This window comes from Acartia tonsa, chromosome 1 (genome assembly GCF_053477335.1).
Source record: "Acartia tonsa isolate MP-2025a chromosome 1, ASM5347733v1, whole genome shotgun sequence".
NCBI classification, from domain to species: Eukaryota; Metazoa; Arthropoda; class Copepoda; order Calanoida; family Acartiidae; genus Acartia; species Acartia tonsa.
Window position 1 is genome coordinate 36,547,831 of NC_137260.1, and position 144,179 is coordinate 36,692,009.

The 144,179-nt window shown below is 30.6% G+C and overlaps 8 protein-coding genes across 9 annotated transcripts; 1 reads left to right on the forward strand and 7 right to left on the reverse strand.

The window, feature by feature from the left end:
* Positions 1–27,168: 27,168 nt before the first annotated feature.
* LOC145327299 (uncharacterized) lies at positions 27,169–38,005 on the reverse strand. Its single transcript, XM_080170926.1, has 12 exons — positions 37,796–38,005; positions 34,179–34,251; positions 33,676–33,748; positions 33,308–33,383; positions 32,889–32,920; positions 32,475–32,513; positions 32,196–32,255; positions 31,886–31,959; positions 30,430–30,530; positions 29,508–29,671; positions 28,672–28,867; positions 27,169–27,754 (listed from the first exon to the last, which is right to left on the reverse strand). The coding sequence occupies exons 1-12, from the start codon at positions 37,892–37,894 to the stop codon at positions 27,686–27,688; spliced, it is 1,056 nt and encodes a 351-aa protein (XP_080027052.1). The 5' UTR covers positions 37,895–38,005; the 3' UTR covers positions 27,169–27,685.
* Positions 38,006–38,419: 414 nt separating this feature from the next.
* LOC145333003 (transmembrane channel-like protein 3) lies at positions 38,420–43,982 on the reverse strand. Its single transcript, XM_080178132.1, has 8 exons — positions 43,934–43,982; positions 43,582–43,647; positions 43,185–43,272; positions 42,541–42,622; positions 42,110–42,155; positions 41,363–41,451; positions 38,984–39,028; positions 38,420–38,686 (listed from the first exon to the last, which is right to left on the reverse strand). Exons 4-8 carry the CDS (start codon positions 42,620–42,622, stop codon positions 38,565–38,567), a joined length of 384 nt encoding a protein of 127 aa, XP_080034258.1. The 5' UTR covers positions 43,185–43,272; positions 43,582–43,647; positions 43,934–43,982; the 3' UTR covers positions 38,420–38,564.
* An 8,426-nt stretch (positions 43,983–52,408) lies between these two features.
* LOC145327303 (uncharacterized) lies at positions 52,409–55,061 on the reverse strand. The gene is made up of 4 exons (XM_080170940.1): positions 54,852–55,061; positions 53,766–53,827; positions 53,291–53,369; positions 52,409–52,452 (listed from the first exon to the last, which is right to left on the reverse strand). The coding sequence occupies exons 1-4, from the start codon at positions 54,988–54,990 to the stop codon at positions 52,409–52,411; spliced, it is 324 nt and encodes a 107-aa protein (XP_080027066.1). The 5' UTR covers positions 54,991–55,061.
* A 182-nt stretch (positions 55,062–55,243) lies between these two features.
* Positions 55,244–60,727, reverse strand: LOC145327313 (transmembrane channel-like protein 3). The gene is made up of 11 exons (XM_080170951.1): positions 60,575–60,727; positions 60,155–60,261; positions 59,824–59,922; positions 58,212–58,275; positions 57,972–58,005; positions 57,842–57,898; positions 57,305–57,460; positions 56,820–56,961; positions 55,964–56,013; positions 55,761–55,845; positions 55,244–55,406 (listed from the first exon to the last, which is right to left on the reverse strand). Exons 1-11 carry the CDS (start codon positions 60,680–60,682, stop codon positions 55,244–55,246), a joined length of 1,065 nt encoding a protein of 354 aa, XP_080027077.1. The 5' UTR covers positions 60,683–60,727.
* A 1,424-nt stretch (positions 60,728–62,151) lies between these two features.
* On the reverse strand, positions 62,152–65,509 carry LOC145327321 (transmembrane channel-like protein 2). The gene is made up of 4 exons (XM_080170957.1): positions 65,502–65,509; positions 63,062–63,115; positions 62,697–62,863; positions 62,152–62,240 (listed from the first exon to the last, which is right to left on the reverse strand). The coding sequence occupies exons 1-4, from the start codon at positions 65,507–65,509 to the stop codon at positions 62,152–62,154; spliced, it is 318 nt and encodes a 105-aa protein (XP_080027083.1).
* Positions 65,510–68,127: 2,618 nt separating this feature from the next.
* On the reverse strand, positions 68,128–72,908 carry LOC145327337 (uncharacterized). Its single transcript, XM_080170959.1, has 10 exons — positions 72,812–72,908; positions 72,402–72,501; positions 72,104–72,207; positions 71,894–71,989; positions 71,554–71,596; positions 70,242–70,336; positions 69,867–69,921; positions 69,018–69,173; positions 68,524–68,607; positions 68,128–68,248 (listed from the first exon to the last, which is right to left on the reverse strand). The coding sequence occupies exons 1-10, from the start codon at positions 72,891–72,893 to the stop codon at positions 68,128–68,130; spliced, it is 936 nt and encodes a 311-aa protein (XP_080027085.1). The 5' UTR covers positions 72,894–72,908.
* A 23,616-nt stretch (positions 72,909–96,524) lies between these two features.
* Positions 96,525–122,635, forward strand: Rel (nuclear factor NF-kappa-B family member relish). 2 transcript variants are annotated; one of them, XM_080160000.1, is made up of 29 exons: positions 96,525–97,863; positions 103,618–103,714; positions 103,983–104,073; positions 104,520–104,609; positions 105,112–105,183; positions 105,596–105,692; positions 108,504–108,646; positions 108,924–109,012; positions 110,024–110,129; positions 110,482–110,567; positions 110,913–110,988; positions 111,761–111,810; positions 112,035–112,088; positions 112,856–112,991; positions 114,256–114,353; positions 114,558–114,695; positions 115,404–115,488; positions 115,651–115,746; positions 115,882–115,958; positions 116,196–116,277; positions 116,526–116,605; positions 117,064–117,183; positions 117,544–117,607; positions 117,704–117,762; positions 118,001–118,066; positions 118,584–118,734; positions 119,553–119,688; positions 120,088–120,161; positions 121,708–122,635. In XM_080160000.1, the coding sequence occupies exons 1-29, from the start codon at positions 97,650–97,652 to the stop codon at positions 121,777–121,779; spliced, it is 2,799 nt and encodes a 932-aa protein (XP_080016126.1). In that variant the 5' UTR covers positions 96,525–97,649; the 3' UTR covers positions 121,780–122,635. The 2 variants fall into 2 exon arrangements, with proteins under 2 accessions (XP_080016126.1, XP_080016133.1); XM_080160007.1 differs by lacking the exon at positions 114,558–114,695.
* Positions 122,636–122,997: 362 nt separating this feature from the next.
* Positions 122,998–133,263, reverse strand: LOC145318623 (uncharacterized). Its single transcript, XM_080160015.1, has 19 exons — positions 133,161–133,263; positions 131,881–131,931; positions 131,628–131,724; positions 131,378–131,467; positions 130,898–130,937; positions 130,540–130,592; positions 130,134–130,267; positions 129,735–129,806; positions 129,253–129,409; positions 128,828–128,998; positions 128,571–128,621; positions 128,064–128,155; positions 127,852–127,917; positions 126,824–126,927; positions 126,690–126,745; positions 126,585–126,626; positions 124,069–124,125; positions 123,554–123,585; positions 122,998–123,189 (listed from the first exon to the last, which is right to left on the reverse strand). Exons 1-19 carry the CDS (start codon positions 133,257–133,259, stop codon positions 123,133–123,135), a joined length of 1,521 nt encoding a protein of 506 aa, XP_080016141.1. The 5' UTR covers positions 133,260–133,263; the 3' UTR covers positions 122,998–123,132.
* Between the last annotated feature and the right edge of the window lie 10,916 nt (positions 133,264–144,179).

Here is a 144,179-nt window from a genome sequence, read left to right on the forward strand (position 1 = left end):
GTACATTAATCCGCGACCGTGGCTCAACACGTAGCGCATCCGCTCGTCGTCGGGAAGGTGTACGAATCTCGGGCCGACACCGCGTCATAAATAAAGACGTTAAACATGGTTCCTACTGCTGCGGGACATAATTAGTTAGAGTAGGGGGAGTGCCTTGGCCCAAAACAGGCGCAACTAGTAACCATGCACAGTTGGGACTTCTTAGACAAAGGTCGTGCATCACAGAGAGTTGGTTGTCTATTGGATGTTACTTAACCTAATATCCATGGGTGTTTGGACATAGAAGGGTGTGTAAAAGTCATCCTTAGTTCTCCAGGATTGCTGGACCAGGACCTGGACAGTACATCAAGTCGAAAAGGTCCATGACTGCAATTACCGGCCGTACGAGGTAATTAAAGGTAATACATAGTACATTACATAGTTGGTACGATTCCTTTTAATACACATACTATTATTTCGATTGTAAAAAATTGTTATGCATATTAATAAAAAATTTATAATTTATAATTGATGTAATTACTGAAATGTACTGCATTTCTATCCCAGGAACACATTCTACTAATTAATGAATATTATTTCCTTAGAATATGGTTAATTTAATTATGCTGTCTATAGGTAAGAAAGTAGTGTTATGAACAGATCAGGGACACAGGGTTAGGACAATTGGTTATAGTCTTCCCTGATTTTAGTTAGTTTGAAGATATAAGGAGTGTAAAGACGCTCTAGTTTTCTTTTTAATTATGCCAAAATTTACCTCAAATATATAAAGCTACTGATTTTAAAAACCTTGCAACAAATAAAATTCTAAATTTGAAAAAAGTGAGAATTTCTTGTAAAATTCGATGTAAGATTTTGTACTTTTGTTAAAGATAGAGAACACCATACTCAATTTTTTTATCAATAATATTAATATTAACATCATCCTTGACTACTAAAGTTTAATGCTTATATACCTGAACCAACTCACCCTGTACTGCTTGGAAAGCTGGATGATAATAAATAAATAAATTTGGATGAACTAACCGATCAATCATTTAAACGACCAAAAAAATATTTATAATAACCTTCGCGTTTTAAGCAGATCAGTTATGACATCAGAAAGAAAATTAAATACTTTGCACTAAAATGTTCAGTCAATAAAATATAAATATTTGTTTTTGCTGAAATAAAAACAAGTTAGTTTGCTGAGTTTAGTGGACACTATTAGAATTTATCTATTCAAGCAAAAGAATATATACTAGGTATAAACAGGGGTAAAAGAATACACAAATCTTTCATTTGAGATAAACAATAAAACGTACAATGTGCATTATACTTGTGGACGTGGTGCAAACTTTTGTTGTGAACAGCTATGCACATTTATTTTAAATGCTTTATAATGTTTCGTTGTATGGTAATGTATTGTATAGTGCCTAAAAATAAAATTTACAAAAATTTAAATTGCTTTTATGGCCTAAAGGAAAGTTTCTTTACATATTTTCGGAGTAATTATTCTTGTAATTCAAAGATTTTTAAAATTGAAAATGTACAAGAACAGAAGGAGAACCTTTATGCATATATTATAATTATTACCATTATCAAATAAAATTTTTATATACAAGTTTTATTTCTATTAATTGTTCCATATATTGAAATATTTTAAATATATAAAAAATAATCGTATTACTTATCTTTTTATTTCTGTAAGAAATGAAAAGAAAATCTAGTTGATAGAAAACAATTTATCAAGCCGTGAAAATGTAGGCAAATCGCCTGAATTTTACCACGGTGCAATTTTTACTGAGAAGTTGAAATTGAATTAATTTGCAGCCAAATCTTCACAGCACATATTCAATAATTGGCTGTAATTCATATCGAAGCTGAAAAAAATAATAAATAAACAAGGATGACAACATCCATAAGTAGCGAAGCACAAAATTTCGTGGATGGGAATGACCGTCATGGTTGTTTTCTTCAAACAGGAAATTTAATTTTGATATCTATAACAGAAAAAAGTTTGAAAATCGGATCATAAACACCAAAGATATGGGGAAAAATGTAAAAAATTTAAAAATAGCCAAAACCCTGCAAAAAGGCAGTCTGACCATTATTGTTGTTTTCTTCAAACGACGGGAAATTTAATTTTGACATCTTTAACTGAAAAAAATTTGAAAATTGGAATAAAAACACCAAAGATATGAGGGAAAATGTAAAAAAAATATAAAATAGCCAAAAACCTGCAAAAAGGCAGCCTGACCTTCACAGTTGTTTTCTTCAAACGACGGGAAATTTGATTTTGATATATATAACTGAAAAAATTTTGAAAATCGGTTCATAAACACCAAAGATATGGTGGAAAATGTAAAAAATGTAAAAATAGCTAAAAACCTGCAAAAAGGCAGTCTGACCGTTATTGTTGTTTTCTCCAAACGACGGAAAATTAAATTTTGATATCTTTAACTGAAAAATTTTTGAAAATCTGACCATAAACACCAAAGATATGGGGGAAAATGTGGAAAATTTAAAAATAGCCTAAAACCTGCTAAAAAGCCGTCCGACCGCCAGTGATGTGTTATGGTCAATTATGCTCCCTGATGATGGGAATGTTCTCAAAAAATTTCAGCATTCTATCTTTTATAGGAGCTGAGTAAATCCCATTTCCCCCATAGCGTTACGGACGGACGGACTGACTGACGGACGGACTGACTGACGGACGGACATAGTGAATTATAGAGTAGCTTCGCTACTAAAAAGTGGGTTCGTATTATATGTGTTTATCAAGATACCACCTTTCAAAAACAAAATTTTATACGCGGAATACTAAGCTTTAAATTTTTATTTTAAAAAAATCCAAACAGAAAATAGTTCTTGCTCTCGCTCAAAGTGCCTGGCAAGGCCAAGACCCCCTTACTTAAAAAAAAAATATATTGAAATGAGGTGGATTTTCTTGTGTGCGAAACTCAATCAGGGGTCACTAACTCGGCACTGCTAATACCCCAACCCTGCAGGGCTACCTTGTATCCAAATTAACCTAACCGAAATTATAAGACAATATACAACTAACAACCGCCCTTCCTCTACTTTTTTTTGAAGATGAGAAAGGGGTGGGGGAGCTTTTTCGTTCACCGTCATATCAATATCAATATATTATAATAAAAGTGGAAGAATAACTGCATTACTTTTCTTGCTACAAATGCGTCTCAGTAACAGAAGTGAGGTGAAACCAGACCATACATCAGTAAGTGAACATATTTCTTGTTACACAAGCGTCTCAGTAAAAGGAGAGAGGTGAAACAAAACCATACCTCAACTTACACATTACCATTTCTTTTAAATATAAATATACACACAGGTTTGTGTAATCTCAAAACACAGAATATCAAGCCCACAAAATCCCTACTACAGCATAGCGCAACAAACAAACGTCAACAGAAATAGAGTAGATGCGAAGAAATTTTACATTTTACTTAATAGTCCGAGGAATCAAAGCTTTTAAATCAAATTATTAAAACAATTTTATCATATCAAAACATAGCCTCAAAAAACAACAAAAAGGACTTTAAGAGAGAGAGATAGAGTGTGGTCTAAGGACATGTGGACACGAGTACTTATAACGTAGCTTTGCTACTAAGTTGAAATATTATGGAATTGACCTTGAAGGGAGTGGACATTGGACCGTAATTAGCAGCAGTACAAAAATTTTTATATTTACATTGTCTAATGCATTAGCACAGAAACGTTTGGTACCCTTATTTAATTTAGATTGAATGTTCCAAACTAGTGGTTTACAAGCTTTTCAAAATACGATTTTGATCTACATAAGAGGTAATTTGACTTATCTACATTGAGGATTTATTTCAATTTATCGTCCATTTCCTTATCCCTTAAGATCTCTGGAGTTGACAGAGATGGGAGAACCGTTGGAAAGCAGCTCTACAGAAAAACTGGCAAACTACATATGAAGTAGCTCTACTACTAAAAAAAACTCACACCAAATTTACCTCCTACTAATGGAATAGTATTTAACTAAGCACCTACTATTCTATTTAGAACTAAGTATAACTGTGACCATAGAAGCGCAGTATAACATGCTTTATAAGTATATTAGTTTTGGTAATCTAAAGAAAGAGAAAGGTACAATATAAGGTCAAAGTAATTTCTAAAAATTTTTAGATAGTGATCTTTTTACCTCGGCCGAATATACTAACATAATCTAATTTTCGAACCGTTACGCTATCACAAATTTATCTAAACTCTACTCCCTCTTCTGATTGTGTTGTAAACTTTTAAATTCTTTGCTAGCAAAAATATTTGCAATTTTCCTTCTGCCCAGAGAAGATTGCAAGAATGAAAAACAAGAGAGATTAGAATTATGCCCCAGGCTAGAGAAGGATTCATATCATTGTATCAGCAACATGCAGTTTCTAAATTTAAAACAAACTTTCAAGTATCTACGCGGTTTATACTTGGTTATAAAATAAGGACAGGTAAATTAATTCTGTACAGATAAAAAAACATTTACTGTACTAGTAATGCGTTGTTTATAGCCCAAGGCATTTCCCCTAATATTACACTTATTTATATGCACCTGTTATGGCAGTAGTAGGTACCATTTTAAAGATTTTTAGTATTAAGCTGCGAGGTTTAGACTTTCTGGCAGCCAGCCGACACGATACTTACATTAACGCCTATGTTGCTGGTTATGATAAATGCTATACTGTGTCATATTTCTAGTGATGATAGAATGGAAATATGCTAAAACTCATATCATCATGACATTTCTCGAAACATATATTTAGAAAACATGATTGGTTTGCGTAAATCATGCAGCCGCGGGCAGAAAAATGTTGCAACCTTATCTATCTTTTCAAACGGCTATTCTTTAACTGTAGTATGTCCTTGAAATATAAATATTTGCCCAGCAAAAATAAACAACAAAAAAGGTAGCCACTAGTTACTTATATCATAAACATTTTTTATTAATACCTTTTGGTCCCTAAGCTTTAGGGGAGGGGATAGAGCTAAAAAAAAAGATAAAAACCAACCCAGGATAAATATAAAGCTTCTCTAAAAACTACAACCAATTTGAAGCAGCATTTTCTGTATCTTCAGCCAAAAAAATCTATTATACTATTACAATATATGTTTAATGTTTATCTGTACTTTATTGTTTTGCTTTTCATGCATTTAGTTGTTATTGATAACATGATTCATTTCAGTCATTTCCATGTTCAACAAGATAAACTAAGATATATGTTTACCATCTTTAAATGAAGTACACTTTTGTGTTTCTTTATAAGTGGTAGAGATAATATTTATGGATCACAAACACCACTCTTACTCCTAGAGTTCGCTCATCATTAAAAAAACATTCTCGCTAAATACTGTTTCAAAATGGAACAATAAAACGTATAAATTGAAAAATTGTATTGGTTTTATTGTATAATGTACTAGCGGCTTCGCCCCTAGCCTCTGGGGGCTTTGCCCCAAGAGATGGTAAAAAAAGTGTAAGGTGAAATTCAAAAAAAAAATATTCCACAAAGGAAATCTTCCACAAAGGAAATCTTCTACAAAGGACCAAGGATATTTCTTACAAAAAAAAATAAAAAAATGGGGGGGATTTTTTTGTTTTTGGGGGGTTGGGGGTGTCCCACCCCCCAAGAAAATAGCCTAAAACCACCACAGGACCAATAGGTATATACCCTGAAGAGTAGAATCCAATCGGTTCAGTGGTTACCGAGATCTTAAGGGACAGCAAACGGACAGACATCAAGCTACTTTGTATTATAGATAAACAAACAGTTAATTCTAAAAACAATAATTCTCAAAGGTTTCGTGATTATAAAAGATTAATAGAATTTGAACTGTTCCTTTGAAAAGAACATTCAATTTCCTATTGAATATCTGATAGCATTGTAATAATGCTGTTTCCTGCATATTATGCATTTATTGCTTTGTTTTAATCTGTCTGGATTCTATGTACAGTGACCGTATCCGACAAAAGGCATCAATACAGAATATAATACTATTACTGGGTGAACTTTTAAAATCAAATTTCAGTCTATTTTCGTAAATGAAAATCAACACAATAACAAGTGTTTAATTAAAGGAGGTACAAAAATGAGTAGATCTTTATAATTCAATATGCGCGGCTTCTTTTAAGTAAATCCTTTATGATGGTGTATTATCAAGGTAAAATAGACTAGTATACATAAACTCTTGCGATAGTTTTGAAAACTTTGGGGAGGAGGTAATCCAGAGTTTATAGAGTTGTACAAAGTAACACAAAGGACAACTTTTGTAATTTATTATCCATTATCCCATCCCTTATAATTCCTTGATCATTGATGAGGCTCATTGTGAAACATATACAGTACACCCTGTATTAGAGTATGAAAAGAGTTCAAAGTCAGAAAACAACCTCATTAAAGAATTTACAAAAAAATCTATTTTTGATAATCAAGAAACATTTCTAAAAGTAATTGAAATTATTGAAATGTTAATTCTTACAAACAAGGAAAAATTTACCTAAATTATCTTAATTTGAATAGATAGTAGTAAGTGCCACCTGTTTATTTGCTAAGGCATTATCTCCCAGCAAACTATGGATATTTCAAAATCCAAGCTTATGCTATACTGTAAGTGTATCTGTCTAGAACCAACAGACAATAGTCAATTACGTGCTAGCAGTCTCAGGAATAAATGAACAGGCAAAACTTCTCAATAACTTTGCCATTATAGATAGATAGACAGTTTAAATATTCATCTAGCTAAAGAACACGCATCTTCTATATGATTCTACAAGAGACGTAATATTTCCTTCTTAGATATGTCAGAAATATACGGCTGAAATTTCTTGAGAAGATTTAACAGAAAAAATAAACATCACATCTGCTATTCGTCTATACATATATCCGTGCAAGCGTCGTCTGTCGGTTATAAGGTAGCTGCGCTAATTCGAATGCTTATAATGTTAACAGTCCGTTATTTTGTTATCCCTTCATTCTTTCTGTCCCAATTTGCATTTGTTGAAAAGTATCCGGTGGCGGGGGATTTAAATATCGTTTTTAGATACACTCCTCCACATATAATTCATTTCAATACTTAATCCTAACTAATTTGGGGACAAGTGTTCTGATATTTTATACATCTAAACATCCAGCTACTTTAGTAAGTTTTATTTCTTAGTTTCTAGCGAAGGAAACTCTTTAACTTATTCTTTGCATAACTATAAAACATATTTGTACTTCGCTACCAATATATTTGGCAATATATTTATACTTAAGCATTCTTGTAACAGGTCCATTATAGAAAGTAACAAAAAGATATGTCCTTAATAGTTATTTATCGCATCCTAATATGGACAGCTTTCCATTTTATATTGTTAACCCCGCCGTATGGCTTCCAAACCAATTATTATCCGCTTGATTAGAACCGGTTCTTAGCCATATTGAAAGTTCATGTATAGCATCGTATTATAGACAATTTAAAATAAAATTCATTAAACTAACACCGGTTTTATTAACCCTGGCCTCCGGCCCCCCAGGTCTAACAAAACTTGTCTTTGTGTTATAACCTTCCATTTCAATATCCGCGGAAAGCTGTCTATACCACGATGCAATAAATAACTATTTCTTTAATGATAAAATTCTAATTGATTTATAGCAATTTGAATCTATGAATATTTTTACCTTGTCCTCGACAGAATCGTCCAGGAAAGAGCTTTATAGTAGCGCAAAACAAGGACATTGACACAAATTTGTGGGCAGACAAACTTACAATGTGAAAGTATGCATATAATATTAATAATACAAATTTAAAAAACAAGGACAACGACACGAATTAGTGGGCAGACAAACTTACAATATAAAATAATAAAGTATAACTATAATGTAATATTAATAATACAAATTTGAAAAAACAAGGATAACAACACAAATTATTGGGCAGAAAAACTTACAATATGAAAGTATATATAAAATATTAATAATACAAATTTTAAAAAATTAAAAAGGACAACATTACAAATTCGTGTTATTAAATTAAATAACTGATTGGAATAAATTTATTACAGATCAAAATAAAGTACATTTCTTTTCTTTTATTTAACCCATACCCATCAGATGAATCATACATATATATGAACAGGAAGTACCCATTGTTGCTGCCCATCTATTATCCATCGTTTCAAATGAAAACAATTTTCATTATCATCTATAATACAAAGTAGATTGATGTTTGTCTGTCAGTCCGTCCGGATAAAGACGTGTTTGGTTACCATCGCCACCTAAAATAGCAAGCTGTATAATTTAAAGAAATCTGATAGTAGTATGATTTATTAGGTCATTTAAATAAAAGAACAAGTAATATATTTCCCATTTTCAGGGAAGCTTTTTGAACAAACAATCTTTAAAAAGTCAAGACATGCACAACCACAATTAACTTTCACACACACAAAAAAAGACATACTTACATTATCAATTTTATTAATATTAACAGGATGTCTCTACATATATACGTGTGTGCCTATCTCTCTGCACCTTAAGGCCTCTAGGGGCATAACTGAATATAAAGGATTTAAAACTAGAATGACTACAGTGTAGCAAATGAGATCAACACTTACTGCCGGACATATCCTAATTATAAAATAGCTCCGCTATTAATAAATAAATACATTTGTATTTCTGCATTGTTATTAATCTGGCAAGCTTATCATAAATGATTTACACATACTTGGCTCTTCCTGCACAACGGAGAATGCATAAAATAGAGAAATTAGAATTAAAGGGCGAAAATTTCTTTGTCTTTAATACTATTTTAATATTAACAGGATATAATACAAATTTTACTATAAAAAAAACTTTCAATGACTTGAATTACCCAACTTTTGATCAAAGCCCTGTTGTATTTTACAAATTTTGTTATTTTAAATTTTTTATGCCATATTATAAGAACCCTTTCAAAAAAGTGTTTTGAAAAACTTAAAAAAAATATATAAACTTCTTTGGAGCACAATGACGACGCAAATATCACGCAAATTTGGTTTTATAACAATTTTCGTCAAATATTTTTTTTTGTCTTATTTGTATTGAATTAATTGAATGTCTATCTATTGATTATAACCCCATTGTGTATAAACAACTATTGTCTTTATGAATAGTGTATGTATTATCTAAGACAATTCAATACCTTAAGTAATATTCCACCCTGCATATCTAATTAAATAATAAAGCAACTCAGTGATATTATGAAACACTTGCAATATTTTTAGAAACTACACATAACTATCATTTATAGATTTGTTTTAAAAAAAACCTTTTGTTTTATACACAATTTATCACAAAATGTAGTTGTTATAGTTAAATTTTTCACACATATTACATATTTTATATAAATACTAGCGGTTCGCCCCTAGCCTCTAGGGGCTTTGCCCATAGAGGTTTGATCAAACTAATTTTTCGTATTTTAGATTTAAAAGAAATATTTGAAGAAAAAATGTTTTTGGGGGGGTTAGTCGACTCCACTAATTTGATTTTGGTTTTAAAAAGAAAAATAAAAATTTTGGGGTTTATTTCTCAGTTGTTTTTTTTTTGGGGGGGGGGGTGTCCCACCACTCCAGTAAAATAGTTATAAACCTTTCCGGGACCAGACAATAATAAACAAACAGACAAACAATCAGACAGACATCGATTTACTTTGTATTATAGATATCAATAAGTTGATAATTTTTGTAAATTAAGACATAGACGTCCAAGCTTTTTTTGGGGGGGGTAAAATTTTTTAAGGGAGGGTTAATTCTTTTTTTGGGGAATAAAATGGCGCGCGAAGCTCGCCGCAAATATTTTTTACCCCCCCCAAAAAAATTTTTAATCCGGGGGTAAAATTTGCTTGGGGGGGGGGGGGGTAATTACCCCCCTGAAATCTGTTGGCAGGGTAAATTTGGGGGGGGGTAATTTAAATTTTATTAAATTTTTAGTATTCAAAATGCGCGCGAATCGCGCAAAATTTTTTTTTTATAAGAGATTTTTTATTTTGGGGGGGGGTATTTAACCCCCCCCCCAAAAAATTGTTTGGGGGGGGTAAATTTTAAATGGGGGGGGGGGGGGTAAAATGAAAAAAATTTGGGGGTGCCTACGGCACCCAAAAAAACGTTTGGGGGGGGTTTGCCCCATTACCCCCCCCCCCCCCTTGGACGTCTATGAATTAAGATCTAATCTAGTGTTTTCTTATTATCAAACAAATATTCTTGAATCATATTTAAATTTGTTTTAAAGATAAAAGAACAACCATCGGATATATTTCCAAATTCCAACCTTACTTAACGTAATTACCCTATACACTGAACCTGAAGTAGTATTTAAACTTTGTGTGCTAATTTTGTAATAATAGGATTGTAATAAGTTTTTATAAAGCATAGCAACTAGAAATTATTTCGAGTAAGTGAGTATTTTTGTTCTGGATTAAATATCAGAAGAATAATACACTTAATGAGGGATGGTAGTTAGTTAATAAATTAAGGGAAAGGTGTTTGGTTTATTTGTGTAAGTTTGACTTTATCAATGCATTTGATAATATAAAACATATAATTACATTACAATAATGACTAGACTATAAAAGTTTTAAAGATTTTTAATCAATATAATAGATTTGAAATCTGCATAAAATTTTAAGGATTTTTTATAAAATTCGTTTTTTATATAATTCTTAATTTAAAGGCGCAAATACGATTTAAGTTAATAAATTTTGACCAATAGGATAGCTGGATTGGAAACTACCTACGCTCTAATTGGTTGAATGATGTACGTCACTTAAGCTTCTCCAATCAGAGCGCAGATAGTTTTCAATCCACCAATCACAGATCTCAAAATTATTTAACTTAATTTGTATTTGCGCCTTTAAATAAAGAATTATATAAAAAACTAATTTTATAAAAAATCCTTAAAATTTTATGCAGATTTCAAATCTATTATATTGATTAAAAATCTTTCCAACTTTTATAGTCTAATAATGACAGCAGCTTCGCCTCTAGGAACTTGTGATTATGATTAAAGGAGAAGTATTATACATAACAAAGTAAACATAAATGACGAACATCACAATTAAATGACTTATTTTCAAGATCTTACTCTCTAACAAGAAATATCCTGCTACTTGTTCAAAATCGCTAATGGCCGTAATATGTTTTTACTGCGAATTATGTGGATATTATTACCCTTGTTATTATACTGTAATTAATAAATCATGATCAATTTTACTGCTTTTTTGTGATTATTTATGTCATGTATATGTATATGTATGTCTATTTTACTATGTGTCATAAAATACGATAAGATAACATTTATATATGAGTTATAGCCCCTATTGCTTTGAGGTGAAACATCTTGAATTAAAGATATTTTGTCTAAGACAATATTCTAGAATTCCATAGAATAGGTTTAATTATCTATGTTTGTGTGTGTGTGTGTGTGTGTGCATGTGCATGTGTGTGTGTGTGTGTGAGTGTGGTGTTGGATAGAGTTAAGACTGCCAAATTCACATAATTGTGGTTGCTAATCATCACTATTATACCTTCACTAAATGCATATAGATTTAAATTACTGTATACTTATATATTACATATATTTCATTAAATCTGCTATAAAGATTACTTAAAGTTATTTAACATTTAACGGTCGGGGGGGGGGGGGGGGGTTGAAGGGCGTTGAACGCCCCCCCATCCGGTTTTTTCTATGTCATTTTCTGTGTGTGAAAGATAGAGGGCTATAATTGAGTGACTTTTAAAATATATATATGACACATAACTGAGAGTTGGAACTGGCAGGGTCATCCAGGTAAACAGCAAAAATATTTTTGACATAAACAACGCATTTTATCTTACCAAAATACTAAAATATCCTCTAGTAGTAAATCATTAAATGAAATATAGGTGTTCAAGTCAATTTCCTGTTCTAGGTATGATCCTCTAGGTCCTGATAACATATTAAAAATTTTCCCGCCAACCGCCGACTGCTGCGACTGGCAGCTGCCATTACAGGTGTGGTCGCCGTAATCTATGTTTCTAGATTTCTATTTAAAATTTACATAAAATAAACATTTTCTGAAAAAAATTTGAATTTTTAAGTAAAAAAGGGACCTAAAAACAAAGGTTGTTAAATAAAAGGGTGAAAGAAGCGTAAATTGACTTTGACTCACTTTTAGTCGGAAATTCATTATCAATCGGGGACACGCACAAAAATTAGCCCTCTAGCTCTGATAGGAGCTGAGACAACGCGCCTCCTCCCCTTGACCGATAAAGGTGAAGCAAGGGGCCCGACTGTTAAGCATAAATATAATCCAAACAACCACCTGCCCAAAATGGTAGAGGCCTTTTTTGTCTGCTAGCTAATTGCTTTTTGTTACCATCTATTCTTTTACTTTAATATATTGTCTCTTTTCAGAAAGATCCTATTTAGGTTTTCTGTGCTAGGTTAAAAGAAGAATCCCATAATCTGTTTCTGAATAGTTATACCTTACATATATCTAGGTGTTATTTTATACTAACCACAAAATTTATTAAACTTAGAAGCATTACTACAACTTTTTTATTGTATTGATTACAAAAGTTTGTTCAAATGTTATGCACCGCCTTATGTAACTCAAAAACTTACAAATATTCTTAAAATTCATGAAATTCAGTGTTATCTCACAAGAAAACCAAGAATAAAAAAATATTTTTGTAAAAAAATCAACTTTCATTTTCAAATCTAACGCCAAATGAAGTATTTAACAACAAGATTTTAAGAGTGGAGGCATGTTTTGATCAATTATTGTAAAATTCAACAAACATAATACCAAAAAAATATTAATATAACCTTATGTAAAAATAACAGGATGTTTGTGTGTCTGTCTCTGTGGGTGAAGCTAGCTACTCAACCAATATGATTCTTCATTTCAGTTAGGCTTATCAATGGTCCAAGAAAGGTTTGTAACTATACAGGGGGGAGAAATCACCCCTAAAAAAATTATCCCTAACCAAAAAGTTTACTTTTTCTTTTTTGACACTTTGTGCCTCTAGAGGGCATTAGGGTCGTTGTATAGAGTATCTATGCTACTCCCAACACAACACATATTATATGTAAATTTGAAGATGTGAAGTGTTGTGCCAAACTTACTTTCTAAAGTTGCAATTTAAGAAATAAAGGTTGGTAAGTTAAAAGATAATGTTTCTAGATTATCTTGATTAGAAATTTAATCAGTTATGATTAGAAAAAAATGTAGTATTTGACTTCTATCTTATCTTTGACTTATTCGTTACTGTATCAAAAGTGCTGTTTAGGTACGATATTTGTGACCCAAAAATTTGATAACCAAATTTCAGCTTCTCTATAACTCACTTTATTTGTTTGTTTGTGACATATGAAAGTTTTAATAATTTTATGTTATTAAATCTAGTTGAACAAAAAAACTGATTAGACTTTCTTTTTGGCAAAGTGTTAAAATTCTTATATTTGATTCAATTTTAAAATCCTTCATTAACTTCATTAATCAAAATTTCAAAAACACAGATTTATTAGTCCTAGACATCCTGAGTAATAGTAACAGGATCTGTGTCTGTCTGTCTATAGTTTCCTTTACAGTGTAGCCTCTCATAGGTCCTGGGAAGGTTTACATCTATTTAGGGGAGGGTACCACACAGTAACAGTAACAAGCCCTTTTCACTCCACAGGGGGGAGCATAGGCCGCTGACAATTCGTCAGTGTTTCTGTAACAATGTGGCTTATGGATATGGGATAGAGTTGTCAGCCCTAAGCCCTATGATTGCGGTGTAAAGCGTCCATTTGCCATCAGACAACCAACCCTTTGATTGCACGACCTTTGTCTGAGAAGTCCTAACTGTGCATGGTAGTGAGTTGCGCCTGTTTTGGGCCAAGGCATTCCCACTACTCTAGCTATTTATGTCGCGCACCTGACATAGCAGAAGTAGGAATCATTTTTAACGTCTTTAGTTATGACGCGGTGTCGGACCGAGATTCGAACCTATCACCTTCCCGACGACGAGCGGATGCGCTACGTGTTGAGCCACGGTCGCGGGTACCACAACCATGCCAATATATATCGCCCTTAACTTTTAAAAAAACTGTTCTTATAATAATAAAATTGAAAGTGGGCTGGGTCGATTTCCCTTTACCTTACCCACCCCTTCCCCTTCCCCAACCTCAATGGCTCCTAGAGGCCTCTAGTAAATCATAAAATAGGAGGTAAAAATTACCTTTTTAATCAAATGTTTAAATATAATATATCAAATTTATATAAAGCAAAATATTTTTCCAAATTTTGTTTGTCTCAAAACGCCTGAGAAACATTTACAATGACCTACAGTGGATAAAATGGAGAAAAACTATCATGGTTTATTATCCTTGCTTTGTACGTTAATTAGAAATCATGAAAATATACCTATACAACTTTGTAATCATGATTCCTTATGGCAAAGTCCTATGCAAAAGCCTTACATAGTTCATTTAACTTTAAAATAGTTTTGTTCAAGCTGATTTAATATATTGATTGCATTTCCACTCCACCAAGGATTATATAAAAAATACCTAAGAAAATATATAGCTAAATACGTGTCCCTTCTTCATAAGGATAATTTCTACACATAAAAAGATAAAAACCTTACCTCTGAATAAAATTTCATTAAAAGATAAAGCAATTTTAGAATTTTAGCGTTAAAAAATTTAAAAATCATCCAGTTTTAGGAATACCTAATTATACAAATGGTGCATTATTTGCCAAATGTACCACTTTTCTGCACTACCTCTCCGATTTTGTTAATACTCTATATTTTGGTTCGTTGGGTGATTCAAGGATGCTGGATGGCCAAATTAAAAGTTTCAGAGTCCCTGGATGTCTAGATATCAAGCTATCTATGAAGGTGGGTAACAAAAATAAAAAAACACCCATTTTTCACAATTTTAAAAATTAATTTTTTCCTCAATCTTACATCCAACCTATACATTTTATACACCAAAATGATCGTTTATTCATGTAAAAGGCGCACATAATGCTATTTAGGCCAAAACTCTAATTTTACAGGGTGTCCAACAAAAAGTGTATTTTGGATATCTAGCGTAATACCCAAAATACCTGTCCAAAAAAATCATTTTTTTTTGCTTAAATCCTGTGTTTTATCTGTGGGCATATGTGGTATATAACGGTTCGGACCACCCGGGACTGAAAGGTTGTCAAATTTCACTTTGGGACACCCTGTAAATGTGATTTATGCGTCTGTAGTGCTAAAACTTGGTCCAAAATGGCTATTTTTTTTCAAATTACTCTAATATGTGTCTTAGTATGTTTGGCCATAGTGTTTTTTGACCAGATCAATATTTTCATATTTTTTTTCATATCTAGACATCCAGGGACTCTGAAACTTTTTTTTGGCAATCCAGCATCCTTGAATCACCCAACGAACCAAAATATAGAGTATTAACAAAATCGGAGAGGTAGTGCAGAAAAGTGGTACATTTGGCAAATAATGCACCAAATGCATTATAACGTACGTCTGTATATCTTGATGATTTCATGATTTCACCACCAATTAAAATATCTATATTTAAAAAAAAAAAAGGTACTTACATATACATATTTAGTAAGCGAATAAGCTAAGTTAAAGATTTTTTTTACCTAAATTTTAAACTTTTAAGAACAAAGTCCTTGCCCGCTTGCAGAACGACCTTTCATTGTGTTAACTGCCTTGTTTTGTTTTGTTTTGTTTGCCCCCATTCAACAATATTTAAAAAACAAGGATGAATGTTTTATGTCAATATTATTTTGCTGTTGGGACTCTTTTACTCTACACATAAACTTTTTAAGATGAATTGTGAATTTTCTTATCTATTTGGTGAATTCCTTTTTATTGTATTTTGGAAAAACCTGTACGACATAAGCAGTCTTACATATAATTTTAATGATTTGCAAAGAATTAAGGAGAAATTATTAAGCTTAAACAAATCCAATTGTACTATAATAAATAGACTAGCTAGAGGCCTCTAGGGGTAATTTTGGTGGTGGGGTTTCAAGTCGACTCCCACCCTCAACTTTTAATTTAAGTTTTAAACAGAAAAAAGAAAATTTTCTAAGGCCAATTTCTATTGGGATGGTGGTGGTACCCTCGCCCAAAATAGTCATAGACCTTTAAAGGATCTATGAGAATCTAGACTGCAAAAGAGAACAATATCTGTTCATCATCTGAGAACTTTAAGAGACAGTTGGACATACACATATCCTGTTACTTTTTGTAAAAGGATTTATGTATATTATTCAATGATTGAATTATCAAAATTTACTTTTGTTGTAAATAATTGCTTAAATATATTTAATAAATTCCCGTACTGCTATTACATATCGATCATTTTATTCTTTCAAAAATCAATTAGTTACAGTCAGTTCTTTAAAAAGAGAACAATATTGTTAAGTAGAATGTATATTCCTTATATTTTGCTTGTTGTCAGTCTTTATCTTGTTAATTTTCTCGGGTTTTTCATCCAGCTTTATTTGATATTTTTTCGAGATCGAGTACGTAACTTACAAAGTTTTATAACCACTTTATCTTATTTGTTGGCTCAGAACTTTGGATACTTTTCAAAATTTATAATTAATTGATTCCAAGCTATAGCAATGTTCAAACGATTTGAACAATAATTTAAATAAAAAAATGATTCTGTTTAGCATTATTGGGGATGAATAACAATATATTGTCCATTGTCTTATCCCTTTAGATACCTGTCTAGACCCTTTATACGTTTCCTTATTCAGTTCTCTAATATAAGACGTAATTTCATTGATCATCACAATTATTATTATTGTTAGATTTAAATGACAGAAATTGATGGTTTGAAACGGAAGCTTAGCTGTTTGTTACTTTCATTTGTAGTGATAATTCTGATAACAAGTATATCCATTGTTCCAAGATGGATAACTGTTATTGTCGAAGCATTGGCTGCTATTTTCAATGTTATTATAAGTGTAGGGTTATACTACTATTACAGGGATATGATTTTTAAATTTGAATTGTTTATGCTTATAAACATTATAATTTTAAATAATCTTTAAGAGATTAATTACTTTGTTCTACATATTGTTTTTTGGAAAAAAAGATACTGCCATTTATTTACAAGAAAAAAAGTTTTTTTTTGTGAACAAAAATCATGCGGAATTGAAGTGCTTTGCTTAGAAAAAATAATTAATTGTAAATAATGGTTAAAATAAAAGCTCATATAAAGGAATCTTCCTGAATCACGGCAAGATGTGAATGCCGCATTAATGAGGTGGATTGTCTTATCATCAGTGGTTATATCCCTTCATTACATGATTCTTTTTGATATCATTGTTTACTTTATACCTAGCGTTGCAAGGTAACAATTTTTGTTTCTCAGTTTTAAATCATTACTTAATTAATAACCCTTTTTTTTGGATTCTATAAAAGGTTTCTAAAGAATGAGTCATGGCTAAAAGGAAAACTAACTCTTTGATAATGTATATTAATACCCTATATATGAACTATTAATACCTTATGATATTAATATCACATATCGGCCAAGGCAGCAGTAGTTACCATATTTAATGTATGACCTAGGCTGGTATATATTCGATCGAAACAAACCTTTCCGATTGCAATCGAGTACGACACTATTTATACTATTGCCGCAGTTTTATGTCATTACCTTTAAACAAATTTTACTGAAATATATGTCTTTCTCATGTAAGTAAAAAATATATCCATCTAATTAAAGTAAAATTTATAATTGCAACAACTTTGCTTTTAAGATACATGTTCTCGAATGCTCCAACGCTATCCTGTTCTTTATTAAATGGAGGAATTATCTATAATTATTCCGAACTTTGTTTCTTTTTTATTCAAGGTATCGCATATTTTATTTATTCATTTTATCATTCGATTTTTTTGAGAATTTTCAAAAAAAATGCGATATTCTCGGCTGATTTATTGATAAAATTTTCAATTTTTAAAAATATATTCAGTCATGCAATAACACTTATTATTTTTATCAATTCAAGAATGACGACAACCATAAAAGCAAAGGTTGCAAATTAGCAAACCAAACAAGTATTTCAAGATTTAATCCAAATCTGAGGGTTAATATTTTTATTAAATTTATGGCCGGACAAATCAAAATGTACGCACGGACATTTTTGTTAAATTCATTCGAGCTGCTTGCTTCTGCAAAGTTTCATAACAATCAGACAGCTATAAAATGTTTAAGATTACAACAACATTAAATTAAAAGTTTCTTGAGCTAATAAAATATTTGATTAATAAGCTGCGCTATTGTTTTCAGGGTTTCGAGTATATTCTGCTCTAGACGGATACGGATTTGTCAATCTTGATCAAGAAAGGAATAGTTAAAAATCAAACATTTACAAATACTTTTTATTTATTTTACATAAACATAAGTATACATATATCAAATTATAAGCAGAAAGTAAGTAAAAATATGACTTTGTGTATATTAAACAAAATAACAATGATGACAAAATATAAGAATAGCGAAACTTGGAGATAAAACAAACTTGTTACTTGTATTATTAAAAACGGATTAAAAGACGTAAGTTTTATAAAATTTTATTAAATTTTACCATAGAAGGTTTTAGGTTTAGAACATGGTTGATAGAGTAGATGTCATGACTCATGGTTGTCAACACACAAAATTTCTATCTTATACACTATGCAAAACTTTTTCCTGGATATATTCCATGTTACATGTTTCGTTTGAATAAATATGGAACAATTCTACCATCTAAAATTTAACTATTATTTAACAAGATTGAAATGGTATGTGTTGATTGTAGTTTTTGTTTCAACAACACTGATACACACTATTCAAATACTTGTCTATGGGTCTCTCTGTAGCTCTTTCATAATTGACAGTGTACAATATCTAAGGTAAATTGTGCCTTTCTTAAAAAATATAGATAATAAATATATAGATAATAAAATATTAGATTTACCCCCCCCCCCTATTTTTTGATGAAAATTTATACCTCGAAGTGCCCCATTACCACAAAATATTTTTTTAGTGTAACAAAGGATCTCGCTTAACCAATGTGATTTTTATTTATTGTTTCACATAAATTAAAGGATGCTTTATCACTATTTTAAGTTAGGTTAGCTTCATTCCCCAAAGAGAAATCGCACGTAGAAAAATCCCCCCTCCTCCTATTTTAAGAAATATTTCTTTTAAAAACTAAAATTCTATGTGATTAATTGATTTATTGTAGTAATATTTTCTTAATCTTTTATACAAAGTAGCTTGATATCTGTCCGTCTGTCTGAAGCTTAAGATCTCGGTTACCGCTTAACCGATTAGATTCTACTTTTCAGGGAATATACTTACTGGTCCCTTGGTGGTTTTAAGCAATCTTTTTGGGGGCGGGGGGTGAGGGGATAGGACACAATGTAAACAATGTGTTCACAAAATATTGCAACTTAATTTTCTACCAATGGACTTATCAAAAACAGTTCATTACCACTTGGATCAAAGCCCCTAAAGGTTAGTGGCGAAGCTGCTAGTTGTTATATAATTTACAATTCTTTAATAAAATTACAGGAAAGATATAATAGAAGACAGAAAGATAATCGTCACAACTTTGCCTACTGAATTTATTCTCATGATTTTTTTGATAATGCCTGCTGAATCTGTATTATGGTAAGCTTAATTTTTATATCTTTAAAAGTTGAAATGATTTTTTTCAAGTTTTAAAATTGTTATTATTTGGGTATGGTTACTAAAGCCTTTTATGTTTTAAGATAGGGAAAAGGGGGACAATAACGAGGGAACCTTTTACCCACCCCAAATTTCTACCAGCTGAAAATGATTAAGTTTTACACATAAGATTGTCTAATGTCCTATAAGTGTATCCCAAGTGTTTTACTTATCATACATCTGTGAAGAAAATTGGAAATGTGTAAATAATGTTGGCTTTTATAAAAAGTGGTTTACAACCAAACGTAATTGCTCTTTTCATGAAGTATTATTTGTTTGTATCATTTATGTCATAATTAATTACTATTAAGGATACTAAAAGTTTACAAAAAATGTTTGGGACAAAAGAACAACAGAAGAGTTCCTACTGCAGATGAGCTTAATGTTCGCCTACAAATTGCTAACAATAAATCAGGTAAATAGATAGAATATTTAAAAATTAATAAAACTGATGTTTATGCACAGACTCGAACCTTGCGCATTAAAGCAAAAGAATATAGAAGGAATGAGCTATATGTAACTCTTGGCCCAAGGTGTAGACCCTGTGCCAATTTTATTAATGTGTCTTTGAAATCAGCTAATAGCATGGAAATACACACAGCTGAGTCCCTACAAAATAACAGAAAGTAATTTGCTAGCAGACGAAAAGCGTCCCCACAACTTGGAGACACTTAAGGGAATTGGGGGTGAGGAAAATTGACTATTAAATTTTAGTTAAAAGAGGAAAAGGAAGAAAATACCCTCCCCCAAAATAATAATAAACCTTCCCTGTGCCTATATTAAGCTATGCTGCATATAAGAACCCCTTCGGTTTAGCAGTTAGCAAGATCCTTTGCTACAGAAAAAATACTTTATCTAATAAAGATACTTAAAACATTTTCCTTATGCTTACAATATTTTACTCACACATAATATTTAGCTACAGTAAAAGCTAAAAGATTTTTATTTATCGTACAGTTTGACTTTAGCACCACGTTCGACATAAGCAAATAATGAGTAGAAAATTAAAATAATAATTTAGAAAATTAGAAAAAGGAGACGCTGTGAGTATTGGTGCAAAAATATGACGTAACAAAAAAAATTAGCCAATGAGAGGCCACTATAAATTTTACCATTGGTCAATAACGGCCTCTCATTGGCTAATTTTTTTGTTACGTCATATTTTTTGCATCAATACTTACAGCACGAAAAAGGATCGCTTTAGCATCGTTATTTAACGTTAAATCTGGTGATAATATTTAAGAAATGGTGAAATAAACCAATTAACCAGCTCTTAAGTAGTTTTAAAAACAGTATTTTTTTATACATAATTTAACTGCTTGTTAACGCCTATTGCGGGAAATCGGTAAACAAGACTGTCGTTAGAATAAAAATCTTAAAGCAACGGATTAAATCTATATTTTTTAATAACAATTGGGGATTTGTTCTTTTTAAAAAATATTTTGTACCTTAGTGCAACTAATTCACTGCCCGGAAAGCCTTCAGATGGGACTTTATACTTGCATTTATGAATAATTTTTTTTTCAGATCGACCAAACGTTGTCCAAAGCCATTCAGATTCAACAACAACTGCTAGAAATGATCTTCCATCTACTTCATTTCAACTTCAAGTTGTAAACTCACAAATCTCTTCAATTCCATGTCCATCAGTAATTATAAGTGTAAAGGAATTAGGGGATAACCTATTATACCAAAAGCTTGAAGGGACTGAAAGAACTGATTTAGTTTTAAATGCCCCTATGACTAATGAAAGTTTGGAGGATGATTCACACACCAATGAGATCAATATTGTATCAAGAAAAACAATTATTCAAATACTTAAAGAGAATAGATTTTGGAAGTTTCTAGTAAAAAAGCCAATTTCAACATGGACGGCAGTTGTTTTAATATGTTATTTATTTGGTCTATTGTTTGATACACAAGCAATGACCATGGCTATGTGGAGACTGGCTTATCTGGTTCCAGGTTGGTGGGTCATTAAATCCGATAATATCATTGTGTATCTTAATAATAGAGTAAATTCAAATTTTTAATATGATTAATATTTATTTGTTTTGTTGTTCTTAATGTTTTAATAATTGTTTCTTTGTTTCCCTACTTATAGATGTTTACAGATAGATAATTGCTAAATGAATTAATGAAATATTGTATAAATAAAAATCAATAGGTTTTAAAGAAATTAATTAAAATTTTTTTCTACAATTATGAAAATTAATTTCTAATCTAAAGGTAAATAATATAACATTTGTGTTATCATTTGTATTCCTATATAAACTTATGTAGATTGTTTTTGGTGATATAACATAAATAATGAATACATATGGTTGAGATGAATTGAATACATGTAAATGAGGTGGTATTATTATGCTAAATGGATGCAAAATAGACCTGCACAAATATAAATAATAGACTTCTTGCAATAATCGGAGCAAAGATATCAAGGTTCTGCATGAAATGGACCTAAACTGGAGAAAAATATTATTAATTTGTGTTCAAATGTATCTTTTTATGAAGAATAGAGAAGAGGGAATTTGTACTAATAATAATGATTGGTTTCTACAAAGGTACTATTAAAATTTTTTGAGTAATGCTAGTGCATAGTAGCTTGGCATCTTGTTTATTTCATAGGTAATGGGTTCTTAACTCAGGTTACAACAACAAAAGGGACAAATATCATCAACATTTCAAGCTTTTTAGAAAATTTTATTGAGAAAACAAGCATATCCTATATACCAAATCATCTTGCTGTTTGTCTTTAATATGTAAAGCGCAAAAGATTTCTTTAACATATTTACAGATTATTTTACAAATTTTAAAAGTGGTCCTTAAACGTTTAAAGGCCAGATGGTCAATATATAGAAATAGATGTTTCTTACTCTTCCAATACAAAACAAATCAAATGAGGACTAAACTTTTAGTTAAAAAAATTGAACATCCAGTTTCGATTGAAACATTAGAGCTTACCGGTCACGTACATTTTAATTTTTGTAATCAGTCGTCAATGAATACTTCTTGACTTCAGTTTAAGTCTTTAGTAAGTGTAGAACTGTAAAAAAAAATGGACCGGTTGTGTTTTATTTACTATATTTAAATTAATTACATAGGAATAAGATTAGGTTATTTAGAGCAAAAGCATGAAAACTTGTAGATAAACTGCATTTCTAATAACAGGTATATATGGAAGTAGCACATATATATCAACCTAGAACATACCTTTAAACTTTAACTCATTCTGTTACTAAATAAAGTTGTGAGTGTGAAACCTAAATCAAATAGGTAGAATCTTTTGGAAGGAGATGTTTATCACTTTAAAGGTTAGATTACGAACAAAATATCCCTTTCTATGATATTAAAATGCTTGACTGAAAATTAAAAATTAAAATTAGGGGGGGGGGGGGTGATTCATAAGCTGTTTTATATAGAGCTAGTTTGGGTACCATACATAAATAGAAAAAAAACCTCCCTCTAATCAAGAGTCATATCTAGCAGATTTTTTTTTGTTTTGTACGAATATCCTGTTACTTTTGAAACTTCAGAAAACACGTGGAAACTTCTAGGCAGCTGTTACAGCTGTGTGATTTGCTATACCGAGTTTTAGTGTCCAAAGTCAAAATTGTAAAGGCTTGGCTTCGCGCTCTCCACTGAAATAAGCAAATAGTTTGAGAAACTAAATTAAAGTTTGACATTATTGAACAGAGTAAAAAGGTTGGAAGACTGATTATTTGGCTAAAGTTTTAATGTTACTAGCTTAACAAGTTTCATAAATTTAGGCATCCATTCAATTCACCCAAACATTCATAAATTTTAGCAGGGCTCGCCGGACACATTTTTTTACAAAGACAATCTTCTTATTTTTTATGTATTGAAATTTAGGACTTAATACTTACTACAGCCGTCGATTTATCAACAAGTTGCCTTTATTGATCAGTTGCAGCCATTTGCAGCTGATCAATATTTTTATAAATGTGTGTACTATATACAAAGTTGAATTATTCTCTGCTGTAGAAAGTTCTCCACTATTCGGTGGAGGTAGTTGTCTGATTTGTACAACTATGTTTATACCTTTATTCTTGATCCTTAAATGTTTACTTAATAAAGAATAAACGGCACTATAACATAGAAATTCTACCCAAAAAAAATGAGAGCTATTTTACTTTTTGCTGACAATACATAAAGCTTCTAAGTTTCGTGTATTTCATAAGTTTAGCATGAAGGAAAAATGAACTGGTGAAAAATACAGTTAAAAGATATATGTTATATTAGTTGTACATTAAATACTCCCTTTAAGTCTAAAGTACGCTAAAAAAAATGTTTACTTATTGTTGAATGACTTTTGTGTATAAGATAGAGACCTAAAATTTTTTTTGGTGAATACTGGGATATCAATGAACATCTGAGAATAGTGGTGTTATGACCGTTTGACCGCTTCCTGACCGATTTTATGTCCTGCTTTTAATATGGACTTATATCATGTATATCATGGCTTCTATTACAGCAAGAGACCAAAAAAATATTGTGGTACATCCTTAAGCAATAATAAACTTCCATGAGTAGTAAGGTAATGACCGTTTGACCACTCCTTGGCCGATTTTTGACCGATTTTCTATTTCCTACCTGTAATTTTGCCGTTTGTAAGCTGCCAGCCACCAAAATTCAAAACAGCTATAGACCAACCGCCGTTTACCGCCGAAAATAGCGGTTTCCGTTATTTGCCGTTTTTCGGCGATGGTCAGAAAAAGTAATTTTTTGTTTTAAAAATTAAAAGTTCCACCTAAAATCTAGTCTCCTATCCATACAAGCAGGGTAAAATACAGGTGAAATTAAACACAAAGGCACAATTCTTTCACAGAGGACAATATACACATTGCACTTCCCTCATTCTCCGACACAAACAAAAGAAAGCTCTCGGAGCGAGCGTCATATAGACAATGCCACAATAAAAATCCAACAAATGGGACGGGATGCCGATAAACATAGAAAATAAACATAGAAAATAGACTATACCTATCTATCGTTATATAAATATAACTGTGATAATTATTTTTATCTTCCTTCATTCGATTCTGTTTTTTTTTTGTTTATTTTGGAGTTAATTTGCAAAAAAGCAGTAGACACTATACCACAATACAAAAGTATAAATTATAAAGTGAAAAAAAGACATTAGGTATTTTATTTCGTTTACCAAAAACTTGAATTCAGGCTCCTGAATGATAAACGGAGATGAAATACCTTTTTTTTATCTCATTTATATACTCCCTTATCCAACAGTTGTAAAAAGAATACTAAAAAGTTTTTGCATGTGTTAAGTGTAATTTATCTTACCAGTAAAAACTATTTACACAAGTGGCTGCTACTACTAGTGTTTCCAACAGCAAGAAGTCAGATAATTTTACATCTTCTATAACTTATATAAGACTAGTTGGTTCGCTACTAGTCTCTAGGATTCTTTTCACAGGCAATTTCATTTAAACTTTTTTGAGCCAAGCATTTAATGGTCATGCCACTACAGTCAAATAATTCCTATTGCAATCGTGGAAGGGGTTAACTCAAAAGCAAAATTTTTCATCTGCTATTTAAAAGGTCAGAGAATTTAACTTGGTTAGGGCACCAAAGATGTAAGCCCTGTAGGTTTGGAGCCTAAAAAAAGAATTAGGCCTAGGATAAAAATTATACCTCTCTTGCCTTATTTTCAATTTTTTTTATGAGGCGTTATTATTATTGCTTTACCGGCGCTTTGTGTGTAATTTTATTTAGTTTCTTATTCTTCTACACTTTTATCAAAATATTTTTTGCATGAATGATATTCAATTTTATTTGGTTAGTTTTGTCATAAAGACTAGACAATAGACATTAACTCATTAGACTTGGTACTTTTAATTAACTTTAAGAATATCTTAATGATAAGAGCCTTTGCTTTTTAATTGTTTCATAAATAATATCTGAATAATCTAGTAAAAATAGATATTAAGCTGTATAATGTTTACTTTGTAAAAGATTTTTTTTTTAAATTATGTAGTGGCCATTCAAAAGATTAATACAATTAAGGAATAAGAAAATACGAAGGCAGTTAGGACCCATTTAAGATGGATCTTGGACAAAATAGCTTAGGACATAATAGCCTCGGACAAAATAGCCTAAGGACAAAATAGCCTCGAACAAAATATCCTCTTAAGGAAAATAGCCTCAATTGATAATAGTGATCGGCCCCCTGGCCTGCCTAGCTGCGGGCGCTCGACCCCCTAGCCTAACCTAAAAATTGTAAAAAATATTATAAATATTATAGATATATCAACTACTTTTTGAAAAATCCACGAAATTCTTAACCACCTATGTATTAACAGTTGAGGCTATGTTTCTTAATAAAATATCCTGAGGCTATTTTGGCCTGAGGCAAGTTTGGCCTGAGGCTATTTTGTCCGAGGCTATTAATTAGATTTTTACCGAACCTAAATAACTTTATCCTATCCTTTTAAAAATAACTAAAATTGGATAGGTCTAACTCACTCACACACACAATGACATTTTTGCACGTGACATGCATAATATCATATTTTGGACGGTTCCAATAGTTTATTTAATTCCTAGCTCACAACTGAAGATGTGTCTAGATAAGGATGATGGTGTTGTGAGACAGTCTAAGAAAAATATTTTTAGGAACCAGCTGTAGCCTTATCCATTCTTAATTTTGTACCGTTTTTTTTTCAAAAGAAAGAAAAAATATGTATTTTAATTAGCTCAATCTATTTTTCAGCGAACTTTAAGTTTTCAGCTTTGAGACTGGACTTTACCCTATCTTGAAATTTCGCAATGACAGGCCTGTTACGTTCAATTCATGACAATACATAATTAGAATATAAAGGCTTAATAATTGCAATCAAAGAGTGAATCTTTTGACGGACGATACTTCAGATAATACCAAAAAGCTATGAGAAAACAGTTTGTTAATGTAGAACTTATATAAAATTTGGAATTACATGGAACTTATACAATCAAAAAGGTATAGCTATATAAGTATATATAAGTGGAAACATACAGATTCATATAAGATATAAAATTCACATAGACCCTGTATCAATCTATGGCTGTATGTTGAGAATATGCCTCTAGCTACTAAATATGCTTCATATGTCAAATTATTAATATATGTACAGTGCACTCTAAAAACTTAGAAAACATATTTTAGACATATTAAGTATTTTTTTAATTTTCTGGTTTGTCAGTCTAACTGTTCTTCCGTTTGTAACGCTGCTTTATGTATATAACTGTGTCTCCTTAAAAAACTAAAATGAAACTCTATAAGAGGTTTAACTGACTTTCTTCTATTCCTTTCTTTCTATGTATACGCTGTTAGTCAGAGCTCATTTTTATAAACATCTTCACTTTAAGCTGTTCGACATAATTGTCCTTGTTCATTTACAAAAAGATTTTTATGCAATTTGAATATATTCTCTAAGCAACACATTTTAAAGAGTAGATATAGCAGTTCACATTTATATAGAATTTTAACAGTAGAATGTATTTGAAATACTTACATTTATAGAATCTAAAATATGATATGAGAAGTTCAACATTTTAAGTTTAAAAAGATGAAAAGCAGAAACATATGATGCATAGTTAATAATAACTGTCTACTAGTCTAGGTCTATCATGCTTTTATAGTGATAATTTAATTCGATTTTTTTTATAATTTTCTCATAAATTCTACTTATGTACTACAATATTTGCTTTCAAATTTAAACAATTATCAGCGACTGTACTGCTAATGCCAAAAAAAATGTCACATAGAAAGTAAAACAGATTATATATTACAAAAATTGACACGCCTTTGTTTGCAAGCGAATACAAAATATGTACATATGTACGAATTGTTAACAATTGTAGAGTTTTATTAACATCAAGAGGTAAAATTAATTCAAATATTTAATAATAAATAATAATGTTTTTTGTTAAAGCTGTTTGCTGATCCATATTTGCGGCGGAGTTTGTTCTGAATTCAACTGTTCAGAATTATTGTCCTGAAATCAAATTCTGATAGGTTTAATTAACAAATCAAGTAAAACATGAAAAAAGGAGCACAAAACCGTGCTTTGATAAGTGTGTAAATTTCGTGAAAATCAGAACTTAATCGGTTAGCGAGGTCTTATGATCCATCAAGTAAGCTAGACCGATGCAAATACAATACATTATATAATATATATACCCATAGACATCCAAGGGGGGGGGGGTAATGGGGCGATTACCCCCCCCCCCCATTTAAAATTTACCTCTACCATGGGGGTGCCGTAGGCACCTCCAACCATTTAGAAGAGGGTATTTACCCCCCCCCCCCAAACAATTTTGGGGGGGTAAATACTCCCCCCAAAATAAAAAATCCCTAATAAAAAAAAAATTTTTGCACTTCGCGCGCATTTTTAATAGTAAATATTTAATAAAATTTAAATTACCCCCCAAAAAATTTTACCCCGGGGGTAAATTTTGGGGACACCATGGAAACTGTCCCAATTTTGTATAACTTTTGCGGAACATGTTCCAGTTACGTCATATTTTTCTTTCCCGAAAAAGGGAAGGGGGGAAGAAAATCTCTTCAAAAGAGATGGAGAAAACCCCCTTTTCTCCCATCTCTTTTTTCTTCCCCCCTTCCCTTTTTTTTCTTTCCCCCTTCTCTTTTTCGGGAAAGAACATATGACGTAACTGGAACATGTTCCGCAAAAGTTATACAAAATTGGGACAGTTTCCATGGTGTCAATTTTGGGGGGTAAACTAAATTTACCCCCCCACACAGACTTCAGGGGGGGTAATTACCCCCACCCCCCAAGCAAATTTTACCCCTGGGGTAAAAATTTTTGGGGGGGTAAAAAAAAATTTCTGCGCGCTTCGCGCGCCATTTTACCCCCCCCCCCTCCAAAAAAAGCTTGGACGTCTATGTATATACCTTTTCTGTTTCATAATCTTGTTTCGGCTTTTCTTTGGCATTCATTTTGTTATTGTCTTTCTTGCTACCCTCTGCTGTATAAGCATCATCATCCAATTCCAACTGGTTATCATCCTCTGGGCCACTAAATTCTTGATCCGTATCTGCAGCTGTGTCTTGCAGGTTTTCTATCAGGCCGATAGTATCAATATTCTGACTAGAATCAATTCCTAGATCTATTTTTTGCCAAAAATCTATTTCAGTAGTTTAAAGGATTTTTTTAAAATCAACTTACTTATCAGGAACAATTTTTAAGGGTCCTTGGAAGGTAATAACATGCCTTCATTACAACAATTCAAATAGGTTATCTATAATACAAAGTAGAATGATGTCTGTCCGTCTTTTCGTCTCTGAAGATCTCGGTAACCACTGAACCGATTGGATTCTATTCTGTACAGGGAATATACCTACTGGTCCTCTGGTGGTTTTAGGCTATTTTCTTGGGAGGTGGGACACCCCCAACCCCCCAAAAAACAAAAAAATCCCCCCACCATTTTTTTAAATTATTCAAAATAGTAGTGGATTGGGGGCTCTCCAGGTAATAAAAGATGTAATTATACCTCTTGGGGCAAAGCCCCTAGAGGCTAGGGGCGAAGCTGCTAGTTTTATACATAGTAACAAAATAGAGGCGTTGTCAAAAAAATATGGTAAGCATTATTAGGTTTGAGATTACTAGTTCAAAAATATCGTAAATTACATTTAAATATAATCTCACAAACAAGGGTTCTTCTTAAAATTTACCAGAAAAACACTTGTGTAAATGAAATATTTTATGATTTTGTTAAACTTTGTAACACTTTGTCATGACAGCCATAGTTGTCATCCAGAATCTAGTTATAAGTATTTGTTTTAAGAATTGATTCCTTGTAGTAGGACTAGCACCAGAGTTAACCAGACTGCGTAGGCTCATGGTATCATTGTCCAGCATTGAAAACAGGGACGGCTTTTCCAGTTTCAATATCTAAAACAACAAGGATAACAACATCAATAATTAGCGTTATATGTGTTATATGGTTAAAGACCAGATATTCAAATGTTATATGTTTATTACCGACAGCTCAAGTAAATTATATAATGCTCAATGTTACAGGGAATCTTTACTAAAAACTTTGGCCGTCTATATTGAATAGCAGCCAAGAAGCTTTCATCATACCGACATAATTATATATAACTCAATTTATAGAGTAGCTTCACTAATAAAAGCCTATCATTCAAATATATTTTTTAAAAAGGAAGTTTAACTTGTACCTATGTACCTATCCCTAAAGCTAAGGTATTTACAAGTTTGAAGGTGAAATTCAAGAATATGTCCTTGAAGCTCTAGATTGGGAAACTATTAATTAATTGGCTTACAATTTTACATGTTTGTTTTATTTATCAATTTTAATAATAAGCATTTGTTTATATCTTTTCAATTTTCAAAAACTTTTAAACAAATTATATGTCTATAATTATTTTCGCTAGTACTAACTTAGAATTCGGTATACCTACACATATATACATAACTGATAGAGAAACCAATTCTTAATACAGGTATACAAAAATCAAAGTATTCCAGAAAGACTGACGGTCAAACATCCAAGTATTTACTTTTAAAAGAGATCCTGGTATTTTTCATAATTTTATGTTCAGTATTTATCAAAATCTAAAGCTGCAGACAAAAAAAATGACTACTTTATACATATAATAGAATATAAAATTAAGGTTTAATGATAATACTTTTGCCCTGACAGCTTTATTGACTAACTCTTGTTGTTCCTCACTTCTCTCATCAGTTCCTTCTTCAGCGGATTTTAGGCGAGAATAAACACTTCGCAAACCTTAACAAGGATCACAGAATAAATGTATTAAGTCTAGATGATCAATACATAAATTAAATCAACAGGAAACCCAATTTAGAAACAATCTCACACAAAAGTGTGCACAATTTTGTACGAAAGAACATTTTTGTTCCCATCAAATTATCCATATAACAAGTCAACTTTAAATTGTTGAATCATATCGTTCTTAGTTTTCGTGAGTTAATAATATGGGACTAGATTATATTTTATTAAATATAAACAAAAACCATCGTCATAAAATATTTTTTTAGTTGGAAATTAAAAGGATTCAATGCAAATGAATATAAGTAAATGTTAAATGCAATACGATACTCTTTTACATAAGCCAACATGAGCATGCATCTTGTTTTTTACTTAACAATGTAACTTTCTACATACATTATCAAGTTTAAATTAAAGTCATTAATATTATAATATTTGAAGATTAGATGCACTAAAATAAACGTTGCTGCCAAGTACTTGACCTATTTACTGCATAGATAAGGGATGATCATTGCAAAGTTTGAATGAAAAACATGTTTTGATTCCACTTTTATGTCAAGCTATTGGCATATTTTTATGTTAGCTTTTCAGCATATTACAGTATAATATAATGCTGTAGTAAACATTATGAATCAGAAAGTAATACAATTTTAAAGGGAAGAGTTTTCCATTTAGAGCAATATCGCTCTCTTTAATTTAATTTAAATTGAAAAAAAATTATATAAAACGCATGTATTTTTCATTTTACTACTCCTAATCCTAACTATTTTGAATAAGATCCAGTAAAATCTGTAAATAGAAATTTTTCACGAATTTTTAAAACGACCAAGCTAATATTGCTTGATTCACTTCTACAAGAGATGCGATTGATAATGAAGATTTTTTTCTTTGAAATATATTTCGTTATGAAGCAGCAGTAGTTACTAATTTATAAATGTTATGGTTGAGATAGATTTATAACTGTTAAAAGTTTTTAAAACTAGTTTTTACATTTAGTAACTGAAGATTTTTGTCGGACAGAGAAAATAGATTATTGTCCATTAACATATCCCTGTTTCTTAAATAAGCTATTTTTTTTTAAATTAAGTCCTTTCCCTAGACCTTGCAAGGTTTATTGCTTATTACATAGTTGCAGTAATTTATATATACAAATATGTTATTGTTCATGGTTATAAAAAGAACATGTTCAAAAGAAAAAAGTTATCTTAATGTATATGAATGTTTAACTTAAGCAGGCGAAATACTGTCCCAGTTAATGTCCTTAAGCCGCAGCTTAGTTACTCTTTTAAAACATTCACAGCAAAATAAACAAAAAAGTGGTTTACTGGTTTGTGCTTTAATAATAGTTATACCTTTCATCTTTGACTGCATTGTCTTGGTGTGGTTCTTTTTCTTAACTTCAGCATACACTGGTTCATTGTTTGTCCTTTATATATATATTACATTGATTACTTATTAAAATAAAAAAAATAACCTTTCATCAATTTTATAAAGATATGTATAAAGAAAATAAAGTTACTATTTTTAAAAAACCATCTGCAGCCTATACCAATATAAACCGTAGCCACCCTAAGCCGCCGCACGAATATTGGCCACTTTGATACCCCCCCCCCCCTCCCCCCCGACGAAACAATGTGCACGCCACTAAATTAAATGTAATACTCTTTGTTGCTGCTTGATAATGCAGTATCATCTTCTCTTACTGATGCTCTTGACAAAGATCTAAACAAATGATAACAAAATATCTTGTAAATTAGCTCCAACTTCTAAAATTTTTCATATCAAGAAAAAGTTAGATAAAAAAAATTGTATGTCGTACTCAAACAAAAAATTCATATATCTGAGTATAAAGATAAGCTTTAGATATATATTATAAAGTACTAATATAAATCGTTTTTATTGTCTCACCTTTAAACTTTTATTATATAAAAATTGTATTACCTTCTTTGTAGTAAAGCTGATTGTGCTATTTCCTTCCATCTACATAGAAACAAAAGTATTAAAAAAATCACAAAAATATATACACAATTTTAATTCCATTATTTTTTAATAAGAAATGTGTAGGCTCTAGCAATTGTCACATTAGGTAAACGGACTCCACCAAAATAGGTAAAAACCTGCCTAAGATAATTTCAAGATTGTTTAGTAATTAAACAAAGAGGGGGTGGGGATTAGAGCACTAGAGTGTAATAAACAGAAACTTATATAACTCATTTGAATTACATAAAGTAATGCAATATTTAATAATTAATCTTTATTCAAGGATAAATTACTTTCTTTGAAGTTATAAATACATAATTAACAAATTTGAAGTTACATAAATTCAAAATTAATGTAGATTCATGTTAATCATACCTGTCTGATAGCGAATCTTTGCCATCCTTTTTCTAAAAATAGTATGTTTAAACAGATAAGTATCAAATGTAATTTACCATCATCTGTTCGTTAATCCTCTACAACTATGAATTGTTGATTTTTAACTGTGATATATTGGATCTAAAGTTTTGGAGGTAGAAATCGCCAAAAACATTTCGAGAAAAAAAAATTTAGCACTTATATGCGTTTGTACAACCCAAAACATCTAGGTAATTATACCTCCCCCGTCCTTCCCACACACCATTTCAATGTTTCACTATTTTAGAGAGTTAAAAAATCCCAAAGAACTTCAACCCACCCCTCCTCTCCACCCCCCCCCCCCCAAAAAAAAAAAAAACATTAATTAATTGTCCTCTTTTTTCTTCTTCACATAATAACTAAAGTTAAAACTAGCTTACATTGTCTGAATTCATTTTTCTCTTTTCTTCCGTTCGTTCTTTATGTAGTTGGTTCTTTAAATCCTGTATACTTTCTCTAAAATTATACAAAAATATTTAAAGAATATTATTTAGATATACCTTAAGGTTAGAAGGGTTTGACCAAAAGCGGGTTATACAATTTATTTTAAAAAAGATGGTCAGTGGTGTAGTAGTGGGCTTTTCTTGAGGGCTATTTCGTTATGGAAGAGTTTATCTTCTCCAACAATAAAAAAGCACAAATACCACCTTAGAATAATAAAACCTTTCTACTAGACACCCAGAAACACAAATACTTCATTTATAAGACATTTATGACACTCAAATTTAAGAATAGAAGAAAATTGTACCTTAGCATGCTTGTATGGGTTAGAAGGTACCATATTGTTAGAATACACAGAACCAATGTTGGTATTATTATACCTATCCAAAAGAAATGGATGATATGATTATTTTCTAAAATATGATTATTGTATTTCAAAGATTGTAATTCTACAAAAGTTGATTAGTTTGTAATTTTTATTTGTTCTTCTTCTGAAATTAAAGTCTGAGTATATTAAGGAAAATTTCAGGGTTTAAATATCCTCTAAATTATCCAAATCAAACTTGAAGTTATTCTAGTCTTATATAGTAGCATGACATGAAAAGTATTATAAGGAAGACATAAGTTAATAATTTTATTGTTTTTTGTTGGTTATAGAGCTGTTAGAAATACTAAAGCATTAAATATACTACTCATTTATCAAATTCAAATAGTTAACTTTCTTTGAAATTATCCTTCAGAATTGACAAGGTTAAAAAAATTCTTTTTTTAAAGCATCATTGACATTGTAATGATTTTTATTCTAAATACCTGGAGAAGTAATATAATCCAGGAATGGATGTAAGCTAACCGGAAGTATTTCTAGCAATCTTACTGTGAAAACCTAAATAAAATATATGCTAATGTTATTTAGAAAATTAATGTTACAGTTCAGCTAAAAATTGTACCTAAGGTTTCTATGTTAGCTGCCTGACATCTATAGTAAGAGTAGACATAGGTTATTTAATTAAAGCTAAACCTACAAAATTCCGAAAAAAGAATCATCTTTTCTTTTCCGTCCAAATAATTGAAGTAAGAAGTTTTTCGTCCCCTCCCCCGTCCGTCCGTTTTTTTTATATTAAATGTAATACATGGTTACGGATTCACATTTACGTCTGTGTTAGAATTTAAACATATCCATGAAAATATTATTTTTCTTTACAAAGAATTTCAATTTTAATTAAAAGTGTTCTTCATTAGGCTATACATGTTTAAAACTGTATTCATTTATCAGATAAGATGAAATTTATGCCTGCTTACTAATACTACTTAGTGCTTATCTTTACAATAAAAAGGTACTACAGCAAAGAGGGTCATAATAAAAATGTATAATGGGAGAAAATTTCTTCTTGCTAAAATAAGAGCACACACAACACTTTACTTCGCCTTTCCTTTTATCACCTGTCTTTTAATTCAAATGACATAGTAATAAATTCTATTTCTTTAAAGCATATTTTAAACTTTATACTTCTTTTCAACAGGAAAACAATTAAATAAAACATTTGATGGATTTTATTTTTATAATGAATTAGGCTTGATTTTCAATGGAATTTAACATTTAGATTCTATTTCTTTTACCTTTATTCATTGCAGATATTTAACAAAATGAAGACATTCAGGGAATAATAAAAATGAAAATTTTAAGCATATCAAACAAAGGAATAAACCCATAAAATGTTTACATTACACATCAAAAGAATTAAAATTCTATTCTGTTGTGAGACTTTATTGTCTAAATATATTTATGGTTTAGATGGCTTTGTTTAGTGTGCATGAACAGTATATTTACTATTGAACATGGGACTATATAAAATTTGTTGTAATTTCATTTCTTTAAAAAGATAATTGCAACTTTGCTTTTTACTTACTTTATTTTTAGAATGTATGAAACAATTAAACAATAATAGTACAACAATGGCTTATCTTATATCATAAACTAAAATAAAAATGCAGCCACATTGGATTGCACCTTCTGATAATATTAGCCATTTAAAAGATGGATTTAACAATCAAATTTAGTCAGTCCTATAGACAAAAGCTAGACTTCCCAGTAAAAAGAGTTTGGTGATAGATAATGGAGGTAACCGTATTCTTCAATTGCAGATATCCAATTCATTAAATTATGTTTATAATTGTAAAATCAAATTTGACGAAAGAAAAGAACCATTTACTATAATCTGTACTTTGAAAGCAAAGGCCTAAATATTTAAAAATACAATTTGTTCAGAATTAAGATGGTAAGTTTCTGACATTTAGTTCATTTATCTAAGGAAATGTTAGAGATGAAACAGAATGACTACGTAACATAAACAGAACATTTATTTCACTAAATGCATTATTCTAAATAGATATATTAGAATTCAGTTAAAACTCAAGGAATAAAATGGTATTGTAATTGTAGCAGCCTTTATGACCTTGTTGTCATGCGCTTGTGTGAAAATTCCCCTTTTTCTTATTTGAAATAACCAAAGACGACCTTTCCTGCCTGTTGCCGCGTATTTTTTCATGACGTCATTTCCCAAGCCACACTGTGAGATTGTTGTCTGCTACTAAAAGCTTTGTCTTAACTGAATTGTCGCGTTTTATAGATATATGTGTAATTCCTCTGTAAAAGAACCATAAAATGTTATTGAAACAATACTACCGGCTTTAGCGGAAGAAATAACCAGGTAAGGTTTAATCAAAGAATGATGTGTATAGGATTTGAATACCAAACATTTAATACCTAAATTAATCTTCAAAAGTACCCAGTTCTTTTAATTTTATAAAGACTAATGTTATAATACAATATATTATAGCAAATGTAGTAAACTGTTATACAGAGATTTCCATGCCTAAATAATTATTTAATGCAAAAGTTTTATTAATTCTTGGAGTAAACCTAGTAATAGTGTCTAACTTTTTATCTTTGTGACGTAACAAAAATCCATCTCTTTTTTAGAGGTTTCCTTTCCCACCTCCCCTCTCATCCTTCAATTTTTGTTACGTCACAAAGATAAAAAGTTTGACACTATTACTAGGTTCCTTGGAGTTTTTTGTTTTTCAGTCCCCAAAGTTTGTACTAAAGAAATATTGTGAAATCCTTTATACTTCGAAATTTATGGCATTTAAATTAAACTTAATTTAATCATATTCTTATAATATATGTATTAATCATGCAAATTTTGCCTATTTTGTTTAAGGCGCAGTGCTTTCATACTTAAACTACAAATAAAGTATTTGACACCCCTGTCTGAGATGTCTGAGCTGATTAAGTCAGCCGTTAAGATCCATTTACGGTTGGGCCAAACCATGCCGAAACATTAATTATACTGAAATTATTATAAATTGAAACTGCTTTAAAGGTGAAATTTTTCAGATAGAATTATAAAAATTATATTTAAGTTTGGAAAATTTATGAGTTTTATTTAGCTTTAGAATAGTTTTAGACTAAATAGCCAAGGATATCTTCTGAAAGCCATGTCACCCCAAAAGAGAGGTTGTTGGCTTAAGAAACACACAACTGACAACTAATTCCTTTATTTGCCAGATTATTTCCTTTCTTTTCCCACTTCTTTTCTCATTTCTCCTATTTAGACGTTTTTTATGACGTCACGCCTAACACGTTACGCTGTCCCATAGGTTATTATTGTGCCATATATGTGCAAAGAACCCTACAATTCTTGCTATTGTTGTCAAGCTATCTTTACTTCTTTACTAAAGTTTGTATAATGCAGTGTGATCAAGACTAAAACTCAACAGCAACCCAAATGATATATTTCAGTATTATTCAATATCTCTCTAACTATTGTACCTTGATTAAAGGTGTAACAAAGAGACAGAAAGTAGAGTGGGAGGATAAAGAAATAATTATAATATGCACAGTAGTTTAAAATTACACTTAACATATGCTACATTTTCCTTATAAATTTTTAAAAAAGAAAAAAGAATCTTACATAAGGCGAATAAAAAAAATGTTTGATCTGAAAAATCTTATCACATGTTGCTATTTTCCTTTTAAACACATATGTATTGCAGATATCATGAAAATCACAATTATTTTTTAAACCAGAGTATAAGGTAAAGAACTCATATTTCCTTATTCAAAGCCAATTATTTATTTCTCAATATAGATTTTTTTAACTATCTAAATGTTCCATAACAGGAATAAGGTTTAGCCAACAATCGAAATAAAGCTAAAATATTTAGGGGGCAGATAAGTGGACGTCTGGATAGGATTACGATGTATTTCACCACAAAATCAACTATGATAACCAAATATTTTTGAATTAATTCAACTGTTTGTTAAAGCTGGTTCCATATTACCAAATTTTAAATTGTTATGAACATTGTATGCTATAGCCATGCCTCAGATAATAAGCAGTTAAAGGACGGAAAATTTAACTTACATGATAAATCTTAGGATAGTTACTGAATGGTCCACAATGCCAGCTGGGTTTTAACCATACCAGAGTGAAAGCCACTGGTAAGGTACACAGGAATAACATTACCAGTAACAGGATCAGGTAGAAATTATTGGATCTGGCCAAAATAACAATATTTCTATCAAACCTCACATTCTTCCCTAAACCAAAAATTACTAGAAGCAGAATTTTAGGGTGACAATTTAGCTTTAATTTTTTTTTATCTATAATACATAGTAGAATGATGTCTGTCCGTTCGTCCATCTGTCCGTCCGTCCGTCTGAAGCTTAAGATCTCGGTAACCACTAAACCGGTTTGATTCTACACTTCAGGGTATATACCTACTGGTCCTGTGGTGGTTTTAGGCTATTTTTGGGGGGCTGGGACCCCCCCAAAAAACAAAAAAATCCTCCCCTCATTTTTAAATTTTTTTTTTTCATTGCAGAAGATTTCCTTGGTCCTTTTTTTATTGCAGAAGATTTCCTTGGTCCTTTTTTTTATTGCAGAAGATTTCCTTGGTCCTTTTTTATTGCAGAAGATTTCCTTGGTCCTTTTTTTTATTGCAGAAGATTTCCTTGGTCCTTTTTTTTATTGCAGAAGATTTCCTTGGTCCTTTTTTTTGAAGGAGATTTCCTTGGTCCTTTTACAAATATCACCTTAATTTTTTTTTATCACCTCTTGGGGCAAAGCCCCTAGAGGCTAGGGGCAAAGCCGCTAGTTAATAAAAAAGTTGTTAGGTTTTTAAAGAAAAATATCAAATAATTGTTTTCCTAGAAGCTTTGAATACAGTGTCATGAGGGCTGTTACAGGTTAGAACAGACAAGCTCTTCACTTGCATCAGTATGAACAGTTTTATCAGGTTCAACAATGGGAGACCTGAATTTAAAAAATTTGTAAATCAAGGCATTTTGATTTACAAAAAGAGCTGAACAAGGTTAGGGCTTATAAGAATATACCAAACAAGCTTTTTACTTGCATTAGTATGATAAATAAAAGACATTTTTAGAGGTAAGATAAATTTTGTTCTAGATAGCAAATATATATAATCTATCCATTATGATAAATAATGGTCCAATCCTTAATATTCGTTTTATAGAAACTCACGTTTAGAATTTTTATTTTTGTAGAAGAATATTTTGGTTTGATTTGAATGAAAAAAAAAATATATTATACCTGGAGCCATAAACATACCCATCCAAATCATCCCCTGGTTGTTTACTAAAAGTTAATTGTTAAAATCATAATTTTGATCATCGATTTGACACTAAAATGTATATAAACCAAAACTGTTGCAATATTAGAGATATATGCAACTGCAAAGGAATCTACAAACCACAGCAGCAACAGAGCAGAACTTTTAAAATATAGTTTAATATATAGTTTACAGTTTTTCTATCTATAGCTAAACAAGTTTAAACTTTAAATGTTGCATTGTCTAGGAACATGATTCTCCTTGTTTCAGTACAAAGTGTCTAATCTCAGACATTATATTGTCATTTCTAGGGTTGGGCCGGATATCCGGTGTGGCCGGATATCCGGCCGGATATCCGGCCATTTTCAATATCCGGCCGGTTACCGGATATTGAAACTATCCGGCCGGATATCCGGCTCTATAATTTTTTATACTTTACACCAAAAATCTCTGCTTTTTAAAATCTTAAATGGCTCTAATTTTCTTATTATTGAAGCTAGAAGAACACTTTTTCTGAATAAGTTTAACTTTATGTAAATTTATATAAGATTTCTGAAGAAATTTTTTTTTACTACTTTAATATCTAGTAATTTGGCCGGTTATCCGGCCGGATATCCGGTAATTTGGCCGGATAATCGGATATTTGCCGGATATCCGGCCGGTTACCGGATATCCGGCATTTGAAATCAGCAGGATATCCGGTATCCGGTATCCGGCCAAAAAAGTATCCGGCCCAACCCTAGTCATTTCCTTTCATCCCTTATCTGTATCATTGTATCTTTTGTTTTATACCGTAAGTGGCATACTAATGGTTGTATTGTAGTTTTTATAAGGAAAAATTATATCCAAAGTACAAGAACTTCCAAAGGGGGGTGGTTGTTCTTGCCTTTTTTCTATTATTTTTTGTTACTTAAAAATTTCATAAATCTGGCATTTTAGAGATTTGTCCTTCCACTCTCCAACTAAAATATAAGGCTTAGAATTTAAACCTCTTAAATTTCTTCATCCCCAGGGTCAAGAATTTTAAGACGGGCTGAAAAACATTGTGCGCAACCAGCGTCAAATATTTTTAAAAATTCCCTTAAATAATTTCCCAAACCTTCACCTTCAAAAGAAAAAAAACAAAGACGCCTTCTTATCTAAGTGATATATTCAACCAATAATAAACATATTATTATGTTTGCCAGAGTATTAATTGGTGCTTCCTGTAACAGCTAAACCTGTGCCAAAATACCTTTTAATAAAATACAATTTTATTATTTGTAATATGCTGAGATACATGTTTCTGAAAAGTTCAGATAAACTTCATTCCCAATATTCTCTGTTTGTCTTGCCGTTTATAATTTTTAAAAGCGAAGCTTTTCTATAATTAGGGTCGGTTAGTCCGTCTGTAATGGATAGCTTTTTTTCGTTAATTTAGGATTTTTCGATTAATGTTAGAATTGTCCTATCGATTTCAAATTTTGCACGGTGATTCCTTTAATAGTTAGGTACGATTTAGAAAGCGTAGCAACTCTATAATCATTACCAAAATTTTCGTACGTCCATTTTAAACATGTTGATTTTTTTAATTTTTTAACAACAAATTTTTATGTGACCTAATCATCTGATTGATCTGATTTTTGGTATATTGATTCCTTGGACAACAAAGTATAATGTTATAAGCGAAGCAACTCTATAATCAAGTCCTAAATATGTAAGTATGTCCATAAACAAAGTATAAAGCAGTTTTTCAACAAATTTATTTACAATTTTGCTTCGTCTCTCATACATTTATATTCTGATTATTCAGTTCTGAAACTATATAAGTGTTCATGTCCGTTTGTCCTACCGTTTCAGTGCTTCGCTGTTGTCATCCATGTTTAAACTCATATGGACCTTCCTTCTCTATCCCTCAAACTATAAACTAGACAGGACCCTTACTATGGTTCCTGAAAATTGTGGAGGGAATGGTCCAGCCGTTTACAAGATCTTACTGGATACACACTCACATATACACACAACCGTCTACTTTAAACTAACCTATATTATTGTGTGAGTACTGAAACCACTAAAGATAAATATGTAAATATACCTTGATTGGTTTAACATTTAAGGTCAAAGTTATCTAACCAAAATATAATGAAGAATGTAGTTATATCAATTTACAGTAATATTATAAAATTTAAATCAATTCTTACAAATTGTGACCCTCCTACTCTTTTTTAAAAAATGTTTTCGATCTAACCACTACAGGTGTCCTAATTTTTCGGGTCGGCCCTGAATCAAATTTAACCAAACTTAGGGTCAAATTGTAGAAATAGACCCTGCTCTTGCATCTGACATAGCAGCAGTAGATACTATTTTACAAAGAAATTTACCTAAATGCAGAATATTCTCAGCAACATCAAATTGGGGGTAGCCAGGAAAAGTTTTCTCAAGATCCCAAGGCCAGCAACAGTTTAACATTCTACACAAATATAAAGATTAAATCATGCTGTAAGCATATATTCCTATACCACAGATTTCAAATTAATCTACATATATTAGTTTTTGTCTGATCTCGAAATTTATCTAAATATTCGTTTTGTTTAAATTTATTTATGAAGTTTGCAAAGTTATATTTTTATCACTTTGTAAAATTTTGGAAAAAGAATTATATCAAAATGTGGTGTACTTTATAATATGCTAGCAGCTTCGCCCCTAGCCTCTAGGGCTTTGCCCAAAGAGGCTTGATTAACCTATTTTTGTGTTATTTAGATTTTAAAAGAAAAGTAAAAAAATTTGGGGGGGAGGAATTTTTTTTGGGTGGGGGGGAGGTGTTTGGTTAATAAAAAGAAAAAAATATTTTTTGGGTTTTATATCATTTTTTGGGGGGTTGTAGGTGTCCCACCCCCCAAGAAAATAGCCTAAACCATCACAGGACCAGTAGGTATATTCCCTGAAGAGTAGAGCCCAATCGGTTCAGTGGTTACTGAGATCTTAAGCTTCAGACAGCGAGATAGACATCATACTACTTTGTATTATAGATTTTTTTATTCTAGTTATGTAGACATTTCACCTAGAAAAGCAATAGTCTATACTTGTCCTTATTATTTCAGATTTTACTAAACATATATTTTGATTACCTTAATAAAGAGGATCTAAAAAATTCTCCAATAATCACAGAGGCAACTAAAACAAAATTTTAAAATGTTTGAAATATAGAGAAATATGTATTTGCAAATTTATTTACTTATATTTTAATGTTGTTCAATAATTCCATATTTTTAAAAACAAATTTTAATATAGAAAATAATATATCCTGTAAAATTGTGTACATTGCATTGTTTATTAATGCTGCGCTACTCACCTGAGAAAATTGGATCCATGATTTTAAATCTAACCCTAAAATATTAAGGTGAGATGCACATCTTACCTTAGAAAATGTTGTCCATGATTGTAAAAATAACCCTTAAAAAATAAGGGGGGGAGGAGAGAACGCCAAACTTACCTGAGGAAATTGGATCCATGATTTTAAATCTAACCCTTAAAATATAAGGGGAGATGCACATCTTACCTGAGAAAATTGTGTCCATAATTGTGAGTTTCACTAATTCTTGACCAAACATTGTTTCCCAACAAAGTTTTCGCAAATTCATCTAAAACAGATGAGAGGAGGGAATTATTTTACATCAAGTTCTAAAAAGTGGTAAGAAATTACCCACATTTAAAAGAAATCGTTTTCTTTTTAACACTAAAATTGAGTATAACTGTATAGGGATCGGCTCCCTTCCCCCTCACATGTGCTCCAAAGGATTAGGAGTAACCGCTGGTATAAATTTATTTTCTTTGGCACCTGCATTGACCACCTTTTTTGGTGGGAAAGTAGCCCTAAGACTTTTGTTTTCATATTAAAGAGAAGATGAACATTTTTACTCTCGAAAGTGTAAAGAAAGCATTAATTATTTAGATTCATTCTTTTGATTGTCTTTTCACATATTGCAACATTGTTACACAAAAATGTGGATTTACTTTCAAAAATTCTTAGCTTTTTCTTTGATTTGGGTGAAAATATTTAATTGACCTAAAATGTATCTTATCAGTTAAAATTAAAGGCATTGAATCATACCAAAATTTGATAAGTTCAACTATATATGGTTTTTAAACTTTTGAGGGAAATTATTCTTTTACTAACCCTTTGGACGTTATAGAGTGCCTTACCTTGTCTTTAATTTTGTTTCTGAATTCAAATATAGAATCTGAACAATCTTTATTTGAAATTGAGACTGGCTCTATCGTAACACTTTTCCTAAAATATTTACATGACATAAATTAAATAAGAAATTTAGGTCTTTCAGATTTCTCAACAGTGCCCAGTCGAGAACAGAAACACCCACCCTCCTTTACCCTCTACCCTTAATTTGAAATTATTGGTTATACGGTAGTAATTTAACGTAATTTAAATTAAATTTCAATATACAGCGAAGGTGCGTGCAGAGGAATTGGTTGAAAATTTAGCTTGTTGCATGAAAAATTTAATGTTATAAAAGATTGTTAGCATCTCCTATGAAACAATGGTTTTCAGGGTGCGTATTCCTCCCAAACAAAAAAAAATTACCTGACGTATCTTTTTCTACAAATCTCTTTCTTACATGTTTCCTCTTCAAGTGGTTTAAAATCAACTCTACAATATAAATATTTCTTCGAATCGTCATATGTCAAATTATCTACCTGTTTCACAATAGACTCTGTTAGGGGTAAACTGCCATACCTCCCCCCTTTTTCTAAATATTCAGTTGTTGTAATTTGTTTTCGCGGCCCTCTTTCATAGGGAGTACCCCCCACCCCTCTGTGTCAACTGGCCTAATACCCAAGATTTAAAACAATTCTCGATCTAACGGTCAACCCGTTAACGAAATCTTAAAGAAGCTAACTTAGTATACAGAATGACTATGAAAAATAATAGGAACCTGACATTTTCAATTTTACTTCTTTCTGTTTCTGTGACGTTTGTGTAATAATCTAAAACAAAATTAAATAAAAAAATTGTTAAACAATTAATTGTTATGGTTTACTGAATGATATAAATAGAGATTATATTATTTGAAGTCTTAGAAAAGTTTGCTAAAACGTTTATTATAAAGAGTAATGAGAGTGCCTTTGACTAGAACAAAGTGTTTAATTCATTTTAAAACTTTATGAATTTTTTTTCTTCAAGCTTTTATATATCCTAAAATGTATTTGTAAGTACAATTGAACTAAAACAAAGAATGATTATGTTTACATTTTAAATTCTATTTAGAAAATAATTGGAAGCTAAAACGAATAAGTACGTACAAGGCAAAAGATCGAAGATTAAATTTTTTACCATAGATATATCTTAGAAACTCCTTATTTACCTTAAGATATAGATTTACCTAACCAATTCCCCTACCTTTTCACCAACCTTTGTCTGTAGGTCCACTTTTACAGTAAAATTTAATCTGCTATAAAAAATCTATGAAAACTAAGTGAATTATAGAGCAACTTCTCAACAAAACATTGAATGATACTTTCCTAGGAGGGTGGCATTCTCTGTAACATTATTTGTCAGCAGATTATAGGAAAAACAATCCATACAAGTAAAAAACTTTTCCTCTTCGCTGTTTAAACTTTGGAACAAAGAAATAAGATGAATTATGCTCTGAAGGAAGGGATACAGACAATGGTTATCAAGGCTAGAATAAAAGTATTATGTTTTTTTATTAGAGAAACTAAATTAGCTAATTTTGACAATTAGAAATAGGGGGTTGAAAAATTAGTACTTTTTAAGGTTAGAATAACGACAAATAAATAACACTAAAAGGGAAAGATAACATTTATGAAATAAAGGAAGGACTCAAATTTTAACATATTTTATAAAAGTCTAATGAAAAATTATTTGTAAATACCCACAAAAAAATACTGCTTCAATTATGTGTAGCCCTTTCCTTGATAGTTTAATAGTGTATAAACTTACAGATTCACTATTGGTCAACTCTTTACTTTTCACTATTTGTACTCTTACAAAATTCATTTTAAATGTACTAGCCATTTAGACATTCATCAAACGAAAAGATATAGGAATGAATTTACTATAAAGATCTGGCCCTCTATAAATATCTAGCTGCTAAGCCCATAGCATCTAGGCGATCTGTACTCAAAGTGGCAGAAAAATAGTTTTAAACCATCCGAAGACTTTAATCTGGAAATAAAATAGCCTAAAACCATCTCATGAGCTATATGAAGCTTACCTGTATTAGAGAACCCAACTGGTTTTGTAGTTTATAAGCTCTTAAGCTTCAGACAAAAACCCTTATTACTTTATATTATAGGATTAGTAGGTATATTCATTTGGTTCAGTGGTTACTAAAATCTTATGCTTCAGACAGACAGAGAGACAGACATCGTTCTACTTTATATTATTGACTAGCGGCTTCGCCCCTAGCCTCTAGGGGCTTTGCTCCAAGAGGTGATAAAAAAAATTATTGCGAAAATCGTAAAGGAACATGGAAATCTCCTTCAAAAAAAAAAAAAAAAAAAAAAAAATGGGAGGGATTTTTTGGTTTTTTGGGGGGTTGGGGGTGTCCCACCCCCCGAGAAAATAGCTTAAAACCACCACAGGACCAATAGGTAGATACCCTGAAGAGTAGAATCCGATCGGTTCAGTGGTTACCGAGATCTTAAGGGACAGACGGACAGACGGACAGACAGACAGACAGACATCGTTCTACTTTGTATTATAGATAGATATATTATTTCTTAATTATCCAAACTGTAGTTTATTGGTCATTTTCATTAGTAAACTTAAAGTGTTATTTTTTTTAATGAATGACTGTACAAGAGATCTCCAGACAGACAGACGGACAGACGGTCAGACGGACAGACGGACAGACAGACATCTTTCTACTTTGTATTATAGACTAGCGGCTACGCCCCTAGAAGCCTCTAGGGGCACTCAACACTCAACCTCATCTCATTTTAAATTTGGGTTTTAAAAGAGTAAAATTTTTTTGGAGGGTGAAGACACACTCAACAAAAATAGTTTAAAACCTTCCCAGGTCCTATAAGAAGCTTCATTGTAAAGGAGAACAATATCGGTTCAGCGGTTAGCGAGATCCTTCCGGACAGACAAAAAACGCTTACTACTTTATGTATTACTAGCGGCTTCGCCCCTAGCCTCTAGGGGCTTTGCCCCAAGAGGTGATAAAAAAATTAAGGCGAAATTCGTTAAAGGACCAAGGAAATCTACAGCAAAAAAACAAAAAAATGGGGGGGGGGATTTTTTTTGTTTCTGGGGGGTTGGGGGTGTCCCACCCCCCAAGAAAATAGCTTAAAACCACCACAGGACCAATAGGTATATACCCTGAAGAGTAGAATCCGATCGGTTCAGTGGTTACGGAGATCTTAAGGGACAGACGGACAGACGGACAGACAGACAGACAGACAGACATCGTTCTACTTTGTATTATAGATAGATATATTATTTCTTAATTATCCAAACTGTAGTTTATTGGTCATTTTCATTAGTAAACTTAAAGTGTTATTTTTTTAAATGAATGACTGTACAAGAGATCTCCCAAATGTTCGTACTTAAATGAAATCTGGCCCAAAGTTTGTTTCTAACAATTAAATATTCCTGTAAAAGTCCAGATGACAACATAGGGACAAACTTTTTATAATCTAATTAATAAAAGAGTAGGAACAGGAAATTAAAAAGTTTATGATGATGTATAATTTTATTTGCTAAATATCTCACTTTGCCAATGAATCACGGGAAACTCTCCCCCTGCTTATAACTTTAGTAATTTTGAGTCTTTTTTGTGGTCCTATGACAAACGCAGGAGTCCCAAACGTCGGAGTGGACACTTAACCTAACCTAACCTATTTTAGACCATCTTATAGGATTTTTAATGCCTAACCCCTGCGAGGGGCTTATTTGTTCATTCATATCTTGACCTAACCTAATCTGTATAGAAATACTTAATAAAATTAATATTTTAACACTCCTGCGTTTGTCCACTCCGACGTTTGGGACTCCTGCGTTTGTCCTGGAACCTTTTTTGTTAAACATGATTTAGAATACTGTATTAATACTGCATGTGCCTTAAACAACAGAATTATACCATACATAATAAGTTAGATATAGAACATTTTTAAAATCATACGGATTTTTTTAGAAAAGTTGCTGCGCTTTCTGCATTTTACCTAACTGTTGCCTTAGATAAGATAAGATTTATTTTCCTCAAAGGTACAACATGATTTTATTAGATATATGGCATTTATTAAAGTTACTATGCTTTGATTGGTTTGTTTCTTCTGGTTTGTTAGTTTGGTACAAATTTGAAAAAAAAGAACAATTTACATAATAACTATTATTAGGTACCTAGCATGGAATTGGCCGAACTTCGTCTCCACCTTGTTGCCAAGCCAAATTCATATAGGATAAGAAATATTATTTTACAAGAAAAATTCCATGCAACATTGTACCAGATAGTTGGCATAACCCTTTAAGGGTTGTGGAGCCACTGGTGTACTTTGACGCTTGCCAAGCCGATACAATGTTATATGTGCAAATAAAAATCTTAACAATAATAATAGTTTAGTTTTGTATCTTGTCCTGTACACATGTTTTCAAGTGATTAGATTTGGACAAGGGTGATTCAAAAAAATATATAAATCTCTAACAAATTAAAGTTATAGCTGTAAAATGGGACCAAAAAAGATCCCTAACAAACCACCTCAAGTGACTCAAGTAAAATTGGACCCAGTCACTAGTGCATTTTTAAGTGAGTTAAAAGTTGATGTAAATAAATTGACATTAAATGAAAATTCTGTTAAAAGTGTTTTAAACACCCTAATTAAAACTATTGGTCAACTTAAAAATGAAATTACCCAGCTTAAAGAGTCAGGAAGTGAGATTTCAAGCGACGAGGAAGAGTGGGAAGTAAAGGGTGGAAAGGGGAAGAAAGGTACAAACTTGCCCAGAGGAGGGGGAGGAGATAACAACAGATGGAAAGGAAATGGTGTTCCCACCAACATACAGGCACAGGTCAGATATAACAGCGATCACATTGACCAGAACCAACAAAGAGCAATGAAAGGTACTATATTATTTGCCTCACCAGAAAATGCAGCCAAGAACCTTAAGTCTATTCTAAAAGAGCCAGAAGAAATTGGAGAAGAATCATACACCCAGCAAATATGCGACACTATAGAGAAGTATTATGGTGTTCATATTGACCCAGCTCTGGATATTGAAGCATGCCACCCTACATCCAAAGGTTGTGGTATTATAAGGTTTAATAATCGCAGGATGGGCTCAGCATATGCTAAACTATGTTCGGCGATTTTGAAAGGGCCCAAGCCATCACAGCCCAGGAAAGAGGAGGAGATTGCAGGTCAACCTAGGGAAAGAAAGAGAGGGGCGATGGAGGGGAACGAGATGGAGGGAGGAGCGATGGAGGGGGAGGCATCAGTGGAAGGAGCCCAGAAAGAGGAGGTGAGAAAGGTAAAACGACCTAACTTTTGGTTAACTTTCCAACTCACAAAAAGGCGTTCAGATTTAATCAGAAAATTAAAGGAGCTTAAAAGGGATGGAAAGATAAACCATTTTACTTCTAATGAAAATGGTGTTATCAGTGTCACTTTGAGCAAAGGAGCGGCTCCAAAACGGCTAACTTTGGATTACAAAAATGACAACTCTAAAACTTACTATGTGGGTGAGTTACTCCAACTTGTCTCCTGTAAAATATGATAAACAATCCGAAAGTGAATCAAACTAGAATATAATGGTGTAAAAATGGGATGAATATTTTATTTTGAAAAACCCGAATTTCAAACTAATCTCTATCTGTTATCACTTAATATTTATTTTACTATGTATATGTTCTGTGTAAATAATCATAGCATTAAAAATGGGTTGTTTAATGCTTTTTTTTCTTTGGTACATTTAAACAAAAATAATATAAGCATTCAAATTAAAAATGGATGATGAGTTAGTTAATAATCTTGGACATAATTCTTTGCAATTAGATTCAAATTTAAATCATTCGTGTTCTTACTTTGAAAACCATGAACTTGTAAACTTTATTGGAAAGAGGGAGGAAAAGTTTTCAGTCTATAGTCAGAATATTAGAAGTATAAATAATAAAATCGACGACATACAAGAATTATTATCGGAGATAGAAACTGAAAAATTTTCTTTTAGTATTCTATTATTTCAAGAAATTTGGGCAGCAAATAACGCACAGACCACTAGATTAGAAAATTACCAAGATATTATCTTACAAACAAGGGAAGGAAAAAGGGGTGGGGGTTTAGGAATATATCTTAAGCAAAACTTAAGTTATGAAATTATTGATGAATTATCATATATTTTAGAGGGCGAATTTGAGACTCAATTCATAAAAGTATTTTTTGGTAAGAACAAATTTAAGATTATAGGCAACATTTACAGAATTCCTGGTGGTAACTTAAATAACTTTATAGAATGGTTTGGAGAAAAATTAACATTTCTTAAAACTGACCCAGTTTTAAAAAAATCTGATGAAATTATATTTGGGGGTGATTTCAATGCGAATTTTCTAAACTTTGATTCCCACAACCAAACAAATGATCTTTTGAACCTATTAATATCCTCTTCTTTTCTACCAATGATTACTCTACCTACTAGAATTTGTCAAAATTCAGCAACTCTCATTGATAACATTTTTAGCAATAAAAAGCAAGAATTTTATGAAAGCGGCCTAATTATATCTTCTATTTCTGATCATCTCCCAATTTTTTACTTAAATGTAACTTGTGAAAAAAATACTTCAAACCAAAAACAATATTATTATGATATGAGTCCAAATAACGTAGAAAACTTTAAAGAGAAACTCTCTTCACAAAATTGGGAAGGTGTTAATAATAATAATATTCCGAAAACTGCCTTTGAAAGTTTTGGTAACATATTAGAAAAGTACTTTAAAGAGAGTTTCCCTTTAAAAGAAAAATGTGTAAACAAAAGAAAAGTTCCTATTAACCCATGGATGTCACAGGAGTTATTAAAAATCAGAAAAGCCAAAAATAGGGCCTTTAAAAACAAACTTAAACATAGGACTGAATCTGCTGAAAATAAATTTAAATGCCTAAATAATAAATTCAAAAAACTTGCTAGAAAAGAGAAGAAAAAATATTACCATGAAAGATTTGAAGATTGTGTTACTGATATCAGAAAGACTTGGGGTCGCTAATTAACTTAATAGTCAAGAAAAAAAAGTGTAAAAATGACGTGCCTTGTGTTTTTACAGATGCACAAAAATCCTATAATACTTTCTCTGAGATAGCCAATGGTTTTAATGACTTTTTTGTTGATGTTGGGCCAAGACTTTCTGAATCAATACCTCAATCTTCTAAATCTTTCAGGGATTTCTTGGGGGATCAATATGATGAAGAATTTAACTTTCAGGAAGTAAACTCTTTTATTATCAATATAACTTTGTCCAAATTAAAATCAAAATCAAGTGTAGGTAATGATAATATCTCAATGAAACTATTAAAAGAAATAATGCCAATAATTATAACGCCTATCATTCACCTGTTTAACCTCTCTTTAAACACTGGCTACATTCCTGATAACTATAAATGTGCAAAAATTATACCTATTTACAAAGCTGGTGAAAGAGATAGATTTGACAATTATCGTCCTATTTCCATACTTCCAGCCCTCTCTAAATTACTTGAGAAAATTGTTGCTTTTCAAATGATTAGATATCTTGAGGGAAACAAAATGTTATATCAACATCAATATGGCTTCAGAAGGTCAAGAGATACACAACAACCACTGATACATTTAATCAACAAAGTTTATGACGGACTGAATAAGCCCAATCAGAATACAGTGCCTGTGTGTTTCTTGACCTTAAGAAGGCATTTGACACGTGTGATATACCAATTTTACTATCCAAACTAAAACACTATGGTTTTAAAGGTGTATCTGCAAAATGGTTTGAAAATTATCTAACTAATAGAAAACAGTATGTTGAAATAAATGGTGTAAAGTCCGAAGAAAAAGTATTAACTCATTGAGTACCACAGGGCTCTGTCATTGGACCAATTTTGTTCTTGTTGTATATAAATGACCTTCCAAATTCAACAACCTTATTTTGTAGCCTTTTTGCAGATGACACAATCTTTTGTAAAACCTCAAGTAATTTTGAAACCATAAAAACATCATTAAATGAAGAATTAGATAAGGCATCAGTATGGTTTAGGGCAAATAAACTTTCTTTAAATGTATCTAAAACAAAATACATGGTCTTCAGACTTAGCAGTATGCAACCTGTCAATAATAACTTTAGAATCTTCATTAATGGGGAGGAAGTTGAGAGAATCAGCAATGAAAATGAAACAAAGTCTTTTAAATTTGTTGGGGTACATCTTGATGAATTTCTCAATTGGAATGAGCATACAAAAATGGTAAAAAACAAAGTTACTAGTTCTCTATATGCATTAAATCAAATAAAAAATGTTCTCCCATCAAAAACTTTGAAAACGATTTATTCCTCAATGATTTTGCCTCACTTAAATTATTCTAATATCACATGGGGTCTCTCTAAAAGTAAAGATATTGACCAAATAAGAAAACAACAAAAAAGGGCAATAAGGATTATTGTAGGTGCTAATTATAATGCACACACTGAAATTTTGTTTGGACAATCTAAAATCTTAAAATTTGATGATTTGGTAAATTTAAACATTTTAAATTTTATAAGTAAATTTTTTCATAAGAAACTCCCAGAAAGCTTTGATAACATGTTTAAAGTTCTTTCTTCTCAGAGATCAAAAAAGTTACTGATAAGTATACCTAAAACAAAACATCTTGAATATTTTCCAGCAGTGTCATTTCCAAAACTTTGGAATAACTTGAGAAATGAAATAAGGCTTTCAGACTCTGTAAAGAAATCATTGTCCATGATTAAAAAAGATTATTTTTTAAATTATAAATCATTTCATTGCAACAAAAGAAAATGCTTTTCCTGTAAGAAATAAAATCTGTACCAACTTCTGTAACTGTAAATAGTTATTTAGTCAACCCACTTAATTATTGATCTATTAAATTTGTGTAAATATCTTTATATAATAAATATTTTTGTAATTCTCGCTATAAATAAAATAGTAAATGAAATCAATTAAAGGGGTAAATTTACGGCCTACTCCAAGGCTTAATTACTCCTTGCTATGCAATTTTTTTAAAATATGATTTTATATGTATATTTAATAATCTAAATGTATTGCATTAGTTAATAAATTCTATTCTATTCTATTCTAATAATAAGTACAGTATCTTGCTGTGTAATTCAGACATCCTCCTACTATCAGTTGCAACTCCTCCAAGCATAAATTCGGAACAATTAAGGAACCGAAACCTTCGTGGGAAGTCGCTATTCCCGTTGTGATCCTTTGGCAACCCTGTCCTGACTGGTTCCTTTGTAACAAATTGTTTCATTATAGAGTGAAATTATGTCCGTGTCTAAGGACATTTCCACACTAGTAATTACAGGGTAACGATAAATATCTCGATAGCGCAGGTCCAAACCCATAATCAATAAAACAGAAGAAAAGATAAGGTAGTGAACGGTGAAAATGAAAAAAATATACCTAGATAAACGTCTCTAGATAAAAACGTACCTATGTAAACGTACCTAGGTGAACGTACCTAGGTGAACAAGGAGTAAAGTAATGGTTTCGATTCCTACGGAATCTGAGTTTTGAGAATCATCATGCATTAAGAATCATCATGCAAAGTTTGAAGTTGATCGTATGATTCTAACTTGACTGAATTAATGACCAGAACTATTTCTGAAGAAAGGACGGACGAACGAACGGACCAACCCTAATAATAGAAGAACTTCACTAAAAAAATCTTGAAAACAGGAGAGGTATAATTATGGTTCAATCTCTTAAAAAATGGATTCTAGCATTTGTTTATCTTAATTTTTCCTGCTGTCTTCTGTGGTATTTTGAAGTGATGATATGATTTCTATTAATTATTACTTTTGTCAAATAGGTGAGACTAACTATTTAAAGATTTCGTTTAGAAAAACAGTGTTTAAGAATATAAGTTGAAATACACACAGAACTCAAGTGTCAATTTCTTTAACTTTGCTAAAAAGTTGTTAATGATGAAAAGATTAATATTAAAAAATAAATTGTATAATTTTTACGACAAATCTAATTATTAAGGTTCTAAATATAAGGTAAGAATTTAATTCTAAATTATCTAAATGTAAAAGAAGAGGATAAATGCATTAAAGTAAAAATGCCTAATGTTTTAGCCAGATCTCTGATTGTCTGAATTTCAGAATCTTCCAAAGAATCTGTTACGCCACAAGAAAAGAAAATCTACAAAAAAAAATATTCAACCATTTGATTTTATACTACTTGGTAGATTTAAGCAAGGTTCTTTTTGTTTGAAGGATAGGAATAGTAAACGGCTGGCTTTTCAGTGAAATCCTTTTTATATCCGAGGAAGGTTTTAGGCTATATTCTTGCCTCTTATTAAAGTCCGTATAAGATAAGTGCCCAACGTTATAAAGTCACGAATAAGTAACCAGAGTCAAAGACTTTGGGAATTTATAGTTCAATGTCCCCTACCCTTTGAATATAAAAGAGTAATGAAACTTAAAAACTCCAGTTTAATTAAGATTTACCTTCATGACTATATAAAATTTATATCCAGTTACCTACAGAAGGAAAAATCTTAGCTTTGCCAGTTAATAAGTTAATAGTAAAGCCTACCTGACATAAAGAAGCGCAATATTGTGGACATTGGATATAACATTCATCCAAAGTACAATTACCTACAATTACAATGTATTTACATCTAGGTATAATCAGTTTTTTTCTTTTACAAAAATAGCCTTGAATTAATTTTTAGTGTTTTTAAAATAATCAGAATATAGATGAATAAAATCGATACAAGTTGTAAGTGAATATGTGGAAAACTGCTTAAATACAGGATATTGTTTAAGGACACATAGGCGTTCAAGGGGGGGGGGGGGGGGGTAATGGGGCGATTACCCCCCCCCAAACGATTTTGGGGGTGCCGTAGGCACCCCTTTAAAATTTTTTTCATTTTACCCCCCCATTCAAAATTTACCCCTACCCTGGGGGTGCCGTAGGCACCCCCAACCATTTAAGAGGGGGTATTTACCCCCCCCAAACAATTTTGCCGGGGGTAAATTTTGGGGGGGGGTAAACTAAATTTACCCCTGCCAACAGATTTCAGGGGGGTTAATTACCCCCCCCCAAGCAAATTTTACCCCCGGGGTAAAAATTTTGGGGGGGGTAAAAAAAATTTGCGGCGCGCTTCGCGCGCCATTTTACCCCCCCCCCCAAAACACGAATTACCCCCCCCTAAAAAATTTTTACCCCTTCCCCCCAAAATAAAAAGCTTGGACGCCCCTGTAAGGACATACTGAACTTTTTAGGACTTAATGATAGAGATGCTTCGCTTATAACATTGTACGTTGTTGTTCTAGAAATCAGTATTCCAAAAATCAGATCAATCGGATAATTTTATCACATAAAAAAAAGTTGTAAAAAAGTAAAAAATCGACATGTTTAAAATGGAAGTACGGATATTCTTGAAACGATTATAGAGTTGCTACGCTATCTAAATCATACCTAACTATTACAGGAATCACCATGCAAAGGTTATGACAATTTTAACCTGTTTAAATTTAAAAAAAAACTGTTTACCTGTGACGCACGGACAGACGGACCGACCCCAATTATAGAAAAGCTTCGCTTTTAAAAAGCAAACAAAAACATAAATAATCTTCTGTACATCGATCTATCCTTTACTTTAGAACTAAACCTTACCATCTATGTAGTCATCCATCTCAAAATTTGTAAAATTAAGTGCCCCACTTTGGTTTGCTTTTTGTCCATTATCCATAAGTGAGATATCTGTCAGGTTTTGGTCCATTATTGACATATTAAATGGTATGTAGTTAGTCATATTTGTATTGGTACTCTGGGCTGACACTTCTTCGTTGGTCAGTAAAGGTTTCCTACGATGGCGTAGTATGAATTTTTATCTAGGCTGTTAAACAGTTATATCACTAATTCACAAAAACAATTAATAATTAAGAAAAGGATTTTTGTGGGGAGATTAGTTTTCATGAAAACTTATATTTTTTAAGTAAAAAGGCTAACTAGCATTTATCTTTCATGTACCAACATACAAACCACATATATAGAATGACAGAACATTATCTTCTAATTAAAAATCTCATGAAAAATGGCCAAGATAATACTACGCCATATTGCTGCCTAATGATTGTATCAGTTATGCTACCGCCAGCTGACACGTGCTTCCAGATCATAAATAATCTCGCGGATTTCTCCTGATTTATCAGAGTCATTGAGACATTCCTATAAACATAAAAAAAGTAAATAAAAACTTGCCCACAATTAAAACTTAATCTTAATATTCTCCCATAAATTAGTTTGATGCACTACTAGGTTTTAATTTGATTGGTATTAAAATAGATTGATGTATGTGTTCATTGAGAACTTGTAAACCGGTGAACCGATGCTTTGTTTTGCTTTAGGGAATGTTTTAGGCTATTTTATGGGGAGAAAATAGCATCCTTAACAAGAAATCCCTTTAATTACTACACATTAATTTTCTAAACCAGCTTAAGAAAAAGTGTTTATTCATCAAGAATTCCTAGGAAAAATGTTATTTGTACCGACCTAATAATTCAAATTCACAAAGCAATTTACCTTACTAATTCAGATAATACTTGTGAAACATTTCTATTCTTTTCAGCCAAAACCAAAAAGTTCTCTACTTCAATCATATAGGAATCTAAATATAATATTTTATTGAATTAAACATATGAATCATAAAAACCAGCCTAATAGTACGTTTAGTCACTCATATCTATATTTATTGTTACAAAGAGTAAGAAAAATAGACTACAAACCATGTCTTGTAGATTGAAGCTCTTCGGTATTATTATTCTTGCTTTCTTTCCTGAAATATCAAACAATATTTTAACACATATCATCAATAATTGCGGCATAGTCCAAGAAAGCTAGGGACAAAGCTAGTTAATTTAAAGCAGTGCTTTTAATTATATGTAACTAGCGGGTCTTAAAAACTGTTCAATGTATTTCTTTTCTAGGGGTAATTTCTCTTGGTAGTGTGGTACCCTTCCAAATAATAGCTAAATACCTTCAAAGGACCTAAGAGAAGCTACACAGTACGGGATATAAGTTTTCCGGAATTGTAACGTAGGGAGTAGATTTGAAATCTGCATAAATTTTAAGGATTTTTTATAAAATTCGTTTTTTGTAAAATTCTTTATCTAAAAGCGAAAATACATTTTAAGTTAATTAATTTTGACCAATAGGATAGGTGGATTTTAAACTACCTGCGCTCTAATTGGTTGAATGATGTACGACATCCAATCAGAGCGCAGATTTTTTAAATCCACCAATCACAGATGCCAAAATTAATTAACTTAATTTGTATTTCCGCTTTTAGATACAGAATTATACTAAAAACGAATTTTATAAAAAATCCTTAAAATTTGATGCAGATTTCAAATCTACTCCCTACATTACAATTCCGGAAAACTTATATCTCTTACTACACAGTACAGGTGAATCGTATCGGGTCAGGCGGTTAGCAAGATCCTTCGGTACACACAGACATAGATCCTGTTACTTTATCATAAGGATTTCATATATATCCTGTATAATTTAAGGTCATAGTAGGACTAAAATCATAAAATACCTTTGTATAAAGAAGCTATGCTATTATGAATATATTCTTACTTGCTTATCCTGTATTTCAGATCTATTGCAGGCCTCCCATCCACATCTAATCCATGAATAAGACTACATGGTATGGGAATAAAGAAACATTCGTTGTCATTATTCTCTACAGGCGTCAGGATGGTAGTTCTTAAGCCAGAATCTAAATATGTTAAACCAAAATAGAATTTCTTATACCTATCAAAACATAATTTTTTAAATTTCATTTAGATAAATTTCAAAGATTTTAAAGTTATGTCTCATAATGGCATTTTTAAAAAAAACCTTGCAATGTTAATTATACCCACATGTTAAAAAAAGTATTATATAAAAAAGCACATTTTTTTAACGTATGCGAGTGATACGTGTTGTCAATCGATTTGCGACCACCAAATAATTTGATAATTTATTGAAATAAGAGTATAAGTTTGGCTGTAAAGCTTTAAAGTTGTCTAAAAGATTACATTTTTACCGATAAAGTTGCTTTATGTTTAGAAATGTAATACCTCTGGCAGTTATGTTAATTTTCTCGCTATTAAGCTGTTGAATCATTGTATTGGTCTTGCCAAAGAGAGCAAAGATGAGGGCATACAGGGAGAGAAGGTTCAACACCATAATTCTGGCCAACATCCATCTCATAGCCTTGCGAGGATGGTAGTTTTCTGAGGGAAAAAAGGATAACAATATCCATTAAATCAGAGAACAATCGTAAATTCAATGGGAGCAATAAGGTTCAATATTTGGTAAAAAATCATTCTATGCGATTTAAACATACAGTATCTGAACTCCAAATATTGCAACTAAAATGAGAATCAACAAACCCTAAAAAACTACGTATATATGTATTTTATTCAAATGCGTCAATATGGCTGTAGAGAAGCTTTGCTGCATGAAAAATGAAATCCTTGTGGGATATACACATTGTAGAATTTTTTTTATTAAATTTCAAAAGACATAAGTGACGACATACAACAGCAAAAATTGTTTAACAGGTCTACAAAGATTTTGGATCATGTTATATTTTAATAAATAAAATCTTTTACCTAGCAAACTGACAAAATCAAAGAACTTTGGAACAAATGTTGTTATCAATGACATTACTGAAAAGAAAAAAAGTTAAAGTAATAAAAATAAATACTGTTTTAGATTAAAGAAAGATTTGAAGTGAAATACCTATGGTAGTTTCGTTTTGTCTCCACCACGAAGCCTAACATAGAAAATTGTATCATTAAATTTTTATTATTGATTTTAACATTAATTTTATGATTCGGCTACCCTATACCTGTTTCTGTAATTCTTTTTTATCGACCTCAGATGGCAGACATAAATCCTCAACCAGCATTTAATCTTAGTCTTACCTAGTCTAACCTGGCTTGAGTATGGCTGGTGTCCTTCATGCTAATGATATCCTACCTGTGCTGCATCTTCAGCAGACCTGGCAACCACCAGCATCACCAGGTACGAGCTACCTCCCAAGCTTTAAATATAAATTTAATTAATAAAATAACAAGAACGAAGGCGTTCAATAATAGCGTAGCAGTTTAGGTCAATTTATTGTTTAGTGGTTAATTAAGTGTGTGTAATGTGAATCTCATATATGTAACTAGTATTTTGACTGATCAACTAAGTTATAGAGTAGTCTAGCTCTTTTTTGAAAATAAAATTTTTAGCTAATTATGTATTTATCAAAGCAATTTTAATCATACTTTGATTTATTGTTACATTTTAATTTCTAGCAGAGATTTTATATAAGTAAAATCAATATAAACATTTAATTGATTTTTTAATATAAGTTTAATTATAAATTATGATAATGATTTTATTTTTCTATTAAAATTGCCTATTTAGAAAACAATAAAATTCATAAGTTAGAGGATTTTTTAAAGAAAAGAAATCAATAATTTTATTATAATTTATGGATAAAAATCATGCATACTACGAAATTTTTTTTGTATTTTTTTATATTTTGCAATTTATTTAAGCGGCTATAAGTTTCTGTGGGTAATTGAGGGAAGAGGGCGGGGAAAATCGTTCTCTAGAAGTGTAAACAGCGTTATTTTAAAGCAGAACCATATCCGTTCAGTGGTTAGCGAGAACATTTGTAGTAAATACTCATCTCTTTACTTTTATAGAAAAAATTCCAGAAGATAAATAATCTGTTCTTCAAGCTTTCCTATCAGGTGGGAAGAAAATATTTAAAACTTACACAGATTTTTTTCATAACAGCATGCAAAGATATTTAGTAATCGAATTTAAAGAGAAAAACATATTTCATTAAACACCGAATTAAGTAAAAAAATCTTAAATTAATTGGTATTTACTATTTAGACCTCGAGTCGTCTATTTCAGATCTTTGAACCGTCCAAATAACCAAGTAAGCACTTCCACTCATACTGTTTAATATATTTGTAATGAACGTGTCATAAAAAATGTAAAATAATGATTCATAATGCTTTAGGACCAATATCTCAAATTTAAGAACAAAACTGACGACATGTAGAGTTGCTTTGCTGAAAAAATTATAACCAGTTAAGGAATAAAAGATAAATTGATTTAAAATTAATAATTTGATAACTAAATTATTAAACAAATTGTTATTCTAGGGATATTTAAACAGACAGTTAAAAAAAGTAAGCCTGTCTCAATTTAAACAAGTAGATGAAAAGCTTTGTATAATATGTTCATTCTATCTGTACTATTTCTAATACAAAGAATTAAAACCATTGTTCCCTTCGAATTGAAAACTAATAATTGAACAGTTGACATCACTAAACCAAGTTTATCTAAGTAAAGCTTTATACATTTATATTTGGATCAAGTATAATTGAATCTACTCTTTATAAATTACTAAAAGTTTGCTACTTTAAACATGTCCTTTTGATACAGTCAACTTTTGCCATATAATCCTATTTAATATATCTTTCATATTGTTAGTAAATTTGGTTTAGCGCTCCAAACTTTGGAAAGAATAGAATGTAGTTATTTATGTGTGATTGTGTGTGAGTATGTGTGTGTTTGTGCCTACCTGAGAATGACCAGAATATTTGCTAGAACTCTCTTGAGAAGGTCTTTCCAATCTTCCTGCTCAATTTTCTCCTTTTCTGTCAGCTCAATGAGGCCTTCCCTAGAGTATACAACACAACTGCAATTCTGCAGTCATAGAACATCAAACATAGAACATAAAGAGACAAGATAAAGGATAGAATTAAAGGCAGGTAAAAAACGTCAACTCACTAGAAAAATAAACTAACGTAATTTTGGAAACAACTTTTTGATTTTTAAAAAAACATTTGCTGATAATATAAATAAATCAGCAATGATTTTCTTGTTTATAGCAAGTTTATTTATTAGTCTACCTGAATCCAGTGACAATACTAGCAGCTTTGTTGTGTGCAGCATCCAGGTTGGCAATACCAAAATCCCAGCTGGCAAACAGCCTCCAGGTAAAAGAACACTCATCTCCCTTATACAAAAACATTATATGAACGATCTTATTATACAAGGCTGAAGTTTTGGCATCCTTTAGTATAATGATTAATTATAGTAAAAAAGTTTCATATATGATTTAAAAGTTATCTTTTTCAGATTTTTTAACAAATGACCTTTGCACTAAAATCTAGGGGCGTCTATGATAAGGTGGGGTAAAAGGAAGATGGACACACAAATATTTATCTAACCTTTTTTAAGGTACGATTTGTTTTCTAACTGTTGGATAATATTTTCACATTTTGTTTGTGCTTGACTTCAGCAAAACAATCGACATAACAAATTAATACCTTATCTGTGTATTTGCTCCTGTGGGTGTTTCTTGCCATTTCTTTCAAAATTGTTATAAAGCTGTAGGTGTACAAAACCATCATTACCACAAAATATGCTACACACATTGAATTAAAGATTTTCAGAAAAATGTGACATATTTTAATATGTTTATTTTATTTTTGAAGCAAAAGAACATTAAATTAGAATTAATTTTCATTTTTAATTTGAATTACTTACTATTTTTTTTATTTCAAAGTTTAAGAAGAATGATGATTTCGACTCAATTTAAGTAAATTGGTAAATATTTTATTAAATTTGATCTTTAATGTGTTCCTAATGGTATTTCATATCCCTTAAAAATCATTAGAAAATTATTTAATTTAATAGTTTATGTTTTAAAATAGCTACACTACAACCCATATCGTCCTGATCTTTTCTCTCTCTTCCATTCTGATAAAAATCTCTATGGACTATATTGAAATGTTGTGGGTTTTATACTTATTTTACAAACAAAATCTACCTTTTTTTTCTTTCCTTCGTTGTTGTAATAACCATAGAATATTGGAGAATATCTCAGAATACCTAAATTATTTATTCAATAAACTTGTCGAGTTTCGTAATCAGAAAGTTTAAAGCATTTACCTACCCCTAGCCTCTAGTCCATATAAAACCTATTAACGGTTCGCACCTGACATCTAACGGCTAGTTATTCGAAGGGGGGGGGGGGGTAGAAAAAAATGACATAAAATGACATCTTGGGACAAAATACAAAGCCTTCCTCATATGGAGTATTTAATTGGTTTAGTAGTTATTGAAATCTTATTGACAAAAAAACCTTACTACTTTATTGATAGTATTGCAAAACATCAATTCAATTTAGAAACCGGTCCCATTTTCTTCACTCTGAGTCTGACTATCTTTGTATATGGCGTAAAAGGTGTGGGTTACGTGAAGCAATAGCGTTTAATAATCAAGAAACTTTACAATACATGCAAACGCTCTCACAGACTGATTATACAATACTGTACATAAATCTTTTTTATAAAACTTTTCAAATAAGAACAAGTAAAGTTAACTCTTATGTAATAACTTTAAATTGTATTAATATTTTATATATACAGTATAACAGAATCCATAATTAGGGAAGATTTTTTTTAATAAAAGAAACGGGATACGGTTAATGCCAGACTTTTAAGATAGATCCGATTTTCCCTACTCTTACGAATGGTAATAATATAGCACATTACAGACAGACATTTTTAGTTATAGACTTGCTATACTACTAAAAAGAATAAAATGTGTGATTCATTCATGCTGGACAAAATTTTAGAATTACCTTCAAAATCCCAAAGCGTTTTAAAGTTGGTTGCTGTTCTACTTTCAACTAGTAAGATTAAAATAGTTATAATTGTTACTAACATATTATTGCTTAGAGGCAAAGCAACAAATAATTTGCAAAAATACCCAACATGTACTCTTAACTAAATTAAAATACAATAGCACTTGGGTAATGCAAAATACTAGTAACTAGTTTAAACATAAATTCCAGCTACTATCTCTACCATTTTATTTAACACAAAAGGTATTTATTACATTATATTATTATTATATTATTCATTTTCAACTTTCCTTGAGACATTGATTTTCTAATTCCAGAATCTTCATTTTCTCCTGATATCAACTCTGAAACAAATTAAGATATTTACTTTTAATTTCTTAAATAATATCCAAATATCCATGCTTCTGCTTTTCAGGTAATTTACATACACATAATTTATTGCTTTACTGTTGCTGGAAAAGTTCGTTATTATATTCTAATGTGGTCAATGGTCATCCTTGTTAGGATTTTAAAGACAATGTATAATTATGCAACCTTTCAATCTAATTTGTATTCAATGGCTTCAGTTTCTAGACAACCCAAGTGCCAAGTGTGTTCAATCTTATAGACCACCACTTCCCCTCCCCTTATTGAATTTTATAACAACATTGAAGATCATTCTAAAAATCACGTTGTCCGTCTATCAAAAATTGGTGGAGATTATTTTAAATGATGAGCTCCGATGGTTATTTAAAATAAAATGTTTTTTTTCTACAATAAAAATTAAAAATAAATTCAAAAAGTATTGAAATCTACCCTACCTGGTATCATAATGAAGACAGCAATAACAGCGGACATAAATAAGTTGACCAGCATCACCCAGCGGACAAAGATAAAGTAGGAGGAGACTACGGACCCAAAGTGGGACTCGATTTGGCGAATTTTTCCTTCCCATGGCACAAAATAGGATGACCGCTCTATTATCCACCTAATTTAAAAAATACAAATTTTAACCAAATATATAGTAGAATCGTTCACTAATAGGGTTCTTTTAAAAAAAACAGCCCCTGATAGCAAGAAAAAGTTAAAGAATGTAAGCTGAGCTGATAATTTAACCAAGAACATCAAGTTTTCAAATATAAATTTAAAGTTGTAGGGTAGCTTCGCTACTAAAAACTTAGCAAACCTGTATACGAAGGCAATTGTATTGATGACCCAAAAGTAGCTCTTCGTTACAAAACTGGTAATATAATTGGAAATTTAATTTAGGATTAGCTTTCGTTTTAAAGTATCGTTTGATTTTATACCTTGTCAAAACCAAAATATTTAAATAATTAAACTTCTCTTTAAATTAATTTTGATCATTTCATTATTTATGTAATTAGGAGTTAATTGATCCTGAATATGTCACATAATATTCTAGGACACATAAAATAGACTTGTTAATTAATTTGATCATATTTCTCGTGAATATACTAAGCTATAAACCTTCCCATTTCTCTCTACCCACGTCCTTCATATCTTTCTTGTTTGATAATTTCTCTATTCTTACTACATATTATCTTGGAGTAAAATATATTTAATATGTTTATCTGTGATTTTGATGATACAATTGTTCTTTTGAAAAGTAAGGGTATATTTGAACATAAGTTGCATTGTAATAAACTTATAGACTTGGCTTGTTTACATTCAATCAAGTGTTATAATTAGCAGTCTACCTACTCAATAATTTACGCTATTTTCTTTGTATTATTTTGTACTGTACACGTTATTCGGTTAAAACGTAGTCCAATTCGTTGGTTCAAATACTTTTCGACCAATAGTTTTAATCTACAGAAGATATATTTTAGTTTATAATCATTGCGTATGTGCATAATTTTTTCGTCCATTGATGGTGGGTGTTAACCGTTGGGTTGTTTGCAAGATTAGGGCTCTTTAAGGGAAGCTGTTTTTCCTCTGTAATGGATCCTTTTTCTTACTTAAAATTTATAAACCTATGAATATTATGATCCTAGTAGTACATGTGTAAGTAAGCCAGACTGACAGAGACGAGACTTAATTAATTAATTGATGTAATTTACTTAAACCACAGATGATCACTACACTCTAAAAAACGGATTTCAAACATTTTTTACAATTAAAATTTTAGGCAATGAATATATGAAACCAATAGCGAAAATGAGCGAAGCTACTACAAAGCCCAATATTTTAGATGAAGATATTTTTGTTACACAGTAACACGGTTGTTTTAGCCTTCAAACCAAGTGACACACTTTAAAAATACATTATAAAGGAGGCAAAACATACTTACAAATCAAAGGTACCAAATTTATTTGTTATATCAGGTTTTTTTGCAAGTTCACCATTTACAAAATAACTATTAGCAGAATGTTATATAAACCAGGTATGATTTCATGGAGGTTGTCATCCTTGTTTATTTTAATTTCAATTCTTAAATTATTGAAATAAATTAAAATCGGTATTATCCTCTTAGAAATTTTTTTTCAATATTATTCAATATTACAATCTATATAATTACTTCATAATTTACTTTCTTCCTAATCAGAAAGTCCAAAAGTTCTACAAATTGACATACTTGTTCTTTTTTTTATTTTTGAGCAAACTTTAAAGATGCAAGTTTTCTTTTAGTTGGGAGAATTTACAGTATCAATCATCTTTCCCAGTAAGGGAGAGGACAATGGAAGAAATTAATACAAAATAATAAACACGTTTACTTAAGGTATTTTTCACTATCAATAGTATTTTCCAAATGATTTCAGGATATATTTCGTAAAATAATGATCTTAAGGGTGTAAATTTTCTTATTACCAAAAAGACTTCAAAATACCAATATTAGGACGTGCAAAAATACTTTTATTTTGTATAATTTTTTCTTCTTTTTTGTATTCCAACCAAATCTTTTACTACATCTATTCCTTTTACTCCTTCCCTTCTTTTTATATTTCTTCCTGTTAGCATTCTCAAGATTGTTACACTTACTCTTCTCTTGCGCATTTTAACACCAAAATTTGAAACGATTGAACAAGGACGAGATAATAAGTAGCGTCGCAAGTTCATAAAGTGTCATATTTTCGGTTAGTCCAACCACTAATTTTATGCCACAGAAGGGGTAATTTTGTGAATCATCATTGGGAAGTACGCCAATTAATTGACCATTGTCTTATCCCTTTAGATTCCTCAGAGCTTACGCATTGACATGGGAAATATTTGTGGTGCAAATAAATTTGCATGCATCTGAATAAAAATCTTGATGCACCAAGCTTAAAATTAGGAGGTGTTCATTTTTACTCTTATTTCCCGTCAACACTAGATCTGTTATGAAAATTAACACTTGTAGTTGAATTTCTATCTGGATTGTTCATTTATTATTTTTTGTGGGAGGGGGGGGGGGGGTGAGAAAGAATATGTTTATTGTTTAAATATATAAAGTTTCTCTGAAAATAATATAGAACACGATCACACATCAGCTACTAAAATACATTGCAGTCATAATAAAATCCAATTCTACTGAATTTATATCACTCCATCTAACAGAGAATAACAACTTATGTAAGGCCATCGAATATCAGAATAAGATTAAAGTCATAATGTTATCTTTACGATACCTAACCATGTTGCGTTCAAGTTTACGAATATTTATTTATTTTATTTTTTTTGTGATTTCTCTTGGAAGGGTGGTGGTACCCTCCCTCAAAATAGTTAGAAACCTTCCCGGGACCTATGAGAGCTACCCTGTTAAGGAGAGCCCGATCGGTTCAGCGGTAAGCAAGATCATTCGGTACAGACAGACACACAGACGGACAAACACACATCCTGTTACTTTATTATAAGGATATAGTGCTTTTAATTCACATCCCTTGTCCCTGGACAAGAGTCAAATAAAAACTATTTACTTATGGATTTTGATACCTATAAATATATTTTTGTTAAAATTGCTGCATCCTATAATTTATTGAGGCGGAAATTTGACACAGATATCATTTCTGGACAAAATATAAAGAAGAAGAAAATAAAAATATTTCTTTGTGGGAGAATGTATTTGTAAAACTAAAATGCATTTTGTTAGAAGCGGCTTATTTGAAAATATTTTAGAAAGGGTAAATTTTTTTAAAAGAAGCTTAGGTCTTAGTCTAATTATGTTTTTAAAAAATGAAATATTTTAAGTATGTAAGTAAAACCATTTTCAAACATTAATTTCATTTGTACACAATTTGATATCAAAACGTTAATAATTATTTCTCGCATCGTAATATAAACAGCTTTTCGCGGATATAAAAATGTACAATCATAAGATTTAAACCATTTTTTTAGCCCCGAGGTGCCGAAGGTTTCAATCTAATGATTGTACATTTTTATATTCGTAGAAATCTGGATATAATACGATGCTAGACATAGTTTTTTCCTATGGGTGAGAATCGGTTCTTATCCACCGGATTCGAATGAAGAATACGAGAAAATGGTTTCTACTACTACTGTGTGCGACATTAATAATTTAGAAGGGGGAATGCGTGTTCCAAAAAATCGCAAATACTTTTTACATTTAGCATCATAGATACCAAACTATACAATGCACGTTAAAAATGTTTGTCATTTTGAAAACTAGAGGAGATAAGCTTTCCATTGGTATGTCTAACATTTTTTTAGGATAACTATGGGCTGAGCAATAACAGTTTTAAAAAGCCTACCCTAACATTTTTTACCTTATTTTTAGAGGATTTTAGGCGAAAATGAAAAAAAAATATTTTGCGGATTTTCTCAAAAAGACCCCAAAATAAAATTTGATTTTACCTTTTCCAGTATACCAAGACTTGTGACTTTAAGGCTGTGCAATCCGCTTAAATCGGTATTTTTAAAAACCTGGAATTTTTTAGCCTACCCGTGACCATGCAAGCAAAGTCAGGACTTTTAGACAAAGGTCTTAAGTTAAAAAAGTTGTTTATCTGTTTGATATTATTTAACCTAATACCCTGAGTTTTTGGACAGAAAAGAAGACATTGGTCGGACCTGACGTTAAAGTGTAAACGTACAAGGTAAGATTTTGCCCCAGGCAAAATTCACTGAAAAGGACATCTTTAAGTGTTAAAGTGTTAAAGATATTATAGAGATATAAAACAACTCACAGAAAAAAAATTATAAAAATCTTTGAAATTTGATATTATAGTGTAGTTTTGTCATTCAACTTATTTTATATTTTCTAAATTTAAAAATTCAAAAGCTTTTTACCTATCAATATTTTACTTACTGATGCATCTAAGTGTCTCTCCACAGTGCCTTCGAAGGTGCTTTGACTTAAGTGTCAGAACCTAAATTGGGACATAGTGCATTTCATTACCCTAGGTTAGGTAACTTCATTTCACTTTTCAAAAAAATCTAAAATGCAGCGGTTTTTGAGAAAATTAGATTTAAAAATTTCTAGTTAAATTTTCACCCACTAGGAGTTACCGCATAATCATGACAAGAAAATCAAAGATTATTTATTTAATATTTTGAACAACTTTGCTTTTATAAAGTCAGTCATAAAACCTCCCTATATATGATTTATTTAAGGCTGAATTTCTGTGACCTTAGCAAAGCAATTGATAAAAATAGCCATTAATTACATCACTTCAGGAGTGGTTTTATGAAGAAATTTATTAGAGCAAACTTGTTCAAAATTAAAAATAAATAATCTTTGCTTTTCTTGTTATGATTATACGGTAACTCCTAGTGGGTGAAAATTGAACTTGAAATTTTCAAATTTAATTTTCTCAAAAACCGCTGCATTTTAGATTTTATTGAAAAGTGCAATAAAGTTACCTAACCAGGGTAATGAAATGCACTATGTCCCAATTTAGGTTCTGACACTAAAGTCAAAGCACCTTAGAAGGCACTGTGTCTCAGACATATCAAATAGAATGTGTCTTTGAACCATTTTAGTCTTATTTTATTTACAAAACATTACAATTCATACCAACCATAAAACCAAAGATTAATTATTTAAACAATAATCTAATACCAAATTGTATTAAGTTGTTAGAGTTTTTTTTTGTCTAATGCTTAATAAGATCTCAATAGCTACTAAACCGATTGGGTTTCTTTATTTTTAATAAACTGCATGCACATAGCTTATTTTATTTTTATATTTAAGTCTGTGAATGGTATAAACCTTTCAAATACCTAACCCCTAGGCCGGGGTTAGGAGCGTAGCCGCTAGCACGAAAAAGAACCAAGAATCAAAGAGAATTTTCATAGTTAACAAGAGAAAGAGGGAGTATAAGAAAGAAATAGAAAGTTTATAAAAGAAATTAATTTCCAATTCCTTTTGATTGTTTGCTCCTGAACTGAACTAGAACCAAACTCAGTCTGGTGACGTCTAGATTTATATAAATACATAGATAGATAAATAAATAGAATACATACTACATCGTTATTTTAAAAAATGAATAGAAAAATAGACACAAAAAATATAAGTAACAAATTATTAAGCTCGTTACATGATCTTATAAGATTGGTATATAGTTGGATATAAAATAGGTAGTGAAAAGAATTATACAAGAAATTGACGGAAGATAGATATGATTATGTTTATAGAAAATTTTTTTAAAATAAATAATTTGAAAGATTGATAGATAGATGAAAAATATTTACCTAAGATATTGTTTAGCCTGTGAAATCATTCTTAATTTCTTTTCCAGTGGCCATGTTTGATACTTTGCATTTTCTATAACCTCTCTAAAATATTAATTTTCATATTAGTATGATTGTAAATATTTTATACTGAATATTTTAGTAAGTGAACAACAAGAGGTCTATTGGTGTGATTAGGCAAAATAAATTGTTTAGGTAATAGCCAAGACTCAATTATACAAAAGTAAAGCACAGTGAACATATACGCGCGAAAAAGATAGATTTTTTGCAAGTATTCTCCGATCTGATTTTACTTTTTTGTACCATTGTTCAGCCGAACGTAGGTTGTGTCTGTGATGACAGCTGCTCAAGTTAAAACTGTGGACAAATTTTAGAAAGCCTTAGAGTTGGCATAAACTTAAATTAACTACAAGATTTAGGTAAAGTAAGAGGAAGTGAGTAAAAAAATCCTGAACCCCATTAAAATAGCTGAAATCCAGCCATGGTCACTTTACCTGTGAAGTTTTAATGTTTCAGCCGTAGATTCCGTGGTAGCAGCAGATACTGGCCGTGATTTCAATGACTGTATGAGTTTCTCTCCACTCGCTATGCTGCTGTGGTAGCTACCAGCTGAGGATAAACGTCGTCTTCCCTTTCTGTTCTTTCGCTGTCTGTACAAATATATTTTTTTTCATTGTGCAATTATAATAAGCTTCGCAGTTTTTGAATAGAAATGCATTTCACGAACACAGTGATAGTGTCTGACTGATTATGACGTAACAAAAAAAAATTAGCCAATTAGAGGCCGTTATTGACCGATGGTAAAATTTATAGTGGCCTCTCATTGGCTAATTTTTTTTGTTACGTCATAATCAGTCAGACACTATTACTGTGTTCGCATTTCACCTTCAACTATTTTCTAAACGATTGATAAAAAACTTATCAACTTCCAAAAAGAAGTCATATGTGTAATTAATATCTATTAATAATGGCGTAATATAAGTAATTAATCTTTTTATATGATTACTTATAAATAAGATCACATTTTGCTGAAAACTTTACTCATTAAGATAAACTTAGTTTTCATTAATTGGAATAAATAGTTGATGTACTTTTTCATATTTATCCATTGCGCCCAAAACATTTAGGTGGTCTTCTATTCGAAGTGAGAATGAAGCAAAAAATTGATGAAAACCATCCCAATACTCTTGTATTTAAGATGGTTTTAAGCTATTTCTTAACCATATCCCACGTTTAATACAAAGTTCCTAAATGCTAATAGTATACCCCCCAATAGTAAAGATATAAGTAAGAAGACAATTCGATTTAAGGAGGGAGAAGATGTTTGAATTTATTTGACTCACTTTGTTTCCATGATTTCAGTCAAGCTTGAACTGTACTCTTCTAATTTTTCCTCGCCTAAAAATTTACAAAAATATAAATTGTTCTAAGCATTTGAGCTAATTGTGATAGTAAAAAAATACACAGACCACAAATGCATCTTTACTTTATGAAAGGTTTTAAAAGTTATATTCTTTTAAATATTAATTGTCAAATTTTTTATATCAGAAGACTATAATAGAAATAGATAAATAATGTGCAATATCATGCCGAAACTGTTATTTATTAATAAAATATTTGCTGAAACCCAATTAAACTAGGCTCTATTTTTGGCTGGCAAAGAGATAATAATATTTAAATTTTTATCTTTGTTGTCATATCCCTTTCTTTATTTATACCTGGAAGACTGTCCTGATCAGGAACTGGAATAAATACAAGATCTGGGCTTTCAGCCAGGCGGGAAGCTGTTGGAAGTACACTTGGACTTGGAGACCTATTTATGTAAATAAATGTAACTTCCAAAGACGACCAATGAGGAGGGTTTCCCAAATTTTCTTTTGGAGGTTACTGATCAAAAAGTGTCTCTATGAGGGAAATACCTTAGAGGATTAAAATTAAAGAGAGGAAAGGGGTGAAGGAGACTACACAATTTACCTCCAAAAAAATATACAGCATAGTATTAGTCATCACTAACCGTAATAAATATATTATTTTCATGGTCGGTATAAATGACAACATGAATAGTTTACACATGCTAAAAAAAAAACATTTATTATTATCTTTACTAATAATAATTTAAAGACAAAAAAGTTTGGGTCGTGTAAAGAAGAAAAAGTTTTTAAAAGGGTACACATTACTTTCCTAGGTTTAGGCTAGAATCGATTTTTAAGGTGTCTACAGAATCTTCTTGGCATTTTTTACAAATAACTCGACACAACCTAGGGTCTATATCTGATAATTCAAGTATTTTATAAGTGTATTTTGCATTTTCAAGTAAAACATCTGAAAATTTGTTGTTATGGAGGTTGTTACGGAGGAATAGCGGAGGGAGAGGGGAAGGCGAGCTTGCAGCATATTTAAGCGGTGGCACCACATGCAGATAACTTATTTTGATCCGCCATTTTTTGGCGGTTACCGGCAGGCGAAAGTGGCACCAACATCAACCACAGTCCAGCAAGAAGCGGCTCTGCCTCACCTGGGCCGCCAAAGAGAAATCATCTAGTTCGCTAAATTCAGCAAAGATGTTCACCCGTAATAATGAAAATATTATTGTTATTAATAAATATATATTAATTATATAACTTTTTATCATGTAATATGATTTAATAATTAAAAATGTCTATGTGATTATCTCATAACAGGATTGAAAGAGTTATTAAATAAAAGTTCTTATTATTATTATTATTATTATTAAATTTAGCTTTAAACGAACGAAAATACTTGAAATATTAGAGATAGACCCAAGGTTGTGTCAGGTTATTAGGAAAGCATGAATAGACGCTTCTATAAACACCTAAACACCGATTTTAGCTCAAACCTAGCCCATTTGAGGTCAAATCTTTGAAAGGTAATTTCTGCCCTTTTTCGGAAAAACTTCGTCTCTTTATATTACATAGCCCTATCGTTTTTTTAGATAAAAAATATTTGACTTAAAAAATTTTGGTATGAAATCTTAACTTTTGATATTGCATATAATAAAAAAAAACTTACCCATAGGAAACATAAGTATCGGCTCCTCCATCTTCTACATCACCTAATTTTTCAAGTGCGTCAAACGCTTTAGTAAGTTCAAAACAACATAAATTGATATAATAAGTAATAAAAAATTTGAAATGGTTATTAATTGTTAGTAAATCAATATTAAAATATTAGTTTTCATATTTCAGAGGAATTTTGAAAATAAGAAATAAAATTTTTGGTCTGAAGTAAGGCAACGATAGTTAGGACAATTGTCATTTTTCTGCAAATGATTTCTTTGAACCTACTATAAAGCATAAATAGGTACTACGTGGATGGTTTAAGGTACAATTTTTTAAAAATTTTGTCTAACCTGAATCTACGGAGGTAGACTCCTTGATAACATTAATCTCGGATGTTTCAGCAACAGCAGGATTTGGATTACCAGATGGATCCATTACTACATCTCCTAGTAATGTATTATTAGGCCCAAAGATGAAGAAAATAGCAAAATTTATTTTAATGATAAAGTTATAAAATGAATATGGTAAAAGAAAAAGATATGTATAAGTGAAACTGTTACCCAGAACAAACGTAACAGAAAGTCTGTCAGTTGACGGGGCAGGGGATGCTGGTTCGATACCAATTGATGGTCGCCTGAGAATGCTTCCTGTTCCCATCTTTTTCCTATGGTTAATTTACATATTGATTTATCTTATTTTGCATGGTGAAAATGTGTCTTTCTATAAAAGAATAAACAAATCTTAGTAGAATCTTAAACATGAATATGATAACATATGATTATTGAAAAGAGGCCACCTCAGGGTTTGTAAACACTGATAACATCACAGTAAGTATATGTATAAGATAATGTTTTTTACCTAATATCCTGAACTCCTAGAGAAGCATTTGATTCCCTTCTTTTAGTTGCTTCATCTTGATTAGTGGAAGATGATTTGGGCTTTTCAGAATCCTTTTTATCTGTAATGAATGAATAATAAGCCCTTGTTTCTATTAGTCTTTCTATTTACTTGCAGCTACGCCCCTAGAGGGTAAAGTCTACCCTCCCTTTTAACTTAAAAAAATTATGAAAGGGGGATATTTTTTAAGGGTTAGTCCTCTTGGTAGGGTGAATGTACCATCCCCAAAAATAGTTGAAAACCTTTCAAGGACAAATGAAAAGCTTCCTTGCAAAGGAAAACCAAATCGCTGAAGCGATTTGTAAAGTCTTAAGCTACAGATTTGCAGCCAGACAGACAATCGATACTTTAATATAAGGACAACTATTTACCTCCATCTGCAAGATTCTTTTCCATATCCTCGACTTGAACTTCTATTTCCTCCATTTTATTGTCTATGTCAGACCAACTCATTTAGAATCTGATGTAAAGTTATGAATTTAAAACAATTTACCAAAAAAAAACAAGAAAAGCAAAAAAGATGGTTAGACATTGTAAAGTAAATTGTAAAGTATCAGAGACCAAAAATTACGTAATATGTAACTTAAAACTGTTAATGAAAAATTTTGTTCATACCAATCATAAATCAATTAAGACCCCCAAGATAACTAATAACAGAACGTTTTTATATATATGGGGCTCTCTATATTTTTTGGTCGAATGTCCTTGCCCTCCTTGTAAAAAAGGTACTTTTGGTCAGGGAAATTTTCAGGTTATGTCTCATACATGTGAAACCGAACGTATTGAAATGAAAACATATTTGTATGTCAAATGTCAAATCCCATCCTACACCATTCCCAGAAAACAAATCAAAACTTAGAGTGTAATGATAGTATGATTTGTAAAACACGCTATGCTTGTTGGAAATTAACTAACATTAACAACAAAACACAAATTTTGTCCTCACATACATAAATTCAACAACCTACTAAGACATAAAAAAGGTTTATCTAGTGCTTATATAAAAAGATTATAGCATAACTTTTTTGTATGAATAAAAACTTTTGTATAATTGTTTTTAATCGATTAATATAGTATTTATTTATTATTAAATGAATTAATTTTGAAAAGAAATATATATCCCTGTAAGGGAAAATTATATGTTGAACAAATTTAAGCCCCGCCCAACATTAGGTTAGATTATATGTCTACACTGTAGGAAATAAATACTGTATTAAAAGTTTTATGACACAATATAGTACTAGAGTATATTCCCTACAACATTCTATCGTGTAAAGTAGTAAGTTTTTTTTGCCTGTAGCAAAGAAGTTCCCTAACCGCAGTACCAATATGGTTCTCATTTATAGTTATGCCTTTTATGCCCAGGGAAGGGTTACAACAATTTAGCAGGAGTGCATCTCTACCCTCCCAAGAAAAATCACCCATAGAAAATATAATATTTAAGCTTTCTAGGACAATTACCCCAGATGTTAGGGACGCAACCGCTAGTGGATAATAAATAGTATGATTTATCGTCCAAGTCTTACTATTACTGTTTAAAGAATTGTACTATTCATATATCTATTTTAATTCCTTTAAACATTGTAGTAAAAATAAGGTCTATTAACTTTTTAGCCTATATATGGAAAAATAAAATTCATTAAACGTAAGTAATAATAAATGTTTTTAACCCAAAAGTATTTACAGTGTGTTTAGGTTATATTGTATTATATCTCTGTTGGTTCCTGTAAAACATAATACTATAATTAGGTATTCTAACTTTCAAGGCAATTTGCTTTTAATCCTTTGTAGGTATACTAGTGGCTTCGCCCCTAGCCTCTAGAGGCTTTGCCCCAAGAGGTATAATTACATCTTCTATTACTTACCCAGCAGGAAAACATTTTGCGATTAAATTCGCAAAATTCATAAAATTCGTAAATTTCGTAAAATTCGTTAAATTCATAAAATTCATAAAATTCGTAAACTTTGTAAAAAAAAAAAATGGGGGGGGATTTTTTTGTTTTTGGGGGGGTTGGGGGTGTCCCACCCCCCAAGAAAATAGCTTAAAACCACCGCAGGACCAATAGGTATACACCCTGAAGAGTAGAATCCGATCGGTTCAGTGGTTACTGAGATGGACGGACGGACGGACGGACAGACAGACAGACAGACATCGTTCTACTTTGTATTATAGATAAACTGTAACTCTAGTAATAGCGAAGATATATTTTTGTGTGTTTATGCTGGTCTGGAAAGGTGAGTCTGATGAAGGACCATGCGTAAGTGTGCAGGAATTTATAGAGACTTGTTTAAAAGCAGTTATAAACATTTAAATTAGAGATGTGGCGGATAGACTGATAAACGGACATACGGCAATTATTATAAGGTTATTACTAAGTGTTCAGTGATAATTGTAATTACTCTATTTTCAATGAAAATCAATTTTCTTATTCTATAATTATATTTCAGATCAAATCAAAGATTAGAAAGAGTTGAGTTTTATTAAATAAGCTAAGTTGTATAAGTATATTTTTAATCAAGGATGACTATATCCATTAAATGTAACAGTAGAACCGATGTAATATTATAGAGTGGCAGTGATAAGAAAAAAAATGGTAATAGTCCCTTTCGTAACATCGCCCCATAAGGGGCAATTCGTCGTATTTTTAAAATGGCTTTTTATAGGTTATTTTAGTTTAGGTTAAGTTATATTGGGTTAGGTGATTGCCCCACAGGGTTAGGTAATTGGCCCCGCAGCAGGGGCTAGAAATATGAAAAAAGCTACTGTGAAAAATACGAAGAATCGCCCCATAAGGTGCGATGTTACGAAAGGGACTATACCCGAAAAATTATTTATCTAGAAATTGATATTAATTAGTAATAAATTGAGTCTGCCTAATCATCATAGGAATCGCCACTCGAAAAACAACATAATATGATGATTGATATCATTATTGTTGGTTTTAAGAATATTATCTTAAAAATAAACATATTTTAATATCGTTAGGACGTCCTAATAGTGGTTATAATCACTTTCCGAATTGTACCCAACTCATAATTGATACAAGAATCACTAGTTTAAAATCGATATAACGATTCAATATAGTCTAAAATAAAGATCAGACCTGAAACGGCTGATATTATCTCAAACCTTAAAGTTAATTGTTGGCTCAGTTTTGACCATAACTTGCCTTTCTGAAAATAGGTAGTTGAGCCTATTTTATTTTATTTGTATTATACGTGATTTTTCACTTTAAAAGTGTTCGTTTAAGCAGAGCTTTTCTATAATTATGGTTGGTCTGTGCGTCTGATTGCCCGTTTGTCCCAATTGTTGGGCATGTTAGAATTTTCCGATAGATTTAAAACTTTAAACGATGATCCATAAAACAGTAAAGTGCGATACCAACCAGGGAGTAAGGGAGGGGACAATGGATCGAATATTCAATTTTTAGGAGTCTCAGACTTTGGGGACTGGCTTAAAGGGAACATGCAAGAATTTAGCAGTTTCTAACCAATCTTGGGGACCAATTATGAATGACGTCACGCAAAATCATGCATAATCTCGCGGCAAACTAGCGCGTCAACAAAAAGATAAACAATAACAAGCAGACAGAATATTTTGATTTTGAAAATTATTTTGTAAATTGAATCATTACATTTTTTAAAAGCGAAGCTTTTCTATAATTATTAAAAGCGAAGCTTTTTTATATTTAGGATTGGTCCGTCCGTACGTCCGTCCGTCCGTCCGTCCGTAACGGATAGCTTTTTTCGTTAATTTAGACATGTTAGAATTGTCCTATCGATTTCAAATTTTGCATGGCGATTCTGTTAGTAGTTAGGTACGATTTAGAAAGCGTAGCAACTCTATAATCATTACCAAAATGTCCGTACGTTCATTTTAAACATATTGATTTTTTTTACTTTTTTAAATAGCTTTTTTCGTTAATTTAGGCATATTAGAATTGTCCTTTCGATTTAAAATTTTGCATGGTGATTCCTGTAATAGTTAGGTACGAGTTAGAAAGCGTAGCAACTCTATAATCATTACCAGAATATCCGTACGTCCATTTTAAACATGTTGATTTTTTTACATTTTTAACAACAAATTTGTATGTGACCTAATTATCCGATTGGTCTAATTTTTGGTATACTGATTCCTAGGACAACAAAGTACAATATCATAAGCAAAGCAACTCTATAATCAAGTCCTAAAAATGTAAATATGTCCATAATCATTATCATGTATAAAGCAGTTTTTCAACAAATTTACTTACAAGTTTGCTTTGACTCTTATACATTCGCATTCTGATTATTCAGTTCTGACATTATACAAGTGTTTATGTCCGTTTGTCCTTCCATTTCAGAGCTTCGCTTTTATGGATGTTGTCATCCTTGTTATATCTAATTCTTGTTTAATGTTAATTCATTCCGATTAGTGCGTTGTAGAAAGAAATTATATTAAGATTATTAGTTATTATGAGCAAAGCCTTCCTATAATTAGGTCCCGCACATTTGTACGTCCGTAACGGTTAGCTCTTTTCGTTACTTTAGACATGTAAGATGTTTCTTATTGATTTAATGTAAAGGCAAACGTTTTTTTGTCTTTAGCTTAATATTTCTGTAATTAATGATCCGATTAATTTCAAAAGAAGGTGTATCAACTTTTTTTTTATAGCTAGCCGGTTCTTTTAGTAAGTAGTAGATGTAAAATTTTTCATAGAATTCAGATATGCAATCGGTTTTTTTGTAGACCTCTTATTTTTTAAGTAATTTAAGTTTTTTAAAAAAATAATTAAGTCGGTTTTAAGGTACTAAAACGCAACAAAATAAAAGAAGAAAATGGCCAGTAAGAACAAAAATAGTAAGATCTTTAATTTGACACCTTACTTTTAAAATTCTGTTGAGTAATTATTGAAAAAATCTATTTTTCTAACCTTGGTTTAATAAAAACTTTAGACCTAAATATTTTCTCAAACAGACATAAAAAACATGGGTTCATATATACCTTTAGAATCAGAAAAATATTACGAATCCATTGTAAGCAAAATTGAAAAAAAGTAAAAAAATTAAAAATTAAACAAATGGCCAATTGTATTTTTTGTTCAGGCAACACTATCGTCTTCCCTTTTTTACCCCCTCTTTACCCCCTTCCCATTTTTATACTCAATTCAAGAATTAAGACGTTGCCTGTACAATATAATATGATATTTTCATATAATTCCTTTTATTGTAGTTTATATACTATATTGTAAACTTTTTTTTTCAATTTTGCTTACAATGAATTCGTAATATTTTTCTGATTCTAAAGGTATATATGAACCCATATTTTTTTACCTGTGAAATAATAAAATTAATGTCAAAGTTTTTATTCTCGTGGGTTTAAAAAAATCGATTTTTTCAATAATTACCTGACAGAATTGAAAAAGTAAGGTGTCAAATTAAAGATCTTACTATTTTTGTTCATAATGGCCATTTTCTTTCTTTTTTTTGTTGCATTTTAGTACCTTAAAATCGACTTAATTTTTTTTTAAAACTTAAATTACTTAAAAAATAAGAGGTCTACAAAAAAACCGATTGCATATCTGAATTCTATGAAAAATTTTACATCTACTACTTACTAAAAGAACCGGCTAGCTATAAAAAAAAAGTTGATACACCTTCTTTTAGGGAAAATTCACGAAGTCCTGAGTTGTTCAAGGTTTGTTTATCATTAAAATCTCAAGATGGTGTTATTTTATTTTTCTGTCCTGGATGCTAGGAGCGCAGCTACCAGTTATCCTAAGATATGTTACTTAAACCTTAAGATCTTTAAAATTAAGATGTACTTATGTTCTCAACTATTTTATTATGTAGTATGAAATTTTGACGCAAGGTATCTCATTTTTATTTCGTTAAATGAAATAACTTAAGTTAAAAGTTCTGTAGGAAGGTAATTGTTTTAGTAAGTTTTGTAATGTAATTATTTAAAGGCTTTTTCATGTCTAAGCTTTTTAATCAATACAATAAAAAAATTTGGGTAAAAGAAGTTGTAAAAGTAAAATGGTATGTTTCCTTAATTTTCCGAAGTTTAAATAACAATTATGGAAATGAATTGTAAACAAGGGATTTGATCTCTAGAATCTAAGGCTTGTAGTAAAGCATCAGTTTAAGGATGGTGCATTTCGAATTCAAAAAGTCAAAAATTTCCACTAAAGGTTGCTATATTGCAAATACTTGTTTAATCTGGAAATATCTGGGTTTTCAACCTTAAAGGGTCACAACTATAAAATTGAATTAACTGCCCATTGTCCCCTCCCTTACTCCCTGGATACCAACTCTGTTTAAACTCTGTTTAACTTAAACATTTACTTTTCCCTTTTTATAAACAATATTTTTATATTCTACAAGCGGCAGGGGTGTAAATCCTTGTCAATATGGCTGTAGAAGGTTGGACACCTAGAAGGGTGTATCCAACCTCCTTCTGCACGCATCTGGTTCAGTAGTTTTAAAAATCTTACGCTATAAACAAAAAAGCTTACTACTTTATACAATAGGATAATAGCAACATATAATTCACATGATTTTTTAATTTGCATTAATATCAAACAGTTTGCAAAAGATTATTCCAAAATTTTTATTCATATTTCTATATAATGCTAATACTTTATTTTTTTCGTTTTTTGACATCTTAATACATAATATGTTATGGTTCGCTTTTATGGATGTTGTCATCTTTGTTTAATTATGTTTAATTTACTATAAGTTTAGTACAATTTTTACTTTTATTAAAGTTCATACATCAATAATGAATAAACAACATGTTAAGATGATATTCGTAATAAAGATCTAAAAAATATAATAAATATAGCTTGATGACAAGAGATGCGATAAAAAATTAAGATTTTTATCTTTTAAATATAATTCGTTATGAAGCAGCAGTAGTTACTAATTTCAAATGTTATGGTTAATAATGATTTCTACAAGTAACCAATATGAGGCTTCCAAAAAAATATCAGTCCAATAGTTCCCGAGGTCTTAATAAGCAAATAAATAGCACTTCCATGATTTTATACAAATACAAATAGCCTGTCCTTGTCCAACCTTTCAAGAATCTAAATCCCTGTTCATTACATATTTGATGTTCAAAAATTGTATTAGATTTCCGGAATCTGCATTTACCACACAATGAAGAGTAAAAGGAATTACCAAAAAGGATTGTCAATACTGATAATAGTTATTTATCGCATCGTATTATAAACAGATTTCCGCGGATATAAAATGTACCATTATAAGATTAAAATCTGTTTATTTTTCCCTGAGATGCCGAAGGCGCGGGCTAAAAAAATGGTTTTAATCCTAAGATTGTACATTGTATATACGTAGAAAATTGCTATGCTAGACATATTTTTTTTCGTATGGATAAGAACCGGTTCTATTCCACCGGATATTACTCGGTTTCGAATAAATAAGAGAAAAGATATTCTGCATTGTTTGATTTTTTTATATTTCTTTTCAAGAAAGATTTGAGGGTTATTTTTAGCGCTTTTTTCTTTTTCTAACTTATAATATAAACAGATTTTCATTTTAACTTAGTAAAAGGTGATACTCATAACACAAATAATTTTTGCATTAAATTAAATTATGGTACTGGCTGAGGATTTTATTTTACGAATGTTTTTAAAAAATGAAGACAAATATGATGTTTTTTTATGCCAATTTTTTTCTTAAATACCTTTTTCCTAATTATATTCAGACTAATTTATATTTTTTTCAATATTTCATTTAATCTGATAAAGTGATTTTTTAGGTTTGAGTAATTTTACTATACATCAATATATTCTTTTTGGAATAATAATAATAGAGATACGCTTTTAGAGATACATCAAAATCGTATTTCATTCTGCGTTTACATTTAAAAAAAATCTGATGTCCAACAAAAGCAATTTTGAAAGGAAAGAAGTCAATCTGTTGACTAAAAAATTACATATAATATTGATAGGCCAATAAGTTTAATCTGGGTTTTAAGTCTTATATAATCCTTATCATAAGAAATTGGACCCAATATCATAAGTATTTTGAATCAAGATAAGAGGTAATGGGAATCTTCACTGCTAATTTTAATACAAGCATGAAATATCAAAATACAATAATTTCTCTATGGCCAAAGGTAGATTTACAAGAAACTTAAGCAGAATAGATTTAATTTGAAAAATTATATTTTCTTTGTAGCAGAAGCTGGTATCTCTTAATAAAGGGGACAAATTTTATAACGTTTGAACAAACCATTTGGATTTATGTCATATTTCCTTCTATTGTGACATCAATCATGATAATTGGTCGAAAATTTTTGATTTTTCTCTTATTTTACCAGCGTCTTCACTTTATAGCATAACTAGCGGCTACGCCCCTAGAGGCCTCTAGGGGGACTTGAGGAGAGAGTCGAATTTCTTATTTTAGATTTTAAAAGAAAAAGTAAAAAAAAAATTTTGGGGGGGGTTGGGGGTGTCCCACCCCCCAAGAAAATAGTTATAAACCTTCCCGAGACCTATGAGAAGCTACCCTGTTAAGGAGAACCCGATCGGTTCAGCGGTTAGCGAGATCCTTCATTACAAACAAACAGACAAACACACAAACACACAAACAAACAGACAGACATCGTTCTACTTTGTATTATAGATAGACAGAGAGAAACTTAGTGAATTGCCCAAAAGTATGAGGAATAAGATAAATCAAAATAAGGTTATCAGAACTGATCTAGAATAGTTATCTATGACAACATATAATAAACAAATTTCCGTGGATATAAAAATGTATAATTATAAGACTAAAACCAGTGTTTTTAGCCCCAAGATGCTGAAGACACAGTATAAATAACTGGTTTTAATCTCATGAAGAAGAATGGCTCAGAACCAGTTATAATTCATTGGTTTATTCATCGGTTCCAAAGCAATGCTGGAAATTAAATTTTAAAATTACTTCATTTACTGAAAATTCTTCTACACAATACCCCATTCTGGTATTCTTATTCATACAATTTCTAGAGTTCGCTATCATTTATTATCTATGCAAATTTAATTTTGCTTGCAGACCAGAATATTCTAAATATTTACACACACCAGGTAAAAAAAAAGAATATCCTATGCAAGTTTTTACAGAACCTTTATGTAGAGTAAAATTTTTATTTATAATTATGTTTTGTTCATTAATTATTTGATACTAAGAAGGCAAATAAGATAATTTAACATGAAAAAAATGATAGTCTCCCTATTTCTTTTTATAATTAAACTTGCGGCTACGCCCCCAGAGGCCTCAAGGGGCTCTTGAGAAGGGGGGAGTTAAATTCATTAACACTTTTTAATTTAGATTTTAGAACTAATTTTTTTTTTTAGGGGTAATTTTTTCCTAGGGACGATTCCTCTTTGGAGGTTGGTGGTATCCTCCTCCTAAATAGTTATAAACCTTCCCAGACCCTATGAGAAGCTACTCTGTTAAGGAAAACCAAATCAAGTCAGCGGTTAGCGAGATCCTTTATTACAAACAGATACACAGACAAACATCACATTACTTTGATATAAGGATTTTCAATCATTTTAGATAAACTTTTTAAAAAATCAGTGATCTAATCTTGTCTTAGAAGATATAACTTTACAGGATCTTAGCAATTGGTCAGTCTCCCTTATTAAATATAAATGAAAAGTTTATCAGAATTGCTAATTAAAAAAAATGATTACTTAGGTCTTTTACATCATTCAATAAAATATATTATGTTTTTTGGTTTACTATGACAGTCTGTTAATTTTGGGTTTGTATGTGAAATTGAGTGTGCAAGGCTGTGTGTGTGTGTGTGTGTGTGTGTGTCCATGCATGGGCAGTGCATACCCAAATGTGTGATGTATTCCTTGATGAAGAGATTAAATGAAGATAAGGTGCATATAATGTACCTGTTTGTTTAAAGGAACAAGGTTGCCAAGTTTACATTGCAGTAGTGCTGTCAGTACTTTATGTATATATATTTCATTGCATTATACAAAATTTTTATTCATTGCAAAAATAAAAGTATCACTAAAGTTCATTCTTAGTTTGAAATGATAGCATAAAAGATTATGGTGCAAAATAAATAAATAAAACAAATATCCTCATTTCTCGCCTGTTAGCCTTTGTCTTAAAAGTGTGATATGATTTTTAAAATAAAATAGAAAAACACAAACTCCCAACGGATAGCATTGGTTTCAGACAAACAAACAGATATCTTTCTTACTATTGAAATTATTGATTTGTATTATCTCTATTGTATTTTACAAGTTTGTAAATGTACTTCTATATTTGTTAAATCTATTGGTATGTGCAACGCATACCTGGCACCTTATACAGTGAGGATATATAAATTATTTTGATTTAAAAGATTGTATAAACCTATTATGGATTCGTATTAATAAACAGGGCTCAGCAACTAGAGCTACAATTAGCTCTGTGACTTACAAAAGCCTTATCTTCAACCGCGAGGTATTCATACGCTATCACGCAGCTACTGCCACCTCAGCCACAGCTATCCTAAGCTTACAAGTTTAATAAACTTCAACCAGCCACACACTTAACCGAATAATTCTTAGACGAGCATATTTTAAGCAGATTTTATACTGAAACAGCCGCAACTAGTTTTCGGGAAAGCTGATGGGCTGGGTGGAATAATCAGCCACACTAAACGAAAGCCACAGAGCCTATTATAAACAATGTAAATCCAGATATATAGTTATATTGCATAAAAAATAAAGTTTGCTAACATACAAAGTCAACATTACATTGATAAATCACTACCTCTGACAACTAAAACCGTTATAGGCTATTTGTTTCCCTAAAGACTAGTGATGTAGCCACTAGCATGAATAAGTTAAGATTAGTCGATTAATTTGACTGTCATCAGATGAAATGCCTCACTGTTCTAACACTTGCAATACCTTGATTTCACTTTACTTTATGCAAACACAAGATACCATTATTTTAACTCCCCCACTCCCATCCTCTTTAAACCGGCTCTCCCTTTTGGTATTTCCCATTTTACACACCCCGCATGACCTTGCCCCTTTTAAGCCATCTTGAAATCTTAAGCATACATATTGTGTGTATATTTTCACATTTTCCTGCTAAATTCTAAAATTCAGAAAAGACAATTGTACTTAAATATGTGAAAACAAAATAAATTTCACATACATATTTTGTTTTAAAAGAGAGGAGAAGTTTCTTTTTTATATAACATATTATATTTTAAGATTTTTCAAGTAAGGACTAAGTTCTAATAATGTGCAATGTCATAAGCAGTTAAGTAGTTAGCAGCTTTTGTAGTCTTGACTTTTTCCCAAATTGTAATTCATCATATTTGTAGAATGGTTTTCTAAGTTTATTTATAAAACAGAAACTATATAAACAGCTATTATCGATGATCGGAGAAAGTCGCCTGAATAAAAATCTGACGTCATAAAAATGAGGGATGAAGAGAGGAGGAGTTGGAAAGAAAACCCCTAAAAAAGAGATGGATAATCACTCATTTTTATGACGTCACATGCTGGTTCGACTTTCTCCCCTCCCAAATTATCGTCTTTCAGTCACAAAGCTTTTTGTCATTCTTTATTAACACTATGCGATCAAATGAAAGTTAAGCACTATATCTACAACAAACCTGTGGGGACAGATGTATGTTTTTCAATATCCAAAAATATCATAGCTTAAATCCTTATAAACGTTCAGGTATAGATTAAAATCTAAACTAAACTAATTTGTATAAAACATCCCGACGGATAGTACATAGTTAAGATAAAATACATATTTTACATCAAATATTTTTGAACTTGAGGAAAGCCATTCATAAAATTGTTGGCTTGTTTATTTTTATACGAATTTAAACTCAATTTAATTTCCACACAGACAAACCTTGTGAACTTTCCATCACAAATGTAAAACGGAGATATGGAGCTGAAATAGAGCGTAAACACTGTGAAAGTGAATATTTATTTTAAGTTTTTGCCATCTCGACTCTGGTGGGGTGTTTGGTGTGTGTGAGTCTGAACTCAGAATTTTACCAAGGTTATAATATGTACAGGATTGGACTACCTCTACTTTTAACCAACAAAGCGTGATCTGCAGAGCTTAGCATCTCTCACAATGCAACTATGTATCATGTATCTTAAACAGAGGTGTGCAGAAGGGGATGTATATCTTTCTCAATTGATTTTGTCAGGGATATATTCATTCCCTAAATGTCAACCTCATTACACCCCCCTTGACATGGGCCTACACCCCTCTAAAACAGCCAAGGGGTGTTAAAGTAAAAAAGTCACACCCTAAAGTTTTTTGGAAATAGGTATTTTTACACACTTTACAAAATAAAGCATGGACGTCCTGTTTTATATTTATATTGTAATGGCCTTTTGTTTATGTTAAAACAGTAAATAAGGTTGTCATACCCCTACCAAAAAATAAATATTAGAAAGATTTTGAAAAAGATAGTACAACCTTTCTTAGCAACCTTGACAAAGTGTAGCACACACTCCACTATACGACGAAGCTCAGAATGGAGTTGATTTTTCATCTTTTGTTGCCTAAAGCACTGTTAATATAAATCACATCTAGCAAATTTCTATATAACTACAAACATACACCAGAGAATAAGGACATAGCATTGTACATACAAGCACAAACACTGCGAAAGAAAATAAAACAATACAGTAATTGAAGGTTTTTGGCTATTCGAATTTATTATGATTATTATAACACCCTTACTAATTGGTACAGTCGAATTTCTAAGCTAATATTGTCAATACTATATGTTACATGAAGAGAGGTAACATTATAATTATACTTTGCAGGTTCAACACTCATAAAGCTAGAATATATTACAGTTTGTCTTTTTATAAAATAAAAATGTTAGAGTTTAAACGGTTGCTATTTATCTCTTGATTTATTTTTTACAGTGTTTATCCAATCACCTTTGATATCTATCTATAATTCTACTCAATTTTGTAGAATCAACAAAGTTGTGTATGTATGGTGGTCTAAGTCAACTTGTCTGCTACCAGAATCCTCTGGTAAACAGGGGTGCGAAGCTGGTGATGAGAAAAACAAAATATTTAACTATTTTAATTTACGGAAAAGGAGAATGATAAATTTTTTCGATTAACATATCTGATTTCAATTTTTATTGTAAATAATTTGCTTTTTCACCCACCCATCTAACGTTTTTTTTTATACTGAATACCCATTATTTGAATGTATCCATTAACTGTTTCATGGTTGTACCTAATTTTGTAGGTAATAAACAATAAAAGATAATTAAAACGTTTAATTTTGATATACATCTTATTCCTTGCTAAAGTTTACAATGTAGTTTTGGCTACGCATCTATGGAACTGATTACTTATTGATGGAGTTTTACAGTTCGTTTTAAATATCTTGATCAATCTTTCATTCCTATGTATTCCTATGAATTCCTATTTGGTCTTATGCAAGCAATCTCTTTTTTTATGACTGATTTTAAACAAACAAATGGAATTTAAACTATATTATTTCATGTTAAACAGAGAAAATTGGGCCGATGAATAATGAAAAGTTTTATTTTTATCTAGAATATGTGAAAGTATTTGATATGTTACTACAATTCAAATATTTTCATAAAATATGTTTTGAACCAAAGTCTAGGTAGCTGATTTTGAGAGTAAGCTTTATAGTTATTTTAAACAAGTCTAATCTTTAAAACTGAGGTTATTCTATAAATTTTAGCTATCGTATTGAAAACCACGAAACCTTTTACAATATAAATCATTACGTCTATTTTTTATATAAAATAAACTTTGAGTGGTTTTACAACAACGGAAAAAAATACGTAACCTTTTTACAAAACAATTCTTTAAGCCTTTTTTTCATATTCTGAATAAATATAATACAAGAAACGCCCCCCCCCCCCCCCCTATGAATTTTACTGTGGGTGGTGGGGCAACTATATATAGCACAAACAATAAGGCTTTTACGAAGACCACAACCAGGTCAATTCAACAATTTTTAATTCCTTTTCTAAAAGACAAATAAATCATATGATAAAATCTGTGTACATGAAAATATATAAATATACAATAGATAAAATCTGTAACTGTTGAGATTTAATTAATTAAAAGTTTAAGATAATATACTGACTGACTGACTGTATGGTGTTCTATGAAATCAACACATATAGAATTTATATCATTGACAAATTATTAACAACTATAAATCAATTATGATTAAGGATATTAAACAATAGACAATAAATCAAAGAACACCACCAATACATTATGTTGTATTTAAAAACTATCATTGGAAAAGTTTGGACAGTGCTAGTTTTTACTACTCTATTAAGATTTGAATGAACAACAATCGAATTTTTAAGCAAATTATTGAGATAAAATTTTAATAAACTTTGGGGATTACTGCAATTTTTGGACTAAAGTCCATTCGATCCATTATTTATATTTATGTAGATAGATAGATAGATAGATATTTATTAATTCCACTAATTATAACAATTATTATATAAGTTCATTACATTGAATTAACAATATCAATAATAAGATATTAAATATAAGATATAAGATATTAAATATAATATGTATAAATACAATTTTTTTAACATTTTATTAATAGAAGACAATTGTTTCATCAGTTCCAATTAAAATGTATATAATAAGAATTAAAAAATATATGTCTTTGCATTTTGAATCCTTTATTTATATTTAGTATATTTGGGCCATATCATATCCATTTATATGAAAATATAACAAATTATATGCTTACTAAGACAAAAAAAAAGCTGCCACAGACTAACAGATTAAGTTAAATAGTGGGCGATAATTTGTAAATTATAAAAAAAAAACAGATCATTTTGCGGATTTGTTGGACAATCTAAATTTAGCTGGAGAGAATATTTTAATTTGTAAAAGTTTTAAGAATTAGATTAGACAGATTGACATAGATTTGAAAACTTGACTACCTCTATAAAATTAAGTTAATAGAACAAAGGAAAGAAATATAAAAATTTCTTATTAAAAGATGTACCCGCTTGTCTGTCTGTATATAACACATGAGATATCTTGAACGACTGTACAAATTGGGTCCTTATTCCTAGGGAAACTTTATACTGTTCTTGGTTCTTGGGTGTGAAACCTGCAGACAGCAAAAAAAAGTTTCCATATTCTCATCTGTTGGGTCAATAGAACACTATTTGATCATAAACAATCAATAAAACAAGGAAACGGACAAATAATTATAATAATTATAGAGTGTCATTATAAATAGAGTTGGGCCGGATACTTTTTTGGCCAGATACCGGATATCCGGCTGATTTCTAATGCCGGATATCCTATTCCGGCTGGATATCTTGCCAACGTTCGATATCCGGCAATTTACCGGATATTGAAAATGACCGGATATCCGGCCAGATAACCGGCCAGATAACCGGCCAGACCGGATATCCGGCTCAACCCTAATTATAAACAAAAGTTTTTGCCACGATGGCTTATAGAAGTTTCACAAATCAGAAGCCAGGAATATTTAACGACCAAATAAGCCAACCAGTAAGCCTTACCTTCAGCCGCAGCCACCTTGATTATTGACCCAGAATAAAAAACAGAAAAAAGTTTTGCAAACAAAGAGTTGGCTTCCTGCAATAATAAGTGCATAATGATGATCTCTCATTTTGACTTTCTTCTTTTTTTTACCATCTTTATCTTCTAAATGTTTGCCTGTATTTTACTGTCTATGCACATATCATTTTGGGAAAGTAAATACTTTCTTGAAGCCAATCTTAACGAGGAAGGTATTTTTGGAAAGGGGAAAATGTGCAGAAAACACCTATGTAAATTAGAAAATCCGCAGAAATCATTTTCAAAAGTTATTTGCAAACATTTGCAATGTTAATTTGCAAAATTAATTTCATGCCTTAAATGACATATTTTGAAATAAATGTTCTTATGAAAGTTTTTATCTATGAGTTTAGGACATGTTCAAGACATACATTTTATTTTCAGTGTTAGTTTTTTCGCCCTATGTGTGAAAAAAGGCATTTCTCACATTTTATTATAGAAAATTGTATATAAACACAAAAATAATTTTTTTCTGCAGTAAACATAATAATTGGTATAAAATCTATCATTTTAAATGCAAAAGTCAGATACTGAATCCTTTTTAGAGCGAATATATTGCAAAAAGTAACCAGGGCATTTTAGCAAAGTATGAATATTTAAAGAATTAAATACTTTTTATTTTTAATATACATATTATATAAATGAATAAAAAGAGAGAGAAAAAAAACTATAAAACAAGGTATATGTTTTTTTCACTCTATCGTTGAATAAAATGCACTTTTAGGTTTGATTATAAGCAACGCATCACATAAAAACTCATTTTTTACAGTTATTAAACAAAATCAATGCAATTCTACAATCAAGGTAGTTTTATAAAGCAGTAATCCTTTTTGTAGCTATATTTTTTGCCAAATTTATTCTTTATTTTTATAAATAAACTTAATTAAAATCTAATGATTTGAGATTTCGTAATAAAGAACTTCATATTTTTACTGTTTAGACATATAAATTTCAAAGAAAAAGACTAATTCCTTTAAGTTTGAATAAAACTTTATTCATTTACATAATAAAAACGTTAAAATCATTAAAGAATCTAAAAAAAGAAAAAAATAAGTAATTTTTATAAATGTTTTTGTGTCGTCTTTATAAACTCTTTCCGCTTTTATTATTAGACTGATAGAATTTAAAATTATAAATAACACTTGTTGGGCCTATCCTATCATATAAACTTAGTAAGATATTTTGTCAGTATCTTAAGGTTTGATACTGCTAAACTGATTGAGTTCTCGATTTTAGGGAAACTTTACATTGGTCCCGGTATGGGTTTAAGCTATTTTACGTTCCCTTCTTAACCCTTCAGAAAACAGAGCCCCTAGAGATAAATAAATTGAAATTATTTTAACCTAAACAGTCGGACCCCTTCCAAAGCTTAACCCTTAACAGTTGGGCCTCTTGCCGCACCTTTATCGGCCAGGGGGAGGGGGGGGGGCATTCAATGCCTCCCCCCCCTTATTATCTCACTTCCTATTAGAGCTAAAAGGCTTAAAATTTTTGTGCATGCCCTCTGTTTGATAATGAATTTCCGACTATAAGTGAGTGAAAGTCAATTTTCGCTTCCTTCGCCCTTTTATTTAATAACCTTTGTTTGTAGGTCCTTTTTTGCTAAAAAATTTTAAACAGCTGTCATTTTCTTATTTTATCTTGTTCATACAATGTTTATTTTTATGTAAATTTTATAATAGAAATCTCAAAACATAAATTTCGGCAGCTGCAAGCCGCCGAAATCGGCGGTTGGAGATAAAAACCTGGATAACCCTTCCAGGTTTGCTGGCATCCTGTGCCCGCCAGGGTGGAGATATACAAAAAAATCTAACTCTCAGTTAGGACTGTTAAGGGTTAAGTGGATGGGTTGGGACTTGGGGGGGGGGGGGTAAAATAACATTATAAAACCTACTAGAGGCTGCACCTCTTGCATCTAGGGGATCTATAATCGAAGGAATATGAAAGTGCAGAAAAAACAATACCCAGACTTATTTATAAAACTGAAATAGCCTAAAACTATTTCAGGGCATATATGAAGGTTTACTACAAAAAGCTTACTACTTTATATATTAGGATATAAATGGTTAAATACATACATACATTATTACATGGAAACATAGATATGTTAAACTATTACATTGTTTTTATCAGGTGGAACTACATTGTATTCAGAGCCATGATCATGGACATCAAAGCTTTTTTATTTGGGTGGGGGAGATAAAAAGACGAAATTCTTTAAAATCCTATTTTATTTGGGGAAGGGAGGGTAAATACTTCCACCAAAATGGTTGTTGGTAAATTTTTTGGTTGGGGGGGGGGGGGAATGAGTAAAATAACATTATTTTCTTAAATATACATGGTGCCTATGACATCCCCAAATGCGTTTTGGGTGTGTGTATGTGGGGAGGGGGGTAAACAATAAACACACCCTTGGACATACCTGACAAAACAAAGTATTTTCATTTTTAACCTTTTTAGGGTGTCCCAAAGTGAAAAAAATTATGCATAAATAAGACACAGTTTTAATCAGTAATTAAAGGCCTGTTTTATGTCACTTGGAAACAAAGTAATCAAAAATTAAAAATTCTCAGTACAGAAAAAAAGTTTATCTAACAAGATTTAATACCAAAAAGAAGAAATGGAGAGAGCTAATAAACATACAGACATAGTATACAGTATTGGAGCCATTACAAATAAGCTGCTGAAAAAATTAAAGGCATTTAATTTTCATAACAATGCTTCGCTACTAAATGAATGACTGTCCCACAAAAAAAACATATTTAATTATTTGGGAATCGTCCCTTTCGTAACATGGCCCCATAAGGGGTGATTCGTTGTATTTTTAAAATGGCTTTTTATAGGTTATTTTAGGTTAGGTTAGGTTATATTTGGTTAGGTGATTGCCCCACAGGGTTAGGTAATTGGCTCCGCAGGGTTAGAGCCCCCTCGCAAGGGCTAGAAATAGGAGATAAGCTACTGTTTTAAATACAAAGAATCGCCCCATAAGGTGCGATGTTACAAAAGGACTACACCCGATTATTTTTATATTACTATGTCACCTCACTTTTTAATTCACTAAATTTTTCAAAAACCTTTTTTTCACCCTTATAATTAAAAATTTCTTTTGCCCACAGGGAGAAAATATTCTTTTTTTTCTTTCTAGGTATATCAAATGGCTGGATTTTATTAATCATTACGACATGCATGTTTAAATATAAAATAGAGACAATGCGGGTTTTTTTAATGTACAAAAGTAATTTTATTACAAGAAAAAAAGAGTATCTTTCATTAGAACTAAAAGTAGCGTTTTGTTCATGTTAAAAATCCTTTTTATGTTTCTCAGAAAAGAATATTATAAAATACACGAATGCCTGAAAATTAGTTTAAAAAATTCGTATTAAAAAGGAAAAAGAAACTAAGTCGTCGTTATATTTATTGTTTGTTCTTTTTGGTGTAAGGTTTTTTTTAATGAAACTTTTTTGGATCTCGTTAATTCGATTTCTGCGGATTTTCTGGTTGCCAGAAATGAAATCTATAAGATTGGATAAAAAATTCTTTGGTTGGTTAAATTTAATATATGTGTATGGGAGTGTTTTCCTTTCAAACAATCAAAACTTAGTCTAATTAGATCAACATATTTCTCTTTTGGAATCTTTGAAATTATACATTATAGGTTAGATTAATAATATAGTTTCACTTTTGTTTACTTCATAAATACTACTATGTGTAATTAATTGTGTGTGTATTTTTAAAGGCGAAGCTTTTCTTAAATTAGAGTCGGTCAGTCCGTCCGTCAGTCCGTCCGGAACGGATAGCTTTTTTCGTTAATTTAGGCATGTTAGAATTGTCCTATTGATTTCAAACTATGCATTGTGATTCCTGCAGTAGTTAGGTACGATTTAGAAAGCGTAGCAACTCTATAATCATTACCAGAATGTCCGTACGTCCATTTCAAACATGTTGATACATTTATTGACTTTTTTAACAATAAATTTTTAAATGAAATTATCCTATTGATCTGATTTTTGGTATACTGATTCCTGGAGCAACAAAGTTAAATATTTTAAGCGAAGCAACTCTATAATCAAGTCCTAAAAATGTAAGTGTTAATGTCCGTTTGTCCTACCATTTCAGAGCTTTGCTTTTATATATGTTGTCATCCTTGTTAGAAACAAATTTGCTACTCTTTCTCTGTCTATCCGTAACGTAGACAATTTTTAGCAGAAGTACAAATATTTTTTGAAGGTGCATTGAGAAAGATAAAAGAAAATTTAAATATGCACCACGCTTCCTTGCTGTGATAGGGATGTGTTCTGTGTAGTTAATAAACAGAATTATTAAATCATAATGTCATTAAAATACAGTTAACTTGGTTATTTTTTTTATTGCATAGATATATAATTTCTAAGAAACATGGATGGCAACATCCATAAATTCGAAGCTATAAAATCTAAAATTATATCAAACGAATATTAACACTTATATTTAGAGTTTCATAACATGGGAAGCATAATATTGATTTTACCCAAAAAATAATATAGAGATGCTAAGTTATAACATTGTACCTTCTTGTTCTAGGAATCATTATCACAAAAAATAGATTTAAATGATAATTTGATATTACAAATAATAAGGACAAAAGATTAATCGTTGATGATATTTCTGATCTAAAAAAACTTATTACAACCTCCTTACTGTAAAAGGAAACAGATCAAATAAAAAGTCGTCATTTCAGTGAAATTTCAAAAATTTCAATGAGTATAAAAAATTCATGGAAATTTTATTTATATATCTATCATCTAATTTAATACTAATTAAAGAGGATTAAACTTAAAGGATTATATTCATAAAACGACATTTAAAACGATGTAAAATTGTCAACATACAAAAAAAATGCAAGTTCATTTTAGGATACTCTCAAATAGAACAAGTGAAAGGGGTAAATGACCTTTCTGCTAGTTTAGTGTTTTTTTTTTTCAACATGCGTTCAGAGACTTGGATACTGACAAAAAAGGAGACAAAGGGATAATTTTTATAAAATTTGTATAATTTTTATAACCTAAAACTATTGTTCCCTGTTCAATTTTAGGCATATTTTACATTTGTAGCATCGCGATCGAAGCCCTTTGAAAATGTTGACCTCCAATACCAAAAAATCTTTAAAAGAACAAGTGAAATATAAACCTTACAGTTTTGGCCCAAAAATAATACAATTCATGCCTAGGCAATGGCAATAAGAAAACAATATTGAATTTTGAATCTACTCACCCTTCCAGAGACCTGGCCCTTGCAGAGAAATTTGCCTTACGCCGAAAGTGCATATTTCATTACAAATTAAGACAAATGTGTATTTAAAAAAAAAGAACAAACCGTCTTAAGTAATTGAAATCTTGTAGATAGATCCCATAATGTTTGGAGTGTTTGATGTGGCATGTAAAGACCTTTCTATAGACACCTTAAAAAGGTCTCTAACACAATCTTAGCCAATTTGGCATCAAAAAGAAAGACCTGGCAAACATCAAGAACTAGAAATAGACAGAGCCGTCATGGGTCAATGTTGGATGGGTCTGTCTTTTTTATGCCAAATTGGCAAGGATTTTGTTAAGTTGTCTATAGAAAGTTTTTTACATGCTCCATCAAAAACTCTAAGCATTATGGGGTCTATCTCCAAAATTTGAAGTACTTGTCATGGTTCAAATTGTAAGCGATTGTTTTTTTTAACACACTTTAAATGACCTTTCTGCTAGTTAAATGTTTTTTTTTCAACATGCGTTAATAGACTTGGATATTGACAAAAAAGGAGACAAAGGGATAATTTTTTAAGGCTTTTCCTAAACTTTTAAGTGCTTAAATCTGTAACCAACTTTAATTAATACCTCATATAAAACTTCTTTCGTCATTGACAGTTTTAACCTGTTTTCACAAGTATTGATTTAATGAAATGATCTTTGTTCATATTTCACAAACCCTTACCTGACTTTTTTTTTACATTTTTTTGATGTTATGAAAACCAAATTATTAAAGATATTTATATTTCACATACCTATCCCTATATCTCTTGCTATTTTTACCTGTTTACACCTGTATGATCTAATAGATAATAAACTTACTTTCATATTTAACAAACCCATCCCTGACTATTTCTGTGGGTTTTTTTTCACCTGTATGACCTTTTGAAAGCTAAATTAATATAAATATATATTTTACGTACCTATCCCTATATCGCTTACTATTTTTACCTGTTTACACCTATATGATTTAATTAATACTAAACTCATATTTAAATTTCACTGTACTTCTCAATCAAATCAAAATATTCTATATATATCTCCAAATAATCGTGTTTTTTCTATGTTTCAAACCATGCACAAGAGAGGTGCAAAAAAGACGGTGATTCCGACCTTGGGTAAATATGATTTGATGATACAACCCCCCCCCCCCCCCATGGGTATCTAAGTAGGGTCTACAACCTACAATCCTGTAATGGGGTGTGTCAAGTAAGAAAAGTGTATCTACCCTCCTGACAATGAAATAACACCTTAATTGTTGTCTGTAATACACACCCTAAAGTTCACATCCCCTAGATTTTAATTAAATTGGTTTCAAATTTTCAAATAGGCTTTACGGACCCTTATTTATCTCTTCGACAATTCATTAACAATCATGATGAAATAGAAATTCTAATTGAAAATTTGACATAAAAATGAGAATACAAAAAAAACAAAGCAACAAAAAGAAGAAATCTATTGATGCAATGAACCTGTTCTAATGATGTAATTCCTTTCATTTGTAAATCCAATAAATTGAAAGAATTATTATATGTATTTTGATAAAAGTTCAGTGTCGTGCATAGGGTTTTGACAGGGGGATGGGGGCACAAAGCGCACTAAAATATTTTTACACTCCCCTTAAGCCTGAATACATACAAACAACAAGAAAGGTGTGATAATAGTGTAAGGGGGTTGGATTGGATACACCCCCCTAGGTGCACCAGTCCCCTAAATAATCAACATGCTCAAAGTCCCAATGGAGTCCTTTTTACACCCCTGATCTCTCATGGATATTTTTAATGGGTATATCCCCTTGTATAGGTTGGTTGTGGGGGGCTGGAAGCCTAGGGGGATGTATTCGCGCCTCTTAATTTTGCCAGAGGCCCACTTCCCCACATCTATAATAGTTATTCATCGCATACTATTACTGACAGTTTTTCAAGGAAAATAAAATACATAAAAAAATTCATTTTTATTATTTCATTTTTCTTGGCTTGTAGGGGCCAAACGGTTCAACCAAAAAGGGATTTCTTGATTTAATAGCGCAAATTTATTTAATGCGATGCGATACATAATTTTCCTGTATGACTCAGAACCAGTTTTAGTCCAACGTAAATCAATCCTAGACCAAGACAAACTAAATTCAGATGATCTTTAAAAATATTTATATAATATGCCTATATTTATCTATTTTTTTGTCATGATATATAGAATACCAAACAATGTATTTCGAAAATTTATGTTTTTATAGTCTTAATAATCATCAGATTGTTAAAACTTTTTTGTAAAGTTAAAACTACCATCATTTTAATTGTATATTTTACTATGGCCATTAATGTGAAATTTTTATGGTTAAAAATGATAATTTATTCCTAGATTTGCATGGGGGAGTGCCGTAAAACAGGAGAGTTCTAGAGACATCTAATAACCTGGTGATAAATTGATTTTAAGTGCAGTGCATGCATCAGATTTGGTATTATACATATCACAGCTTTCTTAGAACAGACCAATTTACAGTATATAATAGTTGTTGTACTTAAGATGTGGTCTTTTTTAGTACCAGATTAATATTTCACTGTGGAAGATTAAGGGATAATTAATCAGAAAACCAGTTCGTAGAAAATAGAAAATAGGCTCAGATGTTGAATGTCTAAATCTCTATTTATAGCCTGTTATCCTATGACATTTTATTAATCCACCTTTTTCCAGGAATAAGGTATAACCAACAGGCAAAATAAATCTAAAACAATATTTGGGGGGCAAATGGAGAGGTCGTCAATTTTACGATGTGTTGCCCCCCAACGACAGCTGAAAAACACGTATAGGTTTCGTGATTTTCTTCCGAATTAATTTCGTTATTGGTATGAGCTGACCTTTTTCAAATTTTGTCACTATATCAGGACAAAGGCAGATAGGACAAAGTAAGAACCTCCTAAAAAACTTATTTTCTTCTTATTAGATTAAAAAATTATACCTATAAATGAATGTAAGTTACAAAAAGTTGCTGTATCTTATCTTTACACTGAGATGAATAACAATTTTTTTCTCAAAATTTTTTGGTTCAAAGGCCTGTAGAAATAGGGATGTCGGGGGGTATCTCAACCCCCTGGTAAAACCATGTGCACGCCATTGATCATGTTTCATGTGTCTGTTATGTTTTAACAATTGTTTAACAAAATAATTGTCTCTACTTCTAACAAGTTTAAACAACACAGCTTCAACACACACACACACTGCGCTGTGTTAAAGTAAAATTTCTTCTGTTATATTAAAACTAGTTTATCAAATTGCCACTTTTAACTAGATTTAACCATAAGTACGTACCATTGTTGTTATCAGAAGGTTAGGATACGTTTACTATTTGTTATCATTTAAATTATGCTTTAATTTAAGTGAATTTTAAAATAAGAAAAGGTTTGTTTAAGAATGTTTTGTAAATAACACAGTTCAATATTCAAACCTACAACTCTCTCTTTTTCCCTTTTTTCTTTTTTTCTCTCCCTTTATTTATCTCCCCCCTGCACACACGCACACAAAGTAAAGGCACCAACACTGAACTATCGTCCCACAGGCAAGTGGAAAGGTGTGCATATCCAACTGTAGAACCAAATTAAACAGCTAACAGTACATTTTTATGATCAGTGTCTGTCCGTAAGTCCGTCCTTGTTACTGTGTATTCTACTCTTACTTAGTAGTACTTCTTTCTACCTCTTACAATACAAAGCAGTCGAACATGAACAAATATACTCAAAACTCAAGGCAGTTTGACGATTTTTTTTTGTCATCTAAAATATTGTTAACTTTTAATACTGAGGTATAATACTTATTAAATTCATTGTCATTGTTTTTTCAATCTACTGGTTGATTATTATTTCATTTTTTACTTAGCTGAAATATATTTACTGTTTTGTGTTATAGCTCGCTGAGCGCCAAGCCTATACACATACAGCAGAGATACCTTCTTCTTCATTGAGAAGTTTAGTAGAGTTAGTTGTCGTTCGTGTGACCGTGTCTGTCAGTTACCTTCAGTTTTGTAAAATACAAATTGCAGATAGAGTGTCTATTTAGCTGATGAGAGCGTGCGTTTTTACAGCATGCTATACAAGATTTCACTTTATAATTAGACTTTGTGATTGCAAGTTATAACATATTGTTCAAGTTATTGTGAAATTACATTATATAGACTGCTAAATACATTAAAAAAACACAGTTTAAGTGGCTCTTGTAAAGTAAAACTTTGTAAAGTACATTTGTATGTGACATACAGCAGAAAGAATAAAACACAGATAGACATCCGTGTTATATATATTATGTATATATATAAAAGCATATAAATGCAGATAGAGGAATTCACAGTTCAGTTGAAACCAGATTGTCGAAGGGCTAACACAATGATCGGGGAGAGGAAAAGTACAGCCGCTGCCGCCGCTGCTCTTAACATCCCAGTGTTCCCGCCCCCCACTGCCCACGTCCCAGTGCCCGTTTCACACGCGGCGAACCTTAACGGGAGGCATGCTCATGTCTATTTGGCTCAGAGGTCGTCTGGAGGTAAGAGGGAATTTACATTTTTTGATAATTAAGCAGTAATTTGTTAGACTCTTTGTTGAAAACAACCATAAGTAAGATCCTGATCTTATGATTATTTTTTTTTTAAATTTGCATCTGAATTAACTGTTCCTACTATTTAAAGAAAATAATAATACTCGTGTACCTTTCTATATTTAATTTCTTATCTTTTTAATTGTTATTGACAAATATACAGATTAAAAACTTGACATCATAAACAATAAATACAACCTATTCTAATTAGTCTTTCAATTTTGACCCTTCACCTGTAAGATATTGTCGATTTTTTATTTTTTAAATACATATTTACAAAATAAATGAAAATATTTTTTTATGATTTTTATGCATCATAGCTCTTTAATGTGTCTATAAAAAATGACATCATACAATACAAATGACCAATGAAAAAACGCAGAATAAATTACCAATGGCAGGTCAGTATACATTTTAATTGACCAACGGTAGTCCAGTATGACGTCATTTTTCATAGGCTCTTTAAACAGTTTCATGACCGTCAAACCTGTACTTTATACATATATTTTTTACAGCTCTAACTAGTAACTAACATTCAACATAACTTAATAACTAAATATTTTTTTACTGGTTGCAAGTTGGATATAAGAACATTTTTGATGATTGAATCTTTATAAAATAAAATCACGTATTGAAGAAGGGTTAGAAAATGTTTTTTTTTTAAAGTTAATTATAGAGATATATAGGCATACATATAGTGGAGATTTATGTAGATACATCTATGTTTAGAGAGATGTATCTTTATAAACCCGAGACAGTGGCTCAATACGTAGCGCATCCGCTCGTCGTCAGGAAGGTGATAGAGAATGCCTTAGCCCAAAACATTACCATTCACCGTGGGAACTTCTTAGACAAAGGTCGTGCAATCAAAGGGTTGGTTGTCTGGTGGGTGTTGGTTACCCTTAATCTCCTATCAAGACTAGGAGTTAAAAATGACCTTGAACACTTAAAAAAACTAGGAATCGATCTAGTACCCCAACCAATAAGCAAATTTCAATGAAACTTTATAGAAGTATGATTGTGCAGTATTCAAATTTATTTAATCTCTGAAAATTTCAGGCGTCTATCTTGAAAAGGAGCCGAGAAAATCACGTTTCCCCCGAAGCGTTTCAGACGGACAGACGGACATTTCAAATTAAAGAGTAGCCTCGCTACTTAAAACTGTTCTCTCATAGTAGCTTACTAAAATGTTTTAACCTTTTCTTAAAATGTTTAAACAATCTTATTTCCAGTAAATCACAGATTGTGAGTTTCTATATTTAGTTTTTACTAGATGTGATAAAGCATCTTGGATGATATTCCAATATTAGATAAAACTGGGCTAGCATTTGTTTTTATAGCACAATAAATATCAATAAATATATAACAGTTCATCAATTTAAAAAATCATTCAAAACTCCATTGAGATTTTAAAAGGAGGTATTTTTGCATGTTCTTGATTATACAAGAAATTATTATTGGGGTAAACATTTGGAGGAAATAAAATAATTGTTCATTCAACTTGTAATATTCCGAGGCAAACTTATAATTCTCTATTGCTAAATTCTAATTACGCCTTTAAAAGTTGTAATTTACAAAAAGTTGGCCTCTAAAAGGGTTTCTTTGTTTGGAAATAATTGTAAATTACATTTTGGAATTCCAAACTGTTCTGTAAATTCCCCTTTTAAAATTTTGTAGATTACAAGGTTATTCTAGGCTCACTTTCTAATAATTTCAACATGCTTTATTCAATTTAATTATATATTTTTGATAACAGTTAGGTACGAGTTAGAAAGCGTAGCAACTCTATAATCATTACCAGAATGTCCGTACGTCCATTTTAAACATGTTGATTTTTTTACATTTTTAACAACAAATTTGTATGTGACCTAATTATCCGATTGGTCTGATTTTTGGTATACTGATTCCTGGGACAACAAAGTACAATATTATAAGCGAAGCAACTCTATAATCAAGTCTTAAAAAATGTAAGTATGTCCATAATCATTATCCTGTATCAAGCAGTTTTTCAACAAATTTACTTACAATTTTGCTTTGACTCTTATACATTCCCATTCTGATTATTCAGTTCTGCCATTATACAAGTGTTAATGTCCGTTTGTCCTACCGTTTCAGTGCTTCGCTTTTATGGATATTGTCATCCTTGTTATTTAACACATGCCAAACTCAACGAGGCCAGCGTGACGTAATAATTGAGTATCGTCCACTAAAGTTGCAGGTTAGCATTTAGCATGTATTATATTCAGCAGTTTGCGAAGCTTACCAATCTAGCTCTTGGCCTAAGGATTATCTCTGTTCATCTGAACCCGATTTCTAAAGAATCAGGGCAACTCATAAAGATCTGGCTAATTTCATATAATGGTATTTAAATTCTGCTAGATGCCCCTAAGCTTTTTAAATACTGATTTTAAATGTATCCATACGGTTTTTGTGAAGTAATGCAATTTAAATTCCTGTTAGTGATAAATGTAAAAGTGTACAGTGCAAGAATGGTATTATTAATTACCTATTCTAGAAAGTTCAGTTTCCCCTCCCATTTCTCTTTTACTATCTACGTTCCATCTCAGCTTTTTGTTTGGAGATAAATCCTACTGCACTGGGAAGAGAGAGAACATTTTTGAGCAACAAGTTTTTCTAACTTGGTGCTCATATAAAATAGTTGATGCTTTACTATTTATAACAGTTAAATATGCCTTTTTGGTTCCTACAGAAAACAGAGACAGTCAACAGTACATGGCAAATTAAATCTTAAAATTTATATTTCTTTTCATCTTAAAAGGTTAAAAACTATCCTTATTTTAAGGTGTTATACATTTTAACAAAATAAGTATTTTAATGTTTAATGAATTTTGCTTGCGTCGGGGCATTTTAAAGTTATTTTCACTTAACCTTTAGAAAAAATCAATGAATAAAGCACAAAAAAGCTGTCTAGACCAAATTCATTTACATTAAGGTATTAAATTTTTAAAAGACAGGTCCACACAGATAATCTAGTATGATTAGATTACTTCTTTAAAAAGAAATAAAAATTTTGTTTCTAAATATTTATGGTTTGGTATTTTACATAAATTTTATAACCAAACGCTTTATAGTACTTTTCTTTTACAACCATTGACGTCATCAAGTCCCCCCTCCCTCTCACCCTACCCAGCACTCACACTCCTTAGGTTTTTAGCCATGGCAGGGTACTACACCTTCAGCATTTTATGGTATTTCTATGTTACTATAAAACCAATCAAATTTTTCTAGCAAATTAATTTTTTTCTGAGCAATGAATTATTGGATTTATTGTTAGGAATAGCAACATTTTTTAACTTTTTAAGAATTTATTTTGATTTAAATATCTCCATTTCTAAACTAGATATAATGAGAAAAAATATGAAAAATTTATTCCTTTGAAGTTATATCACAAAAAAAATGTTAAACTAAAATAATACCATGGGCTATTTTAAGATTTGGTTGTATTACAAAGTATTTTATGGTTAAACCATGTTTTAAAATGCGCTTCAGGCAGACTACCAATCACACACAAGCAGTCCTGCCTGCACTCACACACACACACACGCGCGCGCGCACTCTGCCCCTGGAAAAACCAGTTTATCATAAAAATTGTGATTCACTAGCTTGTTATGCTACAATGATTTGACTGGTATAACTTTTTTATAACATATTTTAATTACCCAACTTATTAACCTAAAAAACATTGACACAAAACAAATAAATTAATTTAATGTAAATTATAATCTAAACACAACATTAATTAGCTTTTATCAGTATACGTAGTTATGTACTATAATTTACAGACTATAGAGGGAGAGGAAAATGTTATTATGAAATAATCTACACACCTATTTTTCCACAAAACATTTAATAGATGAAAAGGCCACAATTAACACAAGTACAATGGGGGGGGGGGAGGGGGGTCAGATTAAGTTTTCGTCTTTTTTTAACCCCCTATCCCTGACTATCATGTTATACACTTATATAACAGTACAAAATAACGAATAATATGGACCTACCTATTTACTACGTAGTAACAATAGAGATAACCTGTCAATTGTAGTAACTTAACATAAGTTGTCTTTTCTAATTTATTTCATGGAAAACGTGCAGGTAATTATTTACAAATTATATCATAAATATGTAATATACCAATACTACTTCAAATATTCCGTCAAAGTTTGATCACATGGCAAAATTTGAAATTTCTCTTTCCCCTTCTGGGAAGAAGTATCTAGAAATTACAATTTTTGCCATGTGATCATAATATTGACAGAATTATTGGAAACCTAGTACATCTTGCGCAATAGTACGAAAACCCGCAAAAAAAATGTATGATTTTTTTACTGATACTTTAGGGTCTAAATACCAAAAATGTAATTATTGGATAGAAAACCTCATTTAATACATTTTGCAAACAAATGGAATTACTAATTGATAAACTTATAAAAATTATAAACTGCATTTTAACAGGAAATTCCACAAATCTAATTATTATTTCATTTATTAGCCTATTTATTACAGGTAATAATTTAAAGTTTGTTGGTAAAAAATCTATTAAAAATATAATTTTTAGAGAGAAAGTTTTTTGTTTGGAATGAAATAGATTTATAATTTATACTTTCAACTTCTTTTGTATTGATAATTATTAATTCTAAACACTTGTTAGCTATTTAAAAAAAAAGACAAAGACAATTTTATGAACATGTAGCGCAGAAATAATAAGCTATAGGAATAATAGATGAAGAACAATATGACATACCAAATTTAGAATTCGTAGTTATAGCAGCACTGGCATATTGGTGTGTAAGAAAACATGATCTTGAATGAATTTAACGACCATTTGTCATAATGTCATTATGAAAATAATTTTATATGTTCCATATTATAGTTGATTAGGCATGCAATAAGTTGTTTTATGAACTAACTTAGTCTACATAAAAATGCATAAATGAGTAGGGGGGACAAAGTGTCTCAAAAATCAGCCATGTGACTCATAAAAATGAAGGAGATAAGAGGAGAAGTGGGAAAGAAAACCCCTAAAAAGTGATGGATAATCCCACATTTTATGACGTCACATGGCTGATTTTGAGACACTTTGTCCCCCTATACATAAATGACAGTGTGAGTTAAATAGGAGCTGCACAACTTTAATTAAATCAATTTGCTTTAAATTTATTTACGTATATATTATGAAAAAACTATTGTAGTACAATTACAAAAATACAGCTGAAAAATGTACACAATTTAATTAAAAAAAGGCTTTTTATAAAAATCTTAAATTATTATTTAATTCATTTTAGTTTGATTAAGATATTAAGTAGGTGCGCTACTTGTAAACTAAAAAAGCAACATTGTATGATAATTTAAAGGATTTTTTAGGTCATTTACCTTGCTTTTATAAAATACGAATGGGATTCAAGGATATAATAAATTAAATTGAAATAAGTAATCATTACCAAAAAAATGTAATATTATTGACTCTCTTCATTTTTGTCAGGTTTTAATCATTTTGATGTTTATAAACAGCCAAACAAAGAGTGTCTTGTTGTACATATAACAACAAATTATAACTTTTTAGATATCTTTTGATAAATCATGAATTAATTTTTTATCCCACATAAATACTAAATCTTTTAGCACAAAAATTATGTTCTATACATCTTACTATCCCCAACACTGACCTCTATTTTTTTTTTTTAGGTTATAACAGCGAGATGGGTTCAATCCGACAACATTTACAGTCCACAAGATATAATGCCAAATTGGTTGTTGTTGAGGCACCCGAGGAAAAATTCAGGTAAATCCAACTTATTATAGTTTCAGATTTGAATTTGTTTTGAATTTTAAAAATTTAAAACAAATTCAAATTTTAAAACTTACAAATCTAATTTAATAATTTTGAATATGGCGTCGATGAATTGATATCCGATGGATAAGAACCGGTTCTCAGCCACAATTAAAAATCATGTATCGTATCGTATTATATCCAGTTTTCTACGAATGTAAAAATGTACAATTATAATATTAAAACAAGTTTTGTTACACAAATAACTAAAATTGTTTAGATTTCGGTATGCCTCTGAGATGTCAGGTACCCATGGCTGCATCCATGGTAATACTTATGACAAAAAGAACAAAACTTTTCCAACAATTAAGGTAAGATTTGACACAGCGTGTTTTCATTTAAAGGAGCAAAAAGTATTGTTTTATTTAACCCACTTACCGTTGATAGAGATTAATGATCAATATCTTATTTTCTGTTAATGCTAAGTGGGTTAAATTAAGCAATACTTTGTGCCTGAAAAACTTTTGATAGTGTGTTTTTAATAACAGTATATTGAACAAAAAAAATTGCTCAAAATAGCGAATGGGAAGTTTTGGATGTCATTGTACAATAATATGAAAGGCAATGTGCAAGTACCTTGTCTCGCACAAATGACCCACCCCTCTTTCAACATTGTTGAAAAAAATTAAAATTAAAGAGTGTAAGTTTTTTGATTGTTTTTTATAACTTAGATCAGGTTAGGTTAGATTCTTTGGGTAATTACTTGGTATTCTGTACTTTTAGATTTATATTTTTGTACATTATATTTTTTTTCTAGGTAGAGAACGTGCCAGAACAGATTGGTAAGCTAACTGTGAGAGTTGGACTCTACACCAGGAAGGACAAGCACGCCCATCATGTTCACAAGGTACTTTATATGGATACTAGTGACGGTGCCCCTGACATCTTGGGGCTCTATATTCGAAGATTTATGCATTGATAGAAAAATAGCCTGGAACCACCCAAAGACTGAAATTTTAAAAAAATAGCCTAAAACCATCTCTACATCGAAGTGACGTTTCCCTAAAAAGAAGAATTAAATAGGTTCAGTTGTTCTCAAAATCTTAAGCTTCAGACAAAAAAACCTTACTAACCTATATATGATTAGTCAAGATTTAGTCAAGTTATAAATAACCTCATTTCAAGCTTCTTAAAAATATGCTTTAAATCATTATCCTTATTTTTTGCCAATTCTTATTCTTATCAAAATGTGATCACTAAAGGAAGGGGCCGGTGGTGGCCTTCGTCCCTCACTTTTAATAAAATGTTTTAATAAAGAGCATACACTCATTAGTTCAGAGATCTTGGGTAGCCTACGCACACAAACATCCAATTACTTTTGGCCCATATTAATAACATTATTTATCTAGCTAATGATGAAAGGAGTGAGTGAAAGAGATGATAAAGAGGATTTTATTGAAGTTGAGACAACAAGAGAAAAGGTAGACAATCAAATAGTTTTATGTAAAGTACATTTTACAAAACCTAAAAATTATTTTTCATTTTCTATAATTATAATTATTTTTAATGGCCTGTAATTTTAAAAGAACTTCTTTTTAAATTACATTTTATGTTTAACATTAAAATTTATGGTTATTGAGTCATAATCATTAAAACTTGTTACCTTATCGTATAGTGTACCGCACCTGCTGATTATCTGGCACTTGTTAGATGTTACATCGTCCTTAACATCTTGACTTTTAAATGATTTATTCTGGTACTATTTCCGATGTATAACGACAATAGTAAAGTAACCATGGCGCATAAGGAGTCATATTCTTTTTATGCATTTTAGTCTTCCAATAAGATACAATTCCAATTTATTTTACACATTGTAACTTTTTTAATATTTAGGGATTCACAGTAGTATGGAAAGGCCTTGGTATTATTCACACAAGCAGAAGTCACTATGAATCAACTCTTTGCGCAAGAAAAATGAAAGTTGCTTTAGGTGAGTAAAATTTACAACAGCAAAATTAAGTAGAATTCAGTATTTCCGTATTTCAGTATCATCTTATTCCAGAATAACAAAAAACAATAATACAACAATTTATACCTTAGACTTTAAGTTGAAATAATACTGAACCAGAAATACTGATACTGATAATACTAAATTAATAGTGATTTGGTCTAGGAGCAAATAAAAAGCAATCGAATTTATATATTATTAACTTGTCAATAGTGAAAAAAATATTTAAAAAAATATAAAAGGCCTCTTTTAGGAGCCAGATTATGCAATAAGATTTAGATTTTGTAATTATAATTTTCCTTATTTGCATTTTATGATCAAAATGAATAAAAATGTTGGATTACAAAGATATGGCAATGACTTAATATGAATTTATAAATCTAAACAAAATTTAGGTAAATTTGTAGAAAAACTAATGAAATACAGGATACAGTTTAGAGACTAACTAACATTTTTATGACTTCGCTTATAATATTGAAATTTGTTTTCCTAGAAATGAGTATTAAAAAATCAGATGAAACAGCCCAATGTTATCTTCCTACCTGATAATTATATCACATAAAAATGTTATTAAAAAGAAAATAAAAATCAATGTGGTTTAAATGGACGTACGGACATTCTGTCAACGATTATAGAGTTTTTACGCTATCTAAACCGTACCTATGTATTACTGGAATCACAATTCAAGGTTTGAAATAGGACAATTATAATATACCTAAATTAAAAATAAGAGCTATCTGTTTTGGCAGGACTTACAGACCAACCGAAAAATTTATAGAAAAGCTTTGCTTTAAACCACTAATTTTTCTATTAAGAATCTATGAGCCCTACCTAAATTCCGTAGCTTAAAAACACCTTATATCAATATAATTTCAAGGATTTTAAAATAAGTGTTTATTTACATCAGGGGCGTCCAAGCTTTTTATTTTGGGGGGGGTAAAATTTTTTTAAGGGGGGGGTAATTTGGTTTTGGGGGGGTAAAATGGCGCGCGAAGCGCGCCGCAAATTTTTTTTACCCCCCCCAAAATTTTTACCCCGGGGGTAAAATTTGCTTGGGGGGGGTAATTACCCCCCCTGAAATCTGTTGGCAGGGGTAAAATTTGTTTACCCCCCCCAAAATTTACCCCCGGGGTAAAATTTTTGGGGGGGGTAATTTAAATTTTATAAAAAATTTAGTATTAAAAATGCGCGCGAAGCGCGCAAAAATTTTTTTTGTTAAAGATTTTCTATTTTGGGGGGAGTATTTACCCCCCCAAAATGGTTTGGGGGGGGTAAATACCCCCCCCAAAATCGTTGGGGGTGCCTACGGCACCCCCAAGGTAGGGGTAATTTTTTTTTGGGGGGGGTATTGTTCACAAAATTTTGGGGGTGCCTACGGCACCCCCAAAATCGTTTGGGGGTGCCAAATGGCCCATTACCCCCCCCCTTGGACGCCTATGATTTACATTTGAAACTAGACTTTTTATTACGTCGTGGCATTCTTATCGGCCCCCATAAAATTTTAGTAAATTACAAAAACTAAAATCAAGTTTTAATGAGCTAAGCTGCTCTATGCAGGGATTTTAATGGATAAGAAAATGGCCAATAAATTGATATACATCCCCAATGATGATACACATAATTAACCCTTCTGTAGACTAACATCAGTGGTTGAGACGTTTGAACACTTAACTTAATAAAACAATCAATCAAAATTAACCAACAGTCCCCAAAGTTGTTCAGAAAACGAATAAGAAAACGTTATTATAAAACTTTTAGGACTAGTGTAATAAACAGCCCTTTGTCCTCTCTCTCTCTCTGTGCCTAATGCCTTAACATTAGGTCTGTCCATCAGACAAACAAATGTAATTGAGATTTGCACAGCTACATTTTATAACAGATAGATCATTTTTTGGGGTTTAGATTCCTCTGACAATTAAGCATCCTCTCACTTTGTCCGTTATACCTTTTTGTCCTTAAGTAGATATTTTTAAAATATTATACGCAAAAAAAATTTCGTTAATTTTTTTTGGACTTAAAACTTAGTGTTTTAAAATTAGGGCAACAAAAATAAAAATACAAGTTTTTACATTTACATTATGCCCTAAGAGCCCCAAAATATTAGAATGAAGAATAAAAGAAATGTACTTTATAATAAAACAACAAAACTAACTTTTATAATTGTATTGTTAAGTATCAATTATGCTGTAATAGTTTGCTAAAATGATTACATAATTATTGTAATTTTAAACATTGCTAATTCTGTGATTCCCATGTTCTCAATTTCTGACAAGTTTTGCACATTTTTTATTTTTCATTACTTTGATTATAAATGATTTAGATTTTTTTATTCTTAATTTAAATGTTCGGATTTATTTGGAAGTCAAAAATAACATTACGTTTTTGTATTTTCATCGATTTGAATCAATTTGACGTTTATGGAATATAATTATTATTTATGATTATAATTAGTATTAAACTTGAAAACATTATTAAAATATGAGTGGGAAGTTTGGTATGTCTTAATTAATGGGAGCTGTGTTTAGTGCCCTAAGAAAATGGGAATAGATGTCACAGCTTTTGGCCTATCCATCCACCTATTCTATTGACATCATAGTAGAAGGAAAGAGAAGGGGAAGGGGGAAAGAAACCCCCTAGAAAATAAATGGGGTATAGGGTATTTTCTAACGTAGAATAGCTAGGCCAAAAGCAGTGACATCTATCCCCATATTGTTAGGGCACTATAGACAGCTACTAATTAATGTCCTTAATCTGGAAAATGTGCTAAAACCCAAAATTATTTTCTTGGTACAGAAAAGAAACGAGTGGAGTCTAAGGACAAGAATGTGCGCCTGAACGAGGTGGAGGAAGTTCAGATCAAGCATGAGTCCAGCATGATGAAGAAGGACGGGGAGAGGAATAACAACCTTGTCTACCTTGGATGGGAGGCTTTCAGGGTAGGTTGAGTTAATATTTTCTAGTATGACTTTGAAACCAATTAATATTCTCTTGATGAGAACCGGTTTTTAGCCATTGTTTTACAGACAATTTTCCAAGAATTTAAAGATAAACATAACTATTTATCTTAATAACTCAATATAAATTCTGCCATTACAGAAAATAAGTTTAAGATGTTTATTTGTGTCTAAAATTGATAATGCATGCATAATTCAAATTAAAACATATACTTCAGCCTCCTTCTACAAAGGAATTTAATAAAATATAATTTCTAAGGTGATAGATGGTGTATTTTACCCAATTTGTGAGATGATTTTCTCTGATCCCATCAGAAATCTCAAGAATCCCAGAACTGGTGATTTAAAGTAAGTTTTAAATGTATTATTTTTTAAGTGAGGCCTAGACATTAAGTTTCCATTATCTGCCTACCTGTGCAATCTCTGGTACCTCCTCTCTTTCTCTCTCTCTCTCCTTTTTTCTCTCTCTCTCTCTCTCTCTCTCTCTCTCTCTCTCTCTCTCTCTCTCTCTCTCTCTCTCTCTCTCTCTCTCTCTCTCTCCCTCCTTCTCTCTCTCTCTCTCTTTTTTTATGTACGAAAAAAAAGTGAAAAGGCACAGTTTGCAAAAAAAAACCTTGCTGAAACTATTTACCTGGCGTTCTTTAGAGTTTCCTTTCTTGAAGACAAAATACGAATAAATTGACTATAAATTTCGCAATTTTAAGCATATTTTTTTTAAAACACCCTTTTCATATCAATTAAATCCGCTTTATTATTTTTGATATCCAAAATTCTGAGAAAAATAAAGGTTATTTATTTTGTATGATAAGAAATTAAATAACAATATTTGTTTTGTCTTTTTTGACAGTGTTATTCCCCTGAATATCCGCTTTAGGTGTCAGACAAGTTTGAGTGCAAATTTTGGTTTATGGAAAGAAAGGAAGTAGCGGGTTTTATCGTATTTTCACAGTGGCTTTTCTCCTATGGGGGAGGGGAGGCTCTAACCCTGCGGTGCGGGGCAATCCTTAACATTTACCTAACCTTATCTAAAATAATCTATCAAAAGCTACTGTGAAAATACGACGAAACCCGCTACTTCGTTTTCATTCCATGATCCGAATTCTTTTAAAATTAAGAGTTATGTTCTGTAGGAAAAAAATGTATCAAACCTGTCGAATACATATTGTTTTATGAGAGGACTTTCAACGGCTCTTTAGTAAATTTTAGGCTATTAATCATTATATTGTTAGGGATGGAAATACCTACTTTATTTTGTAAAGTGAAAATAACCCGCAAAACAGTCTAAGCTCAAATCACGACTATTTGTTAATCGACGTCAGTCAAGAATAAGCCACTTAACACCATTATCTTTTTTTTTAGAATAACCCGAACAAGTAAAGGTAGTGGAACGGTAGAGGGACATGACGAAATTTTCATTTTTACTGAAAGAGTCATCAAAGAAGATATAAGAATTAGGTTTTACCAGGTATAATATTTTTTTAGTAGCGTAGCTAATCATTAACTAAGTTCGTCCGTCTGTTGTTTCAAATTCCAGTCATTTCATGATATATTAATGACAAATAAAAAAAGGCAAGTTTTAAACATTAATAATTTAATATAAAATTGCATCAAATAAAAAAATATCTAAAATAATTATACTTTTTAAAATGGGGTGGAATGAAACATATAACATTTAATAAAAAATAATTGTTAGTGTCATGTTATTTTGATATTTAAACCAAAGTAATACAGATAAAGTACACCTAGAAAAAAGGAAAAAAAATCAGTTAAATTTTAAAACTATGTGAAAACTAAGTTAATCAATCTTTTTTTTGTAGGAAGCAGATAATGGGGACAGAGTTTGGGAGGCAGAAGCGTTTTTTCAAGAATCTGATGTCCACCATCAATATGCCATTGCTTTCAAGTAAGGTTTTCCTCAAATTATAAAAAAGGACTTTTAAAATGTAGCTTTAAGATAGAAGAGTACCAGCATTAGGAAAAATTGAAGTTACATTTATCTTTTAAAATGGATGTAAAATATACTTGGATATTATGACAGGGGAAATATTGTTAAATTAGGTTGTTATTTTCCCTGTCATTTATTGGTCAGTTCTTTCTTCCAGTACAAAGGGAGAGGGTGGGGTAAAGAAGAGGATAGGGTAGTCTGCTACAAGTTTCACTTTATTAGGGTACATGATAATCTGGTGTAAGATCCAAGTAACAATAAATCCGTTTTTTTTAAATTTAGATTATTGATGAATAATTTTAGGACTCCTCCTTATGTTGATCTAAAAGTGGAGGAGTGTGTGGAAGTGTATTTTGAGTTGTATAGACCAAGTGATCAGGTAGAAAATTCTTCTTTTCTTAAAATAATAATTATAATTATTTCATCAAACAAAACCATTTAACCTATTATAAACAGTAGTAAGTTTTTTTTGTCTGTAGCTTATAATTTCGATTACTGCTGAACCGATTGAGTTCTTGATTTCATGGGGCCTGGGTTGGTTCTAGGCTTATTCTTTATATATGGATATAGGTCTTAGGATGGTTATTTTTATGTCGTTTCCCACATCTTGAAGGGCCCGTAGATGTAAGCCCCAGCCGCTAGTGTATAAAATAAAATAAATTTAATAGAATAGTTAAAATTGAAATTACTTAATAAAATATTTGTTGGTGTGTCATTAACTTATTAACACAAGTGTTTTTTTTTTAATTTTAATTGTAATTTATATTATTTATCCTAAACTAAAGTTAGAATAGGTAAATCAAGTAAAAAGAAATAAAAATACATAAAGTTAGAAGAAAACATTAAGAAGTAATTTATTTTTTTTTCTACACAAGACGTTTTTTCTTTAGAGGGAGGGAGAGGACAATAACGATTACTTTAATATAAAACCTTAAAATTTTTATCAGTCTATTTAGTTTGTAAATAATAGCCTAATTATAAAAATAATAATTTACATATTACTATAGCTTTTTTTAAATTTTATTGTTATGCTTTGCTTTGTGTGTTCAAAATGATGAACATTTTTAGGTCAACAATAGATTTGATATAATTTTTTATTTAAAGTATATTTAATGAGAGTCTAGAATACAGTAACAGTTTTGTTTATTTAGGCCACCTCATCACCGATACCGTTCCGTTACACGCCTGTACCAAGCCACTCGTAAGTTATTTGTTAGCTATCCAGATGCTTTTAAAAAAATTGTTTAAGTCAATTTATTTAATTCAAATATATTTAAAAATCTTCAAATTCTTATATATATATATAAAAATCAAAATTTGAGCATATATTATTGTATTTCTTCAGAACGATTTTAACCTATTTTATTATTCTTAACTTTTACCTGAAAAGTTGTTCAAAGTATTAATAATATTATTTTTGTATAGGAACAGAAAGCGACGACATTTCTCTCACAGATTCACAGAATCCAGCCAATACAGGTATGTTACATTGGAAAATAAAAGTGTGGTGTATTTTTCATCTCCGTTCATAGCTTACTTAAAGTTTCGGATCATGGAAAGAAAACGAAGTAGCGGTTTTCGTCGTATTTTCACATTATCTTTTGATAGATTATTTTCTTACTAAAGGAGAAAAGCTACAATGAAAATACGACAAAAACCGCAACTTCGTTTTCTTTCCATGATCCAAAGTTTCTAGCAGATTGAATTTTCTGCTTGACTATTATATAAATATTTAAAAGGGTAAAAGTACTATTAAACATAAATATATGTATATACATATATAAAAGGTTTCTTAAAGGTTAAAAACCTTAACAGTCAATATAATTATGTATTTTAATTTTTAAGTTTAGCTTAAATTGTAAAAATATAGTTTTAAATGTTTTACAAATAAAATAAAGAAAACACTTCCCTATCAAAAGTGGACAAACTTTTTAAAAATGTGAAACAAAATAGAATTATTCAGCACTTACTAGTTTTTACTTGCAAATAAAACAGGTGTAAATAGAATAAATTAATTTTTTTCCTAAAATTTTGACGTCATTCGTTAGAATTAAAAATCATACATATTTTTGAAATAATTATGCAACTATACTAGGTAAACATTTGCAAAATCAACTGTTCCACCTAATTTCAATATATATTCAAGTCCAAATTTAAAAAGAAAAGAAAAACATTCCTTTCTGCACATAAATGAACAATATGACGCAAAACAACACTCTTATTCCCGTTAATTATATTATTTTAAGGCCTGAAACTGAGGCTCTGAGTCCAATGTCAACGGCTGGCAGCCATGGAACTGCTCCCCTGAGCCCCGTGTCTTCCATCATGGCCGAACCTTCAGCCTCACCTCCACAGCTGGTTATTGACCCAATGAGTCAACAGGTAATAATGCTTACTCAATTTCTCTTTTAATCCTTTCGAGGGCGTGGGTTCGTATCCCACCGCTGCCACCACATTAAATTATGACAAAACTCACTCATCTTGTCATTATTAGAAGCTTGAATTCTAAAAGCATAACTTGAATTAGACCTCTGTGATGCACCCCATGATTGACACATAACATAGACAAATGAAATAACACTCGCACGTCCTTGTAGATAATGTAGATATTCTGTGACTTTATGACTTATGAAGGAAGCAGCTGTTTGTATCTTTACTATATACTCTTATGACTAATATGCTTTGTATATTGAACAGCTGTTTGTGCTTTGTACTTTGATTTGATCATTTGATGACTGGTCAGGTTCAATCTAAACATAAAAATTATTAATGATTAGCGAAGCATATCTTTATTTCTGCACGTTAGACCTAAAAATAGTGTTTGATAAATTACCAATAGAACACATTTTATGGAAGTGAAATTTTTTTAAATTAAAATGACATGAAAATATGTAGATATACCTATCTAATTTATATATCTTTATATCTAAAGAAGGTATACATCCTAATTAATTATCTTTACAATTTCCTCAATTTGTATTCTATATAAAATTTCAATTTAATTATATTTTTGCTGAAAAAGACTAAATAATGATTATCTCTAAAGTTATATGTAATTTTTCCTTGCAATTCTAAATTGGTTTATTGCCCTTGTAAAAATTTAAAAACATAGGAAAAACACAACTTAAGCCTTTATTGGCACTACACCTGTAAAAATTAGTTTTATTTCATTAATAAAACATACATTGGAGGAAGAAAAAATAATAGACAAACTGCTTTTCTTAAAAATGATTTATATTATACAAGTAAAAAATACTTATTTAGTAGGGGTGAACTTCAATATTTTGTAAAAATGATACTAATTTATATAGGTCATTTGAAGCAAATTTACAAAATAGTGAAGAAATCAGTTGTGCCTTATAATAATCATTTAATTAATAATTATTCTGGATAATCTTTAATTTTATATGGCAAGCCACATGTTTAATATCTATATTTTTAATTATGTAAAAAGTAGTATTTTAAACAAATGACATTTCTTTAATTTAGAATTGTTTTAATGACTTACTTAAAATCAATTTTTTGGTTAAATTATACATTTATCAACAAAGAAAATTAAATTTAATAAGTGAATCATCTTATGTGTATGTTCTTTTCCTTTTAAGGTTATTATCTCAAAGAAATTAGACATATGCACTTTTTTTAGGTGAACATTCAGTATGATGACACAAATCAATTGTATCACATGGACTTCTCTACAATTGATGCTCTCCAACTGTCCTGTCCAGATCAAAACTCATCAGTGTAAGTATTTCTTTGAATTGCCACGTTGTAAAAATGTATGATAAAACATTTTTAACTTTTCTCTATTTTCAAAAAGATATAGTCTGATCTTATGTAACAATATACAGTTTTCACTGTGTAGATAGAAATCAGATAATCTTGCTTTAAAATTTATAGATAGAACTTTTTCTTTTACTTTACATCATTTTCTGTTATTATTTGAAGAGGGCAAAGGTCTGGACCCCGACATGGACTGAATGGTCTTAACGGTCATAATGTTCAAAATGGCCATGGCGTTGGCGGTCATGGCTACAAATTGCCCAGTATTGGATCACGAACCTGGGCAAATATGGATCATGGCAGGCAAGAGCATCCGCTTACTGTAATATTGTACTTTTCATATGGGGGTTTTGCTTGTTTTTGTGTTGTTACTGTATTTTCAATTTTGCGATTTATTAATCTCATTATTCTTGTGAATTTTATTTTGAATAATTCATTTAATTAAAATTTGAAATTACTGAATTTACTAACATGTAGTTTTACTTTATTTTTTTTAGTACATATAACTCTTCTTTAGAATATTTAAATTGATTTTTTGTGATTTTTTATTCTAACTAATTTATTTTTTTTTTTTGCTATGAAATTTCACCTGCTTTTTTGGTTTGGTGTACTGTTTTCCTTTTTGGTGCACATTTTTGTAACAAATGTAACCAAAAAAGTATCTTCTATTTTGGGGAAAATGCACCTAACCTTGGGACAAACAACCTAACCATGCAAATATTATATATTTATTAACCTATCTTTTTCTTAAACGAAAAAGTTTCATATATTCAAAAAAAATAGGGTGGGGTCCTAAACGGAGGGGTAGGGAGGGTAGTAAAGGGGTAAAAGCCTCCCAAAAAAATGTGTTAGATTTAACCTTTAAAAATGATTATTGAGATTTTAACCTCCTTAAAAGCTTGGGCATCCCTGGTGGGTTATATTGGATTTAGTGTGCTTTTTAAATTTAGTATTTGAATGTAGATTCAAGGATAAGCTATTTCAGTATAGTGAGACATAATTTGATTTTAGGATGACAGATTTGAGCCATAATTTTGTTATCCCTGTTGGTGGAGGAATCATTCAGCGTGATGGGACGACTTCAATCAAAACAAAGGTACAGACATTTGGATAAAATAGTGGATCTTTTATGAACTAAACAAAAATACTTTTTTTTTGTATTTAAAAAGAAAATTCAACTTGAATAGAATTACTCTAACCTGGAGTATTTAATTTTGTTAAAGGATATTTGATTTATTTTATAAATTTGTTGTTCTAGGTTATAATGCCCCCACCGCCATCTCCTGCCCCCTCTTCAAATCCTCAAACGCTGGATGAAATTGTTGATACAATCAAAGAATATGAAAAAATGTTTAGGAAAGTTTTCACAAAATTATTGGTATCTCAACTACTAAAATGTTTCCTAATCTTAGTTGTTTTTTCTTCAAAAAAAAGAAAAAACACTGAAATATACTTTTTAAAACAATTTTGAAAAACTTTTCAAACCCACAGAGACAAGAAGAGAGGGAAAGGAGTTGAGGAGAAAATCAAACATTTCCTTGGGTTCACAACTTCAGATGGAGACAAGTAAGTTTGCGTTTTAGTTTTACGGAGGCTGTCCGTTTGTCCGTCCATCCAGCTGGAGTTACTTGTATAAATTATATCTCTATTAGGGTAGGCTTTACCTATGTAATGTTGAGAACTGAGAATTTCAAAGCTAAGGGCAAACAAGCTAATGACCGGGTTATTTTGGGGGAAAATTTGTTAAATTCATATTAATATTTGTAATATTGCCCAATAACTTATTCTTGTATTTTGATTTAGTTTGTTGCATACTGGTGTTATTAATGGTGATGTTGATGTCTTCAGATATCTACTTCAAGCAACCTTAACGTTTAACTGTTTGGTAAGATTAATTTTTAATGCTGTTTTTTTTTCAATTTGCCAATTAATTTTAGCTGAGTAATTGGAAATGTTATTTTTTTATTCATAAAAGATTGAATTTAAAGTATCTGTGTTTTGTTGCAAATTATTAATCTAAATAATATCTTGACGTTAAGGTTCACATATATGCAAACTAAAAGTAAAAAAAGTTTTTTTGTTATGAGCCACCTAACCAACTATTTCATATTTTGTATCATCAATTGTTTATAGGAGTTTTTGAATGAGAAAAACAAGGAAGGAAACACGCCATTGCATCTAGCCATCAGTTTCAAGTCAAATATGATGACTAGGTAACCTTTTTCATTACATCAATCAGAAGGACGGACATACAGACAGACCATTGCAGAAGATTAGTTGTGTTACTTAGTCGCTAAAACCCTTTTCCAATGTCAAAATTTTGAATTTGTTCCATAATAATTTTTTTTATCTAATGATCCAGTTAGAAAGTACTTATCTTTTTAAAGTTATATAATTAGTTAATTGCAAATTAAACCAACGTTCTTTAACAGTAACATGTGTTATTGCTTGAAGCTGTTTTTAAAAAAAAAATATGTATATTTAAAAGTTTTTAAAACTTTTACAATATCTTTTCAATCAAAAGGGAAAATTACAATCTAAATAAAAATATTTTAAAGTGTATCCTAAGTTATGTTAAGTAAGATTTAAGCTAGTAGGTTATAAAAAAAACTTTTTGAAAAATTTGAATTTGTGTTTAGTCATACTGACTAACAAGATACCCTTTATTTAGGCTATTACTTGAGGCCGGAGCCAATCCTAATATGAAGAATCTGGAGGGTAACTCTGCTGTTCACCTGGCTCTTATTGTTGGAAACTCACAGATTCTTACACTTCTACTTACTGTTTCCAGGTCAGCCTCAACTCAGATTCGAACCTAGTGTAGATACAGGGATAGATTACTGATAGATAGAAAAATCTTCACTTTTTTATTAGCCTATTTCGACACACAGTTTCTGACTTGATTTGGGAACCGAAGTGATACAAGTAAAAGTTGAATCAATATCAGCTTCTGAAAAATTACTAGTTTACATATCTATTTTTGAAGGAGAATAGGATAAAATGGGGAAATGACAAAATGAACAGTTTTTATTTTTTAATGTAATAAAAAATTATGCCAAACGACGAGTAATGTAATTATAGGTTTACAAGTGTAAAGGTTTTAAATAATATTCTTATAATAAATGTATCTTTTGAATTAATATGCATTTAGGACAAATCCACATTTGAACGTTGCTAACAACGAAGGCCTTTTCCCATTCCACCTGGCTGTTTTGGTAAGCTTTTAAATTATTAAAAGTTAAATCTACTTTTTTAATATACATATTATCACTTATTTTTTTACATAAAGCTAATTAAAATAAATTGTTTAGACAGGAAAGCTGGAGATTGTTATCATAATGAAAGAACAAGGTTGTGATTATAACATCAGGTATGTATCATGATTATTTATAACGAAGCTAAATATGCCATTAAAAATAAACTTCAATCTATATATACTTATATAAAAAGAAATGTCTTCAAAAACAATAACATACATTAAGAGTATTGCCATAGTAGTTAGGTATGCCTTGCCTAAATGTTAAATAAGCTTACATTTAATATATCTTTTATTACATAATTGAATTATCATTTAAATACTTTTTTAAAAACTAAATTTTCTCTTTTAGGGATCGTGTAAGTGGAAGTACCCCCCTGCATCTTGCATTAAAACATGGATTCTCCCATATTACAAGGTAATATAATTATACACTGTAGATAAAAAAAATCTTTAGTTCAGTTAAAGAATATAAATTTATATAAATTACCTAGTTAACCTTCGGAGCAGGTATTATATCATATCAAACCATTAAGTCTAATTACGTTCAATTATCATATTAATTCAGTTAATCTTTAGTCCAGGTATTATATTAACATTACAGAGTTGACCTTGTGTGGTGGTAGGCATTTATATAAGTAGATATACTTAATGTCGACGTTAATTTGACGCCAACTAGAAATTTAGGCTAATGTCGATATTATGTCAGTCATGACTACGCTAATTAAAAGCTATACATTCATATGAAATTAAATATCAACTCGATGCTTCCAGATTCAATAGGGGAAAAGAAGATTTCCAGGAGATAGAAAGGTACATGACAAGTATTTTGTAAGTATAGAAATTAGTGGCTGTTTTAAAACTCTGCTTGGCGTAGACGGTATAAGGATTAAGTCAGGCTTTTCACAGGTTTCTTAAATATTTTTTTTGTTCAGGTATCTGGTACTGAAAGCCATGGTGAACCCAGAAGTTGCCAACTTTGCTGGTGTCACCAGCGTCCAGCTGGCTGCAGAACTTGGAATGCCACACCTTCTCAAGGAGGCTAACGAGATACATGGCCCAGTTTGCACTCTGGAGAGTGATTCGGTGAGTCATAAATCTTAAAATCTTTGCTTACCGCCGTTCATAAGCTGGCAGCCGCGCATAAGTCGCTAATTTAGGCCGTTGTATTGGAAATAACAACTATTTACAAGCTATGTAAATGCATTTAAGAAGCATTTACCAAACATTAAACACATTTTCAGGAATTAATTTATTTGATTAATGAATGAAAAGACATTGTACAGTACATCAGGAACAAAATAGATGAAAATTTAAATAACATGAATTTCAATTTTCTAAAAACTTACTTTTTCATATAAATTGATTTATAATTTTTGGATTACTTTATTATCAGTAACCTTTACATAAAGGTGTTTTACTAAATCCTGTATACCTGGATTTACATAACTTTACTTATTTATGGAAAATAATTTGATAAGTAATATACACAACTGAAAAAAATGCATTAAGTCACAAAATAAATTAAATCGACTTACACTCTTCTTCACTCCTAGAGATTTCTAGTGGCGTAATCCCTTTAGAATATATTTCTAAAAATAAATTAGTGGTTTGGTTACATTAAAATTCGATAAAATAAGAAAATTTTAGAACGATTTACTGAGTCGATACAAGGTCTTTTATGATAAATGTATATATATTTTATACACACAACTTGCTACTTTATAATGTACATACTAGTTGCTTCGGTCTAGCCTATAAAGTGGCTGAAGAAAATATCCTAATTCCACACCAAGACATTAGCTCCCTGTAAAGTACAACCAATTCAGACAAGTATTTTCGAAGTCTGTATGTTCAGGCAAAAAAATCTTACTATCTTATAATGAAGATGAATCTTTCTTTAGATATTGACAGATTGGGTAACAGAACAGCTTTGCAATGAGGACATCAGCCTCAATGACTTTATGGAGAAAGATCTTAAGAAGCTGGAATCACATCTCAGACCTTTTGGCAGATGGAAGCTCTTGGCCGAGGAATTAAGTAAGTTATTCTATTTTTAAATAACAAGTTATTTTGAGGTCTCATTAAGCTGCTCATTATAGCACACTAGGACTTGTTCTCTTTCTCAATTTGACCATGGCAAGTGTCCCAATTTTTGTAAGGAATGTTTTTTAAATATTGTAAATAATGTCCAGTAAATTCATAGTGTTTTGATATTCATAAAACTTGTTATTTTTATTACGCACTTATTTTTTACTTTTTATATATAATGGAAAACAGTTGTCAAAAAAAACTGTGGATGTCCCCTTTGTCCAATAAAATTTCAATTTCAATCCTACCCTGTTAAATATATGTAATCTTAAAGATTAAAACGAAGTATGCATGATTAAACTATTTTATAGTATCTTTCAGTGTTTTTTAACTATTATTATATTTTAGAATTAAGAGATGAAATAATTCGAGATCTTGCAAGAAAACATGATCCTCCCGTGGCCCTTCTTTCTTATCTAAAGGTGAGATTATTTCTCTTCAAAAATAGCCTAGAACCTGTTATTTAGTTCAATAAATGTTGGAACTCTTAAGCCTTGTTTTGCAGAAAAGCTTCCAATAGGTTCCAAGATAGTTTGATAGGAAAATATTCCAACATAATGTCAATTTGTATTTCAAACTTCTTATTAACAGGACCTTAATAGGACCTTAAATGCTAGGGCCGAATTCATTTATATAATATAAACAATTGAACGGGCCCTTGTTTGCCACGTGGCAACATTTATTTTAAAGCAGTTTAAAACAAGTCTGTAAATTACACAAATTTTTAAAACGGGGAATTACAGAGAAAAAAAAATTTTAACTGCGCACTAACATTCATGCTTTATCTGTCTTCTTAATGACGTTAAGGCTTGGCTTGAAAAACAAGTTACAAAAAAATCAGGGATATAGCAGAAGGGTAATGGAATATTTTTTTTTCATCTTTCGCAAACAAATGTTATCGCACACGTATTAATTATAACCAACACTCATAAGTATTTAAGTATTTGATAAAAAATATATTTGTTTGCAAATCATAATTTATTCTTTTTGTAATGGGGCAAGATTTATTTATCTTTATTTATTTCTCTGCATTCTGATAACTACTACAAATCCATAAAAAATAGATATGCAATCAAAAAAAAATTGTTAGAAAATGTAAAACTGGTATGACGACCTTTACAACGTTTTATTTTACCCCACAAACTTATTATTTTATACTTGGCAACAACTTAAGAATGTGTCTAGTAAAAAATATTCTCTTCAAATTTTTGTAAAATCAAACTTTCTTTGGTTATTAAATTTAATTCATTCAAAATTTCTTTAGCGGCGCGGTGTAGTTAATAGTTTAAATTTATGAATTTGGAATAATGATCAAATCAGAGTACACTGTTGGGAGGCCAGATGAAAAAAGATTATTTTAGTGTTACGCAAAAATGACTTTGCAATTGTATCAGTAAGTAAGTCTAATAACACCCTTTGCTAATTTTAAAATCCAACAAAATCTAATTTTTGAAAAATTTAAGTTTGAAAATTTCTAGCCGAGAGCTTAGATAAGAAAAACAAATATTCATACTTTTCAATTCTTTACAATTTTGCCTTTATGAAGTCTTTCATAAAACCACTCTATGTATGATTTATTTAAGGCCGAATTTCCGTGACCTTAGCAAAGCAACTGATAAAATGGTCATTGATTAACTCCCTTCAGGAGTAGTTTTATGAAGGACTTTATAAAAGCAAACTTTTTTAAAATTTTTAATTTTTTAATAATCTTTGCTTTTCTTGTCATGATTGTTCGGTATTTTCTGGGGGATGAAAATTGAAAATAAAATTTTCAAATCTAATTTTCTCAAAAATTAGATTTAGTTGGATTTTAAAATTAGCAAAGGGTGTTATTAGACCTACTTACTGATACAATTGCAAAGTCATTTTTGCCTAACACTAAAATAAACTTTTTCACCTGGCCTCCCAACAGTGAGTATTTTAGGGTTTTTAGTAAAATCATGTAAAAACTAATTTCATTTATTTTAGGACATTGACTGGAAGGTGAAAACTTTGGCTGAAGCTTTGGCAAAAATTCTTGTAAAAGATGAAGAACCATAATTCATTTTAAATTATATTATAAATAAGCTTTATAATCAATATTTTATTTAAATAAAATTGTTTTATATTTGCTCAGTCTCTTCAAGTTGTTTTTGAAAAGTATTAGTACTTTTAGAAATTTTACTATGCCTTGAAATTAAAATTGCCACTGTATATAAAAAAATATATTTAAATAGCATTATTGATATTACGTAACATCACTCCTTTTCTACTTATACCTCCTTTCTATATTTGAACATAAAACTTTTTCTTCAACATTTTTCGTGCTTTTTGAATTTATTTATAAACTTATTAAAATTTACATATTTGCCTTTCTATTTTTAACTTTTATTTTACTTTAGTATTTTTATTTAATAGTTTTTTTTTGTATGTTTTATTATTGTTTTCTATCGCATTTAAAGAGAAGAAAAAGATGCCTTAAAACATTCCAATATCATTGTATTTTGTGTTTAATGCTTTTATATTATTTCTACTTATATTTTGTAGTTTAAAGTACATATTGTAAATGAATTTTAGTTTAGTAAAGGATTTAAGCAAATTTACTCTTCCACATACGTTATTAAATACAGTAAAGTTGTGTTTTTTTCTTTGTAATATTGTATTAATGTATTTTAAAGTATTGTTGGTAAAATACACTTATTTGAAAATATGATACACTGTAAAAAAATATATATTTTGTTTAAAACTTGTATTACATTAGCATTACTTATCTTTGAACATGCATTTTTCAATATTTTTATGGTGTATTGTATTGATATTAACTGTAATGAAAGAAAGCTCAATGAAAATGATAATTATTAACTGAAACATTCTAGCCCAGTGGTGTAACTTTAAGTATAATATATTTTATATAAAATTCGTGTTTTTTCCTTTGTGTTTATGAAAAGAAGCTATTCTATAATTGAGGTAATGTTTCCACTACTATAAAAAAACATTGATAATATTAAAAATCAGAGAGTAAAAGAATCGCTACGCACGTGGTTGTGACTCTTACGCGCTCTAGAAGTTTTAGTGATTCCATTAAAGATTAGGTAATCAATGTTTTTAGTTCAAAAAATTAATTTTAGCTTTTCAATTTTTGCTTCAATGTTTTTGAAAAAAAAATTCTACAGAAGTTATACCTACTTTAAATAATTATAGAATTGGGTATGTACTGTACATCAATTTATCATGCATTGTCTTATCCCTTACTATGCTTACTATTTTTTTTTAAAAATCTTAAAGCTCTTTAATTTTATTTTTGTTGAAAGTCTATGCATCTAAAAACAACCAAAAAATTTTGTGAACTTTTATACATTTTAATGTTACTTCTAGGTTAGGATAATTACAAAAGAACATGTTAAATAATGTGAATCACCAAGTGAAAAATAAGTTCATCATGTCTTGTCTTGCTTGTCTAATATGATCATCCTGAAAAAAGAGAAAATAGGAAATTTTGCATATTTTAGGAAATATTTCTTCCAACTTCTCTGCCAGTAAAAATTGCCATTGTTGACGTATTTGTGATACAATAAATATGGTATCAGGACCACCTATTTATCCTGGAGGCCTGAACAAACACATGCGATGTATTTACAGTATAGTGAAACAGTATTCCTAATTACAGATAGCTGAATAATATATTGCATCTTTCCATTAAAGACTAAATATTATTTTAAAAGATATAACAAAAATAATGATTATGTGAGAAAGCATAAAAGACAGAGCTTGCTGCAAAAGGCGCATTATATTCTTGAGCAAATTTATAGAGAATCATTGTCAATTATTATCATACCTTGATGTTAAGTTTTAAAGACAATCCTCCACCTGAAATAAAGGAATTAAATTGTTATTCAAACTTAATTTCTTACAACAAGCCTAATTTTCCTAGTCCTAGCCTTTAGGAAATATAACTTACAACAACTCGTTAAACAACCTGAGGATCAACACTATTATATCAAAGTTAATTCAAGTTATTATCATGGCTTGACAGCAGTGTGGCTACTAGCTAGACGTGTCTGGTTCGATTGTCTTAGGGTAACAATTGCTAAGAGTACCACAGGCGTAGGGTGGCTACGTCTAGTGTTTATCTGTTGGTTTATGTTAGCCACGCAGCTGACGGCGAGTCTTATGCAATCCACAAGCTAAATGTAGCTGCCGAGCCTAAGTAATCAAAGTTTTAATTGACTTCAAATAATGCCATAATGTTGACCATAAACTATTGAAGTACCATATTGACAGAGTGTCACTAGTTTTATATAATTTTATATAAGCTCATTACTATTATAAAATGAATCTTATGGTTTGTACCTTCATGTTTACCATATTCAATACCGCCTCCAGCACTAACATCTTCAACTTGAATACCTGTATAAAACATCAATGTTAACAACTATATAGCAGACGTAGAAGTCATAGAAGATAAAAATTAAAGATACAATATAACCCTTACATTATAAACATGCCAATATCGCAATTCCTTTAATCAAAGGGTAGCAACAAATCAAAAAAGAGACTGAACAGTAGAATATTGTATTACAATGTAGCTGTATACAATTGTGTGTTCAAGTACATTCATCTATTATTGAAGATTTTTTAGAAAATGTTCAGAAACTTTTCCCCTTCAAATTTATTTTGCATAAAATAAGTATTTGAGCAAAAATTACATTCTCGATCTTTAGTTGTTACCAGGGATACATGGATCGGTCAATCAGCTTAAAACCTTTTCTTAACCTAGAATTCAACCCTCCTCCCTCCCATAAGTACTTGTACTATACCTACGAAGCTCTGCTAGACTTTACTTAACCTAACCTAAAATAAGCACCTATTCTAAATACATATTGTGATTGTAGTTCAGATATAATATTATCCGGAACCGTCATTTTGAAGTGAAATAAATATATCCTGTCAAATGATAGAATAAACGCCAATGTGATGGCCCAAACACCTAATTATCATTTCAGCATTGATATTAAAGTGCAAACAATTGTTTTTGTATATTATTGACCAAGAAAAAAGGTTCATAACAGTCATATTTAAGAATATTTTTTTGTTTGTCATGTGAAATGCTTTATAAGTCTAATAAATAATAGAGAATGACAATCTAAATATCATAATTTACAGGTAGGTCAGGATTAATCTATCCTTCTTTTTCTTTGTATGTCACAGAGCAAGAAAAAAAAACATATTCATAAATTCTTTTCAAAGCTGTAGAAGAAAAGAAGAAAGAAAACATTAAATTCTTTGAATTGCAAGATTTTTAGAAGGAATTAAACATTTCACATTTCATTGTCTTGTCAACCAGCAAAATCTTATGATACAAGATTCACTTGTAAAATGTTTGAATGCTATTGTAGCTTTGAGAAATCAATTCATTATGATCAACCTTTTTAATAGGTTTGCTTGGTAAAAAAAATAGCAATTACATTTTTTTTGTGAAAAGGATTTTAAACCTTCAGCTGTTAACTGTTTAACGGGGCCGAATAATTGATTACTAGTGATATTTCTTTTCGGATGGTAAGAAGTCAAGCGCAGCTTATTTTTCCTTTATTTGTGGAGTAATCATTCTTACCAGACACATAAACAAATGCAAACAAATGTTATATCTGTCAGTCCGTTCGTCCGTCCGTCCTTTCATTTGCCAGTTTGTCATTTGGTTCGTCCCATAAGATCTCGCTAACTGTTCATCCAATTAGGCTGTGCTTTTCTAGCTTTTTTAATTTTTTTGTGTGGCATGGACAATTCAATCCCCCCCCCCCCCCCCCCCGAAAAAATACATTCCAACAAGAAAACTTTTCGGAAAATGAAAGAGAAATAGCAAGCCACTAGTTCAAAAAATCATCTTAGGCATAAACGTTTTCATTTACTGAAATATATAAACGTTTTCAATTTTTCCATTCTTTTTCTTTTTATTTCATTTAAGAAAAGATATAAAGATAATGACTAGAGAAATTCTAGTTTTAATGACAATTACACAGTCAAATATCACAATTTAGACTGGATAAAATATAATTGAAAATTCTCTTCCATAAAGAAGAGGAAAATATTTTTCATTTATATTTTCAGTTAGTTTTTTTATGTTAGAAAATAAACTTATTTAATATCTAAATTACGTATATGCCTGAAAGCTGTGGCCATACAAAAAACAGCAAATTGTGTTAGCTTACTTTCTTTTTGTGTTTTGTTTTTAAAAGCGAAGCTTTTCTATAATTAGGGTCGGTCCGTCCGTCCGTACGTCCGTCCGTCCGTATGTCCGTCCGAGATAGATAGCTTTTATTCGTTAATTTAGGCATGTTAGAATTGTCCTATCGATTTCAAACTTTGCATGATGATTCCTGTAGTAGTTAGGTACGATTTAGAAAGCGTAGCAACTCTATAATCATTACCAGAATGTCCGTATGTCCATTTTAAACATGTTGATTTTTCTACTTTTCTTAACAACAAATTTTTATGTGATCTAATTATCCGTTTGATCTGATTTTTGGTATATTGATTCCTGGGACAACAAAGAACAATAGTATAAGCAAAGCAACTCCATAATCAAGTCCTAAAAATGTAAGTATGTCCAAAACATTATCCTGTATCAAGCAGTTTTTCAACAAATTTACTTACAATTTTGATTCGACTCTTTCGATACTTTTATATTCTGATTATTCAGTTCAGACACTAGACAAGTGTTAATGTCCGTTTGTCCTACCGTTTCAGTGCTTCGCTTTTATGGATGTTGTCATCCTTGTTAAAATTATGTATAGTAGTATATATATTATACTTTAAAATCTTTTAACACTTTGATTATTAATTTTAAAACATATAATTATTTGTATTACCTTTTGTTAACTTGTTGTCATTAAGCTCTTTGTAATATTCGCCTGAAAAAATATTATATAAATAATCAAACCAAGAAAAATTGATAAAAATATTTAAATACTTACCGATTTTCTTTCCCTCATCTTTAGAAATAATTTGTCCCTTAGTTCCATCAGTATTTCTGAAATAATACAGTTTTAGTTATGATTATTTTACGTTTCTGTGGACAAATATTTTGTTTATCATTATTGAAATATACCTTTCTATATTTGAAGGATCTATCATTGGTTCATTAAATGTTTGTTGGGACTTTAGTAGAGCATCTAGTCCGGTTTGCTTAAGCTCTATATCAATTCTTCTTGGCTAAATATTGGGCAAACGTGAGAATAAAGTTGGTTAAATTACAGAACAGACCTTTTCCGACCAAATACACTCACGTATGTTCTTTACAAGCCCAAGTTAACAGATTTGAGATATCTTACTATTTTAAGCAAAATTTATGAAATACTACAAAATATGCTAATTTTGGTGTTATGATGAATTAGATCAAAAAAGGTCTGTTTTGTATGCACATTTGTTTTTGACAGAGTTATAGCCAAATACAGTTAGGGAGTTGAATCCATTTTTATAGAAGCAGAAATATAATCTATGATTATGGTTTGGACCCTCTAAAACTGTAATCTACCTTTCCACTTTCCCCTCTCTTGGTGAAGATATCTTCAACGCCGATACGATTTTTGAAATATAAGATTTTACTTTCCCTTCTCTTGGTGAAGATATCTTCAACGCCGATACGATTTTTGAAATGTAAGATTCCACTTTCCCCTCTCTTGGTGAAGATATCTTCAACGCCGATACGATTTTTGAATTTTAAGATTCCACTTTTGCCTCTCTTGGTGAAGATATCTTCAACAAGAGAGGCAAAAGTGGAATCTTATATTACAAAAATCGTATCGGCGTTGAAGATATCTTCACCAAGAGAGGGGAAAGTGGAAGGGTAGATTACAGTTTTAGAGGGTCCAAACCATAATCATAGATTATATTTCTGCTTCTATAAAAATGGATTCAACTCCCTAACTGAAATAATGATCAAATGTCAAACATGCAATAAGTAAACAGACTTTATATGTATACAAAATCTTAAATTGAAATAACGCGACACAAATTATGGAAATAATGTATTCCATCCAGTTTTACCTACCAATAATTATTTCCATATAATAAAAATAAAACTTCTATCTTGCATAGTTGCTTTACATTTAATGACTGAAAATATAATTAAATTACCTGAATTTTATCCGATGGACTAGAAGATATGTTCTTAATGTTTTCCATATCCAAAAATACTTTCTTCTGAATAAGAATGTTTAATTTTAAAACAAAACAAAAATTATTAAGTCATAATTTGGGTAAACCTTATTTATTCTTTAAAGTGATGGTTTCTATTAGCGTTAACGTTTTTGTATTTAATTGTTAAATTTGAATAGAAATATTGTAACCTCAAAAAGAATAACATGTTGACAAAGAATCAAATAAGATTTTATTCCTATTTCTGTCTCATTTAACATCTCAGCTCTCAACAACATTTTATCTAAAAAATACTATTTAAAGTGCAACATAGTAAACTAGTGGCTATGCCCCTAGCGATTTTGTATTCAAAATGATAGGGAAGGACCGAAAACTAGCCTAGAACCGTCCTAGGACCAATGTGAAGATTCCCTATAAAGAAGACCTCTATCGGATCAGCAGTTATGGTAATCTTAACTTACAGACAAAAAAACTTACTTCTTTATATAAAAAGATAATAAATATCACTAATGTAAAACAATTTTAAAAATTACAAGAATAAGAAATAAGACTAAAAAGAGAATATGGAAATTGGTCATTAAAAATTTTACAAAAAATCCAAACATATATTTATATTGGCAGATAGAAAAAATACATATATAAAGGCGTTATTGAAGGATAAAGTTATAGTTTAGGCGTTTATTAGAAATAAATCTGACCTTGTTCAGAACAGTTTTTCAGTACAACATTCTTATTTTCTAAGCCACGTCCTAAACAGAAAAAAATGTACAAATAATGTAATATCTCAGTTTGTATCTCTTTATCCTAAGAACGATAAATCACGCAACCTTGATGTATACCCTTTAAAAATATTAAATTATTTAAAACCTCTTTTAATTATGCAAAAATCAATCAACAGTTGCCATTCATAATATTGTTTTGCATATTCCATTTAATCTAATTAAAAGTCACTTACCTATTTTATAATCAGGTTTCTTCAACTTTTTCTCATTATTGGAATCAAAGCCATGCTTTTGCCGGAAGCCAAAGTTCAAATCACCAAGAGTAAACATAAATCTCATAGGAAGAAGATGTAAAAATCCTCCAGAGTTTATTACAATAAACATTTCTTCATTTAACAGATTTTCTAAATGATAAAATATTAGTATGTCAATTTTTTAGGTCAAAGTCAACTTTATAAATTGAACTATTTTTAATTGTAAACCTTTGTATACTTGTTAGGTAACCTCGAAGTTTTCAAACGATCCTTTAAATGTTTAATTTTTTTATCACGCCATGGTTTATAATTAAGAAATTTTAAATAGAAGATTGTGTACCTTCTATCATTAAACTGAACTTAATATCATAATTCCCTGCTTACAAAATTATTTTTTTTGGTACCTGGTAAATAAGGCGTATAGAAAACGGCAGAATTTTCAAAATTTTGCTCCAATTTTTCTGGCATAACTGGGGCTGGATGCTTGATAAAATAAGGGGCGCCAGGTAGAGTTCCTAGGACCATTGGATGCAATGCTGGTCTTAGGTTCATTCCATATGCCTTTTTAATTAGAGAACAACTATTAGATTACTCAATTCAAGGTTAAGTTTGTCCATATATATTCATAATAAATATTAACGAAAACTATACCTAGTATTTAACACTTTAGCAATGTGTTTTAATGAAGAAAAATCGTTTCTAGAAAACATTATTTCTCCCCCACCCACATTTATATTTTCATTTCAGCATTTCTCCCCCTTCCACCCTCCCCTTCTTTCAAGTACCTCTTGTTGCCTCTAGATGCGCTGCTGCTAATATTAGAAAAATTACCCCTACAATGTTGTAAATTATGTTTTAGATAAGGGACCAAGAATTAAATTCTTACAGGTATATGACCAATAGATATGCTGCCATGTTGCCCTGGCCAAGATCTGGTTGTCCTGTTAATTTCTGCACCCTATAAAAAATAAAAAGGGCTTATTATAAACAAAACAAAAATTTACACCTGAAATTTTAATGGGGGGGGGGGGAAGCAGTAACTTCCATTTTCAATCTTTAAAAAAAAGGTTTTTTTAAATGCCAGGGAGTTACTTTTTTTTGGGGGGGGGGGTAATTACCTCTTCAAAATAGATATAAACTTTCTTAGGACCTAGAAAAGCTACACTATAACGGAGAATCTTATTTTTTGGAGCGGTTAGGTGGATTCTACGGTACACAGAGACAAACATACCTCATTTTACTTATATGACAATTACAGTAAGCTAACGTAAAAAATAAAATAAACCTGTCCCAAATTTTGATGAACAGTAGTATCATGTTCAACGGAAACTTTTACTTTACTATCGGCATTGTTTGATGTTTCTTCTGTTGCTTTGTCAGGCTTTAGCTTCTCTAGTTCTGCGTCTTCTTTAGCTTTGGCCTTTTAATAATTCTTTTAATTCAGATTCTAACTCATTACAGCAACTATACTTACAAGTAAAATTTAACTATTAAGTAGCGAAGCAACAATTCTTAAAGAAAGCTAAACAGTAAAGAGAAATACAGTAAGAATATAAACTTTTCGTCATCTTATGTAATATGAAATTGAGTAGTTAAATTATAGCTTTTATACACAAATCAACAATTTTAAACATTGATCTCTACTTAATTTAACATATTTTATCTTTATTATTAAAAGAAAGAATTTATTTCCTTATCTGCTTCAGCTTGTTGTTTTTGCAGGTCTAAAAACGTTTTCATCATACTGAAAATTATAGCTGTAATCAAATAAAACCAATATTCTTATATAGATCAACCTATGTAGTAAAAAAGCATGTAATTTGGATTACATGACCATAAAATTTAAAGGTAATTATAATTTGTCTTAATTTTAAGTTTACTATCTATTGTACAAGTAACTAAAGAGAATTTTTTATATAGGGTTAGTTAGGATTAATTCTATCCGAATTTGTAACACTAACCTTTTATTAAAAACATTATTGTTGCTGTTTAAAGATCTTAAAGAACAGGTATTTAACAAGTACTACAAACAAGGATTGAGATATTTACCTGCCTATATCCATAAAATTTGGCATTCCTCCTGCCATCCCTAATAATAAATGTTCTTTTAACTTTGTCAAAATAAAGGTACACTATAAAAATGTTGTATTAAACCTAACACCAGCTAAATATTTAGAAGATATAAGTTCTCCGCGAATTTAACAGTCTAACCAATAAGGATTTCCGCGAATGTTGAGTAACACGTAGCACATCCGCTCTTTGCGGGAATATGGTAGGTTAAATTTTGGCTCAAAACCGCATCATAACTAAAGACATTCAAAATGGTCCCTATTAGGACTTCCAGAAAACAAGACTGTGCAAGCAAAGGGTTGGAACTTGGTTGTCATAAGTTTAACCATATAATCATGCACATCAATAAGCAAACTTTGGTCAAAGATTTATCAAAATAGGATCTCATGGTGTATACCGCCATCTAAAGGCTGTTCGAGTCTAACCAGCAGATTTGACTTATAGGGTCTAAAGTAATACCTGGAATGGAAGAATTAGAAGAGTTGTCACCGCCCGCGCCTCCAGCATATGAATCAAACTTCATCATGGATTTATAATCTGGCATAAAATCTAAAAAAAAATACAAGAATAAATTAAGAGAAATATAAAATGGAGTAATACAAAAAAATTTGTAAAACAATCAAGTACTGATCATACAAAAAAATAGTACCTGTAAGCAAAGCATTTAAATTGTCTATTTTAAAGATTAACCAGACAGACGTACAGATACCTTTAAAGTTAGTATCAGTATACTGTGTATAATTAGGTGTTTTATAGGAGCTGGAATATTTATCTTGTTGTGATCCTCCTGTTCCTATGGACATGGCCTAAACAACAAACAAGTTTAAAATAGCAAAAAAAGGGCTATGGCAAAAACGAGATTTAAAAATAACCAATTACATAAAATGTCCATGAAATAGTTATTTAATGGTTGACGTATCTATTTTATTAAAATTTTAAGGAATACATGTGCAATTAATTACCTTGGATGAATCGTCGCCCATTGTTTCTTTGTTTGCACCCGGACTAACCTCCTTAAAATTAAAATAGGAATATTAAATTCACAAAGTGATTTCTATTTAATCTTAGCCCCCGTAATAAGAATAAACAATGCCTGCCTATATAGCCTCCCTGAAAAGAAGAAGCCGGTTAAGTCTTTTGACGGATATTAATTAACAGACAATAATTATTTACAGAACGAAAGAATACTTTATGTATTTTTATTTTTTACTTATTTTGAAAATAAAGTTCCATGTACATTTTTTTCCTTTTTATCTGATGCTGCGCAGAGTACTTCATTTTCAAAAGTTCTATCGTATATAGTAGCTTTGCTTCTTTACAGATAATCTTTTCATATTTTCCATATTCTGTATATCTCGCAGAAAAAAAGTTGGAGTATTTTCTTTCAAAAGTTAAAAAGTGATATCATTATAAAAGTTTGAAAATAGCTCTTCTTACACAACTTATAATATAAAACTTGTAAACCACGTATTTTTTAAAAGCAAAGATTTTTTACATTTAAGAATGTTCGTGTATGCTTAACGGATAGCTTGAACTTTAAGCTATGTCAATTAGAACCGACCTTTGAAATCTGTATGACAATTCGCCTGTTATAAAAGGATGTAATCTGGGAAGGTATAAAACTCTATAATTTGACTTTAAAGTTTTGTATGCTATGATTAATCATCTTTTTAGATGGTGATTCAGAGGACAATTATGCATAACAATGAATCCTCACTCAGCAATTAAATGTGTTTAGGCTTCTAAACATTAAGAATGCTAAGAATGTTTCTAATTATTATTAGCACACTCACTTTATAATAATCTTTTGTTGATTTGTTAGACATTGTTGTCATCCTTGTCATCAATGTATTTCTTAAACCAGTTTTAAAATCGAATAGCCTACGCATCCCAGTAGCCAGGCTATAGTTGAATAAAGGACAAATAAATTTTCCATCCAATCTTTCTCACAATACTTTAATATCTTTGATTTAGAATATTACTATCACATCGTAAAATTGACGACCTCTCCATTTTCCCCAAAAAAAATATTTTAGATTTATTTTGCTTGTTGGTTATACCTTATTCCTGATTATTATCTATAACTTACGTATATCTGTATCACTATAACGCCAGAATATTTTATTTAAGGGGGTTGTTGACACCTTTCTCCCACACGCCTTCGATTGATCTGGTTGTAGTCGCTAGTAACTTCTAGACACTTCCTATTCTTTAATCTTCCAAAAGCTTAAAATAGTTTTACCTTTGTATCCCTTCCCATTTTGTATGCGCTGTAATCCCAAAATCCATCACCAAAGCTTTCAGCAATACAAAATCCAAAAATTATGAATACAAATTTCATCTTTGAATCTGAAAATTGTTACATGATTAAGCGTGAAGGTCTCAGGTAAAATTAGAGGCTTGTAAGTTTTGATGATTTTTCTATCCAGCTTTTGCGTAATTAGTTTAAATAATAAAATAATATACAAATAATCTTATTTAGCTTTTTAAATGTTAATTATGAACTCTTAATTAACTGTAAAAAGATCAATATTAAGGTTTAAGTGTAAGTTTGACTTCAGCAAGGCATTTCGGTTTAAATTCGTATATTCTTATCAAATTTTTTATTTTGCATAGTTTGATCTCTAATAGCCGACTTTAGAATATACAGCAGCAAATCTCTGCATTTTTTAGTAATTTTGGTTGAATAATTAATTCCATAATCCTTTATAGTTCAATCCTTTACTCTTGTTAATTTCATTAATTAAAAAGTTAAGTAACACTTTCTTTAATACAAAATTAATTAGATTTGGAAGAATTATAATTTGTTAACAAACAGGATTTTTTGAAATTAATTTGTCAAAATAAAGGTTTAAAACTTTATTTAAAATTAAATTTCTTTGTATATTGATAGCGCAACTATTATATTATTTGTGTTTGTCTGGCCTTTTTTTCAATTAGGATCATTATTTTACAACAATAAAGATTCTACAGTCAATTAGCAGTTTGTATTGTCTGTACAGAAAAATGATACTTCATGCAGTTTACTGTTCTTTTGTTTGTGCGTTACTCATTAATAAAATAGAATTATCTTTATTTTATTTTGAATATAGAATCTATGATATTTGGCTACAATCTAACTCTTACTGCAAAATAAATCTTTGAAAATATGTGATTCTGTGTGTTGGAGATATGTGGACAAGAAAGTAATGTAAAAAATTTGCTAAAACTTTTACTCTCTTCAGTCATTTGTACATTTTTTCTTTTTTTATCTTTATCCAAGCTAAACTTCTTTCTCTACATTCTCAACCTTTTGATTTTTGGGTATATGTGTAGTTGTCTATGAAACGTAAAACAACCTTGTTTTAGTAGTTGTTGAGATATTCGATTAACATTCTATGTCTGAATACAGGTATGGATTTAAAAAAAAGGCTTATTATGATCTAAAAAGGCCAGTTTACAAAACTTTTTTATCATAAAATATCCTTTAAGTATACAGATATGTAATTTAAAATTTATTTATCCCTCTATCAATTGTATGTTAGGGTGTGTGTATGTAGGAATGAGTATAAAATCCATATAGAACAAGTGTTACAAGGAAAACAAATACTTATTCCAGAAACTTAATCTTGGGATTAAAACCAAAAGCACAGACTTTTGACGAATTTTAAAAAGATGTAAAATACGAGAATTACAACAAAATTAACTACTATTCTGGCTCAGCATTTTGATGTTAAATGCTTTAGAGATCCATATTTCTAACGCAGCTTCTTTAACTAGCTGCTATACGTCCGACCGATTATTTCTAATAATTTGATTGTTATTATATCACATTGCAAAGAATATATTTTAGAAAATCAAGTTTTCTCTTTGATGTTTCCTTCTGTCCAAAAAAAATTATATAATCTATACTTATTACTTGATTGCAGGGACGTCCAAGTGGTGGGGGGGGAGGGAATAAAGGGGTGGCTAAAAAAAGCTTTGACGTTCTTGCCTCTATGATATAAAAATCCCCTCCCAAAATTTTAGTTTTCAAATTTTCACCCCCCCCCCCTCCCCTAAATCAAAAAGCTTGGACGCCCTTGCTTGATTGCTTTATAAAAAGTACTTGTCTTTGAATACTGTTTCGGCCTGATATTGTTGCGCTACATACTGACAATCTTGGTCTTGTTATTTGGAAATAAGGGGGAAAAGTTTGATACTAAATTTGATTTAAAAGCCTGAACTAATGTACAGAAATTTACAAGCTGTGGTAAAGTTTTACAACATTTTGTCATACTTTTACTGTTTCACCAAATAATATATGTACATACCATTTGGTCTAGCACAACAATTAATTTTAACTATTTAAAAAATATTTCGATATAATCCTTATATACAAGTTATAGGATGTCTGTCTGTGTTTATCGAAGGATCTTGCTAACTGCTTAAACCAATTGTACTCCTGTACAATGTAGCTTCTCATAGGTACAAGGTAGGTTTATAACTATTTTGGTGAATGGTTAAGATAAATCATCATCCTCAAGTGTATTAAGTTTAAAAGTAGAAAATTATATATAATGTAAAAAGATATCTATAATACAAAGTAGAACGATGTCTGTCTGTTTCTCCGTCTATACGTCTGTACGTTTGTCCGTCCGTACGTCTGAAGCTTAAGATCTCGGTAACCACTGAACTGATCGGATTCTACTCTTCAGGGAATATACCTACTGGTCCTGTGGTGGTTTTAGGCCTTTTTCTTGGGGGCTGAGACACCCCCAACCCCCCTCAAAAACAAAAAAATTCTTCCCTCATTTTTTTTTTTTTTTGTAGGAGTTATCCTTGGTCCTTCTTTTTTTTCTTACGAATTTCACCTTAATTTTTTTTATCATCTCTTGGGGCAAAGCCCCTAAAGGCTAGGGGCGGAGCCGTTAGTATTATATGAATTGTTGATATATAAAATTTAAATGAATATTTTAGAGATTCTTAGACACCAAACAAGGAAGAGCACGACCAATTGTAACGAAAAGGGTATGGTAAAAGAAATTTTTAACAAGAAATAGAAAGGGAAAGAGAGAAAGAGATAATAGAAAAATACATGAAGAAAAGAAAAAAGAAACAGAAAGAAAAGAACGAAATATAGCATTTTATATGTAGATTTATCTTTGAGCAATAAATTATATTAGCTGATAAGAAAAAAAATTACTCTCTTTATAGGCTTTTACCAAATAAGTAATAAGGTTTCAATTTTTTTAGATTGTTTTTCGTCTTCATATATCTCTGTTAAACTATAGTTTCTGAAGAATGTTGACTATTTTTCACCTTCCTATTCAACTATCAAAACAAACATATTTTATTACAAACTAATTTTAATTAATCTCTCAATAACAAAAAGAAAATATTTAATTTATATTTTAAGATACATATTCTATAAAGATTAATGAAATAAGTATGAAATCATCGAAGGTAAAATGTTTCAAAATGTACAAAAGTTACTTTAGATTAAACAGAATACTTTTGTTGTGAAGAATAGTCTAAATATTTTGATAGATCTATGTTTTGGATATAAATATGAATAAAAATGGCATACTTTCTATGTAACAATATTTTAATGGCATAGTAACAACTTACTTATACTATAAAAAAAATATCCATCCAGTTATTTGTAATTTTCATCTTAATTACATATCAAACTATAATGTATGATGTGTATTTACTCTCAAATATGAAATCAAACAAATGAAACAAACTATTAATAATTAATTAGCAATGCCTTTTAATTTAACATGACCAATATAACATCCGAAAAGTATGTACACTGGTACTACTGCTACGTTTAAAGGTAGCTAAAGTTCAGAGATCTATAGGGTTAATAACAAGGTAAATCAATATCTCCAATGATAATAAAAAAAAGTACTCCTTTTTGTAGAACAAACCTATTAAATTTCAATAGAAGTATCCAAGTCTTCTTGATTAAGTATGCCTAATTATGTACAAAATAAATTCTTAGTCTTGGTCTCCTTGATTAATTATGCCTAATTATGTACAAAGGAGATGTCCCAGTGGTCTTCAAACAACAACTTATGGTGTTGGTCATCGATTAATTCTTTATAGAAGAACCATTTACATCATAGACTTTGCAAGTGATGAGGTGGATGACAGGAAAATAGCCTAAAACCACACCAAAAACTTTTTTGAAAATGCTACCATCAGATAGGACATTTCTTAGATCATTTACTTTTTGTTATTTTATGTCATGCCTGAAGGGTTAGTAGCTTGCAAGGGTTAGATTTTAGGTCTTAAGGTTAGGGCTTTTGTGATTTTGATTTACTGCAAAGTTCAATAAGAATAAGGGTTTTTGCCAATGTAATGGAACATCTTAAGGACTAATTAAACTGAGCTGGATCTTTAAATAATTTAGTGGTGCGCCATATCGGCGCACCAAGATATCAATCTTTAAATCAAAATAGCATATGTGAACCAGCACACCCAGTGGCGTGCCTCTGGCGTGGCAGTTACACTCGCTTAGTGTAACCACCGCGCCAGATTGGGGTGAACCATATTAAATAAATAAATATTTTTTTCAAATAGTTTGATATTTTATTGCAAAACTATCATGAAAACATTTCTATAATTATTTTTAAAATAAATTATTTATTGTTTATTATAAAGTTGCACTGGCGAGGATCAGACCGCGCAAAAAATCTTTTTAAAGATCAATTTTTTATCAGTGGCTGTGGCTCACTTTCGGCCCACCTCTAGCGCACCCCAATCCGGTTCACCACTAAAATGATTTAAAGATCCAGTGCTGTATAATTTCTTCTAAATATTAGTTTTCTATGTAATTTGCAGAGAAATTGTGAATTAACAAGAGTAAAATTGGGGGCATTATATGTTCATGGAGAGGGTAAGAGGGCCTAAGGAGTGTTTATACAATAGATCTAAAGTAATAGATAACTGCCTGCCCCCATTTTCCAAAGATCTTTTTCGTCTGCTAGCAAATTGTTTTCAGCCGCTTGGCTGTGTTAATATTCCCGACGCCATTGGTTGATTTTCAAAAACCAAATTGAGAGTCGGCACAAGGTCATTGGGATGGGGACATACAGTTATTTAGCCCCTTCCCCCTCTAATGATTTACTCTAATGTTTATACAAATCAAAAGTGTTGGTTGTCTTTTGGTTTTTACTTTGCTTAATTGCGTAGAAGTCATAACAGTTTGTAAATACCTTATAAAAAAACAATTTAAGCTTCAGTTTAAAAGGCATTATGGGACTGAAAGAGACTCTTAACAAATTTTAAAGGATGTAGACCTCTTGCTAAATTATGATATTTGTATGAAAGATTAAACACAAGAAAGTTGTAAGGGTTTGCTAACGAGACTTTCTATGCATTTAAAGAAGGAGTTACAAATGAATATACATATGTATGTCGTTTACAGCAACTCAGGGGTAAGTAGATGACACTTATATCATGTTTTTCTACACGACTTTTATCATGTTCAAACTAAATAATGAATAATTGTGCATTTTTATAACGCCAAAATTTGCTAATCAATGGGACAAAATTTTTTGCACTTTTCTACTATTTTAAAGATTTATTCTGATAAATTAACAAGTTTTTAAGAGATTCATGCCTTAATCATTATAAAATATAATATAAGGCAGAAGTTAATCATTTTAGAGAAAAGCTGCTGACGAAGACGAAGAAAGTCCCTCAAAAATAAGCATGTTACGTCATAAAAACGAGGGATTATCAATCTCCTTTTAGGGGTTTTCTTTCCAACTCCTCTTCTCCTCATCCCTCATTTTTATGACGTCATTGAGGGGCTTTCTTCGTCTTCCTGCTGATCTGCTATATTCTATCTATCTATGAAATTAGATTGTAGATGAGTGAACTGAATATCTAGTTCAATATAGAAATTACAGAATCTCTTCCTGTATATATCTTTCTATCTATAAAATTAGATTGTAGGATTGGATATATTTTTACTTGGATCTTAAACCAGATTTTCATGTTATATAAAAAGTGTACTCTGTGGCGGGCTAAAATACAATCTCCACCATCCCCCTCTTTTACCACATTCCCTCCCCTCCTACTGGATAAACAACCCGACCAATAAAGGCGAGGGGAAATTGCAACCTAAATTGACAACAATTTTTCTCGCGTCATAATATCCACGTATATTCTACATCCGTTATTGTAGATGATTGAACTGAATATCTAGTTCAATATTGGAATTATAAAATTTCTGTTTCCTCTCTCACATTCAAATGATGTAAGTCTTTTTTTCCGGTATGTCTTCGAAACTGATTTATATCCGCTGGATTATAATCGGATATAAGACATTGTTATATAATTTCTAGTTTGAAAGACCCCGCACTATACGCGGAAATCTGACTATAATACTGTTCGAAGAATAACTATCCGAGGTATTACTTAATTATTTTTTAAAACTTACCTTAAAGAATCGGAAATGCAGACGAGTCATTTGATTTTACCAGGGAAAAATGTACTCAGGTTCTATCAAAGATATACAGCTTAATTTCTCCTATTGTTTAATGGATGAAATAACTTAAATTTAAAATAAAAATATTTCCTCACAGTGAAAGAAGAATTAATATGGCTGATAGCAATAACATCCATAAAAGCGAAGCTCTGAAACGGGTAGGACAAACGAACATTAACACATGTAGAGTGACAGAACTCATTAATCAATGTTTAACCCTTAACGTTCGGGGGGGGGGGGGGCATTTTATCTTACCAAAATACTAAAATAGCCTCTAGTAGTACATCCTCATATTAAATACAGGTGTTCAAGTCAATTTAAGGTTCCAGGTATGATCCTGCAGGTCCTGATCCTCCAGGTCTCCAGAAATCTTTAAAAGGCTCCTGTGGCCGCAATTTTTGACTTACAGACTTCAAATTTTAAACTTAAGCTTATCCTACATGTCTACATATTGTATTAAAATTTCATAAAGATCCGCCGCCGTTTTCCCGCCGACCGCCGCGGCTGGCAGCTGCCAAGTAAAGCTGCGGCCGCTGAAATTATATTTTGATCTTTCAAATATAAAATTTACATAAAGATAAACATTTCTGCAAAAAAATTTTATTCTAGCTTCAAAAATAAAAAAATTACAGCCGTTTGAAATTTATAAGTAAAAAAGGACCTAAAAACAAAGGTTGTTAAATAAAAGGGTGAAGGAAGCGAAAATTGACCTTGACTTACTTAAGGTCGGAAATTCATCATAACACAGGGGACTTTCACAAAAATCTTTAGCCCTCCAGCTCTAATAGGAACTGAGATAATAGGGAGGGGCGAGGGGCGACGCCCCCCCCCCCGACTGATTAAGGTGCGACATGGGGCCCGACTGTAAGGGGTTAAAAGTATAAAAGTCGAAAAAATTGAAGTAAATTTGTTAGAAACTGCTGAAATACAGGATAGTGTTTAAGGACATACTTACATTTTTAGGACTCGATTTTAGAGATGCTTTGCTTATAAAATTGTACTTTGTTGTCCTGGGAATCAGTATTCCAAAAATCAGAGCAATAAGATAATAATACCACACAAAAATTTGTTGTTAAAAAAGTTTAAAATCTACATGTTTAGAATAGACGTACGGACATACTGGTATTGATTATAGAGTTGCTATGCTTTCTAAATGGTACCTACTACAGAAATCCCCATGTAAAGTTTGAAATCGATAGAACAACTCTAGCATGCCTAAATTAACGAAAAGAGCTACCCGATCCGGACAGCCGAACGAACGGACGAAGAGACGGACCGACCGACCCTAATTATAGAAAAGCTTTGCTTTCAAAAAAGTTTGGTCCTTTTTCTAATTTTTCTCATTTATGCTTTTGTATATTATATTTTTGAGTTATATATTTATGTATGCACCTCTTGTTTGCTCTAATAATATTCTCTCTTTAACCTTATTCTTAAGTTTATGTTATAGAAATAATTTGCCAAACTGATGGTATTTTATTCCCTTATTTGCACAAATATCTAATAATCTAAAAATAATATACTCTTAGAAATTTACCTAATGTACTACCTAATATGTTGAGCAATTCAAGGAAAATGTTTTACTGATAACTCATAGACATTTTCGAAATAGAATAAATTAAATATAGACATGTAATAAATGGCTAGCTTGGAAGTCCGCCTGTGCAGCCGCTCTAAGCCACACACAGCTGCAGCTGCAAGATTTCGAAATATCTGTTTGTAAAAATAAGAGTAAAAGCCTCTCTTTTTTAAAACGAAAGTAAACATGTGCAAACAATAAATTTTATGCATGTATATTCTAGCATCGTGCTCCTTGTAAAATAAATATAAAATTAATATATGTGTTCTATTTTAAATAAATAAATTATGATTTAAAAATGAAGGAGTTTACGATTTTCTGCATAACTTGCTCTGGTATTTTATGAACTTGGGGACAAGGGTAAAAGTAAATTCTGGGTTCCTAGCTGTGAAAATTAAATATTATGGCACAGAATAATAATGTAGGGATAAATAAATGTAATGATAAGATGATTTTCATAAATATTTCTATTAGTTAATATATATAAAAAGTGAGGAAAAAATAAGAAAGGAGCTTTACTTTTGATAATTATTTTTTATTCAACCTGTGTCTTAGGGTAATTATTCTTGTATGAGCGGTTGATCTACCCAACAAAATTATTTGGAGAGGGGGGATTTATAGACTGTACCTGGTACTGTAAAAATAATCACTGTGAAGATATAAAATACATCCTATTAGTTTTATATCAAGTTAATTGCCTACCTAATTACATTACTTTTCATGAGTTACTGAAGATGATACACAATATTAAACAGACCCTAAGGCCCTCAACTTTTACCAAACAATTTTCTGCTAACACTACTAGAATGAAATTTGTATGTTTGTAAATTGATGTAAATTCCTTTTAGTATTTCCTTATTCCTGCATGAGTGAGTAATGGCGAGGAATTCTATTAAATTTGATAAGGAATGTTTGAAATACTTCTCATCAGGATAATTTATCTACTATAACATGGATATGACATCTCAAGATAAAAACCTGTTTGGTAAGTTTGTCGGTGACCTATTTTTTATGAAATTGAAAATAACATATGTTATTTACAGAACTGCTTAAATTTTGAAATATTGCATCAAGAGAGACTATGAATTTCCTGTACTTTTATATTGAATTTAAAATTCCTTATCCCTGTGTCACTTTAAATTGATGATAATACTCTTCAAGTCATGATAAACTAAAGTTTAATCATTATCATTTAATTTTTAGGATGGTAAATGATATTTTCATTTTAGAAGCAAAACTACTCTTTATGATACAAAATGTCTGTCAGTTCAAAATATTCGAATCATGTATTTTTGTGGCTATTCAAGATTTATATATATGAAATTTCTTGTAAAGATTCCCCTGATAATAAGGCATCTAATCTACATATAACTTACTCTGTCTGCCTGTTCATGATCCTAAAAAAAATCTTGAAGCTGGATATTTAATGAGATTAGCTTTTCTACATATGTATTTGAATATCTTATGAAGATTATAACAACCAATTAGCAAACACAAGTATTGTTTTCCTTTTGTTTGGCATAATATTAATTGATTGGTAATAGTTTGTATCGCATCGTATTATAGACAGTTTTCCGCGGATATTGAAATGAACAATTTTAGGATTAAATACAATTCTTTTTAGCACCGAGTAGTCAAAGGCCCAAGCTATCAACACTGGTATTAATTTTATAATTTTATTATTTTCATTTTAATATTCGTCGAAAATTGTATAAAATACGATGCACTACATGATTTCTTGAGCATGGCTGAGAGCGGTTTAATTCAGTGGATATTAATTGGTTTTGAAGGCATACTGGAATAGTTATTTCTCGCATCGTATTATAAACGGCTTTCCGCGGATATAGAATGTACAATTATAAGATTAAAACCAGTTTTTTTAGCCCCGAGGTGCCAAAGGCACCGGCTAAAAAAACTGGTTTTAATCTTATGATTGTACATTTTTATATTTGTAGAAAGCTGGATATAATACGATGCTAGACATAGTTTTTTCGTATGGATGAGAATCGGTTCCTATCCACCGGATTCGAATGAATACGAGAAAATATGGTATATTATGCATTTTTATTACTTATTTACGTTGTCTGTCATCCTTAGTTCAAAAATTATTCGGATTAGAATGCTTTAACTAAAAAAATTCTAAATACCTTTGGACCAATAAAATTTGAATAAATTTATTTCTGTATCCGGGGACAACTGTCTAACTACCAAGAAACATTTACAAATAAATAAAGGAAAAATGGTGAAACCATTTTCAAATAACCCAACCACTCTCAGTTGGTTTCTACAGTTATAGTAACATAAAAGTTTCAGTCCAGGATGACCTAGTACTTTAATGTAACAAATAAGTTCAACAAGGACATTATACCTCAGATCTTGTGTGAGTGTGACCCGTAATTGACACCTAGAAACTTTTCCCTGACAGGTGTCCAACTCAAACTAAACCTGGTTTTAGACCATTTTATTTATCTTGTATCACAGTATTAATACTACACAGGTAGGACTTAAAATCTTCTGTGATAAAACTATTAGCATCAATTGGCTTAAAAGGTAAATGGTTAACTAGAGAGAAACTAACAAAATTGTTTATTTACTATTCTAAGATAAAACCTAGCTATCTCAACCTTTTCAATTTAATAGCATGATTATACCTTTCTTTTTTGGGTGAAAGGCGTATTACAAACCAGCTAGTTTTAAGCTTAGCCCTTTTCCATAGGGGATAGTTGTAGGAAGAACATTTAACAATTTGTAATCTTTGTAAAGATTATTTAGATTAAGTTTATAATGGTAATTTAGTTAAATTCACACGGTTTACATAGCACAAAATTTGTAATTTGTTTTTGTTAAAGTTACCATAAAAGCTAAATGAAGTGAATCTAAATGATAAGTGACACGATTCAGCCGTTTAGAAGACCTTAATATATAAATAAAAAAAACTCCTAATTGCTAGTACGTACTCACACATATTATTTATTTATGCTAGTGCTTATAATCATTTAATTTATAGATGTTATGAATAGGAATTGACTTAAAGGGAGTGTGAACGTAAAAATTTCTCATCTGATTATCAAATCTTAACATTTACTAAGCACATTTCACTACACTGATCAACCAAAAATGTCCTATTCACAAAAATATCAGAAATAATGCCTTGCTTTTATGGTATTTTGAGAGGGAAAAAGGAAAAAACAGGGAAAATCTGAACGTTTTTGTTTCTT

Coding starts and splice junctions, on each gene's coding strand:
- Rel (XM_080160000.1), top strand. CDS start 97,650: ATGCAGATAGAGGAATTCACAGTTCAGTTGAAACCAGATTGTCGAAGG. Junction 110,130..110,481: donor TAAGAATTAGGTTTTACCAG/GTATAATATTTT, acceptor TTTTTTTTGTAG/GAAGCAGATAATGGGGACAG. Junction 119,689..120,087: donor GCTCTTGGCCGAGGAATTAA/GTAAGTTATTCT, acceptor ATTATATTTTAG/AATTAAGAGATGAAATAATT.
- LOC145327321 (XM_080170957.1), bottom strand. Junction 62,864..63,061: donor ACAATTGCCTTCGTATACAG/GTTTGCTAAGTT, acceptor TTTTTAAATTAG/GTGGATAATAGAGCGGTCAT. Junction 62,241..62,696: donor TGTCTTCATTATGATACCAG/GTAGGGTAGATT, acceptor AATTTGTTTCAG/AGTTGATATCAGGAGAAAAT.
- LOC145318623 (XM_080160015.1), bottom strand. CDS start 133,259: ATGAAATTTGTATTCATAATTTTTGGATTTTGTATTGCTGAAAGCTTT. Junction 131,468..131,627: donor TACTGATACTAACTTTAAAG/GTATCTGTACGT, acceptor ATTTTTTTTTAG/ATTTTATGCCAGATTATAAA. Junction 126,627..126,689: donor AGATGAGGGAAAGAAAATCG/GTAAGTATTTAA, acceptor ATATTTTTTCAG/GCGAATATTACAAAGAGCTT.
- LOC145327299 (XM_080170926.1), bottom strand. CDS start 37,894: ATGTTATTCCTGTGTACCTTACCAGTGGCTTTCACTCTGGTATGGTTA. Junction 28,868..29,507: donor ACTATGGCTGTCATGACAAA/GTGTTACAAAGT, acceptor AATTGATTCTAG/TCAGAATATTGATACTATCG. Junction 27,755..28,671: donor AAGATTATGAAACAGAAAAG/GTATATACATAG, acceptor ATTTGATTTCAG/GACAATAATTCTGAACAGTT.
- LOC145327303 (XM_080170940.1), bottom strand. CDS start 54,990: ATGACTAACTACATACCATTTAATATGTCAATAATGGACCAAAACCTG. Junction 53,370..53,765: donor ATTGCGCTTCTTTATGTCAG/GTAGGCTTTACT, acceptor TTTTTTTTGTAG/ATTTTCTTTTCTTGTGGCGT. Junction 52,453..53,290: donor AGATCTGGCTAAAACATTAG/GCATTTTTACTT, acceptor TTTGTTACAAAG/GAACCAGTCAGGACAGGGTT.
- LOC145333003 (XM_080178132.1), bottom strand. CDS start 42,622: ATGAATTTGCGAAAACTTTGTTGGGAAACAATGTTTGGTCAAGAATTA. Junction 39,029..41,362: donor TGAGAATATTCTGCATTTAG/GTAAATTTCTTT, acceptor ATTAACTTTTAG/TAAACAACCAGGGGATGATT. Junction 38,687..38,983: donor GGGTATGTTTATGGCTCCAG/GTATAATATATT, acceptor TTTTAAATTCAG/GTCTCCCATTGTTGAACCTG.
- LOC145327313 (XM_080170951.1), bottom strand. CDS start 60,682: ATGTGTGTAGCATATTTTGTGGTAATGATGGTTTTGTACACCTACAGC. Junction 57,461..57,841: donor TGATTTTGTCAGTTTGCTAG/GTAAAAGATTTT, acceptor TTTTTCCCTCAG/AAAACTACCATCCTCGCAAG. Junction 55,407..55,760: donor GTATTATCTGAATTAGTAAG/GTAAATTGCTTT, acceptor TTATGTTTATAG/GAATGTCTCAATGACTCTGA.
- LOC145327337 (XM_080170959.1), bottom strand. CDS start 72,893: ATGAGTTGGTCTGACATAGACAATAAAATGGAGGAAATAGAAGTTCAA. Junction 70,337..71,553: donor GATACTTATGTTTCCTATGG/GTAAGTTTTTTT, acceptor TTACATAAATAG/GTCTCCAAGTCCAAGTGTAC. Junction 68,249..68,523: donor CAGGCTAAACAATATCTTAG/GTAAATATTTTT, acceptor ATATAAATCTAG/ACGTCACCAGACTGAGTTTG.